We start from the raw sequence: 119917 nt of genomic DNA, 5'->3' as shown, positions 1-119917 counted from the left end.
ATCTATCTATCTATCTATCTATCTATCTATCTATCTATCTATCTATCTATCATCTATCTCTATATCTCCAATGGAGATAAAGGAATGTCACATGCTACAACATGAATGAACTTTGAGGACATTATGCTAATTAAAATAAGCCAGTCACAAAAAGACAAATACCGTATGATTCACTTAAAGGAGGTATCTAAAGTAGTTAAATTCATAGAAACAAAAAGTAAGGTGGTGGTTGCCAGGAGCTGGAGTGAGGGGTAAATGGGGAGTTGTGAGAGTTTTAGTTTTGCAAGATGAAAAATTTTGGAGATCTGTTGTACAACAATGTGAATATACTTAACATTACAAAATTGTACACTTAAAAATGGTTAAGATGGTAAATTTTATGTTTTTGTTTCTTTCTATTGCAATTTAAAAAATTTCTTTAAAAAAGCATCTCTACTTCATTCTCCTTCCCTTCCTTCCTCTTTCCCTCCCTCTGTCCCTTCCTGGTCAAATATCTTTAGGTCTAAGTCATGGCTCATGCTGGGTTATGCACTAACCAAGGTGTGGGCTCTGTCTGGAGATGCTCACAGGACCCCAGCACATGCCGATGAGCACTCCCTATTCTGTAGAGCACATCAACGAAAGGCAGGGCCCAGCTAGAGGCTAGCTTAGTCTCCAGCATGGACTGACTGCATGCCAGGCATTCCCCAGGAGGATGTTTCAGACCAGCTCTGGCATTGTCAGAGATTTTTCTGGCCAAAGCTAAATTGCCCCCTCTTCAATGTTTCCACTTTTGCTTATTTCTAGTTAATTCCTCTTTGTCCCCGCTGTGAATGCTGCAGGAGATAGGGTAATAGACCTAAGTAGGCTTTGGGGCATGATAACCAAGAATACTCTGTAGGAGAAGATATTTGGTACAGGAAGAACAAATTCATCCCTAAGACTCTTACTGTGTAGTCAGAAAACTCCTATGTAAGTATTAAGTAGATTTGATTTCACCGACAGCAACTATAAAGACGATGATATCTAACATTTATTGCAAACTTACTATTTTTCTAAGAACTTAAAATATCCTATTCATTTTATCTCAAAAAATGTAAGTACTCTATTTTACAGATGAGGAAGTGGAGGCCCAAAGAGCAACTTGCCCAAGGTCACATGGCCAAGAGGTGAAGCCAAGATTTGAACAAATGAACATTTATTAAGTGCCCATTGAGAACAAATCCCTGAACTAGGCTGTAATGGAGCCCCAAAATTGGACAGAAAGCATCCATAGGAAATGGCCAAAGAACAATTTAAAGGAAGTACACCTAAGTATCTCTTCAATATATATGCATGGGAGTTGAACAATACAGAGTTGACCACATATGGAAGAGAACAATAAACAGTCTAGCTGACTGAGTCTTTGAATCACAGAATCTCAGAATTGGAAGAGATCTGGGGGTCATCTCATCCCACCTCCTATGCAAAGCAGAGATCTCTTCTACAGAATCTGTGGTAGTTCCACTGTCAACTTAAAGGCAACTAAGCCACTTCCTTTGTTCTTCAGGTTTTGATTAGTACAAAGTTCTTATTTTTCATCAGCCAAATGTACTTTCCTTAAGGGAATTCTCCTATTGGTCCCAGTACCCGCCCCCACGATCTACATTAAATAAATCACCTTTCTGATTGTTATGATTGCCCTTCTTTGCATGGAGAAAGGGAAGAGTTGACCACCTACTCTGCTCCAGGACATCACAATAACCCCACCAAATAGGGATGATGATTTCTTATCTAAGGGCTTGGAAGGTAAGAGATGTTAAGAAACTTGTCCAAGGACACACGGCCTAGAAGTACTAGAGCAGAGATCTGAGCCCAAACTCACCTCTTTTCTACTCTACTACATTGCCTCCCAAGGTCAGTTATCAACATGTTCCTTATCATCTCTTCTACAGACCACCTAAATGTCCCTGGTTTCTTCAGACTTTCCTCCTTAGAGCACATGTTCTCCAGACCTTTCCTGATGGTGGTCACTCTCTAAACATGCTCCAATTTGTCAATGTCCCTCTCAAAATGCAACATAAGACTGGAATGCCATTCCCAGAGGGGCCAGACCATCTTGCCCGCCTTGCTTGCCTGGCAGGCCATCTTATCTGCCAGGATGGCTTCACTGACTTCAGAAGCATGGCAGCCCTATCATACATTTACCTGAAAGAACTACAACCCCATGACTTTCTCATCTGAGCTAGTTTTAAGTCAGAGTTCATCTATCCTTTACTTATACTATTGATTCTAACAAATTTTGATGGCATTCTGTTGGATTCCTCTCTTGGTTAGTTTTGAGACAGTATTTCAATGTTATGTAGCATATTAGCTGCCTCTCTCATCTTAGGTTATTGGAAAATTTTAAAAGTAGTTCTAGTCTTCAATGTTGTGATACAAGTCACTGTAAGAATGTTGACCATGCCAAGAGCAAGGGCAAAGCCTCAAGACATTCTATTAGAGACTTCCAAAGAGTGGCTATTAATTAATGTTCTTTGGGGCGCCTGGGTGGCTCAGTTGGTTAAGCGACTGCCTTCGGCTCAGGTCATGATCCTGGAGTCCCGGGATCGAGTCCCGCATCGGGCTCCCTGCTCGGCAGGGAGTCTGCTTCTCCCTCTCCCACTCCCCATTTGTGTTCCCTCTCTTGCTGTGTCTTTCTCTGTCAAATAAATGAATAAAATCTTTAAAAAAAAATTAATGTTCTTTGTACAGTTGTCTACCCAATTGTGATTCCAGTGAACTATTTTTAACCATATATTTCTTCACCTCCTTCACAGGTTATACAATAAAAGACTTTGTAAAACACCTTGCTGAAATTTGCCCAAACCATCCTTTCTCCCAGTGTGTTCTGTGGAACATTTGCTCAGTAGAGTGTTTTAAATAGGTTTCTTTGGTGCAGGATTTCTCAGAACCTTTAATGTGCTAATATGCACTGTGACTAGGAGGAGGTATATTAGCATACTGGGTTTCTCAAAGTTGAGGTGGGTTGTTTTTTAAATCAGTATTATTTTTTAGCTTAGATGGGATTTGTACTCTGAGATTTGAGATTTGATCTCCCAGTCTGGTAATCCTGTGAAAAAGGACACATTAGCCTTGCATGGTTTGTTCTTAGTGAACCTCTGCTAATGCTCAATGATTAATGCTTTCTTCTGTAAGGATGGTCACAGACCACCTTTAATAACTTGTTCTAGAACTTTACTGTGGATTAATGCCAAGCATGTTGATTTGTAGTTTTCAAAATCTGTTTTCTCCTCTCTCCTAATGACGCTTTCTTGTTTCTCAGGGCTGAACCAACAACAGCTCTAAAATTCAGCACCATGTTGACATGATGTTTACCTGGAGTTGACATTTCTAACACAGGTAGGTGCTACCTTGGGCTCTGATTCCTTTCTACCAATGCATGTTCTGCCTTTTCCCAGGTTGTATATCATGCTATTGATGGGAAACATATAAAGGAATAACTCTCTTGTGCTCAAGGTAGAGTCCTCACTGACTCTGCGTCAGACTTGCTTGTTTCTCCCACTGCTTCCCATGGACCTCCTGCCTCCTCTTTGCTAATTCATAGTCATTTCCTTCTAGAACCAGCTGGATGATCTCTTACTTCATTTAGGTTCTTCCTGACCAACATCATCTCTCCCTTCCTATATTCCTGTGTCATGCATGTATTGACTTGTCCTGTTTCCTCTATCATCTTTTCATTCAAGAATTCATTCATCCAACAAATATACCTACTGTGTTAGGTGTTGGGTATCTGAGAGTGGAAAATCCAAAACCAATCATGGAGTCAATAATCTGGCAGGGAAGACAAATGATGTACAGGAAGTAAGAGTTACAAGAGGAGGTGGACAGTGCTGTGGGGGTGGTAAGCTAGTCTGGGTGTTGATGGATGAAGGTCTTCCTACCAAAGCAGTGTTCTAATTGAGAACAAAAGGATGCGGGATGAGTTTACTAGGGGAATAGTGGGAAGCAGGATGTGATGGGAAAGACCCTGGTGGATATTCAAGTGATAAAAACAGGCCAGAATGACTGGAGTGCAGAGGTGAGGGGAAGACGGTACACAGGAGGGCCAGAAATGGACTCAGGAGCCATAGTAAAGAGCAAAGAGAAATCACAGAAGGCTCTGCAGCAGGGAAATAAGACACAATAAAATGTAATCAGACTGAACTCTTTTTTTCAAACAGTGGACACCAATCTTTTGTTTTCCTTTCTAGTCCTATATGTTACTTGCAAAAACTCTACCTCATTTTAAAAAAAATTGTCCTTAGCACTTTCCAAATCGCAGCCCAGGCTTTGGCCATTTCGGATACGCGACTTTTCCATGGGTTCTGTCCCTCTTTTTATAAGCATCCCTGGCTATCTATGTGCAGTTCTTGTACACGCCTTTTAAAATTCTGAACTTGTGATAGAAGGCTTCTGAGGGTGGAGCCGGTTCTGAGGGTGAGAGATACACAGTGCTGGGGAGGAAGAAAGACATTTGGTTGGAAGGACGAATACCTTAAATGCAGGAAGCCTCGGTGGCTGCACAAGCACCACAGGGCTCACTTACTTCAGTAACTTGCAGGAGGACGTGGCGGACGAGGGCAGGAGCACGGGAGCATGGACCTGGGGGCAGCCCGAACCCTAGCTCTGGTGCAGCCAGCTCTGTGACTCTGGCCCAGTTACTTCACTACTCTGGGCTTCCGTGTCTTTTCTCTCTTTCTTTTCTTTTTTTTCCCAATTTCTTTGTCATTGTGGTAAAACATACGTAACAGAAAACTTACCATTTTAAGTGTACAGTTCAGTGGTTTTAAATATATTCATAATGTTGTGCCACCATCATCACCATCCATCTCCAGGACTCTTTTCACCTTATAAAACCGAAACTCTATATATCTGTTAAATAACAACTCTCCATTTCCACCTTCCCCTCGGCCTCCGGCCACCACCCTTATGTTTCTGTCTTTGTGATTTGGACCACAGCGCTTCCTGTCAGTGGAATCTTACAGTATTTGTCCTTCTTTGAGTGGCTTAGTTCACTCAGCACAATGTCCTCAAGTTTCCTCCATGTGGCCGCATATTGCAGCATTCTCTTCCTTTTTAAGCCTGAACAATATTCCATTTTATGTCTGTACCCCATTTTGTTTATCCGTTCACCTACCCAGAGACACCTGGCTTCCTTCCATGTTTCAGCTATTATGACTAGGGCTGCTGTGAACACGGGTGTACAAATACCTCTTCAAGACTCTGCTCTCAATTCTTTTGGAAAATATACCCAGATTTACCCAGTGGAATTGCTGGATCATCTGGTAGCTCTATTTTTAATTTTTCGAAGAACCGTCATACTGTTTTCCACAGAAGTTACACCATTTCACGTTCCCACCATCACACAAGGGTTCCAATTTCTCCACGTCCTTGCTGACACTTGCTATTTTGTTTGTTGTTTTGGATGGCAGCCATCCTAATGGGTGGGAGGGGCCCCTTGGTGTCTTGACCTGTGAACCGCAGGGGTTTAACCACAAGCTGACCCTAAGCGCCTTCCTCCCGAGTGTCTCCTGGCTTCCTCCATCTGTACGTGTGTGTGTTAACAACACGAAGGTTAGGCCATGCGGGCTCTTCGCCATCCATCCACAACCTCCTTCTTGAACAGTTTGCGAGGCAGAGTTGGACTACAGAAACAGCATCTGGGAGCAACTCTCTTTGGATTGGAAAGGAGGTGAAAATGTGCTATTCCGTGTCATTTCCTCAACCATCTTTTTTTTTTTTTCTTTTTTAAAGATTTTATTTATTTATTTGAGAGAGAATGAGAGACAGAGAGCATGAGAGGGGGAAGGGTCAGAGGGAGAAGCAGACTCCCTGCCGAGCAGGGAGCCCGATGCGGGACTCGATCCCGGGACTCCAGGATCATGACCTGAGCCGAAGGCAGTTGCTTAACCAACTGAGCCACCCAGGCGCCCCTCAACCATCTTTTAATACAGCCCAGTCTTCTGGCTTCAATCAGCAGGAGGGATCAGTAGGCTGATTACGGGATTGTAATCTTGCAGAATGGCCGGTTGGCCTCTCCCCGCAGCCAGGGGAGTGATTTATTTTTGGCTGAGTTAACCCCGAGAGAAGTCAGATTCACACAGACACTTGCTCAGAAGAGGCGGATGTTGCACATGGCTTTCTTGAGGAAACACAGAAGTGCTTCATCCAGGGGATAAAACATTTTACTCAATGGTCTGTCATTGCCTGTGTGGAAAGCTTGTGGCAAACAGATGCGAGAGGGAAGAACATTTGCGTTCAAAAGCAAAAATAACTCCCCAAACTAAAGTGGTCACAGCAGGATAAAGTTAGCAGGATGAAAGAGAATCATTTCACTTTGGGGAGAACCACCAATGGAAGGGCCTTTCTTTTGGGGGCTCTTTTCTCACTAAAGCAGTAACCAGGCCTTGCAAGATATGGAAAGAACATCTTCCCTAGATGCCCAGCAGACACAGCCCCTGGCGGCCCAGCCCCTGTGGCTCCGGAAGGAAACCCCAAGAAGACTGCTGTCACCATCTGAGAACCAGAGGGGCTGCAGGTCTCGTCAGGAAGGAAGCGGCTTACACGGGAGCAGGAACTCCTCTGTAAACTGTCAGATGCGATGAAGCACATCCAGCCAGCCTTACTGGGAAAGAACCAGAACCCTGGGAAACAGGAAATCTGTGGCAGCAGAACTTTGTTGTTCTGCCTTCATAACCTGGCACCCACTTGCAGCATGTGCTGGGGGCAAGCTGTTCTGGGCTTATGACGAGCTGCTGAGAGGCCAAAGGGCACGAGGACGGAGGTAAAGCTTAACTCTCGCCGTGCTTAGGGGAATCTTCGGGATGGATTAGCTGGTCCCCGGCAGTGATGGATACTGAGGCCCCAAAGGAGGGCTCATCCTGAAGGAAGAAGGTGCCTGGCTGGTGAACCGGGCTCCACTTTGATTTTCTCATTTCCTTTTAGAAGTTCAATTGACAAACGTCAGTCCAAATACAAGGCTGACTGCATTAGTCAAGGTGCTCCAGAGAACAGAACCAATAGGGTACCTCTGTCTCTCTATGAGACTTGCCAGGAATTGGCTTACGTGGAGGCTGAGAAGTCCCACGACCCATGGTCTGCAAGCTAGAGAACCATGAAAGCTGGTGGATGGCATAATCCAGTCTAACGGCCTGAGAACTGTGCATGTGTGTTTGTGTGTGTCAGGGAGCGGGGGGGGGGGGGGGAAGAGTCATGGTCTGAGTTTGAAAAGCCCAAGAACCAGGAGCAATAATGTCCAAGAAGATCGATGTCTCGGCTCAAGCAGGGAGAGCAAATTCGCCCTTCCTTCACCTTTTTGTTCTATTCAGGCGGTCAGTGGATTGGAGGATGCCCACCCACGTTAGTGAGGGCCATCTGCTTTACTCAGCCTGCTGATTCAAATGCTAATCTCTCCCACAGATACCCTGTCTGTGGTGACACACCCAGAAATAACGTTTTACTAGCCGTCTGGGCTTCCCTCAACCCAGTCAGGGGTGACATGTAAAATTAACCACCCCACTGACCTAGACATTTTCTTTGGCCACCACTGCTGGGCTTATCTTCAGTTTCTGTTGAAATTACTTAGATGTCCATAAACAGAAACTTCCGGCAGAGACACAATATTGAGACCCGCAGTGGAGGTGATCCGGGGGGGCAAAATGTACACTTCCACATGGACGTTTTTGGGAACCTTAGCCCTCTCACCCATGCCCTATGTGTGATCTGGCTGGTCCCACCCTCGAGCTGAGCCTGGCATTCTGTGAATCCAACGTGGTCCAAAGGAAAGGACAGGAAGACGTCGTGAAGGGTCAGTGTGCGGGGTGAATAGGTGCTTGTGAGAGTATGTGTTTCCGTGGGTGGACACGATTGTGATTTGAAGTGCCATATTCTCACACGCACTGCTCTGCTGTCAGCATCCTTGCTGACCACACGGAAACACACAATCCTATCGACTTTAATAGATGCTCTGGCAGACTTGGGCTATGATAACAGTGGCTTGGGAACTCTGAGACTCTGGGTGTTTTTTCAGCTTTCACCCATCCTTGTGAGCCGGGTCGAGGTCAGGTTGAAGGGGAAAAGTGCTGAACGCCAGCACAGCAATCCCAGGCGTTGTAGTCTGTGGTCTGAGACAGGCAAGAGGAATTCACACGGTGACCAAGTGGTTCCTTCCCGCCTCAGCAGAGTGGGGGGCTGCTTCTGTCCAGCTTGTGAAATTGAAGCTGGAGCTGACCCACCACTGGAATGAAAATTCAAACCCACGCCACCCTTTCGTCTTCAGGATGGCTCTGCCCTCGTCCTTACTACTAGCGGCGGCAGTAAGTCTGCTCCCAGCGAGGGTGCAGCACCTTGACTGGTAAGAGGGACAGGTGGGGAATTTCAAAACTCTTTCAGGAAAACCTCCTCCTAGAGAGTTACAACTGGGGTGGCACACCCGGGCTTGCTAAGCGCGAACACCTGGGTTTGGGGTGGGGTGGCATAGCACTAGGTCGGCAGGAAAAGTGTGGGTATGGGACGGTCACCTACTGTCCTGTCCCTCTGTGAAGAGTGGCTTCCAAAGTATCGGGCCAGTGAGTCCTCAGAAAACTGCTCTCTCTCATTCGTGTCTCCGTGGGATATTTCATGGCTATCTGTTCTCCCTAGAAATATGGTGGTGATGGTGGTGGGGGAGGGAACCCAGGCCCTTAGAAATCAAAGCCATATGCATACCATATTAAAAACAAAACAAAACAAAACGCAGGCCATTCCATTATTGCTGACCATAGGAATTCAGTATTTATAATTTACATTCTTTCCCATACTTCGCTGTTTTTCAGAAGTGAAGAGCAGAGGTTTATGGCCTCACCAGATCATAAATCAGATTCCTGAGGGTGGAGGGAGCTGCTGCAGGCTGAGGAGCTGCCTTCCGACAGCTTGCAGAATGCGTCAAAACATCAGGAAAAGAACCCAAACAGAGATGGGACCTGCTTCAAGGAATGACAGCTTGACTCATTTGAGGCCACACAAAGGGCTGATGAGGCCAGAGTCCATCTCCTCATACGACACCGGTATTCCTTCCATCCAGCATGCAACCAGCCAAGATCACACGGGGAGCCAACGTGTGGAGAGAGGCCTGGAGGTTCAGCCATCCCTAACACAGTGAGCACCTGAGAGAGGAGTCACACTGTCGCCTTCCAGGGTGAGGGCAGGCAAGGGGCTGGGCTCCCCCATTTGAGCAGGCTTCTCACTGTCCATGCGTCTGCCGTGGATGCCGGCTGGAAGCAAGGGGGTGGCAGGTCCGTGGAGGCTCTGGTCTGGCAGTGAGGCACGAGACCTGTGCACGAGAATCGAGTTAAGGAGCCTGGAGTGAAGAAAGAGCATTAAGCTCTGCGCTGATCCGACAGCCTCTAATGGCTGTGTGCTCTTGGGTCAAATACTTACCCTCCCTAAGCTTCATGACCCCAGAAAATGGGGATAACACCACCAAACTCACTAGATTCAAAAAGAATACACATACATACATACACCCGGGCCCACGGGGCAGGCGAGGGGCGGTTTCAGGGACGCTCTTTTCCCCTGGAATTGAAAATACCGTCCTGGTGCCTGGCTCAGGAGCAAGGCCAGCTGAGTGCTTCTCCTGCCCTAGGAAGATTCAGGGGGGCGAGGGGGTCCTAAGAGCCCCACCCAGAGGTCTTTCCAAGGTTCCCAGTCCTCTGAAAGCCTGTCTGGGAGGTATGTTAGCAGGGGCCCATTAAACGCATCCCCTTGCTCCTGGTCTGGATTTTGTCCGCTCCAAAAGAAGGTAGAGGATTCTAAACATTTTGAAAGCTGGAGGTCTTTCTTAAGCCTTTCCTGGGTTGCAACCATAAAATACCTGATCAGTCCATGACGTATGCGGTCAGATTGACGAGAATGAGCCAAAGCAGCCCTTTGTCAGGCGAGAGGGAATAGTTAAGGTTTATGGTCCAGATTTTCCAGTATGGATTATTACATAAACCCTGCCTGTGATTTGACACTGTAATTAAGGCTATTCTGTGTATCCTTCAGACATGAAAATACAGTATTTTGGTTCTTGAGTCTCAGATTTTTCTACTTTTCTCTTAAAGGCAAACAAACCTTATTTCCGGTGGTTTGTAAAACCACAAGTCATCTTTCCTGAGCATCCAGAACGGGGACATGGCCTATGTAGAAACACCAGCGTCTGAGGCCTGGGGGAGACCACACTGGGGGTGGGGGTGGGGTAGGAGGCCAGGCAGATCTAAGAAAACCTTCCAGACACTGGGGGACATTATCGGTTCCCACAACTTACAGGCCCTCTGAACATGTTTTCAGAGCCTTCCAATAACAGAAAAAATAATTAATACCTGGGGCACAAGAGGTTCACGTGTGAGCCCAGAATGGCTAAGGAGGCTGGTGGTTGGCTGCATCAGCTGTGAAAGCAAAACTCTTGAACAAATTCTATTTTCTTGAATGGTGTTCCTGTCCTTGCTGGGTTTATGAGAAGGGGATGGATTTGCCATGCTCTTCTCCTTGCTCTAAGAGGACAAGAATGCTGGGGACTTAGGAGTCCCTTTTGCCAACACTGTAGGCAGGAAGCTTGCCTGTCACCCACCCCCTTAGCCAGCCAGGTATGCTCTACACAGAGACTGATTTCCAACCAGAGTATCATGATGTATAATAAAAACTAAGCTTAGTTATGGGAGGCCCTGGAGCTACTTGGACCTGTTACAGATCCTTAATAGGGTAAGACTTTAACAACAAGTATTTTCTTATAGAACAGGCAGCTTCAAAATCTACCCAACAAAGCTGCAAGAAAGGGAATGTCAGGATAGACAAAGTCACAGATGAATTTCTGAAATGGATTAAAGGCAGTCTTTAGTAAACAGAGGAGACAAGGAAGATTTTTACAACTCAGAATTCCAACAAACAAAAAAAAAACCAAAACAACACAAAACCAAACAACTCACGTGCAACTGTTTCTCTCCTTTTGACTGACATTCATAAATGATTCCTCTGAATTCACAGAAGAAAGTAAAAAAGCCATAAATATTTATTGCACCAAAAATAATACCCAAGTTCCAATTAAAATTTTTTGTGACCTTCACACCTGCGATGGTCTCAGCATCAGGTTTAGAACAAAATGTGATCAAGGAAATGTTGTAAAAACTGAATTATCATGGGCTAGTAATGAGACTCTGCAGCCCATCGGTCTTAGCCATGACCAATGCCGACCCTTGCAAAGCACCAAATCTCAAATATAACCCTTGCAAATGCACACACACTTACGAAGGAAAGACATGCATTTATGATGAAACACTCACTGATGGACAGAAGTCTCGGCTCTCCTTACATCTTGATTTCAATCACATAAGTGAGAAATATACTGAGGATGACAATAGCTGCCTGTGGGATTCCTGGTTCTCTGACAGTAAGAACGCTATAAATGAAGCCCAGCTGGCGAACTCCGTGGTGGGCCCAGGGATTCTGCAGGAGATGCTGAGCATAATTCAAAGAGCACACAAGTCAAATCCCCTGTGTTTAACATGCTCACTTCAGTCTGGTTCTCAATAGTGAACGGGGTGGTTCTATTCCACCCTGCATTTAGCCTCCCCACTGTAAGGGCCTGACCAAGTACACTCTTAGAAACAAACAGAACAATCCAGTGTCCACTTCCAAAGGGAGATCCCGGACAAAAGGAGCTATGACTCAGAGAGGCAGCTTCAGAGGGGAGACCACTAGGGCTACCCCTGAGGTGTTTGGTAAAGAATTTTATTTTATTTCTCCTGGGTGAGTACTTTACTCATGAGCTCACTACAGAAGACGTTCTAGTGGAAATAAGGCTCGCGTTTATGGGATGTCTTTTATCATCGAAATGCTTACCAGGTCAATGAAATGTCCTAGCATTGCTGTGGGAGCAGTTTGGCCAAGTCTTTTACAAACGGTGAAAGGAGACACAAGGAAAGCAGGGAAAGGCCACAATGACAAAAAGGGAAAGGTATCTAACATGCAGTACAGTGCTACTGATGGAGAAAAAGATGCGAAACGCTCTTTGCGCATTATGTCCAGAACAATGGTGCCTTTTAAAAGGGCTGTTTGCAAATGGCAAATGTGAGATGATTTGCAAATGCATCGTTTCTGATATTAAATGATGCCTCTGATCTACTGCCATCAGTGAGAGGTCCATTTCCATAGAAACGAGTAGGAAAGTAGGTCAAAGCTGACAGTATGGTTTCTAGGAGGAACGGCAGCTGAGGTTCTGGCCAGTCATGGAAAGCACTGGTTTTGTAACCACTGTGTCAAGAACTTTTACTGAAAAGGGGGGAAAAAAAGAAAGCGCTTAAACTCAAAGAGCAGGCACAGACGGTATCTGAGGACTTTGCTGGGATATCAGACAAAGCCACGGAGGAAAAACGGTCCCACGGGCGCTTTGCTTTTCAGATATCCCACGGGACAGTCAGCCGCCTCGTGCTAACAGGTGCCTCCCTCTACGCCGGCCTTGGAGAAAGGAACGTGCTGCACCAGTCTGACCGAGCTAAGAGTTAGGAGCGTTCAAGTGCCAGGCCCAGCTCTCCCAGATGATGAACTTGGAAATACTCCGCGATGTGGGCCAGGCGCACAGGAAGGAGAGTCGAGGTAGACCATGTATAGGATACTGTGATACACTCTGGCACTCAGAAAAGCAGAATGCATGGGAAATACTTGCAAAGAAAGTTCACGTTGTACCTATGTTTTAAAAACGCCTCTTTCATGGGCTATCGAAGTGTAGGTGGGTTTATGCCACAAGCACCTCTGCTGTCTCAGCCCTTTCTGGGAAGGACGGGGTTGCCGTGTGGACCACATACGAATGCAGAGCCGGGGGGGGGGGGGCGGCGAGGGAAGCATCACAGCTGACTCCCCCAGTCACCGTTCCAGCGGAATGAACGCAGGTGCCCCTCCACCAGCAGTGGGCCCGGCTGCTGCAGCGAGGCTGCCGGACGCTCTCACCCAAGTGAGCAAGGGCACAGGATGTGACCCCGGCTCTGCATGATTCATTTAACCCCTTCACCCCGGAATTCCTTTGCAGAAAAAGAAAAACATGATACTTCTAGGGCGAAAGATTTCCTTAAAGGGGGAAAAGAGATTGAAAACTCTGCTCTGTGAAATGAAGGAACAAGAGGATTCCTTTTGGCAAAATTAGATCTCTAAGCCAATCAGCTGAGTACTGGCCCCTTGTTAGGGGAAGAAAATCCAACTCGGTGGATGTAACCACATGAACACACAATGACGATCTCGTTCATTTCCTGTGGCTCACCCGGGGATTGGAGGAAACAGAACGTGTGTCTGTAAGCCCTCTAAAATACCTCACTTACCTCTTTTCTCGCTATATAGAGCGTGTACGCATTCACATCACCCTAAAGAATACAGTGATTGCTTACAAACGATGAAAAATACCAATACGATGCGAAGAAACGAGCATTTTACAGAGACTGATCTTTGATGGACTTTAACGTGAATTATTTTATTTAAAACAGGAATCCATCAGAGGTGGTGGACTATCAGGGTAAGTAAATGTTCTAGAGCATGGCACGGATGAAAGGGAATACTCACCAGCACCTCACATGGGACTAAAAGACAATGACAGCCACACAGCATGGAGGGAAAACCAACACCATGTAGAAGGCACCTGGCTGGGAGAGAAGCCCGGTGGGCGCTGTGTGTGCACTGTGGATACGTCGGACAGACAACACTGGGAACGGACGGACCAGGTTCTGATCTGAAGCCCGGGAGCCTCTGTGGGTAGCGAACCTTTCCTCAGGCCGGTTTTCCACTCACCGCGCGCGGTTTAAGGTCCTCGAGAGGGGACGCGTTTGCGAGAGAGCAACAAACTCTCCCGCGTTTTATCTCCGGGAGAGAGAGGCACCCTCCCCAACTCAGTTTCAGCAGTGGCTTCTAACTTAAAACCAAGTACTAACAACGATAAAATAAAAGACAGAATAGGGGCCTGAACTCAGACCCATAGGTCGAATGGGAGAGGCAGATGCATAAAAATAAAGCCCGGTCACCAGTCCGAACGTGCCGCGAACGCCCCGTCTCAGCGACCCGCGACCGCAGCGGACCACAGTAGGCGCAAGCATGGCGCTGCCCGGGGCAGTGGCGAGGGAGCCACCGCCCCCCGCCCGCCAACGCTCCGCATGCCTACCCGTGACCGCACGCCAGTGCTGAAGTTGGAAGAGACCTCGAATTGGCAAAGGATGCCTGGGGTGGCCGGGTCTGTGGGAAACAAGACTCACGCTCTCAAAGAATGACCCCTGAGCCCCCTCTCCTCGTCCCGATGGCACTGCATGTTTGCCCTCCTCACAGGGAGGTCCACACCATTCAGTTTCCCCTCTCAGTTCTAGGCACTCTCTGGGACATCTGCGATGAGCCAGGCTCTTCTCATTTCTTCCCCACTCCGTTGGTGACTTTTGACTTGGAATGTCGATTCCTTCTTCTGGAAGAGTGGCTTTCATTGTTGCCTGGATGCTTGGGTGGGCTGTCCTCAGAACCTGGCCAAAGGAAGGAGAATACGCCGTCACCCTGGCTGTGGGGGGTTGAGGGCTCCCTCCTCAGATTTGGAGTTCTCCCTGCTGGGGACCTGCCCGAAGTGCAGGCTCTTCTGCTGATACTTGCACTCCATCTAGTGGCCTCATGAATACACGAAGGCAAGGCCCAGAAATGCAGCGTTCGCCTGCGTATGCAAGGGGAGGGGGGGGGGGGGGGGGGGGGCTTCCTGAAGAATTTTTACATTCTCGCTGTGTAAGGTGGATTGTGCTCACGGTGATGGGCTCCAGAACGGAGAGGACAAATGACATCAAAGCACAAGGAAGAACAATGAAACCACAGGGGTGTCGAGTCTACTCTCACAACCAAAGGAGACCTCACCTAGATTTCCATGCCTTGACCCGTTTACACACTAGAGCTTCTACATCCCCAAACTGAAAGGATTCCTGACTTTACAAAATTAAAGATAGCCTGCCCTCTATCATCCGATCTAGAGAATACCTTTAAAAACCAGCCCCTGCTGCTCATGACAGCTCTGGAGCCTCCCACTGAAGATGCCAAAACACCTTCGTTCGAGATGCGCAGTCTGCAGGGACACACTTACTATTTGTTTGGGACCTCGGAGAAAAACTTCCACATCAGCCGGATGCTGAGCAGCCAGCAGGTGTCAGCCAGGCGGAGGGTGGAAGCGGAGGGGAGCAGGCTGGGGGTGGGCCTTCCACGTAGTGGGGTGTAAGGAAGGCTTGGGAGAGAAGCAAAACTGCCTGGCATCAGGCTGGCTCTGCCCTGAGGTTGAGCACATGGCCACCCTCCAGCCCAGCAGTCAAGCCAGACAGTTCTCTGCTCCAGGGCTCAGATCCAGGCCCTCCACCCAAGACAGCCACTCAAAACATAAGAAGTTCCCAGAGTTTTGGTCTCCACTGCAAGGGCCGTTTGGCTTAGTCCAAGGGATTCTTCTACCACTCTGAAGTTCTTTTTCTTTCTTTTTTTTTTTAATGATTCTGTCTACCTTTCATTTCAACATACCTCTACCACTGCTTACTTTCCTGCAGTCTTTTCACTGGAGAGGGGCTTAGAAGTGCCAAGAATTGATCTGTGAGGAGCTGGTTCTGAATGAGGGAGCCCCAGGGAACCCCTCGGCCCACCAGTATCAGCATTCCAAAACAGGGTGCCCATCGACCCCCTGATTCAGGAGTCTCAGGAAGGGTGCCCGGCCACTCGGCAGAGAGCATGCTTGCCTCTTCCCTGGAAAGGACTCTGGAAAGCTTGACCCCAAAAAACTCAGGAAAGCAGTGTGAACAGTAGTGCTTTCCTCTCCGTGGGCCCACAGCTTCTTGGAGCAATTCTGTGAGCTCAAATTCACCATCTTGAGCATTCATAATTCTCTCCCTTCGGCCAAGCCTTCCGATCGGCTCATCAGAACGGACAAGAGATTACTGTCCAGTGGAGCCTCCTTGGTGTCGTTCCACAAGCCTAATTCTTTAAAATAGCCAGGTGGCCCCAAATCTTTCCAAGAGGCTCCCTGCAGAGGCCAATGGGAAATTCCTGGCTCCACGACTGAAATCTCTCTTATACCGGGCTGCCTCTTGAATAAATGTAATTAAATCACTCCACCTCTTCTGAGAGACCTCTCCTCCCGGTATGTAATTCTTCCTAACCCTTTTCACTCATGACCGAAGCCAGGAGGAAGAACATTCCCATCAGGATGCCTGAGACGGGCGCAGGCCTCGTGACATTTTCCCATCTTAGGAGAGGCAGAACCTACACGGCGCCTCTTCTTATGAGGCAAGTTTCTTGGGCAGATCCTGCCAGTACTTGGCAGGTTTCACGAGCAGGTAATGGAGGACATGGGATGAGCAGGTCTGAGAACCTTCAGGGCATACATTTATCAACATTCAGAGGATAAATATTGATTCCAAATCTCCTTATGGGGCCTCAGGAGGAAGAGAACTCAATAAAGTTTTTAAACAGTGAGTGAGAGATACCTTTTGAGCCTTTCCCATGAGACCAGGAGATGTCTGGACTGTAGGTGCCATCTTCACACTCTGAGTACGTCTAGGGAGAGAGGGAGACTTAGTGATGGAGCTCCAAGTACTCCCCGGGCTGGGGCAAGGCCAGCAAGTGAGGCTGCTTCACCCCTGGGTCGCCAGCAAGTGGCAGAACCTCCTCACACTCCTGTTCCTCAGCTATAAAACCACGACTGTCTCCCAGGGGCTACAGCATCAATCTTCTAGAAAGTACCGTCAGTTCCTCAGACTTAAGGTATGAATTGGGGATGAAAGCTGTATTTTACTTAAGAAGATATTACACTTTGTGGTAGGCTACCAACGTAGCATGGTGTGTTCAGCCTGCTCACATCTATTTCCTAACTGTAACCCCTGTGTCTTCTATGAGGTGGGCAGGGCAGGCGTTTTATGAGGGGGAGCCCCAGGCTGGGTCACAAAGAGACCCGCACAACGTCCAAGAGCTGGGAAGAAAACCCAGCCTTTCAAAAACCAGTCCAGGGCTCTCTGTGCGATTTTATTTTTAAACAGACACATAATTGGGTTTTAAACCCCTTACAAAATGAGGACAGAAATAGTGACCTATTGAGCAGGGCACTCACAAGCATGGGCAGCCACTGATAGGGGACGAATCCTGAACTGGTTATGTTTCCGCAGTGGCCAAGACTGAAGGTGCGTGCTCACAGTGCTGGCCACGCCATAGTCGCAGATGAACCGCCCCCTCCCCCAAGCTCCAAGCAGGATGTGATCATTTTAAAGACGGACCCTTCCGTACCTTTTCTCGGTGACCATAGTGCTCCGCATACCAAACCATGCCATAGAGACACAGGAAGGTGGTGAAAGCCTGAAAGAGAAAAACAAGCACATTTCATACATAATGTTGCACCAAAAAAATCCCATTTCCCAGGATTTCAGGGTTTCAACAGTAATGCATACAAGACGGCTCGATGTGGTTTTGCCATCTCTCCTAGGACACCGGTTACACAATGGCAGAGATGAACCCCAGGAGTGTGTGTGTGTGTGTGTGTGTGTGTGTGTGTGTGTGTGAGAGAGAGAGAGAGTGGGGGAGGGCATCCCCTAAAGCTTCGGACACGAGTCATGCTGAGACCCTAGTGACACTTATGATGCTGATAATCAGAATGCAAGATCATTTTTCGATGGCGGGTAAAGTGGGATGCCTTCTCTGCATGGCTTTGCAGGTTTTTATATACTCTACGTCTGGTTCTCATGGCCCATCCTCTGCCACCAGCGCTGGGAAGTTACAAGGACTCAGCTGGTCAGCTTCTGTGGGGAAGACGAGTTCTAAATGAGAAGGGAGTTTCATTCGGTCTGGGATCACAGTGGCGTGGGAGGGCATTGAGGACCGACGCCCACGGTGTCTGAGTGGGTGGCGGGCGCAGCGGGACACAGCTGCCCATGGCTCTGCACCACTTTCTCAACTCCTTTTTTGTCTCCGCGGCCCCACCCCAACCCCGGTTCTGGTTGCTTTTGTTTTTCCTCTTTGAGTCCATAGGAAAATACAGAGAAAACAAAACCGCTTTGGAAGCAAGCCCCGGAGTGAAATGAGAAGGGAGTGGTCTGTGGGTACCCAGAGGCAGGGACGACCTCTACTTCCCCGACAACTCCCCACCCACCTTGCACTGCACCCTAAATTATACTCTAATTTAAGCAAAGAACAGCATCTACGGAAATCCAAAGTCTTCAAACGTGCCAAAGCACTAAAAATCAGGGAGAAGTTTCTGGTTGCCTTGCTGGAGCACTGAAGGAGAGAGGGGTAGTGAGGACAGAGGAGTCCCCACCAGGCCCTGCAGCCAGGCCTGACCTTCCCGACTGTAAGTGAATCACCAAAACAAAACAACGCTTGTCCATCCCGGTTCTGTGTCTTCAGAATGCCTCGCCTTAGGAACTGACTGACACCGGGGAAAGAAAAGCATCACAGGAACACTTGAGGGTGGAGCCGAGCCTGCAGGGAAGGCTGGGGCGGGGGGCTCTGAATTCTCATCACCCCAGCGTGCAGTCCAACTCAGGCCCAGTTCCTGTCAGTCAGCCATGTTTGCGGAGCGTCTGCTGGGTACACAGTGTCACCTTAAGTGCAAAAAAGACAGGAGTCCGAGTGCTCTGGAGGGCCTTCTTCTATGTCAATGAAGTGGGAATACTGGCGTGGTGGAGACAACATGAAATGTTAAGACCCACTGGTTCCTTTTATTTTAAAGCCATATGCAAGCTGGCGTAAATCTGCAGATGAGGTATTTAAAGAAAAGGAAGCTCATATCCTCCCCCATCAAAAAATCAGACAATGAATGAATAAATTAAGATGATAAAATGAAAATAACTTCTAACCTTTAACATATTCTAGGACTTGCTCAAGATTTCTAATCTACACCACCATTAAACGTACCATTTTCATGGGATGGAAAGAGTGGGGAAGCCTAGAGGATTTGCAGGGTATCAAGCTTATGTAGGTGTTCGCTCCTTTACAAAGAGCAAAATAGGCTATCTTAGGTTTGGGGGTAGGGGGTGGGGAGTGCGGGGCAGGTTCCACCTCCCCAGACCAGAAGGCTGGCCAGATAGCTGTCACTCCACTAGACTAAGGGGCGGTGAGCTCGGGGCTGGCTGTCATAGCGAATTCCACCCACTGGAGGGCAGGAGTGTGGAGCTCTGCCTTCCCCAGCCCTGTCCCCGAGAGGGCAGGTGGGGGCAGCTGGGGCTTGCTCCCGAAGAATGGGCTTTGCAATTTGCAGGCAGGCAAACACTGGCAGGTGGTGAGCAACAGGTGCTTATCATCACAATCGCCACACAAAGAGCCTGCTGTGGTGGCCAAATTTACCACTTCACCCGGGTACTTACAAGGCCCATTTCACACTTGTCCCAAGGAGACAAAAGCTTATAATTTACAGGTTTGCAATCATACCTGTGAAAATCTAGGCGCATATCCACTTAAAATGTCAAGGCCTGGATTTAAAAAAGCAATTGTACAGATTTTGTTTTAAGAAAGGGAAAGGAAAAAAAGAGAAAGAAAAACATGTGGGAGGAGGGCCAAGGCAGCACACAGCCAGGGGGGTGTGGTGGCAATGAGGGCGTAGGCCTGGCTTGACTTCCAGTTAGAGTAATGAGCAGGCAAATATACACGACTGATCAGACAACTGCTGAGGAGAAACTTACTAACCAGCATATGGCATCTCTGCTTCTGCATTCATCTCAAGGTCTGGATCTGTTCTCTTACCAAGCAAGGGGAATAATTAGGGGCTTTGTTTCTCTGGCCACACTTAACTCTCTTATTGAATAAGGTTCACCTCCCTCCTGAGTTTGAGATCAATCTTGATGTTTAATAAAGGCCCTGAATATGGGCAATGGGGACCCCCAATCATCCCAGCCACCAATGGCCTCTTTTCAGGCCAGGTCCCCCTCTATGGCACTCATCACTGATAACACTCATCAGGGGATTTGGCTTGGTCTTCAAAGCCCTGATCTCCTGGGGCTTTTTTCTCAGGCCCGGGGCTCTTAAATGTGGCTGCTCCGAAGAATCCCATCCTCAGCCAGTTTTTCCTGCCCCTGCTCGGTTCCCCTAACCTAATCCCGACGCTCCAACCATGTCCTGTGCACCAGTGGCCCTCAACTCGTTCACCTCCACTGCTGACCAAGTCTTCCCAGTGTTACTGGACAGACTGGAATTTCCAATGATACAGGACATCTTCGCCTCTAAGTTCTAAGGGCCTCTCAAACCCCAACACCCTAATCAAATTCATCTCCCCTCAACGCCCTAATCAAATTCATCTCCTTTCACTCAGTGGGCTTATCTGATATCCCCCCGTTTGTTATTACCACCAAAAGCCACCCAGGGGCACGAACTAGAAACCCTGGAATCACCCTCATGCTATCACAAGGGGGTGGCGTCCTGTGGAGCTGCTCTCTTGAACATCTCTCAGAAGATACAGCCCTCTGGGGCGCCTGGGGGAGCTCAGCCTTAAGCGATGCCTTTGGCTCAGGTCATGGTCCTGGAGTCCCCCCATGGAGCCCCGCATCAATGGAGAGTCTGCTTCTCCCTCTGCCCCTCACCCCGCTCGTGTGCACTCTCCCCCTCTCTCTCTCAAATAAGTAAGTAAGTAAATAAATAAATAAACCTTTAAAAAGAAATAAATCCAGCCCTCTCTCTGCGTCTTCCATGCCACTGCCTTGGGTCAGCCTCTGTCATTTCTTGCCTGGGACCCTCAACACCCTCAGACAGCACCTCTCGTCCCTCCAGACTCTCCCACCCCATGCAGCCTCTCTCTGTGAACCAGTATCTTCCCATTGAACGACAGTCCTTGGATCTCCAACTACAGACACACAAGAGTCCTTCCGAAGCAGATGTCCCTTGTCCCCTCCCCCACTTTACTCTCCTCCTCTCACTCCCCAAACAGGGTGCCGTCTTCCTGAGACGCTGGGCATGGGCACCACTGCGTGTCTTTGCATGTGCCAGTCTCTCAGCCTGCCTGGATGTCGCTCCTGGTCCCTATCTCTTGAACCCACTCCTTTATTCTCCATGCATTTGCTGAGTGAGTCCTATGCATCAGAGACTGTACTGGGGTCAGTGGGGACAAGAGGACAACAAAATTTAGTCTTTGTAAGCAAGAGGTACAACGCTGAGGAGAGAATGTAAACAACCCAAAATTACGTGACACTGAGGTTAGAACTCAAAGAAATATGTACCAGGTGCGACTGGTCCCCCAAGGGGACGTAATCAGCCCGCCTGGCTGGGGGCGCATTTCATGGAGGGTAGGAATTTAGTTTGGTCTTGGCATGAGTCACTAGGTAGAAAAAGCAGGGGAAAGCATTCAGATGGGGCAAAGAAAGCACCCTAGGTGAAGACAAGAGAAGTCTGGAAGGATGATTCGTTGAGGTGACTAAGAGCAGTCTGGGGTAGCCTGAGATTCAAGTCCAAGAGGGTGGGTATGATGAACGCTCCAGATGAAGACTGTCCTAAACACACACGTCAGAGTTCACATTTCAACCGGTAGGTTTTGTGGTGGGGATTCTTCCTTCTTGATACTTCTTTCTACACGGAGGAGCTTTGCTGGTATAATATTCCTGCTTCTCTCCACCCCTCACCCCTCCACCACTCTTTCGCAGAAGAGTTCTCTCTTCACCGACGGGGGAATCTGAGATAAGGAAGCTGGACATTTCCTGTCCTTCCTTGGGTGCTGGGCCACTGGCACGGTGTGAGGAGGCCTGCTTCCTGGGGCCAGAGAGTGTGTCTCATTCTGGACCTCACTCTTCAGAAGCCCCTTGTTGCCGTGCATCTAAAGCTGATATTGAAAAATGTGAAACCTCAGTAATAGAGATGCTATGCTGCTCTCCACAGCCTTCTTTCACCCTATCTTTTGAACTATTCTGAACTGAAAAATGTTGTATTATTGGGCCTTCTCCAGCCCCCGAAAACAGGCAACAGTTCTGAGCAGGGAAAGAGATTCGGATCTGAGTCCCGGAAGATGGCGTGGCGGCAGCATAGAGAACGGCGCCAAGGGGCAGAATGGGGAGGAAGTGCAGGTCCAGATAGCTGCAGGGACAGTGGGGATGGGGGCGTGGGGACGGAGCTGGATGGACAGAACCTGGTGACCCATTGGTTTCAAGAGGGACAGAGGAGAGGAAGCAGCCCCTGAGGTTTTTAGCTGGGGCACCTGACGGACGGGAGAGCATCCACTGTAACCCTTCAAAACCCTGCTCACATGGTACGTCCAGGGAGACTTTGGCAGCTCCCCAGCTCGTGTGGTGCTCTCTAGTGCTCCCTCAGCTCTAGGTACACATCCTTTGTACTGTCTGTCACATAGGAACATGATGAGTTTGCATGGGTCATTCCCATCTGGACCTGGAGATCCTTGGAAGGGGACGCCCTGTGGGGAGAACAGGAACTCTCTTGCCGGGCTGTCTGGGTGTGGGCCCTAGCTCTGCCACGTACTATCTGTGTGACCTTGAGCCAGTTAGTGAACCTCTCTGGGCCTGTATTTCATCTATAAAAGATGGCATATAAAGTACCTCCCCTCCAAGTAATCCTCAAACATGCCATTCATGAGAAGTGCTTAGACCAGCGTCTGGCTCACAGTGAGCATTAATATAATCTTATCACCACCGTCTGCTCTCTGTGCGGCTCACTATCAGAGGCTGCTTTTTTTTTTTTTTTTTCTAAAGATTTTATTTATTTGACAGAGACACAGTGAGAGAGGGAACACAAGCAGGGGGAGTGGGAGAGGGAGAAGCAGGCTTCCCGCGGAGCAGGGAGCCCGATGCGGGGCTCGATCCCAGGACCCTGGGACCACGACCTGAGCCAAAGGCAGACGCTTAACGACTGAGCCACCCAGGCGCCCCATCAGAGGCTGCTTTGATGAACACTCAGTAAACGTCCTGTGAGCAAATGACAGACTTGCAGGGACCACGCCAGGTGAAGGAGAGACCAAAGCGGTTCACGTCCTCGATAAAGTGACAATCACGCAGGCTCCAAGGCAAACCAAACGTCACCAACGCAAGGGAGCATACGCTAAGTGTCAAATAAGTAAAACAGAAAAGTCTCTCAAACTTAAAGAGAGGCTGGAGGAGCCCCTGCAGGGCAGATGACCGGAGAGGGCTTCTTGGCCATAGCCTTGGGGAGACCTTGCTAGCCACTGATTCTCCAGGGTGGGGCTGTATGCGGGTGTTATGAGAAGGGATGCTGCCCCCATCCCAGGAGTCCTGCCTCCTGCCTCAAGCTCTCGGTGGTCTCCAGGGCTCTGGCACTGGGTGAGGGCAGCACCCACCTCAGCCCACCCTCTGCAGTTGGTCCTGCTACAGTTCACGCACCTAATGCACGTGCCAGGGAGACATGTGAGAAGCACACGGTTAAAATCTCCAGGCTCCTCCGACGCGCTCCCCTAACCAATCCTTATATCTAGTCTCACTGGGATGGAAAAAATACATTTGAACATTAATTCTGGTGTACAGGTACAAAGCAGATCATTACTCCCTTTCACTGTTCAAGATAACACAGGACAGAACAGGCTCAAGGTGCTCTGGCACAGTTCAGATTTCTAACAAAATAGATGCTGTGAAATGAAAGGCAATAAAAAACACCTTAAAAATACAAAGTTTAGTCTTGCCAAAAAAAAAAAAAAAGACCCGAATCTGATTAAGCCTCTAGATTCAGCTACTAATTTGCAGAAAAAAAAACAGAGGACAAAGACATCTGTTAAATCAGAGTACACTAGAAAATCAGTAAAATCCAGACTGTGGGAAAATCTACAGGACAACAAAGCTAGGTCCTTCGACAAACTGTAAGGGAGACAGCTAGAGACAGGAAAAACTATATAATAAGAGACTTAAAAGGCCTGCTGACCAAGTCTAACAAGTGGATGTTCATTCAAATAAACTACTAAAAATACCAAATTTTAAAAAATAGTAGAAGTCTGAACATTGACTAGGTATTTGATAGCATTATGAAATTATTCTTTTTCAGATGTGATAATGGTATGGTGGTTGCATTAAACAAAAAAACATTCTGACCTTGTAGGGATGCATCCTGAACTATTAAAGGTGGGTCTGTTTCGAAATAATTCAGCGTGGGGATGGTGGGTGGGGAATACAAGGAAACAAGAGACCCATGAGGTGGCCACTGTTGAAACTGGATGATGGATGGGTACCTGAGGGGTTGTCTACTTCCACATACATTTGAAATTTTCTATGATTATAACGAAAGCCTGAGTTCATTTTCTGGACCAAGTAAGTGAAAAGTGAAGAATGTTAAGCTTAAATGTAAAATAAGACTTTTCCCCAAAATAATAAAACAAATTAAGAAGAGTAGACACAGAATGGTAGGTTAAGATCCTACTTTACTTTCTTTTTGTTTAATTTAAATTCTATTAACACAGAGGATATTATTAGTCTCAGAAGTAAAGTTTAGAGATTCATCAGTTGCATAGAACGCCCAGTGCTCATCATATCACATGCCCTCCTTAATACCCATCACCCAGTTATCCCATCCCCCCACCCCCGTCCCCTCTGTTTGTTTCCTACAGTTCATCATTTCTTACGGTTTGTCTCCCTCTCTGATTTTGTCTTTTCTTTTTCCCTCCCTTCCCCTATCAGAGAAACATAATTATCATTTCATTCATTCATATGTGCAATTTAAGAAACGAGACAGAGGATCATGGGGAAGATCTTACTTCATTTTAAAGAAGAGGGAAAAGTCCCAGGACAGTGGAGCTAGAGGTCCCCAAGGGCTCTTCCCTTCAGAGAGGAAAATCATCCCACAGGGCTTGGCCCATCAAAGTCAGCCTGTGGGGCAGAAACTGCATAGTCTGAATACCTACAAGAACATCTTACATGGCCTACAAACCACAGTCCATCATCTTGTACATAAACCCTTGAACAGCCATACATATGCTACGGGGCACTCTGTCCTTGTCCTCTCATGGAGCTGAATTCCCATAAGCGAAATAAATGCACGTATGGTGCACCTGCAGAAGGCATCTGACCAGCACCTGCCCAGGTGACCTGTTTTGGATGCTGGGTGGTCTCATGTGTTTAATCTTGACCTTTAGACTAGTGGCCGGTTTTAGGTTATTAGAAATAGAAGGTCCTGTGTGCAAATTTCTGAAAGAACTTGATGCACACAGGTTTTCATTGTTGTTTTAAAGAGACACCATGGGGAGTGTTGCTAACACTTCTGGGTAAAAAAGTAATGACTTACCACACAAAGAAGCCAAAGCACAACATAGAGTATTTGGGTCTTAGAGAAGAGATCTTGTCCAAATTTTATGCACACGATAGCTTCCAGGAAACCAATGACCCTAGTCAGACAGAACGAGAGATTAAATATTAATTCTTCTTATCATATGCATTATACATATGCATATATACAGTGCAGGGCTGAGCAAATGCATTATCAGAAATATGCACTATTCCATCATTATACGCCGGTAGCAGGCTCCTCACAAAATGATACATGTTCTATTCCACAGCAATTTCTTCAGAAATAACACATATATTAGATTTAATACAAAGTTTATTTTATTGTTATTTTTTCTTAAGACTTAATTTTTTTAGAGCAGCTTTAGGTCACAACAAAACTGAGGGCAAGTATAGAGATCTGCCATGTACCTCCCTGCGTGTCACAACCCCTCCCCCAGAAGGGTCTATTTGTTACAACTGATGAGGCTACAGGGACATATCGTCATCACCCGAAGAACACAGTTCACATTAGCGTTTACTCCTGGTGTTGTACATTCTGTGGGTCTGGACTAATGTATAGTGATGTGCATTTACCATTATAGGATCCTGCCCTAATAACCCTGTGTTCTGCCTATTTGTCTCTCCATACCTCCCCAGATATAATAAAATATTTTTCACATCTTCCTTTCTCCCAGACCAAATATTTTAATAGCTGGAAGCCTCCAACTCAGCCCATCACCACTGGGGTGAACTGTCACTGCCCCTGTTGGAACCCACTTATTCTGCCACTCGATCTCCTCAGCTGTTGGCAAGTTTTCCTTGTCTCAGGCTGGTATCTGCCTCCTTTTGCCAATGGATCCTAACTCTGTCCTCCAGTCGTACAGGGTGAGTTCGAGCCTTCCGAGTAGTCTTTCAGGGACTTGAAGGCAGCAATCACATTCCCTCCCAGACTTCGAAGCATTTCCAGATTTCATATTCCCTGTTCTTGTTGACCGTATAAATAATCCTTTATCCTCCAAACATAAAAATGTTAAAGAAAACAATTTTGTTTCACTCTTTAGTTAAAAGAGGAAAGGGGGGGGTGGAAGCCACTCTTACGTTCTGCATCTTCACTCATGAATATAAAGATCAGATCTTTACTAAGGTTCAGAGCTTGAAGGTAAGAACAGAGGAAGTGAGAATAATAGCGCTGGCCGTGTGATCCTAAAGACTACCCAAGAATGCTGATTTCACACAACTCCACTTTAGGTGTTCCTCACTCGAGATGGAATCTGGTCAATCAGGGATTGATGTAGTTGCACAGATACTCTCTCAAAAGGCAAGAAGGGGCTCAGGAGGTCCTCAGTCCCCCTACCCAAGGGCACAAAGGTCACTGCCATCATCAAATGTATGGATGGCTCTAAACAATGGAACACCTCAAATCTGAACCAAAGCAGAAAATCTCCTTAACGTATCGTTAGAGAGTTTGGGGTTCTTTTCCCTTAGCCGCGACCAAACAATGTTTAGGAGTGGTTGGCCTGAATCTCTAAAGACCACCTTCCCCCCATGCCACCCCCAACAAAGTACATGTGTGAGAAAGCATCATTCTATCTGGGATACAGTGCTGGGCTGAGTGTCACCAGAATGCTCAAGTCAGGACTGTGAAGTGCCGCTAGATGGCAGCACAGAGCAGGCAGGTGCCCGGGGGGGGGGGGGGGGGGGGGGGCTCCGAAAGAATACTTAACCTTTGGCTGGGGCTTCTTGAAGAATTACAAGAGCAAGTGCTCAGCCCAGGAAGTCAGTGTGCTCATCTGCCCTTCAGCCAGACGAAACACCCAGTTTACTGTGAGAGTTTTGGGTATTCAACTCGATCCAGTCACCTTTCAAAACCACAGGAACTAGGGCTGTGATTCTCAAACTTCTATGACCTGAGACCCAGAGCAAGAAACACATTTTTCTTTGTCTCACACACACACACACACACACACACAACTGAAACAAAAGTTCCACAAAATAATTTGTTCCTTTATTTTGATATTTTTGTATTCTATTTTGTTTTAAGAAAACGCTGGTCAGGGCCCACCTAATTGACTTCGTAATGGCCGGAAGTTAAAGACAATAGAGCGTTTCAGTTAGCGACTTCAGGGTTAGGATTTGCTCCCTCGTGCTGAGGGATCTTAGCTAAGCCGTGGTCCCTGCGTGTGGCCTTCTCAGTGAACACGTGATCACTGAGCAAAGTTCCGTGGCAGGAAGTGAGGGGAAGGCAGAAGAGATGAGGCACAGAGCAACATGGGTCTTGAGGGCCACGTGAGGGTGTGGCTTTTAGTCTGAGGAAGGGTTTCGAACAAAGGGCAAAGCAAACATGACTCAATTTCCATTTTAATATGGTCATTCTGGGGGTAGGAGCAGGGAGGCTTCTAATGTGGGGAGAGGACCAGGGGAGTTGCTATGGAGGTGTGAGAAGCAGTGGGAACTGGGATGCATTAAACCCAACAATCACATGGACCCTTTCCCACTAGTCATTGCCCCCCACCCATTATCCCTGGCCCCCTGAGGGAATCCTGATAAAGTCCTTACGGAAGGCTGACGTTACTTTGTACAAGACCAAGGCTGACAATACTTTGTACAAGACCCAAGTGGCTACTCGTTTAGGGCTGAGTCCCAAGGTTTGGGCACACAGGCAGCCTGTGTTACTGAGCCTGTCAGCGGCGACCGCACAACCTCCTCACCAAGGCGGTGGGGTGGGGCGCAAATTTACATCTCTCTGATCTTTACCAGACTGAACTCGGTGGCCAGGCCGCGGTTTGATGGAATTCAGTCGGGGCTGTTACTCCCTTTGATGCCTCTGCCCATCGTTATCTTTAATCAGCAAGGTTAGAAGGCAGCCAAACATCTGGGCTGCCTGAGGTGCTCCTGCCTGGGGACAAGGCTGGTCTGCTGACTCGGACCTTCTCGGCTCCCCTACCCTGGGGAACCTGCTCTTTCCAGACATGGTACAAATAAAGATGACATTAACGTAGAGTCCGGGATAAGGAGCTCCTCACTAGGTGGGATAAGAACGTAGGCAGGTACATTACAGAAACTTGAGACACAAAAGCACTGGGCATACGAGCCAACCCGGAGAAGCAGAGGATGTTTTCAGTTGGCCAACAAAACCCACTTTAGGAGGATGCCACAGCCTGGGTGCACCTGGCATGTACTGAACATACTGCCCCCTGGCTGCACGAGAACCCGCTGCTGGGATGGCTCGCGGTGGGACCCTCCGCAGTGGAAAGGAGACACGTACACACGGGACACATCTACCACACAACCACACAGGTCCCCAGGAACTGGGTTCCGGTTCTGGTTAGGGTGAGCAAAGACAGCTTTTTAGAAGTGATACTGAGCTAAGCTTTACCAGATAGAAATAAAAGGTCCAACTGTGTTCCATGGAACTTTCTGACTTCCCAAGATCCCCAGGGGCAGGGTGGGAAGGGTGGGAAGGGGGGCAAAGGGTCCTGGGTAGTTCTGCTCAACTGTTTTTGCTATTAGGATTTGGGGAAAGATACCATTTGGGGAACAGGATTCAGCTGCTAAAAAAATTTTTGTACCTACTGCCAGAGGTTTTGGGCTGTCAGTGGAGGTGTTTTTGAGGAAGGAAGCAGGGAGTGGCGGGATCGAGAATGGTATGAAGAGAGAGACAGTGGGAAAAGGCAACTGGCTATGAAGTTACCCTAGGAGTGTGAGCACAGAGGGCATGACACAGGGATGGGCAGATGGGGGTCGGGGGGGAGGTGAGGGATGCAGGAGGCTGTGAACAAAGGTCAGCAGCAAGAGACTGGGGACCAGGTCGTGCTGGGAGAGATCAGAATGGGATGAGCCCTCCCACAAAGGTCTGTTCCCCTCACACACACCCTCCTCCTGGAAGGACCCTGTGCCTCACAGCTGTTGTCCATCCTTCCGGGAGAGGTGGGGGGAAACCCAAAAGAGGCTGGAAGAACAAGCACAATTATAAGAAATTGTGGAGAGGAGTGAGACGTGGAATGGGCAGCCAGCAGAGGAAACTGAGAAGGACAGAAAAGTAGGAGGAAAACCAGGCCAGCCGCTGCAGAAGGAACAGTTTCAAGATGGCAGATGCTGGGGAGAAGACAGGAGAGCTGCGGATGGAGGAAGGACTTGCTGATTTGGGACTGGCCTTGGCCAGAACAGTTCAGCAGAGCACCGGAGATAGCAGCTGATTGTCAAAGGGGCACCAGTAGGGTTAGGATGACATGGAGCTAAGGGCAGTTCTGACAGTGAGGCAGACGCAGTCCTGGAGCCCCCCAGGCTCAGTAGACTCTTACCCAACACCCCCAAGGTCCCACCCAGGAACTTTCTCGGGAAGGAAAAGTGACGGCTCACTCCTGCGACAGCCAAAGCTTTTGGATACCCTCCTTCAGGGCCACGTGATCAAACATCTTTTCTTTATACATCAGGCTACTTCTCTCTTGTTTGGAAACTCAATTATGATGAGGGATGCGTGGGGAGAAAGACGAAGATAAAGATGGTATAAAGTGTACCCCTGGGGAATCTGTTCATATCGGTCTGGCCCTAATGCCCCCACACAGCTGGAAATAGCATAATGGGACTTTCTAAAGAGAGGAGGGGCCGGCTTTTTCACACTACTGCTTTCTCCTTGGTGGGGTTCCCATTCCTTAGCTGGATGGAGTCCTATCTCTCTGCTGGGCACAGTGTGTTTGAGTATAAAAGGCTTAAAAGCTCAGGTCTATGGCGCAACTGTGGGAGACCACATTGTAAGTCTGTATTTAGTTACATCAGCGAGTAACTAATACAAACTTTTTCTGGGTATAACATTTACAGAAGAAAAAAGTGCCCTCTTCAGGAGAAAAAGTTGTGGAATGGTGGGAAAGACACCTCAGGTGGTCCTGTTTGCCTTTTCCCCTCCCCTGCCCACCTCCCCCAAAGCAAAACTCCACTGTCGCTATAAGGGGCGCTCTACTCTGTTCCCCCACATCTCCACACCGTGCTAAAGCCTGAAATTACTCTCAAATTAGAGAAAAGGAAGCTACAAAGCAGTTCCTAGTTATTAAAAGAAATGAGACATTTACACATTTGCAGTTTTGTTTTTGTTCTTGTGAGAGAGAGTGTGTGTGTGTGTGTGTGAGCTAGGGGAGGGCAGAGGGAAGAGAGAATCCTCAAGCTGGGTCCATGCTCACCGCTGAGTCGGATGCAGGGCTCGATCTCACAACCCTGAGATCATGATCTGAGCTGGAATCAAGAGTCGGATGCTTAAAGGACGGAGCCACCCAGGCAGCCCAACATTTGCTGTTTTGATAGGAGATGGAAATAACACAAGACGAAGGCAGCAGGGAGACAGGAGGAGGGATGCGGCAGAAGAGGGGAGGTGGTTTTCCGAGGGGCAAAGCTGCAGAGAGAGGAGACAAGGCTCGGGCCCGGTTGTTTCTCCTTCGCCGGCTCACAGAAGGTGGCTCTTGCCAATGTCCACACGCCCAGGAGGATGGCTATGTGTGATTCATGGAGAGGCCTTTGTTATTTTCAGCATGACCCACTAGTTCTCAAGATTCCGGAGTCCTGATACCACCCTACTGGGAGCTCTCCATTCTCAAGAAGCATACTAAATAAGCCCAATGAGCACTCCTTTGCATTTTGCTTTATTTTATTTGGTCACTTTCAACAAGTTGCGACTTTTCTGTCAGCAGCGTTTTCTGCCGCTCGGGCCCTGTTGATTTTGCCATTTCTCCTACCACCGGGGATTGTATTTTTTGGCCGCCTGATGAGAAACCAACTTTGCTGTGGCACCACCCCTCTCTCTCATCACTCTCTCCTTTCCCTCAACAGGTAAACAGAGATGGTTGTGTGGAAAATACGTCTACTCGCAGCAGAGTGAAGGCTCTGGCAAGGACTTCAGAATATGAAGAGAAAACCGCATGTGGACAGAAGGTTCCCGTAAGCGGTGGAGGAGGACTCAAATGCTCTGTAGACAAGAAGATGCAAAACCAATCTTCTTGGGCGCCTGGGTGGCTCAGTTGGTTAAGTGACTGCCTTCGGCTCAGGTCATGATCCTGGAGTCCCTGGATCGAGTCCCACATCGGGCTCCCTGCTCAGCAGGGAGTCTGCTTCTCCCTCTGACCCTCCCCCTCTCATGTGCTCTCTCTCTCTCATTCTCTCTCAAATAAATAAATAAAAAAAAATCTTTAAAAAAAAAAAAAAAAAAAAAACCAATCTTCTTGTCCTCTGTGGGCGGGACAGGAAGAAGGAGAGCCCACCTCCCTCCTCTGCATGACTCAACAAATGTGCCCTGACAGGGCCTCTGCTCAGTCTATGTAAGTAAGTTCTCTCTCCTGTCAGATCACTAAACAGTGGAAAGCTAATCCATGTTATCACGCGGTAAGCTACTCTGGGTATGAAAATCAGTTGATAGTACAGAATGTATGAGAAATAAGGACAATGACCCTTTGTGTTCTGGGAGGGGGGAAAAGCCTGCCTACAGCTAACTTGAGTAACCCCTCAGACTCTGAAATGAAAGCTGGACACACACACACACACACACACACACACACACACGCACAGAAATGTTTACAAGGAATAACATAGAAATGTTAACCATGATTATCTCTCACCAGGTGACTTCTTTGGATCATCTTTAGTTTCTTCTTTTGCCACTTTTTTTTTTTTAAACATTTTATTTATTTGACAGAGAGAAATATAGCGAGAGAGGGAACACAAGCAGGGGGAGTGGGAGAGGGAGAAGCAGGCTTCCCGCGGAGCAGGGAGCCCTATGCGGGGCTCGATCCCAGGACCCTGGGATCATGACCTGAGCCGAAGGCAGACACTCAATGACTGAACCACCCAGGCACCCCTCTTTTGCCACTTTTTAATCTATACATATGTATTACCATTTTAACTGGGAAAAAGAAAGTTAACTCTGCTTAAAAATCTGTTGAAGTAGTAATTTCTTCCCTACTGTGGGTACTCATCAAATTTTCTTTATGCCATCACACTCAATTGAGAACCTAGATTAGGTCTTGAATCTAAGCTGCCTCAGGGATGGAACCTCACACACAGTTGTGCTGGCCATCTCTGGAACCTCAGTTGCTACGTGGAATGGTAAACTGTTGGTGATATCTAAGCAAAAGAACCACTTACCTGAGATACTGAAGACGGTCTCACATTTAACACTGCGGGATTAAACTACATAGCCTATGGTCTTTTCAAATAATTTTTTTTTCTTTCAAGATTTTATTTAAATTCTAGTTAATTAACATATAGTGTAGAATTAGTTCCAGGCACAGAATTTAGTGATTCATCAGTTGCATATAACACCCAGTGCTCATTAAAACAAGTGCTCTCCTTAATGCCCATCACTCACTTACCCCATCCCCCCGCCCACCTCCCGTCCAGAAACCCTGTTTGTTCCCTATAGTTAAGAGTCTCTTATGGTCTTTCAAAACATTTAAATAATAATATATTAAGATAACATTGGTATCTGTAACAAGACAATAAATTGTGGACATGTGACTATGTTTTAGCTCTCTTTGGAACAATAAAATTATGCCTTGGTAGGTAGCAAGCAGCTGTTTTAAGGGGCCTTTCTGATGTGAAAGTAACATAAAGCATCAGTAAGGCTATCACAAAATGATGTCCCAAACTTGTCCCTGAATTTAGAGGGAATTTGAACAATCCATCATCTATTTATCTCATAAAGCCTCCTGAGTTCTATGCAGAAAATATCCTTTGGTTTCCTATTTTTCTTAAAAAGCAGTTTGTATATCATCTTTTCTATAATTTGCCAATCAACTACAATATTCTAAACTTAAATCAGAAAAGAGAATGTTAAAAAAATGAAAAGACATATAAAAACAACAGCAAGCCTACATAGGAAAATTGTACTGAGAGGCACTTAATGTGTAGGGTCAAGAACCAACCAATGAAATTTAAAGGCTCAAGTGGTTTTGAAACGTCCACAGTAAGAGATTATTACTCACCCAAACACCCAGCACTGTGTTCCTACGCGTTTGCACTGTGTGTCAGTGAGGTAAGCATAGTACTGCCTGAAAGAACAAAGGTGGAATTCATTGAGAGCTTCTGGAAGACCAAGGGGTCGGTACAGAATTAAATCACTTTGACAGAGTAAATATAAAAGATGTTCTGACTGGTTCTACACACTGCAGCTGCCTGGTCTACTTCTAGTCCAGGGAATAGAAAGCCAGTGCCTGCTGAAACATTCCTGTAAAAGGTTAAGAGTTCGGGCTGGGTTTGGAAGGAGGAGAGAGCACGGTTTAAAGAGCCAATTATTCGCAAAGGCGGTTTTGATTCAGGGACAGAATGGGTGCTTCAAGTCTCTCTGCATGGAAGTGGTTCCAGAGGGTCACGTACACGTCAGTCACTGTCTCCTCTGGCACTCTCCAGGACAAAGGTTGCTGATTGTAACCCAGGCAGGGCAGACACCCATTTTTGGCTCTCAGGAACTGGAATGGGACCCCGGTGGCAGTTCACTGCACACTGAATACCAACGACTCTGAATGCTACTGATGAGATCAGAAAAAAAGAGGCAATGATACGGAGTTGAAAGGCTTAGAGCAACACCGTCCAATAGATATGTAATACAAGCCACAAGTGTGATTTAAAATCTTCCAGCGGCCATGTTAAAGAAGTAAAAGGAACTGGTAATATTCGTTCTAGTAACTTAGGTTTTTTAATCCAACATACTGAAAACAGCTATCACAAAGTATTTTACATTGTTTTTGCACTAAGTCTAAAATATGGTATTTGCCTCGTATAGCACATTTTAATGCAGGCTAGTCACATTTCCAGTGCTCGACCGCTACCCGTGTAAGCAACTGCCGTTTAGCCCGGCACAAGCTTAGACCCTCATAACTACCCCCAAACTCAATCCATCCCTTCAGAAGTAGCATCTGAAGTGGGAGCTCATCATCTTTAGGGGGGGGTCACAGACTCTGAGGATTTAATGAAACCCATGATCAAGGCACATGAACACACACACACACAAAATTTTGCATTAAGCCTCAGGGGATTCGTGGATACCTGAAGGTCATCCACAAACTATCATCTCCTTACGCCAAAGGCCTGAGTGGAGAATTCTAGTCATAAAGAATTCAGGTCTACCTCTAACTTCACATTTTCATGACCTAATACGCTTTTACCAGTTTAGCGACTCTACCCTCCGATCGCACCCATCCCCTTAGACTGCACTTTATATTATCAGATTCAAAGAATGTTCAATCAAACATCTCAAAGCAAGAGAGTCGAAGTGAAAGGGAAAAAAACAGAGATATGGTCTGTATGATTTATCCTGAAGCCTGTAGGTTTCCTCTCCTTTTAGGGGCCTGGCACACACTCCTTGGAGCGGCTGTGTTAAAACCCGCTAGGAGCACCTCCATCTTTCCAAGCAGCTTGTCACAGCATCTTCTTATGCAGGAAATGCCTCTGGTTGGTATAAAAGCATAGAAAAAGTGGCTGATTTTTAAACAAAAAAAGAATCGTGTAGAAATCCATAGGGTCTGGCAAAAATGTTAAGCTCTCAAAAAAACTCAAAATACTGGGCATTTAGTCTCCAGTTTTTGAGATGTTTAACGATATTGAAATTTTGTGATCAGATGTGGTTTGTGCTTCTGTTTTATAAGAGGTTTCCTTTCCCCGTGTACTGACTTTGTTGATTATTCCTAATTTTACGAAGAAGCTGCTGCTAATCTTTCTTGAAGATAATCGTGAGCCTCAAATTAAATTAAATTTTAAATGAGAGAAGGAGGTTCCAATCCACCAAGGGAAAATAGCATATTTACAAGAAAACGACTTCAACAGGCCACTGGTCTGTGACACGTCAGAACGCTGCCTGCCTACCAACTGCTGGTTTCCCGTTTGGTTCATAATGAACACCAGAGATGGAATTTTGGGCCTTGACTCCACAGGACTCAGTTGTATCTTACTTGGTTTGTTCAATCCAGGATCTGGGGGGAAATATATATAGATAGATGCAGATACATAAATATCTACAGAGATATATATTATATATAATACATCTGTATATCTATATATGTTTGTTTCTTTTTTGTAATAATTAATGAGGACCAGAAAACGTGCTGGCTGGAATAAGGTTTGTCTGACCAAGAACACCCACTCTTCTTGGCAAGTGAGGCCCTCTGCTTGTGTGGTTTGCATGCACACTAAAAATGATGAATTAAATTATCCTACAGATTCTGGAAAGCTAACCCTTGTAACTGCTTAGTTTATATTTGAATCAACTGCGCAGATATCTTTGGTGTTACTACTGTTCAATGCTGGTACTCCAACATTAACTGCAAAATCCAAATGTCATTAGCTCTAAGTAGGAAAAATGAAACAGATGAAACTATGTCTGTCTGATATTCACTGGAATCAGTCTACATGAGGGGCAGTCTCCAAAGAATCCCTCACCTCTGGGGCCCTACCCGAATCGGAGGAACAACAGCATGAATATCCAAGCTTACCTCAGTTGTCCTGGAGGATGACAGGAAGGACACTGTCAAAAGGAAATTAACTGGCTCTAAAAGAGCGAAAAAAGTATCATTCTAAAATAACGTCATTTATGACTTGTGATCCACCATTAAAACTTTTGTATTTTTTAATCACCTCATTTTTGAAAGAAAGCATCACTGCTACTCTTTTTTTTTATTTAAAGGATGTTAAACAGGGGTAAAAAAGGAACAGCAGTGGAGGATGATAAAAAGGTTTGAAGATAATGGTGTGTGTGGTGTTCTCACTTCATGTGACTCAGGTCTGAGAGCAAAACATTTTCTTCATATTCAGATGTATAATCCTTTAATATTTTCATGGAAAACCTGCTGGTTTATGTGACTTTCCTTATGCTGAACAGGAGAATACATAGCAGGTTAATGTGCTCAAATGACAAGTCAGGCTTGTATAGAATTACCTCACTGTGGGAGCTGTGATGCCACCAATGAAGAGAATTCTACACCAACTTAATGGATGACTGGCTTGGAACACAAAGATATGTTTCAAGAAGAAGGTATTCAATTCAGTTAGCTGAAAAAGAAGGAGGCATTAGTCAACTTGGTACCGCATGCTAAGTCATAATAATATATTCCTTGTTATGGACACTCTAAAAAAATAATAAGCATGTTCAAAGCATTTTCAGAAAATAGATGGGGTCTTCCAAGTCGCTACAGGAATAGTTGCTATTTTTAAACTAAGTAACAGCCAGTATAATATTGGCACCAACCAACTGGGGGTTACGGGGGAGGTGCTGGGGTGGGGGAAGGGGTATATGGTGGCATCAGCTGTCGTGTTTCCTGGGGCGTGGCTGTCACTTGGGTCATGCATGATCTGCTGGAACAGTTGGGAGGGAGATGCTTTGAGAACAGCAGAAATCATGAAGACAAGTATTTGCCATGGAACACTTACGAAGTCTTACAGAAATCAGGCCGGTCTAAGAGATGTAGGACTATAGGAAAGTGAATTCTTTAATCACCAAAAGAAGCTTGAGAATGAGAAATGACTGGGAATGCATGTAGCACGTGCCTTGGCCAAAGGCAGCTCTTAAAGGTAGGTGTGAAGGGTTGGTTCAAGGTTTCATCTACGGGCCGTGCTCCTTTTCCCTGAGGTGAGCATCCCGGTGCAGCTCATCACATGAGGCAGCACGGGGATGTGTTCCCTGCAGAGCCGGCCTGGATGCATTTCCCGTCCAGATCAAGCAAGGAGCGGAGATTAAGGAAGGTCACTGCTTGGAAAACAAGGACCAGCAGGCTCATTTCAGTGATGTAAGACGCGTGTCTTTTCCCATAGCACTGATTTTAAGGGTATAAAATTAAAACATGGTCCACTAATTACCACCACACGTGGAAAGCTGGTTACAGCTCGGTGCTCGCGCTCACGGGAGAGGTGTGCTCCGGGTAATGCTGCCCTTCTAGGAGCACAGCTTGCTATCTCTCCTGGACAAATCCAAACTCCTGCTCAGTTCGTGGATTAAAGGAAAACCTACACCTTCCTGGATATTGTTCTCATGTGGTAAAACTTAATCCCCATCCATTTAAGCTCCCATTTTTATACATACGGACTTCCCCGAACCACAGTGACTATTTTAACTATTCACATACAATTCTGTATCCCTAAAGTCCATTTACTGAGATTAGCATTAGTATTCTCCACGTGTGGACCAGGATGATTGTCTTAAAGGTGACACATGCTTATTTTTTGTTATGCGGGGAGTATTTTGTGCATGTGTTCAAAATATAATTTCTCTTCAGGCAAAAGCTAGTCTCCCAAAGATGTAAAATAATTAATCTGGGGGCAGGAGGATCAACACAAAAGGCTATCTCTAGAAAACAGAGATGTTTGGTAATCCTTTTCCAAGACCCTTGGCTGTCTCAATCATTTCAAGCACGTAGTGGGCTGCGTGGAAGAAGACCTTCCCCCCACTGACAGCACCTTCCTGGAGGACCCAGGCCCCAAAGGGCTCCAGGGCCCCACAGGGAGTCGAGGGCTTCTTTACTCAGCTCTCTACATATTACCCAGAGAGGTAACAGCTGAGGCACAATTTTAAAAATCAAACATTAAATTTGGAACGTAAGAAAAAGCCTTTGCATTTGTTCCTTTGGTCCTGCAAGTGATCATTCCGAAAAGCTATCCAATGCGTAACTCCTTGGGTGACAGATGCTGACCAAAAGCTTCTTTCGGGGAATTTTAAGCTGTTTCTAATTTGCAATTCAAAGAAAGATACTTGAAATGTCTTCCCCAGGAAGCAAGACCTTAGGCCTGGTAACACCATTCGGTTTAATTATTCTACATGTCAGCTGCAGGATCTTCTGTCTTCTGAACCAGCCAGCAGCAGCTAAGCAGTGTCAATTAGCATTAACTCTAAATTCCGGGATGGTTCTTATTTTGCTTTTGTACTCCGCCCTCCCACCCCCCACCCCCGCCACTGAGTTCTGGGCATCTGAAAAAATACCTGCCAGATGATCATGAAAAGGTATATTCCAGCCACTCTCTGAAATGAAGATTTGGGGTCAAACCATCGAACGTAGGTCCAACTAGCAGGAGTAAACTGGAGCACGGCTCTTTTGATTTTCCCGGTGGTGGTGTGGATGTCTCTGTAAGAAGAGAATGGCCCCAGTGAAAATCCGAAGAGATAAGGAAGGGGAAGAAGAAAAAAACAAAAAGACAAGAAAAAAATAAAAAAAAACCGGCACTGACAATTTTACAACGCATGCTCAGAACAAAAAGATTCCTGTCGAGTCGACCCATCTCTCCAACAATGATCTCTCTATCCAGACGAAGCATGGAGAGCTGTGTACTCGATGGGGCATTTCAGGGATGACAGGCACAGGGCAGAGGTCAGGTCACCACAGAGCCAGGAGAGGCCTTCACTTGTGAATGGGTGACAAAAGAGGCTGAAGCATTAAGCACCTGGAACCAGGCCAGGGAGAATGAGGGCACCGGCAAGGATGGGATCCCACCCGCTGTGCATCTCCCAAGTCAGGGCATTTTAGACAACTTGTTCCATACTCTGAGGTCACCCACACCATTTCTTCATCCTATGTGTTCCTAAGATAAGTGAACAGTTGGGGATGACAAACAGTGGCTTTTAACCTTCCTTAGTTTTAATCCTAGAAATCACTCAGTTAAAAACTTCAAACTCCCATGACAGAACAGGTCAGGGCTTTTATTCTTGTGGGAGAGAGGTGAGGGTTTGTTCCTTCATTCATTCACCTAACCCATCAACAAGCATGTACTGAGAAAATCTTGGGGTGCCTGGGTGGCTCAGTCAGTTAAGCATCTGCCTTCAGCTCAGGTCATGATCCTGGAGTCCTGCGATCGAGTCCCACACTGGGCTCCTTGCTCATTCAGGGGAGCCTGCTTCTCCCTCTGCCTGCCGCTCCGCCTGCTTGTGCTCGCTCTCTCCCTGACAAATAAATAAATAAAATCTTTAAAAAAAAAAAAAAGAAAATCTCACAGCAAGAAGATTTGAGGCACAAAAGCAACAATAAAAAAACCCAGAGATTATCCAAAAATAAACAAAAACTATGAAGGACTTGTATTAAAAAAAAAAAAAAAGCCAACTATATGGAAAGAGGAAGAGGAATCTGGGGAATAAAGAGAGTGACACAGTGGGATTAAGTATTGGAATGCTTAATACAGATCTTTCTCAATATACGACGGGGTTCCGTCCTGAAAGACCCATCATAAATTGGAAATATCATAAGATGAAAATGCATTTAACACACCTAACCTACCAAACATCATAGTTTAGTTCAGCCCACCTTAAACTTGCTCTGAACACTTACATTTGTCTATGGCAGTTGGGCAAAAATCTAACGCAAAGCCTCTTTGATAATAAAGCGTTGAGTATCTCACGTAACTTATGGAATACTGTACTGAAAGCGGAAAAACAGTGGTTGTCTGGGTGCAGAATGGTGGTGAGTATCTCGGTCGTTTGCCCTCATGATCGCCTGGCTGACCGGGAGCTACGCTGCCACCGCCCAGCATCGTGAGAGGGGGTCCTATGTGCAGCCCTAGCCTGAGAAAAAGATTCAAACTCAAAACTCAAAGTATGATTTCTACTGAATGCGTATCCCTTTCACACTATTGTAAAGTCAAAAATCATGAGGTCAAACCATTGTAAGTCAGGATTGTCTGTAAAGAGGCCAATTCAACTTTATATTCATTTATATATTTGACGTTAACATAAAAAAAAAACACCAGCGGGATTTCTGCTTATTAGTTGGGCTTGTGTTTTGGTAAACTGACAAAACGACTCTCAAGTTGAATCTAAAGCATAAATGTATGAAAACGGGGAAGCGTTATGGCAGTGTGTAAAGAGCCAGGCAGCCTGACGTAAAATCAGACTCAGCTGCTTGCTACCTGTGTGTCCCTTAGGCAAAGTACTAAACCTAGTTCTCACTGTCGCCGTCCCTAGAAGGAAGAGAGAAGTAGTGTCAATCCCTAGGACTGAGGTCAGGCTCAAATGAGAAAGCTTGCTTACGGCACCATCTGGCACCAGTTATGGTTTTTGTTCCGTTATATACAGTCTTAACTATATTAAAAAGTGTGTTTTCAAGCCAGTACCTGAAGAAAGGGTTACTTAAGAAGGAGTGGGGAAAACTGTTGAATCAATTGCAAAAACACTATGAAATCCCTCCCTCACACCATATACCAAATTAAGTTTGAGAAAGATTAAATAAGTTACTCATAATAAAAAACCAAACCATGAAGAACTGGAAGAAAATACAGGCCAACATTTACCTAAACAAAAAGACTGCAAGTTTTTGAAGTTTAAACAGAGTATCTACCACAAAGAAAATTAAAACTAGATGACAAAATGGAAAATGAAGTCACATTTATGAGAGTGTTAATACCCTTAACCTATAAAAAGCACTAATAAAAAGAGGGAAAACCTAATAGACATGGCCTAGAAATTCAGTATCTCACAATTCTATGTGGGATAACACTTTAGAAGGATTAAAGGTAAAATTCAAAGGAACAGTGAAATGGACACATACATATATTAGTGAACATGGGTGAGAATATAAATGGGTATAAATAATTTACAGAAAAAAAGAGTCAGAAATTTACACAAAGATATATGTTCAAGAATGTTTGCTCTAGCTTTCTTCATAAAACTGAAAACTTTGAAACAACTAAATGACCACAGAAAGTAACTGGTTAAATACCTCATGATTTATTCATAGGTTGGGATCTGAAGAAGCCCTTAAAATCATGGTTTAGGAGACTAATGATGTGGGAAAATGCTTATATTTTGTTTGATAAATAAATGAAGGTGAAAACACAATAAAAACAACTACTTTCATGATCACTTTCCCTCCTTGTCAGCGGCACAGTTCCTGTGACTGTCAAATTGAGGAGCGAATTCAGGGGAGCAGGCTGAGCCATGACGGAGGTGGGCTCTGTGTCCCATGGTGGCACAGAGGAGGGACGTGCAACTTAGAGAGTCAGAGACAACTACCTGGAGAGATATCAAGGGAGTCGAGGTAGAAAAGGAGAGGACCCGTCACCCTGGCACATGGGGACACAGGTCAAATCCAAGTCCAGAGGAGCACATGCTCGGGCTCAGCACCTCGGGTGCCCCAGAGGGCCTGGAGAAAAGGAGCGGACCTGCCCAGCCCCCTCTGTGCACTTTGTCCTAAACACCATGAGAAGCCATCACAGAGGAATGACACGATGAATCTGACATTCTGAAAAAGATCGCTCAGAGCGGGTAACTGGGGAACAGGGGGCTAATTAATCCAGTGATGGCAGGGTGAATTCAGGCTGAGGCATTAAGCATAAAAATAAAATGGATGGGAGAAAATCATAAATGATTTGGCATTTTTCTGGATGAATGCCTCGAATTAGGTCTATAATCATTCGTGAGTTTCAATTACTAACGTGCAATTAATTTCTTATCATCCAAGACCGTACTGAAGTTGCGTGCTCCTAACGCGGTGAAGGGCGCATAGTGAAACCCTGTGACTCGTGTCCAGAAAGAAGGCCACTCACTTGAAGCTGGCCCAGTGGTAGGTCCTCATCTCAAGAAAGCGGCAAACGACCATGCCCAGCCAGATGCCGCCGCCATTGCACAGCAGGATGTCCAGGATGACCTGATCCCACCAGCACTCGGCGAAATTGGGCAGCAGGTGCATGAAGAAAAGCTGAGAAACACAAGAGACCGTGGTTTTAAAAACAAAACTGCAGAACGATAGAGTTCCTTTGATGAACATATTCCGTTAGGAAGAGCTGTTGATGTGTCAGGTTTTCCTAATGTATGAACCGAATAAATAAAAACAATGTCTGTGATTAGGTTTGCGTTTTATGCCGTGGACGGTTTACAAATATTATCAATCCAAACAGTTCTTTTTTTTTTTTTTTTTTTTACATAGGGCTTTAAAGAAATAATAACTGCTCCTGAAAAAATACCACTGATGAATGACCTTGGCTAAGGACAACGAGACAAGGATCTAGGAGAGAGGGGAGGAGAAAAGTCTTCATACCCACCAACAGAGCGCTGGCATAGTCCTCAACATTAGCAGCTTGACAGTTCAAGCTGTACATTTTAGAAATATTCCATAGATATTTAGGTAAAACAGCGAGGAAATTGCAAAAGTCGAAAGGTTAGGTTTTGATGGCATGTTTTAGGAAACCCATAGCTTAACAGAAAGCCTTTCGATAACTGATTCACAATCGTAATCTTATTAAGTGCTAATGATGCACAAGTGGTGAAGCAAAATAAAGTCAAGTTTCTTGATCTCAAGGGCAGGAGTTTATCTAGAACCACAAAATAAGGTAGGCTGTGGCAAATGCTTCCATGGCGACATAAACAGAGCATGGTGGGGATAAAAGGGAGATTCATTCTGACAGATAGCAACTAGAGCACGACATACTGGACTGGGACCATTAAGGACAGGAATGACTGTTTTCAGGAGATGGGAGATGAAGACTGAGGACATTCCAGAAAGGGGGAACAGCAGGATGAAGGGAACGGGGAGGGGATAGAAATCTCCTATGGAAATAGCTTTGTCCAAAACAAAGAGCGGATCAGCCATGTCCAGAGCAGCATGCCCTGCTGCGTGAAGGCCCATTGTAAGAAGGTCTGACATGACAAAGACCGTGCCTGGGAATTCTCTGGAAAGAGGCAACCTCTGAAGTCATATGATCAATACTGCGAAATAAAACTGTTCATGAAAGCATTTCAGAGAGGGAAAGCAATGTAAACATCTGAGGAGTCTGCCTGCTTGGTGTGCCGGCCAGCGATAAGACGGAGCGCAGCGGCTTGGCACGAAGGCGGCGGGGCTGCGTTCCTCTCCGAGGCGAGCCAGGCCCAGCCCCTGAAGTGTATTCCCAGGTTCCCAGCCATGGCACAGAGCACTGACTGTTGCTTTACACAGGGAAGAGGGACTCATCAACAGAAGTCGATGACACACATTTGCTGACATGAGACTATGCAAGGGGAGCGGGATGTGGAGGACAGGCTTCGGCCCCAAGAGCTTTCCTGGAAAGCACCAGATACTGGGGGTAAGGCGCGCCGTCCAGATGAATGCCTGGAACTCAGGGAGAGGACACGGTAAAACAGCAGGAACGGGGGCTGCCCATCCAGAGTGGAGCACATCCTGGCTCACCTAACAAAGCAAGGTGCTGGGCTCTGGCCCTCTGGTCTGTCCAGACCTGAGTGGGAGACGCTGCAGAGGGCTGGATTCACTCACTCTCCAGGAACCTGGGGAGCACCTGCCACTTGTGAGGCGCAGTATCCGGGACGATGTGGATACGGGCCCTGCCCTCTCAAGGCCTGACACTTGGCAGCAAAGAGACACTCTGAGCATCTAAAATGTGACGAGCGTTTCAAAGGAGAAGGGCCAGGTGCTCCATTTCCAGGTGTACAAACGTGGAGCACAACCAGCGCAGGGAGCAGGGAAAGGAGGGAAGAGCCTGCAGGTGGGCTCTGGGATAGGAAAAGACACAGAATCTTTAACACGAAGAAATCAAAGATGGCTGGAGCACAGACCACAGGATGGGAAGGGTCCCGAGCAGACGGGGGAGGTGGGCCAAGACCGGTCAGTATTGGGCCTCGCAGGCTGGTCCAGAAGTTTGAATTTTGGATAAACACTAAAGGGTTTCAGTTGAAGAAGGTTGTAACCAGATCGAGAGGTGAAAAAGATCGCTTTGGGAAGAGACAGTGAAGGGAGGAGGTGAGTGGTTCACACAAGAGAGGACAGAGGTTAGATACACGTTGAGCAGTGGCGTGGAAGATTTGGATGGAGCAGCACTGCTTACGAGAGTTGAGAGGCCACTGAGGAGCAGGGAAGGAAGGCACGGGGCCATCTGTAGTATGAAGGGAGAGAAGCAGACAGGCCGAGAAAGGCCCAGAGCCTGGCCCAGGGTCCCACAGCAGCGAGGTTAGGAAGATGCCTGGAATTCCGAGAGGAACATGGTGGGAGAGCAGGAACGTGGGCTGCACACCTGGAACCAAGCACAGCTGGAGTCCCATCCTGGCTCACCTCATGAAGCAAGGCTCTGGTTCCTTCCTCTGTCGACTGGGGATATACTCAGCCTTTTCGGTTTATGGTGAGGATTTAGGATAATGCATGTACAGTGTTGGGGACTGTTATGGGTTGAATTGTGTCCCCTCAAAAGCCACATGTTGAACCCCTAACCTCCAGGTCCTCATGATGTGAACTCAATTTGGGAAGAGAGTTGCTGCAGATGTCATTAGTAAATGAGGTCATCCCGGAATAGGGTGGGCCTCTAATCCAGTGTGACTGGCGTCCTTACAAAAAGAACGCCATGTGAATGCACACAGGGAAAACCCCACTCGAAGGCGAAGGCAGAGACTGGGGTGATGCATCTACAAGCCAAGAAATGCCAAAGATGGCCAGCAAGTCATAAGAAGCTGAGAGGCCTGCACCAGATTCTCCTTCACAGGCCTCAAAGGACACCAATCCTGCCAACACCTTGAACTCAGACTTCTAGCCTCCAGGGCTGTAAGAGGCACATTAACAGAAGCTAGATGTGGCTGGCATGCTTCCCTAAGTTAGGGTCAAGACAACAGTTGGCATCAAGAAATATACTGTACACATGGCCAAATTTTGTTCCCTGGGAATGATTAACTAAGAATAGTATCATAACTGAATGATAAATGAGTAAGACCCCCAAATTTCATTTTCCTAATAGTTTTTCAAGACTATATCTCTTTCAGGAGCACCTGGGTGGCTCAGTCAGTTAAACATCTGCCTTTGACTCAGGTTATGATCCCAGGGTTCTGGGATCGAGTCCCACATCGGGCTCTCTGCTCAGCCTGGAGCCTGCTTCTCCCTCTCCCTCTACCTGCTGCTCTGCCTACTTGTGCTCTCTCTCTGTCAAATAAAAAAATAAAATCTTAAAAAAAAAAAAAAAAAGACTATCTCTTTCATTCATTAAATGAGACAAAACTGACTACTGTGATATTAGAGCTGTATCAGGAATCCATTTTTTAGCTACAAAATATCCTGGATGCTCTTGTAATCCCTAAACACCATAATTCTATTTATCTCAAACTGGAAACCAGCTGGTGGGAAACCTACTTACTTACTTCTAAGCAGATCTCATTATCATGTATTTGTCTCACTGGGGATTTTAACTTCATTCTTTTTGCTTCATTTCATTTGTTTCTCTTTAAGACTTATGAGACAAGAGACACGTTTTAAGTTAATAAGGAATTTGCACCCCACCCCCCACCAAAGGCATAAAATATTCCCAGGGGGTGGTTTAAACACAGTTTGTGCCACAGAGGCTGGAGAATGGATTAACTGCCTGTTAATGGACAGACTACCTTCCTCCTACATGTAAACTAACTGATCACAGCCCCTTCTTACCTCAGTTAGCTCCCAGGTAATACTGATTGTCCAGCAGAGACCATAACTACGGATCAACAAGGCCTTCATGGCCCAGCCCCAGAAATGTCCAAACGCAAATATATCAAAATGGCTGATAATCCTCTCCCAGGTGATAACGTGACAGTTGACAGCGTACTCCTATTCAAAACAAAAAGGGAAATAATTAATGGATACTCTCAAAATCAACTTCCTTCCAGGATCCTGACAATAAATGAAAAGAACTGATATGACCTTGACAACTAATACCTGTCCTACCCCCCCACCCCGCAAAAGCTTTAATAATTGAACGTCCTTTAGGAAAAATGGACAAATATTAAAGTTTATGAATCAGAATTGCTTTGCTCTGAATTGCAGAAGTTTGATTAAAATGGGAAGCAAAGTAATTTTACAAAGGCTTACTAACCTGTCTTAAAGGAGTAGAATCACACAGCCCACGTCACCTGACTGTATGGCAACTATGGTAAAGCCAGTGATAAGAACATAAATAGAATCCCAATTAATAAAGAATAAGTACAATTCCAATAGGTTTGGAAATATCATGGTGTAGAGAAAGAATCAGAATAGAAATGTAAAATATAGTCAGTATTAAATGGTAATGAAAATACTATATATCAGAACGATGGGATGAAGCTAAGTAGAACTCAGAGGAAAACGTAAAGCCTTAAATATTTGTCAGAAAAGAGGAAAAGCTAAAGCATCCAATTTCAGAAATTAGAAGGAAATAGAATAAACCTCCCATCCCTAAATGTTATCACATGCTACATAATTTAAATATTTAAAATGACAAAGCTGGGCGCCTGGGTGGCTCAGTCGGTTAAGCGTCTGCCTTCGGCTCAGGTCGTGATCCCAGGGTCCTGGGTTCGAGTCCTGCATCGGGCTCCCTGCTCAGCGGGGAGCGTGCTGCTCCCTCTGCCTGTCGCTCTCCCTGCTTGTATGCATGCTCTCTCGCTCTCAAATAAATAAAATCTTTTAAAAACAAATAAATAATAAAAATGACAAAGCTTTTAAGACTTTTGGTTTTGTTTCTAATATCTTTTTGTTTTTAATACGACATATTTTAAAGAAATTTTAAATCAACATCCTTATATTTCTGTATTTATTAAGAAAGTAATTATCGTATGACAATACAACATTTCTCGAACCTCTACATTTGACATTCTTCCTTCCCAAAATTAATCTGATAGGATGGAGTAAGATTTGGAAAATAGCCACCTATTATCAGCCAGTTGAAAGTATTCCTGTAAAGTATTAATATTTTTAAATTCTAGAAATGCCTCCTAAGGGAGCAAAAGAGCAATGTGGTCCTCCTCCCTCTTCCAAAACCCACCACCATCATATTTCTGAAGCCTTTCTCAGATCCATCTGGTACATTTCAATTTGCAAAGCTGAAAGGACATTTTAAAAAACTATTTTTTCAGAAGCATTAGGATATGATATTACGACGTGTAAACGGGAAACGTGGAAAAAAGAGGAAAAGATTCAATAGGGAGAAGTCAAGACAAAGAACAAACTGCACTGTAGTAAGAGGAAAATTCTCATCCAGAGTCTGGAACAACATGTGCCTGTCGCAGGCATCACAGACCGATGGAGAGAAATACCCCGAGGCTGAAGCAGCTCCATGTCAGCTTAAGGAAGAGCCGAAAGGCCCCGTCAACCCAAATTCCTCGACCACCCTATCCTCTTATTTACGCTGGACATGCTGCACAGGGTGAGAAGAGAGAGCTGAGTCCTGTTTTCAGAAGGCTGCTCTTCAAGTCATCATAGGCTGAAGATGACTTTGGGGGCCCTTCTACTCTCCGTGAGAATATTTCTGGGCTTCAACACATGCAAAGGCACTTTGAAAGTCACAAAAGCCAAACATAACTCTTAGCATTATAATTATTAATGCACAGATTTGCCAATGATCACATCAGGAAGATCTCTGAGGTCCTGGTCGTGGGAGGAAGACGGACCCTGCAGTTTAATGCCGCTAGGGAGCCAAGTGCAGGCACAACTCTGGGCAGCAGGGGGAAGGGGCATTAAATGAGGGAATCCCGAGCCGGGGGGGGGCAAGGAGGGGAAGATGTGAGCACATGAGGGAACAGTAGGTAAAGACAAATTGCACCCACCTCCCTAACTGGTCGCAGGGCTGATCTTGGTGGCTCCACCCTCTTCCTCGCTTGCCCAACACTTAACCAAATACCAAGTCCTATTCACCGGGCTCGGTCAGTTTACTTTGTGATATAATCCCCTTCGCTCAAAAACCCAAGAAAATGGTGGAGGAAAATATCATATACCTGGAATACTTTTCTCCTAATCTCTGTTTCATAAGGCTCCTGTGAGTGTTAAAGCACTGTCATTACTATAACTATGTACTTACGACACAGTCCAAAGGAAAAGGATAGGTCCTGAAATCAGAGGGATCTCACCAGCTTTGTGCTTTGAATGAGATATTTATCCATTTTAAATTTCCGTTTCCTCCTTGATAAAATGGGGGATATTAATGCCTAGCATGCATGTGTGAGGCTTACATAGAATATATGTAAGTGCTGGTAGAACAGACAACCCACAGTTGGTAACTGCCACCACCCTCACCATACCCATCACTATCATTATCATCATCAGTAGAAGCTCCAAGTCACCCCACGCCACTCTGTTCCTTAAAGTAAGAAACCCCTGGACAGACTTTTCTTCCTGAGACTTTTAAATAATTTTTGGCACTCTTATTTCTGCCTTTAGCATGTCCTTTATAAAGTTAAAGATAAAATGTTGAAACACCATTCAAGAAGGGTCTGACCAATCTCAACTCTAGCAGAACGATCACTTCTTGGACCTTTCATTAAGTCCCTTTATATTATTTCTTTTTTTTTTTTTTTTAAGATTTATTTATTTTGAGAGAGAGACAGAGAGAGAGAGAACATGAGCAGGGGGAGGGTCAGAGAGAGAGAGAGAGAGAGAGAGAAGACTTCCCACCAAGCAAGGAACCCAATGCCCGGCTTGATCCCAGGACCCTGGGATCATGACCTGAGCTGAAGGCAGACGCTCAACCGACTGAGCCACCCAGGTGCCCCTTTGTATTGTTTCTTAAACAAGGCCCTGCCAATGGCCCAGATGCCTGTTCTCCTTTTCTCAGCATTACTAGGTTTTTCCTTCAGTCTGTACCAAATGTTAGGTATTAAAAAAAAAAAAAAACAAAATTAAAAAGGAAAGAAACAGCATTAGAGTATAAAATAGTCTCTTCCCTAAAAACAAAGTTCAGAGAAACTTTACCCAAGAATAAAATTATTTTTGTGGGTTAAGAAAAATAATGAACAAAATGGCCTGGATCATTCACATCGGCCCCTTCATGGCGAAGGGTCATGGCTTTGGGGCCAGAGTGGGGAGCAGAGTGTTGAGGGCCACACTGCTAGAGCAGCAGCCACCGCCATCACTGAGGACCTGCCGTGTGCAAGGTGCCAGGCTAGGCCTTGGAGATAAGGTTACTTTGTTTAGTTCACAATAAAACTCCCCAAATAAGTACTATGATTTCGCTTTACAAAGAAAGGAAGAGGCTAGCCAACAAGTACATTGCCCAAGGTCTTACAGCTAACAAGTGACAGAGGCAGAATTCACACCTAAGGCTGTCTGACAATAACAGTCACCCTCTTCCCACCATCCCCCTTTGCTCCAAGAGGGGATATCATTTCCCTGGACCCTATCACTCAGGGAAACCACACACCTCACCTTCCCAGAGACCCGGCTTTTACATTATCTACACGGGAAATATGCAGAAGTAACAATTTAGAACTTCACTTTAGGGCGCCTGAGTGGCTCAGTTGGTTAGGCGACTGCCTTCGGCTCAGGTCATGATCCCAGGGTCCTGGGATTGAGCCCCGCATCGGGCTCCCTGCTCGGTGGGAAGCCTGCTTCTCTCTCTGCCTCTGCCTGCCACTCCCCCTGCTTGTGCTCTCTCTCTCTCATCAAATAAATAAATAAAATCTTTAAAAAAAAAAAAAAGAACTTCACTTTAGTGAAGCCGACTATCTCTTATACCCAAGAATCTACCGATTTCTCTGCGAGACCACGGACAAGTACATACCATGATGTCTGCTTCCCTTGTGGCGTATCGAAGATTTGGGTCCAGCCAGTACATCAGCGATTTAACCTGATCAAAGTTCAGGAAGAGGAGGAATACCAGGAAAAGGAAGTAGAGCACACTGAGTCCTGAGGGAAACAAAACATCCCCACGTTTAGGAGAGATCCGGGGGTCAGACACACAACACACGTGAGACTCAAGTCAGACATGGATATTGCAGTGTAGTGTGTCGAGATCCCCGTTACAGTCTGGCATTTCCTTTGATGAGTGAGTCTGATACACTGTCCCAATTCACACTGAGAGGGTTGGTAATACTCTCTGAGAAAATGATGCTCGAGTTGAGTCTTGAAGGACCGGCCAACATTCAGGTAGAGAAAAGGCATCCAGGTAAGCCCGTGACATCAGAAGCAGAAAGAGGAAGGGAGCACGGTAGCCCTGAGGTGAAAGGGCTTGGGGGCCACGGCAAAGATCTCAGATTTTACCATAAGTCAAACAAGGAGCACGTGACAGGCTTTAAGTGGGGAAATAAGATGATCTGGGTAATGCTTTACAAAGTGGGCTCCGGCTGCTGTGTGGAGAGTGGAGGGAGGTGGGCAAGCCGGGTAGGGACAGCCCAGTCAGGGGGCAACATCAGCAGAGACAGGTGTGAAGGGCCGAGAGGTGGCCCAGGGCTACACAGCCACACCTTGTCAGCCCTTGTGGGCATTACGTTCCTGTCACATCATAGCAGAATCAGTATCCTAATAATCACCCCATGTCGTTTAAAAATAAAGTTAATTGTCTGCTTTTAAAACAGCAAAAGCCTTTTGGAAAGATTTGGAAACCAGCCACCAGCGGCTCTATCACTTCTCTTTCTCTCGGACCTGCTAGAATTAAAACATCTGTGTAGGACACTTAGACACTGTCATACAAATGACCTTGGATCACAGCACTCCGTGTGAACTTGGCTCTGTGCTAATCTCCCACGAGCTGCTCCAGAGGAGACAGCGTCCATGGCTGGACTGAAATCCCCTGAACACCTACAGCTCCAAGCCTTCCAAAACGCCTCTCCCTGTCCTCAGGGAGCTCAGGGGACCTGAGCACAGCAGGCTGACCTGGTTGTGCACCCCAGGGCCCCAAGGGCACACACGTTAGTATAAGGACCTCCGCACGTTTATTACCAGCCGCTTTTATAAATTTTCATCTCAAATGCCCCACACTACACTTTTTTTATTATAATCTTTTCAAAATAATTATTTTAAGACAGAAAGAAACCATCTGTGTGGATCAGGGCTTCTTAAACTGGAATTCATGGTTGAGCTTCAAAGTCCATGAAGCCCCAGATGTAAAATGCACAAATGTGTGTGTGTGTGCGCATGCGTGCACACTGAGAAAGGATTAGTTCTCATCAGATTATCAAAGGGCTCCATGATCCCAAAAAGAGCTCAGGTAAGATTATAATTATCATTACCTATAATGGATCATTTGAAATAGGAAAAACTCAAATGTAGCCAACCAGCTGAAAATAAATCATAATTTCAAGCAGCAACATTAAGTCCACGAGATATAAGTATGATGCAACCAGGACAATCTACTTAAAAATGGAAATGAATCACGTCACTTCTGCGAAAAATCCTCCCGGGACTTCCCACTGTCCTTCCTGTCTGCCCTCCTTACTGGCCCACACGCCCAGTGGGGCTCTGTCCCTGCCCGACTCTGGCCTCTCTCTTACTACTCCCCTAGGGCCTGCTCTGCTCCACCACAATGGCCTGTAACACACCACGCTCTTTCTGGCTGGAGACCATTTTAGTAGCCTTTCCCTTTGCTTGGCTTCCAGTGACCCCAATCCTTGCCAGATCCTACTTTGCACAAGCACATTTCCGTGAAGCATTCTTCCTTGCGCATGCATGTGAAAGCAGTCACTCGGTCACCATCAGGCCGCATGGTTTTAATTAATTTCTGAACACTTGGCGGCATGGGATACTTTTTGATTATTGATTTGTTTAGTAGTTTGTTTGCGATAGCTGTCCTCCCTCCCGGGGGGGGAGCCTCCTGTCTGTCTGGCCCTCCCCTGCAGCTTCAGGGCACAGACCTCCACACAGGGGCGCTCAGTGAACACCTGCTAAAGGAAGGACATCACTCCATTCAAAGGGATTCACCTGTGATCTCTGAAGGTTGAAAGAAAAACAGGCAACCTTAAGCAAAATATCCATTTTTAGGGTTCTTTTCATAACATTACATTTTCTGAACCTAAAATAACTTACTTGATGTCTTTTTTAGGCAGGACAAAGCCAAGAGCCGACATTTGAAAGATGTGTTTTGAGTCCATTCAGGGGATTTGAGTATTTGTGGACTCGAAATCAAGTAATAACAAGACATCCAATATTTATAGAGATGCTTATCACTGACCCTTATTTCAAATCAGGGCTCTCTGTCTAAAGACTTCGCCCTTTCCAGGATCTTTCCCATTCACAACACTCAGGAGACTGCCAGGTTTTCGGGCCCTTCTGGACGCTGACAAGACAGTGCCCACAGCACCCGTGAAGGGCAACATCAAGATGCATCAAGAAAAACAAGCACATCCCCTTATGTCAGACCCCATGTACATTAAGAGACAACAGCAGGGGGTGAGTGGAGTTGGAACAGTTCACCTGTATGAGAATCTGAAGTTATCACCAATATGTTTGTTTTGTGTCAAAGAATTTTCATAAAAATTTATATTAGGAATAACATAATTATTTATCTTATCATATTTTATTTTAAATTATTATTTACTTTTATTTATTATTTATTTTATTAATTTTTATTATAAATTATTTTATTACTATGTTTATTGCTGAAGGAAGGATGTCACTCCATTCAAAGGGATTCACCTGTGATCTCTAAAGGTTGAAAGAAAAACAGGCGACCTTGCACAAAATATCCATTTTTAGGGTCCTTTTCATAACATTACATTTTATGCCACACTGACCTGCAACACACCGTGCTCCTTCTGGCTGGAGACCATTTTAGTAGACTTTCCCTTTGCCTGGCTTCCAGTGACCCCAATCCTTGCCAGATCCTACTTTGCACAAGCACGTTTCCGTGAAGCATTCTTTCACGGAAGTGAAGTATGGAATTGGGCATGGAATTGTAGCCAATTCCAAAAAGTAAAAGGCTATTAAGTTTTACTGTAAAACTGCTCTACTGATATACAGAAAATGGATTTTAAGTAAAATATATTTCTAAATCTACTAATGGGTAACTCACCAAAAACCATTCTCCATAAGGCTGGATGAGGTCGAGTAAATGGGCCTGCGGAGGGAAAATGTAAGGTTAGAACAAACGGGTTTCAAACAAAAACTAAAAGCAAAGTGCTGACTGCTATAGCGATTTTAAAAAAAAGCTCTCTACTGTCAAAATTTTTTTCTACATAAATATTTTGAGGTCAAGTCTAGGTTAAAATATTTTATTCCCATTGTAGCAACTGTCACCACAACCGTAACAGGTACCAGTTTCTACAACAGACGTTTGTTTTCAAAGCTTTGTCTTTAGAACTCAGACCGTAATTTCCCAGGGAAACAATGTTACAACAGTGAGCGGTTACCAGTCCAGCCAGCCTGAAAGAGTTCTTCAAACATACTGAGGTTTAACAAGTGAAATCTCCCAGCCCAGCTACAGAGAGTGTGAGTGTGTGTGTGTGTGTGTGCGTGCGAGTGAGAGAGAGAGAGAGAGAGAGAGAGCGCGCGAGAAGAGTTCTTCAAACATACTGAAGTTTAACAAGGGAAATCTCCCAGCCCAGCGACAGAGTGGGGGGGGGGGGGTGCGCGAGTTAGAGACTCAGAGAGAGAGAGAGAGAGAACACGAGCGCTCTGGGAATTAAACAGGAGAAACACTGCTTTGAGAACACGTGAAGTGGGGTATGAAACTGAAAATAAATCCTTTGAGCACTGGAATGTGCTAGTGCAGTAGCTTTTGATCATGAACTGTGGTAACAAAACACCTCTGACATGGCAACCCTGACCAGACACACAGACGCAGCTTCTGCACCATGAAAACAGGCTTCACAGGACGAAACTTACTCTGACTACAAGTGACCCACCAACACTTTCTCTTCTTGTTTATCTCTTTAAAAAAAAAAAAAAAAAAGTAGAAGCAAGCAAGCAAGCCAGCCAGGCCTTGATCTACTAAACCGACTCACCATCAACGGAAGGGTTACAGTTCACGAATACTGAACAGTGCTCTCGTGGGCACTGGACCTATTCGGGGCTGCCCGACCCTGTGGAACAGCCTACCTACATACTCCTGGAGGATTTCCAACATCAGAATCCCACATCTCCCAGGGAGATGTGGGAGCTGGCTGCCCAGCTCCCTTCCTAAATGGGGCTTAGTTCTTTAGTGGCACCTGTGCCAGACTTGATCTCAGGAGCCGGCGATACAGACCTAAGGGTGACGAGCTCTCCTCCACCTCTCCCTCTCCCTCTGCCTGGACCAGCATGGACAGTAGGGGGGAGATGGCACTGGTGATGGGGGCAGTTCCCTGCAGAGGTGACAGTGGGACAGACTATAGCCAGTGCTCACTGGAGTTTCCTCATTAGACCAGTTCTGGGTGACCTGCCAGTTCCTAGAAGCTTAGCCTGGGACCCAGCCTCCTAGTCCCCCAGGAGTCCTCCAGCCGACATCCTATAAGTTTTTTCAATCAGTAATCAGCTTCTGTTGCTGGCAACCTGGAATCCTGTCTGGAGGAAACATTACGTTGTAATTTTTATTCTGGAACTCATCCTCAATCACCCAACTCATCTTAAAAAGACAACTTTGAAACATATTTTAACGGCTTTCTTTTGATGGATCAGGTTCTTATTAGGAAAATCAGTTACAAGTATCCCCTGCCATCCAAATCTAGTCGGTTCCTGAGCTTAGACAGAGGCAGCTCAGAAGGTGAGTGAGGTTCGTGAGGGCCTCCGCTCTATCCAAATTAATATGGTGTCTGAGTTTTGGAATGGCAAGGAGTGAGAGCTCAGATTGAGGGATTTAAATAAAGCGTCTCCAAATCCGTTCAATTTCTGAGTTCTGGTAGCAAAGGCTCAAGACAGCAAGGAATAACTGTATTCTTCCTAACTGGCCGCTTTTTTCTCAGAAAGGCACAGTGAAGCATAGAAACCAGGGTCCCCTTCCAGCTAACAACACGGCTAACTTTTTTCAAGTCCCTGGAAAGCGGACGGCTAAAATGGTCATCTTCTAATTTCCTCTTCCCAACGCCCTCTCCACTGCTGCTGGTCACCACGAGTGGCTTCTGGTTACTGCGGCTGCCTGGCGTGCAAGTTATCACTTCATCCAAATCACCACATTCACCTTTTAGACAGAACACAGGACCCCGGCTTTCTCTAGGCTTCCTCTCACGAGGTGAAGCTCTAAAACGGTATGATTATTTGGCTTGCAACACAATTCCATGCCCAATCACATAAGTTGGGTTATTCTCAAGAGCAATCACAATTATAATAGTACTTTGCTGGGCACTTAGTGCGTAACAGATGGGGGGAGACACCCCCGTTGTCTCCTAATTGTCGTGACAGCTGGGTGGTGCGAGGGTATCATCACTCCCACTTTACAGCTCAGGACACGGAGGCACAGGTACTTGCCCAGGGTCACACAGCCCACAGGACCCCAACTCTGGTCTGAGAGCACTTTGTGCTTTCTGATCCCCTCGGTCAGGCCTGGGCTGGCTCAGGAGGACAAAGCAGGGGCGGTGGGTGGGGAGACGTTGAGGGTTTCAACCAGGGCTGTCTCAGGGCCAGGAGAACGAGGGGAGAGAAGTGAGGGGAGAGAAGTAAGCTAATGAGTGGTGTTTACAGATGCTGCCATGTGGAACAGGTAAGCAAGGTCAGGAAGGACAAGGGGCAGGATGGGGAACTGATGAAGGTCCCTCCTATCAACTAATAGAAGGGCCCCCAAAGTCATCTTCAGCGTACGATGACTTGAAGAGCAGCCTTCTGAAAACAGAACTCAGCTCTCTCTTCTCATCCTGTGAGCGTGTCCAGCATAAATAAGAGGATAGGGCGGTCGAGGAGTTTGGGGTTGACGGGGCCTTGCGGCTCTTCCTTAACCTGACACGGAGCTGCTTCAGCCTCGGGGTATTTCTCTCCATCGGTCTGTGATGCCTGCAACAGGCACATGTTGTTCCAGACTCTGGATGAGAATTTTCCTCTTACTACAGTGCAGTTTGCTGTTTGTTCTAAGTCTTGTCTTGACTTCTCCCTATTGAATCTTTTCCTCTTTTCTCCACATTTCGCACTTCCACTTCATAATATCGCACCACGTTTCTGAAAAAATACATTTTTTTTATTATGTTCAGTTAGCCTGCATATAGTACATCATTAGTTTTTGATGTAGTGTTCAACAGTTTTTTTTTTTTAAAGATTTTATTTATTTATTTGAGAGAGAGAGTGAGAGAGAGAGAGAGGGGGGAGCGGGAGAGGGAGAAGCAGACTCCCTGCTGAGCAGGTAGCCTGATGCGGGACTCGATCCTGGGACTCCAGGATCATGACCTGAGCCGAAGGCAGTCGCTTAACCAACTGAGCCACCCAGGCGCCCCACAAATACAGTTTTTTAAAATGTCCTTTAGGGGGCGCCTGGGTGGCTCAGTCATTAAGCGTCTGCCTTCGGCTCAGGTCATGATCCCAGGGTCCTGGGATCGAGTCCCACATCGGGCTCCCTGCTCGGCGGGAAGCCTGCTTGTCCCTCTCCCACTCCCCCTGCTTGTGTTCCTGCTCTCGGTATTTCTCTCACTGTCAAATAAATAAATAAAATATTAAAAAAAAAAAAATGTCCTTTAGGGGCGCCTGGGGGGCTCAGTTGTTAAGCATCTGCCTTCAGCTCAGGTCATGATCTCAGGGGCCTGGGATCGAGTCCCCCATCAGTCTCCCTGCTCAGCGGGGAGCCTGCTTCTCCCTCTCCCTCAGTCCCTCCCCCTGCTTGTACTCTCTCCCCCTCTCAAATAAATGAAATTAAAAAAAAAATTAAAATGTCCTTTAGCTTTGCAAATCGAAATGTACTGGATGGATCCGAGAAAGGCTTAAGAAATCTGGTGTGGTGAGTTTCAGAGAACAAGCTGCTCTACCCTGAACCACGTAGGTGGGAAGCGTTGGTGTCTTTTGCTACAACAGGTGTAGATAAGGCCCTGGAATGTAAGGTGAGACTTTCAGCAGCGACTTGCAAAACCCATTCCAGGCTTTATTTCAGTCATCACATCTGCCCACTCCTTTCTGAAAAGGCACTCTAAATGTTTTGGTGCGGTATTTCAAGGAGTACACTCTAGCAGCATTACTCACTAAGATTACCTACCTTACCATCAAAGCCGGGAATACTGCTGAAAATACTATTTGTATTATTTTGCGTTTTAAAAAAACATGGAGGATGAGGCTGGTGTGTTTTTCTCTTATTACGAACCCTGACACTGATGCTCACAACATCACCCACCCTTGCCTGCTCCAGTCAGGTCAGCTTTGGGGCCGTGCTTCCCGCAGCTCTCCTCTGCCCGGGCATGTTAGCGCTGCCCACAGTCTTCCCCGAACATTCACGCTATCTCCATGCTTTCCCCACAGATCCCACTTGTCAGCAGACTACTTCGTCAGTGGGCAAGTCTGGGCAGGGCACCTTCTTCCTCCTCTGCCCCGTGTTATGGTCTGGAAGGTAGGGGGCACTCCATCTCAGGGTCTGCGTCTTCTCTAGGCTTTATTTCTTTTCCTTTTTAATTTAATTCTATTTTATTATGTTATGTTAGTCACATACAATGCATCATTAGTTTTTGATGTAGTGATCCACGCTTCACTGTTTGCGTATAACACCCAGTGCTCCATGCAGTACGTGCCCTCCTTAATACCCAACACCAGGCTAACCCACCCCCCCACCCCCCTCCCCTCTAGAACCCTCAGTTTGTTTCTCAGAGTCCATAGCCTCTCATGGTTCATCTCTCCCTCCGATTTCCCCCCCTTCATTTTTCCCTTCCTTCTCCTAATGTCCTCCATGCTATTCCTTATGTTCCACAAATGAGTGAAATCATATGATAATTGGCTTTCTCTGCTTGACTTAGTTCACTGAGCATAATCTCCTCCAGTCCCATCCATGTTGATGTAAAAGTTGGGTATTCATCCCTTCTGATGGCTGAGTAATATTCCCTTGTATATATGGACCACATCTTCTTTATCCATTCATCTGTTCAAGGGCATCTTGGCTCTTTCCACATTTCTGACTTGATAAAACGTGCCTGCAAGAGCTACTCTTCTAGATCACGTGGGAGGTATGGGGAAGGGCTTCTCCAGGAGGTGACGAACCAGTGCTGTTTGGTTCCGGGTTGTGACTTCTTCCCGGGGCCACGCTCAAACGTGGCTTGGTTTACTTTATCAGTCCCTCCATCTAGGACACATAATTTTCAATCAGATATTAAGAATGAGTTTGATTTCAAAGGAAACAGAAATCAAATGGCTTTGCCATAAGAAGAGCTAGCACTTCAAAAACTACCTCAGAGGGGCACCTGGGTGGCTCAGTCATTAAGGAATTGCCTTCCGCTCAGGTCATGGTCCCAGGGTCCTGGGATCGAGGCCGGCATCGGGCTCCCTGCTCAGCGGGAAGCCTGCTTCTCTCTCTCCCACTCCCTCTACTTGTGCTCCCTCTCTCACTGTCTCTCTCTCTCTCTTTGTCAAATACATAAATAAAAAAAATCTTAAAAAAAGAAAACTACCTCAGAAATGAGAACATAAGATAGCACACAAAAAATAAGAATAAAAAAAAATTAAAAAAGAAAATAAGATCACAGCTCCACTCGCCAGCAGCCTGTTAGGATTCCCATGAATAACTAAGTTCAAGGGACCGAACCTTAGGGAAGTAGTTGCGTCTCCAAGAGCTATGGGCCTGTGCCCTCTTTGTCTGCTTCTTCTCTTGATTATCACTGTTTTTCAGCTTTAATGAGGTATATCGACAAAGATTATTATTATTTGCGATTTTAAATTCCTCTAGGAAAAACCTAGAAAAGGTGAGTAAAATGATCTTTAAGCAAATTTCAAACCTAAGAAAGAATTTTTTTTTTTTTAAAGAAAAAGTAGTGGAGCGGGAAACAGGATGAGAGGAGGACAAGAATTTTGTTTCAAATTTAGGGGGCAGTGAATCTTCTGGCTCACCTTCAAACCTCAAGGAGATGTGATTAACACTATCTTAGCTCAGAGAAGTCAAATGAGGCCAAAGGACAAACCGAAGGATGAATTCAGGAAAATCAAGAAATACTAGTATTTCACTCTCCTCAAAATACCTTAAAGAAGTGCTGAATGGCGTTCCTCTTGCAGACAAGGATTAGGAAAGAGAAGGCTGATTCTGTGAACCTTCTTCTGGGCAGACTCATGACTTGATCCCACAAATACTTATTGAGAGGCCCTGTGGGCCAGGCACTGGGGGTACAGAAAAGGCTTGGGCAGTTTGGGGAGAGCGGGGTCCAAGGGGAAGGAATGGTTCAAGGAAGCCCCCAGAAGCTGGAAAAGCACACCTGAAGGTCACCTGTTGAAAGAAATCTCACAGCCAAACAGGTTTTTAAATTTCACTGCAGTGATGGAGTGATACAGTTATAATTACACCTGAATGATACACCGGTATGGTTAAAATCACACTTCTGCTAGAGTGCCAGTTGCTATAATGAGATGGAGGAAGCATTTAAAAAAAAAAATTTAAGGGAGGGGCGCCTGGGGTGGCTCAGTAGGTTAAGCATCTGCCTTCGGCTCAGGTCATGATCCCACAGTCCTGGGATTGAGCCCCGTGTCGGGCTCCCAGCTCGGCAGGGAGCCTGTTCCCTCTGCCTGCCACTCCCCCTGTCAAATAAATAAAATCTTTAAAAAAAAAAAAATTTAAGGGAACTGGTAGAAAAAGAAAAGAGGGCAGGAAAGAAGCAGCATGGTGTAGATATCAGGTCCTGCTTCTCTGGCTTCACCCCAGGGTCTCTCCCTCCACATCTGCTCACAGGCCTGAAGGAAGGAATTCTAGAACCTACCCCAGTCACCCACCCTGGGGATGAAATTCTGTTTGGGTGTCCACTGCTCTCCCAGATAACTCAGTGGTAAAATCTAAGCCAATGCAAGCAATCCTTTCTCTCTCTCTCTTTTTTTTTTAAAGATTTATTTACTTATTTGACAAAGAGAGAGATAGCGAGAGAGGGAACACAAGCAGGGGGAGTGGGAGAGGGAGAAGCAGGCTTCCCGCCGAGCAGGGAGCCCGATGTGGGGCTCGATCCCAGGACCCTGGGATCATGACCTGAGCCGAAGGCAGACGCTTAACGACTGAGCCACCCAGGCGCCCCTCCTTTTTCTCTTTTATTCTTCTGGTCAGTGAAGATCTATCATGTGCCCACTTGTTTGGGCACTATAAATTCCTGTCCTCAGGTATGGATGGAGAAGAGGCACAGGGCCCAATTCTGGTCAAAGAGAAGTGAGGACAAGCGTGCTGGAGGGTTTCTAGCAAGGGTTTCTTCACCCTTAAAAAGATCGAAGAAGTGCCCTCCTCCTCCTTTGGACACTGCCCGAGACCGTCTGTCCAGCACTGCATCAGCTCTCACGGGACCATTAGGGTAGCAGCGCACAGCATCCACAGGCTGAGGATGGAGCAGCAGAAAAAAGCGAAGAGCCTGAGTCTTCACATGTCACCGAGCCGCTAAATTAGCCAACCCTGGAACCACTCTATCTCAGAACTTCCTGACATTCGGGAAAGTAAACATTCCCTTTATTCTTCAAGTCATTTTGAAATGGGTTTCCTCTTACTTGTGGCCAAAAGCATCCTGTTATAAAACCCGATGGAGAAAGTTAAGGGCTTCCTTGGTTATTTAGACTCTACAAAAAGCATCATGGGGCCCCCACTTCCTGAAGGAGTTGACTGATTCTACCACCTAGCACAGATGAGCTCACACAATCGAATTTAGGCGTACACTCAAACACACTGGGCAGCCTTTGCGAGGTCAAGGATAAACGCGTTCGAAGTTGCCAAAACAGAGCCATTCTGGGAATGCCATCCACTGCAGGCACTCCCCCAAAACTGCCTTTCAAGGAGAAGGCTAATGTTGGGCTCTGTTTCTCCCATCCATTTTCATTACTTAATTCGAGACTATGTGCCAAGGGTGGGGGTGAACAGAAGATAAAGTGACAAGACTGGAACAAGAAGAGGCATGTATACTCTGCTCAGAGAAGCAGCCACCCAGCATCGGGGCCCCCGCGAAGGCCTGAAGTCTGAGTGCTGGCTCTGGGAGTGGACAGCCACATAGCTCGGGAGTACCCTTCCCCAGGGGCCTGGCCAGCTCCCCCATCATCCACACTGGCACCTTCTGAAGCCACCCCTAATTTTAAAATATTCAATAATAACATTCTTTACTGTGGAAAACTTAGTCTTACTAATCATATGTAAAGTGTGGACAAAGGGATCTTTAGACAACAAGGAGGACACAATGTGTTTGCTATGCACACATGGCTTTAAGAGAATCCCTCTAACTAGGTGCTGCCCTAAGTCCTACATGCTCTGCCTGTAGGGGAGTGGTGTGGGTGCAGGCACACACAGAGGTGGCAGGGGAAGGATGTGGTGGGAAGAGACAGGATAGAAGAGAGAGAAGGAGGGATGCCTGGGTGGCTCGGTCGGTTAAGCGTCTGCCTTCAGCTCAGGTCTTGATCACGGGGTGCTGGGATTGAGCCCCCGCATAGGGCTCTCTGCTCAGCAGGGAGTTTGTTCCTCCCTCTGCCTGCCGCTCCCCCTGCTTGTGCTCTCTCTATCTCACGCTCTCTGACAAATAAATAAATAAAATCTTTAAAAAAAAAAAAAAGAGAGAGAGCGAGCGAGAGAGATTGAGAGAGAGAAGGTAGGCTCCGGGTGATATGCTACTCTCTCTGGTCACAGATGACATCTGGGCAATGAAGGGTGGACGCAACCACCCACGAGGTACAGACCAACTAAGACCCTAAGATTATATTCCTGGGGAAAAAGAAAAGCCAGATAGAGAGGAACAGAAGAAAAGGGAGACAAAAACATACACAAAGACAGAGATAAAAACACATCACGATGGACCTAATAAGAAAAATATCCGGAACAAGTCAGACTAAAGGAAGATGCCGGAGCTGAGGTCCCCCCACCAGGCTGACATGGAGCGGCTGGGTGACCTTTCAGGGATGAACGAGGGCGGAGCATCTCAGCTTTCACAGCTGTAAACTGAGCAGGCTGAATGAACCCCATGGGTCTATGGGTCCTCCCCACTTTGTATGCATCACGAAGTCCACAAGCCAGGATAAAAAACGCATAAAACAAACTTAGCTCTTATCGTTCCAGAAGGAAAGCAATAGCGCAGTCCCACAATGAGAGACTGAGTGGGTTAAGTGGACTTTGAAGATTAGAAGACTTCATTAGGGAACAGAAGAAAAAGCAGCAGAAAGCACGTAAAGTGTTGTATCCGACAGACCTCATCCCCCAGCCTTCAGGGCCCTGGGTGCCTACAGGAAACCATCTGCTAATGAAGCCCCAAGCCCAGCTCCTGCTAAAGCCTCACGGAAGGGATGGCTATAAAATCATAAAATCATGGCTATTGAGTGGCTAATTTTTGAGACATCTCAGGCTTCCAAAATGGCACTGGAAAAAGAAAAAGCAAGTTTAAAAAGAAAAAAACAAAGGCAGAAAAGAAATCTTCAGAGCCAAGAAGTTACCTCGGAGGACTCAGCGACAGTTAACACGCAGCCAAGAAAAGCTGAAGGCTTGGAGAGCATACCTGACACCCCTGGACTGACCAGTTCCCTAAGCACCTAGCATGCCTTGGCTGATGTTTAAAAAAAAAAAAAGGTAGTAGGACAGGGACAGACTAGATAAGAAGTAAGAATAAAGGGCACAGAGCAATAATGGTTATGCCACTGCCTGATGACACAGGAGTAAGCAGCAGGCTCTCACAGGTAGGAACGGTAAAGGGAGGAGTGCCCGTGACCACCCCTTTACCTGTCACCTGCTCACCCTCCTTTACTTTTATGCCACCTTTGGAGGAAAAGGCCAGGTTCTAAAGCTCAAGTGGACGACCTACAGACTCGGGTGGTTCCTGTGTATTGCATGCTTTATGCTGCAAGTGGCCACTTAGCTGTCCTACAACGTGGGGCCCTTGAAAGAAAGGATGGGCTGTGTAACGTCCAAGCTCTCCTCTTAACCAAAAATTCTGAACTCTGAGGTTCTGGGTGTTGGAAGAGGGAGGGAAAAGAAAGTTGGCAAATAGCCAAAGAAGTGGTTTGACATCAGGGACTTTTCCTAGAAAATTCTATAGTAGGGTCAATACCCTCTCATTCCATGACCGAGCCATACCATGGACATCTAATCATCATCCTCCAATAATTGTGCATGACTAGAGCTCTCAATCATCACGGAAAGGCCAAACTATGTTTGTCATATCTGCAAAAGTTTGCAGGTGTTATAGACCGAATGTTTGTGTCGCCTGCCAAGATTCATTATGTGATAATTCTAACTCCTACAGTGAAGACTTCTCTTGGACCTTACAGGACTGGACCATAGAGCTACTTGGCTATGAACATTTGCTATTCTTTAAGACACAGGAAGAAGGATCTCAAAGGCAATTGGGAGATTATCTGAGCTGTCATTTCCACCACAAGCCTTAGAGTGCATGGGCCACTGGGTGGGTGGAAGGTGGGGAGAGTATCTCCACCTGAGTTTCAAAAGGCAAGATCAACACCCAGCAGAGCCATGGGGGCAGGCCAAACTCCAGGTGGGCAGAGCTATGGAAACAGACTATTATTACCCCAGTAGGTCTGGAAGGCAGAGCACTGAGCCAAAGAGGACTGATTATTCTTTTTTTTTTTTTTTTAAGTAAACTCTACCCCCCACATAGAGCTGGAACTCACGACACCGAGATCAAGTCACATGCTCTACCGCCTGAGCCAGTCAGGCGCTCCCAGGATTGGTTATTCTTGACCCTTAAAGTCTCATCCAGTTTGCCTTCCTGGTTTTGAACTTGCTTGGGACTTGTCACCCTCCCTTCTTTCCTATTTCTCCCTTTTGGAATGAGAGTGTCTGTCCTGTGCCTGTCCCACTACCAGACTTTGTAAGCACATGTTTGGTTTCATAGGTGCACAGCTGGAGAGGAATTCTGCCACAAGAAGATCTTGTGTTATTTAAGCCATCCGGTCTATGGTATTCTGTTACAGCAGCCTGCACTGACTGAGACAGGTCTTCACATCTTGAAAGGTTTCCACTAAAAATTTAATCTAGAAGCTTGAGTGGTTGGAGAGTTAAACTCAGCTGTCAAATAACTTGGTTATCTAAAACAATTCATTCTCTGAAGGATTCAGTCATGGTTTTACTGGCTGGATTCCTCCACTCCCAGCAAAAATCACGTAGCGCTACATAAGATTAAGCAAAAATACAGAACAAAATGCCCTTGCCATCATCTTGGAAAGACTGAAGGCCTGTAAATCACTGATACTGTGATTTACAATAAGAACTATAGATTTGGTCTTTGTGCCCTTTTCTGGCGCAGAGCTCCTAAAGCCCTTGCAATTTCAAGTGATGAGAATAATGAATATTTTTTGCTATGTTAATGAGACCTGAGGAAACTACCTAAGGATGGGGCTGGTTGCCAGTGGAGACAAACATGTGATTAGAGAGTTGAAACTTTCAGTCCCATCCCCAAGACCTCCAGGGAAGGGTGAGAGGCTGGAGGTTGAGTTCATTTCCCAACAGCCAATGATGCAATCAATTATGCCTATGTAAATGAGGCCTCCAAAAAAACCAAAAGGATGGGGTTTGGGGAGCTTCTGGGTTGGTGAACACTTTTCTGACGCCAGAAGAGTGACACGCTGGAGAGTGCATGGAAGCTCCTAGTCCCTTCCCACATACCTTATCCTATGCATCTCTTCATCTGACTGTTGATGAGTACCCTTTGTAATAAACTGGCACTGTCATCTAGTGAGTAAACGCATTTCCTGCATCCTGTGAGCCACTATAGTAAATTAATCGAACCCAAGGAGGGGTCATGGGAAGCCCTGATTTATAACCATTTGGTCAGAAGCACAGGTGAAAGCCTGAACATGCAATTGGCATCTGCAGTGGGGGGCCATCCTGTGAGCCCTTAACCTGTGGGATCTGATGCTAACTCTGGGTAGACAGTCTCAGAATTGAGTTGGAACTGTAGGGCCGCCAGCTTGTGTCCAAAAATTGCTTACTGGTGGGGGAATACCCCCATCCCTGCTGCTACTTGCCTCCCCCAACACACATAATTTGGAATTCGTATTAGAACTTTGTTACCATGGTAGATTTCCAAGTAGCAAAGAGTAGCACAACGGGCTTCTTATATTACACATTACATTCTACTGAATAGACGGGAGGATAGAGAAGAAACACACCCTCAAGTATGGTGTTTAAACCCAAGTACGGCCCTTGGAGCATAATGCATAGGTAAGACTAAAAAATTTCAAAATATCTTAAGAGTAAAAAACACAGGATATAAAAAGGAAGTGTTTAGAAATGGTTACAGGGAATAAGCAGAGAATATTCTAGGGAGAAGTTACTGAAGAGGAATAAGAAAAAACAAAGCAAGGGACAATTCAGAGGAAAGGGATGAATCTTAAGTATGGCAGCTTTTATTTTATTTTTAAAGATTTTATTTTATTTGACAGAGAGAGCGAGAGAGAGTGAGCACAAGCAGGGGGAGCGGGAGAGGGAGAGGGAGAAGCAGACTCCCCACTGAGCAGGGAGCCCGATGCGGGGCTTGATCCCAGGACCCTGGGATCATGACCTGAGCTGAAGGCAGACGCTTAACTGACTGAGCCACCCAGGTATCCCCTTTAAAAAAAAACAAAAAACAAAGACTTTTCCTCACTCTATAATCATGATGGGGGATAAAATTCACAGTAATGATTGTCTTTTTTTCACCTGATGATGAAAATTCATATCCCAAATGCATGATCAGCAACATTTACTGTGATTAAAGATCACCTGGGACAACACATTATTTAAGTAATACTCATACAGCATTGACCCTGTCCTTAGCAAAAAGGACTAAATAATAATTGAGTATTTTATGACTCAGCTGATATAGCAAAAATAGCAACCAGAACAACAGCTGACACTTACCGAGAGCTTACAATTTGTCAGTCACTATTCAGAGAATTTAACATGTATTAATTTAGTGAATGCTTTCAACAGTACCTACCTGACAATCTCCATTTACAGAACAGAGAGACTCAAGCACTTGGGAAGAAGCTGGGGGACTTCCCCAGGGCCACAAAGCTAGCCAGTGGCGGAATGGGCAGTTTGCCTCCATAGCCCGTGCCCTAACCACCACAGATTAGGTTTTTATTCCCATTTTCTGGTTTCATCTTCTAGATGGCATACCTCCCGAAAAACACCAAAAGGGTACAATGCACAGGAGAAATGTGGTAAAGCATGACATCACTTACCATTGGGAAAAGCTAACACACTGATGATAAGGAAGAAGAAAATGACAGAGAGGATGCCCCTCCAGATGTTGTCCTCTGGGACAGAGTCATCCCTGAAAACAGAAAAGAAAACACGGAGTATTCATTTTCAGGCCTAAACAGTCAATCCAGAAGGCATAGGAGTTCCATGTTCTAAATACCGGGGACTGTTAACTTCACTTTGCAAGCAAAGTCTTTACACACACTACTTACTCCTCACTATCCTTTCCTAAAATAACACAACCTTATACTAAAGTCCAGTCTTACAAGAAATGCAGTTGGCAACCCTACATACCGACACACATTCCACTGAGACAAAACGTCTGAGGATCACTCTTCTTTATAAATTAAAAACAAAAAACAAAAAACCCCCCAAAATCCAGGATGTCAAAAGGTAAGGTTTATTTTGGAGAAATGCCTTTTGATTTCAATAATCACTAAAGATGACCTTTATGATGTACACTGTGGCAAAGAAATCTTTTGAAGTCAGAAAGAAAGCATAAGATTATAAGGAAGAAGGGCACAATGCAATGAGATTATCAATTCTTAAAAACGGGCAGTTGGCCATCTAAGGGATGAAAGAAAAGGGCAAAATGCTGGGTAATAAGAAAGCACCAGAAAACAATATTAAAAGAAAAATCATGAGAAAACAGAATACAAGATTTACGGTCAGACCAGTAGCAAAAGCCCTATAAAGAAAGGGGATGAGTTTCCTCCCTCTGTGCCTGGTCATTTCTATTGCTGTATTTATCTCTTCCATAACCCTAGTAACTGAAATGATTCCATTTATTAGTTGGTATGTTGTCTGTCTTCAATATAGAAAGAAAACTCCTGGGGCACCTGGGTGGCTCAGTCAGTTAAGTGTCTGACTCTTTATTTCAGCTCAGGTCATGATCCCAGGGTCATGAGATCAAGCCCCATATCGGGCTCCATGCTGAGCATGGGGCTTGCTTAGGATTCTCTCTCTACTCCTTCTTCTGCCCCCACTCCCCTGCCCTGCCCTGCCCTGCCCTGCCCTGCCAAAACAAAACAAAAGGATATATAGAAAGTAAACTCCTGAAGGCAGGGCATTATTCACTCATCGTATCCTCAAAGGCTGGCACACAATAAGCCCTCAGTGGATATTTGTGGACTGATTACTGATTACAAAGAAAATCTATTGTATAAAACCATGTAAAATTTCCCAAATGGAAATTTTCTTAACATTGATGGCAGAGAAAAATTAGGTTCTGACAGTTTATATTTAAAAAAAAAAGGAAAGTCTAGTAGCATACTTGGGGCTCAAGAGAATCAAACAAAGGAGGGAAAACAGAACTCTCACACAGTAAGATTTTCTGAATTATTGATAATTATTAAGAAGCTCGAGAGAGGGAAGTCCAGAATTTTCAGTTTAAAAACGTGCAGGATGAGTAGAGAGAAAACAGGAGAAAAGAACGGAAGGAGATATTTAGACATAATGAGACTAGTAGCAATAAATTCAAAAGTGATTTCTGAAAGTTGGGTTTATCTGTGCAAGGACTGCAGTGAAAGAGCTTTCAAAAGACAGATATTAAATTAAGATTAAACATTACTGAAGGAAAAGAAAAGAGGTCAAAAAAAACCTTAAAGGAAAATCAAGTTAACATATAAAAAAAATCTAGAACATCAGAATACATGAAGAGGTATGGAATGAAACGGTAATCAATTACCCAATTAAAGACTAGGTCCTGGGGTATTGGGCTTCCAAAAGAGAAGTTAATTTAGATACCAACTTCTGTGCATGCTAACTTTCTGTACCCAACTAAATGATTTCCAGATTTATAACAGGACTGAACATAAGGTTCCGAGGTAAGAGATCATACAGATCCCATTCCTTAAATCATCATCTGGCCCAACAGCACTAACACTAATGCTGGACAAACAATGCTTCACTGTTAACTTCATAGATCTGCTTATAAAACCAAACTACCCAATCAGACGGACTTCCTCTTGCAGCAAAGTGTAATCATATTTTAATGTACACCCCAACAATTTAACATCTGCCCAGAAGTTATGAACATGGTCGGCCCTAAAAATGCTAGCCCAATCATTTACTAGGGTACTTGCCATGGCCTTTGGCTTAGGGAAGCCCTATGTCCAATTTCCAAGACGAGCTTTTATTGAAGAATGGCTACACACAGGGACTGGGGGAACACAACGTCCTCATTCAGGCCAACATCCCACTACCGATACCAGTAACAATAATGACAATAACAACAGCTCCCCTTTATCAAGTATTTACTGTGTACCAGGCACTGGACAGGCAGTTTCGAAACATCATCTCTAATTGTCACAACCCATCTGTGAAATGGGGTACTATCAACCATATTTTACAAATGAGGTAACAAAGGCTCAGGAAGGTTACGTAATTCTAATTTGCCCAAGCCTATAATTTTAAGAAGTTGCAGAGTTTCCATTTGAAACCAGGTCTGCTAGACTCTGAAGATGATGAGCCAAGCTGCCTCCTAAAAAAATTATGTCATCCTAAATCTATCTGACTCATGTTAGATGCACAGGGATGGTATAAAAGAGTTTGACAGGGCACACATAAAAGCAAGGCTGAAATAAATTAACTGTTGCCTGGGAAAAGAAGGTTGATACTGTAATTCATACTTTTTACTAAAAATATATTCTAGATGATTGGAAGAAGTAAAAAAAAAAAAAACAAACAAACAAAACAACAACAACAAAAAACCAAAACTGCAAAACCAAAAATCAAAAACCCAAAAAAGCTCTGGAAGAAACAATGGATGAATTAAAAAACCAAAAACAAAACACACCAATGCCAGGGCACGCTGCCCTGCCAACTCTCCTGGTTCTGACAACCTTGACCACAGCCCTGACTTCTCCCCAAGGCCTACTGCCGCCATCGGCCACAAATGTCTCAACCTCTGGTGCTCTGGACTTGCCACGCAACTTCCGCAACTGGCATTTTCTTTGCACGGCCCCCCAGTTCTGTGGAGGAGTATTATCTTGACTTGGAGGAGGAAGGAGATAAAGCTCTTGCTTTCTCTGGCCCACAGTTACACACAAATAAGAGGCTGAGTGGAAGTAGGAGCCAGGGCTTCTGGAACATTGGCTCTAGGTCAAGACTGCTACATTTACCAAAATGATACAGACAGACAAGCTGGGGGGGGTGGGTGGGTGTGTGTGGGGGGGGGAGTAGGCCAAGTCCTTTTCCCTCTCTGCCAAATTTAGGAGGTGCTCCGGAAGCATGTGGGGGTAGCCCTGACTACATACAGTGAAAATACTGAATGGGCAGATTACAATAAAACCGTAATTTAACCTCCAGAGGGCACACATTCCATCTCATTCCTCTGAGGTACCTCGGGCGCCCAGCACAATCCTTGGCCCACAGCAGGCCTTCTCAAAACAGTGGGTGCCAGAATGAGCGAGACGCTATGGCTGAGTGGGCCCAGCGACTCAGGTCACGTGAGGGTGAACCACAGCCTGAGCCCACGGAGTCCACTAACGGTGGCTTTCCTGTCCTGGTGGGGATGGCCAGTCAAACATTCAAACACTTCAACTCCTTCTGTCAAATGCTGTTTCAACCAATATAAGGAACTAACTGCCCAGAAAACAGAGAATGTCCTAAAAGCAGGAAAGGTATAAAGGAAAGCCCTGAACTAAAAAAAGTCTGCACTCAGAAAAAATTTTAGACTCCGTTTCTGTGTCAGTTTAGTGTCTGACTATAGGCAGGCAGTGGGCGAGGCCGACTTCAGGAAACCGAAGCACACTCCACGCAGTCACTCACATGTCACCTCGACAAGGCTTCCTCCCTGGGGCCAGGCAGAAAGGAACCTTTTACCAGGACTCCTAAGGCTGCTAAGTAGGTTGTCCTCCCTCCCCCCATCTTCTCCTACCCTTCCCTTTAATAGGAGTCCTTGAAATTGAGACACACAGGTAGGGTCATGTTGATAAGGCCGGTCCCTGTTAAGGATCCTCTCTCCCAATGGAAAACCTAGTCCCAGGTTACAAGGTGGAGCGGTGTTAACTAGCTTTGGTATTGTCTTTAAAGACTACATTCATTTCATTTTACAGTAAGTTATAATCCTTGTTGAGAATTATAACTTAGATCTATCAATGAAAGGAGAAGAGTGATATCTTTTTAAAGTTCTTATTGGATAAATGATTTCCTGTATTTGATTCATTTAGCATTTACTGGGTGTGTATCCTGGGATGATGAAGGTATTTGGCCTCAAAAAATTGATATAGTAACAAATACTATAATGCCAATAAGAGACACACAATAATAAAAGATATTTGGAAGTATATAAACATGTCTTCCTCAAACAATTGAGAAAGGTGTCCGGGAAGGCGCCCATCCAGGTGGACTGTGCAGGATACCATGGGCTCGTGGGTAGACAGGAGGCACCGGGAGGTGCTCTCTAGCAGCAGAGGGCCGCCAGCCTGGCACTGGGTGTGGGGTCGGTGAGCCAGCTGGGCCTGCTGTGTGCCCTGCGTGCAGGTGTCGGGGGTGGGGGACAAGGCTAGAGAAGGAAAACTCCTCCACAATGAAAGACCACAGAGTCCAGCCAGCATTCCCTACAGGTGATGGGGATGCAGTGACAGACTGTATGCAGGGACAGATGGGGTCACAACTTTGTCTTAGAAGGTCATGAGGGCAGCGGTGTGGAGGACAGGTGCGAGGGAGGTGGAATAAAGGTTTGGGAGCATACTATCCCAAAGGATAAGGGGATTGCTGAGCCAAGGCCTGGGCCTGGGCAGAAGAGAAGAGCTCTGAGAGCTGTAAAGGCCCAGTGAGACCTGGGAAGATAAACTAGGTCTACTCCAGGTGAGCAGACACCTGGACCGTTGAATAGCTGAACTGAATTAAACGGGATACCAGGGCCAGGGGCTCAGAAAGCAGTTATGGCTGACTGGATAAGACCTGGTTTCTGGATTCAATGAGACTGAAAACCTGCTAACTTCCCTACAAAAATCTGAGGCTACAGAAATTATTAGCACAAGACTAACTGTATTACCCTCGGTAACAGAATTATAGCTAAAATGCTAAACACCAGGTAACAACTGGTAGGCATGCAATCTCTCTGAGGTAAGGCAGCATTTAAACCAAATAAACATCGGAAGTCACCCAGGAACCTATTTCCTACAGAAGACCCCAAAGAAATATAGGATTCATTTTCCCCTCCAATAAGCTTATAATCGTATTAGGGACCTAAAACACCAGACGTAAATATAAGAAAGGATATAGAAGATGCTTACTGAAATCCAAGGAGAAATATGATTCAAATAGTAAGTGGGGAAGAGAAACGTGAAGATCACTCGTAACTGGACCTCATCAGAGGGCACCACCTGACAGTGTACTTTGTTCCCCGCCCCCACCCCACCAGGGCTGGTTTAACCCCAGCACACAGCCGCTGTGGACCATCACTTAATAGAGCTGGTGTCAGGGAACAAGGACATCCAGGCCTTCTGTTAATGGGAGAGAAAGAACATGATGTACGCAAAGGAAACAGAACCAAGACAACTGAATCAGCAGTATCAGGAGATGTTTTCTAATGGGATTTATATGGGCTAAAGGGGAAAGAATGGGGAAAGTTGGCAGGTCTCCATGAGGGAGGTGACAAAGAAGGCAGAACTAAGTAAGGCTCAGGGACCTGATGAAGAATGGGAGCTCCAAGTCTACTCAGGGAAATGAAATAAAAACCATTCTTAACAAGTAAATAAGAACAAATCAACCAAAAGTCTGTCCATGTCCCTGCCCTCCTCTGTCTCCTGAGTCTCCTGTCAAGGAGAAAGCCAGCACAGACAGACTAGGAAGCACTCAGGGACAGCAAGCTGCAGGAAGGCAATCTCTTCTGGGGTAAGTGAGGATTGGATGAGGTTCTCGGACAGGCACTCCTGGAGAGGTGGATTCCATGGTTTTATTGCCGAGTGCCTCTTAAGGAAAGCGTGGGCTGCTGTGAACGGGATTTAGTAGATTTGGGTGTTTTCAAATCTGATGTTTGAGTTTTTGCCATGAGGGCCATTCACTATGTCCAAGTTTGCCAATCTCTGAAAGCAGAATAAATATGAAACACCTCAGTAATTATACTCTGAACTCGAGACAAAGGTTCTCCCTGCTCCATTTTGGCTGAACAAACTTCCAAGACTTACGCCAAAGCATTTATCTTATAAGAAGACTTATTCTAAAATGTGGCAAAATGAGCTTGGGGAGAATGATTCGATGGCATCTGGTTTATTTTTAATGATAGTGAAAGAGACAGGAGATTTAAACACTATGATTTCACAGTGAGTTGGCCTAGTTGCTATTTAATAAAAGAACTACTTGACAAATCCAAACCTGTCTCAGACTTCTGTGCGTGGTATCTAATCCTACACAATCCTAAATTCTTGCTGTGTCTCTGCAGTATGTGACAGGACCCAGCTACTGTTGCTCACCTACTGGTCATACGGCACCCCAAAAGTATTCGATCTCCTGTTCTCTTACATCACTAGTCTTTGAAAAACACACTTTTTCACTGTTACTGAAGGAACTGCACTGAACAGTCATCCAACTAATCCTGTTATAAAGTAAGGATAAGGTACTGGAGACAATCATTACAAAAGAGCAGAGAATGAATAATTTTCATTTAAGAAGTCGCTACTTTCAATCTTTATGGAGAAAGAGCGATCACTGTAATGTCCCACTTTAAAGGGTCACAAATCATTACAAAAAATGAGTAAGAGGTAGTAAGTACCAACTGCACTAATGGTGCTTATGATTTTATAGAAGGTGAAACTTGTTATTAATGAGTTCTTCAACAGATGGTTTCTCTTTATGAAATTATTGGAAGAAATAAAAAGATTATTATTTTTGGAAAAGACCATAGGCTGAGGTTCAGATTATGCCTTTTCTATTACTTTTGACAAGCTATTAAAATTCATATTCTCTGCTGCAGTTTATCGACTGCTTTGGCAGAATATGCTGTAAAAGGGAAATTACAGAAGAATGTGACTTTCTGTAATAGAAAAGAGGAAGAGAGATCTATTCTTAGAGGGCCTAGAATAATATTAAAGATAAAAGGCTGGAACAAAACCGCTCATTCTTTTTCTCATTGTTTAGAATAAAATACCATAATTACTTTTCTTATTTCCAAAGAGACTCTTGCACTAATTCCGTCATTGTCAACCCACACAGGAGATGAAGTTAAACCGAAATTAATACTAAACAGACAGGGCGCCTGGGTGGCTCAGTCGTTGGGCATCTGCCTTCGGCTCAGGTCATGATCCCAGGGTCCTGGGATCGAGTCCCCACATCGGGCTCCTTGCTCGGCAGGAAGCCTGCTTCTCCCTCTCCCACTCCCCCTGCTTGTGTTCCTGCTCTCACTATCTCTCTCTCTGTCAAATAAATAAATAAAATCTTTAAAAAAAAAAAAAATACTAAACAGACATGTATGTTATCCAAGCAAAGCAATGTCCATTATTTCAATGCCTTCATCCTTTTTCTCAATAATAGAGCATACTTCCTCCTCGCTCCTTGACAAATATAATTTAGAAGACATTAGCATACAATGAAACGATGTAACAGTTATGGCTAATGTTTACTGAGCACTTACTATGTGGCATGCACTGATCTAAACACAGATTATCTAAAAAAATGAACTAAATCCTCATGACAGATAATCCTATGGGGAATTAATAGATATTTCCATTTTACATATAAATAAGGAAACTGAGGCTTAGCAAAATTAAGTGGCCACACTGCTATTAAGCGGTAAAATCGGATGACATAATGAATGAAGTATTTGAGAGTAACCATGATTAGGGACAAGAATGAGTTTTATCCCAGGCTAGAAATATGTTCTTGGTTGGATACTATGGAAAGGTCTGGTCTTATCCCACTGCATAGAATTAGCAGAAGACTTTATAATCATAGTAGCTGTATCCCTCAATCATTAAGAGTAATCGTTACATATACTTTATAGTTTTAGGTAGATGTATGCAAACAGATAAACACAAAATAAGACCCAAGAGTCAAATGGATTGTGGAGGTCAGAAACAAGTGTGATGTGGGAAGATATTTAGTTTTATGAAAATCTGAAAGATTGCAGTGATTCCCAATGCAGGCACCCCTGGCACCTGAGTGTGTGCAAGTGTGCATGTGTATGTATGTGTATATCTTGCAGGTACATGTGCACACACAAGCATTTATATAGGGGACAGTTCATTCTTCATTGTACAGTGCTGTCCCGTGTGTCATAACACATCTAGCGTCCTTAATCTCCACCCACTAAATACCATAAGTGCCAATCCTTGTGACCACTCAATATACTTCTGCACATTTTCTGCTGACCTGGAACAAGAACCATTGATTGCTGGATAAAAATTCTGAGAGAAGTAAGTGACGTTAATTGTGCGTTGTGAATGAGGTACTCTGCTAAGTGCATTCACACATATTCATTTATTACTCATAAACCCGTATAAGGTAAGTACATATTTTATCTCCATTTTACAAGTGTGGATCCTGAGGCTCAGAGAAAGGTTGAGGAACTCAACCATGGACACACAGACACTTGAAGCCAACAGTCTGGCTCCAAAACTACACTTCTCTGGGTTGATCTTGTAAGCCATAAGAGTGTGGTAGGCATGCCTTTCCTTTAAAGAGGTTCAGTCAGAAAATACAAATCCTTGTTAAGTAGGACCCACAGTGTGTATGTCATTATGAACCTGGGATGGAATATTTCCCTGGGTTGGAGGTGAGGGGCCACATGTTCAGTGACTAGTTATATGATGTAGGTATCAAGAGTTGGGCTGGAGAGCTCCTATGCACAAGTATATATTAGAACAGCTTTGAGCGACTGTGTGTGTGTGTGTGTGTGTTTTCGGGGAGAAAAGAGTTGTTTATGTGTTGAGGTTTATGTGTTTTATTTATCACTTCCACAGCATTTACTATGCACCAGGCACTGCTACAATTGCTTGACAATATCTCATTGTGTAGTAATGTACAAGAGGTGATAGGTAGCAGCTGTGCTGGAAGGGGAAAGGTCAGCTTTGATACACATCTACATCATTTGTGTTGTGGTCCTGTTTGAGGCTGGGGGAAGGGTTATGCTAGATGGTTTGTGTGCCACGCATACCAGAGGTGCTGCATGGGAAAGACTGTGTAGTGCAACTTCCATGTGCATTTTGTGCATGGCCGGTAGTGAATACTGGAAGAGATCCAAAGGAAGGGGTCCTGGTTGTGTCCTGGGCCTGTGTATGGTGCGTGAAAACGCTGTGGACCGGGGTGCTTTCAGCGTGTAGCGGTATGTGCTGAAAGTGGTGCATAGGAGATGATTCATACGGTGTGCTCAGTAGGGACGGGGGCTGGAGAGGAGGGGGGCGCATCGTGATGTGTGTGGGGAGCGATGCTCAGTACGATAGGAGAGGTGGGCATCGCGCTAGGTGACCCGCGAGTGCTCCTGGTGTGGCCCGAAGCGCTGTATAGGAGGTAGTATAGGGTGGGGGTTGGGGGTGGGGGTTGGAGGGTAGGGGCGAACGCCAGTCCAGAAGCGCTGTAGGGCAGGAAGCTAGGTGTGCTGTGAGACACCGCGCTGGTGGAGGAGCTGATGGGCGGTGGGTCTGCGAGTGTGTGCGTGCAACAGCCAGCACGATTCCTCATCCAGAGCTCCACCGGCCCACGCTCCTCACCACCGCCTCCCGCCAGCCCCTTCCCTTCGCCCAAGGGCGCTCCCTCCACGCGGCCCGGCCCGTCTCACCGGGTGAAGGCGAAGTACATGAGGCTGACGATGGTGAAGCTGAGCAGGGTGATGGTGTGCGGCCGGTAGAAGAAGTCGATGGTGATGTCCTCCACTTGCTGCTCGTTGATCATCCGGAAATGCATCTTGTAGTTCACATCATCTTTGCTCAGGGTCCGACTCCCCACGCAGGACGCCATGGCCCGCCTCCCCGTCCTGCGGCGGCGGCGGCGGCGGTCCCGGCCCGTGGAGGCTGGGACCCCGGGGGTGACGAGCCGCTGCAGGAGGGCAGCCGGGCGGCGGCGCCGAGTCTGGCGCGGAGCAAAGGCTGGAAGCCGAGGGAAGGACAGGCGCGGGAGGGCGGGGTCCTGGCGCCGCCAACGCGGCCTCGGGCGGGGGGGCGCTGCCGGCCGTGTAACCGCCGGCGTTCCGGGAGCCGCATCTCTGAGGATTCGTGATATCTTCACATTCCCAGTGGACGAGGCCTAAGGTAAGTAGAGTGCGGGAGAAGGGAAGCTGTGACCCCTGGCCGGCTCTTTCCCCGCCGCACGCCGCCCGCTCTCCCCCTGCGTAGCCTCGCAGATGGTCTCGCCCACTCTGGCCGCAGTCCACGTGGGCGAGGGAGCGCGGCGGCGTGGGCCGGCCGGGCTGGCTGACGGGCGGCGGTGAGACGCTGCGGGACTGTCCGCCGGGCCGGGCCAGCCTGGCGGCCACCCGCAAACAAACCAAGAGCGTGCGCCTCGCCACAGGTAAAGCGGGAGCCGCCGGAGCACTCGGGGCGCGCTCCCGGTGGGGTTCGGGTCCGGACCCACCCGCGTCCAGGCCGGCCCGGGGCCTCATGGCCCCTGGGTCTCCGCGGCCCAGTCGGGGGCGATTAGTTTAGTTTTGTTTTTTTCTCTGGCCGACGAGACGAAAACGCAACCATGCTTGTTTATTAGCGCCTTTTGCGGAGGACGCGGAAGGAAGCCTAGCGTGGCAGCTGGTTTCCTGCGGAAGTTCGCTGTGGGGACTTGTTAAAATGGCCTAGGAGGGGCGTGTAGCATTCACGAGGGGCCCCTGATTACGAAGCCATCTTCCCAACACCCGCTTTCATCCCCTGACATCACTTATTAGCTTTACAGAGTTAGAAATCTTGAATCCTGGGAAAACAGTACTTCAGTGGCAATTCCTGTTGCTAGCGAAGAATTAGAGCAAGTCCTGGTGTATGATATTTTAATGCAGAATCCTTTAGGGCTTTTTCCTTTAATCTTCCTGATGGAGTCGTGTTAGATTTACTGTTAGCACCACGCAGGGCCTTTGTGCACGTCTGCAAATGCCTTATCCGCATTTGAATACTGAGTAGACGAATTAATCATAGTTGCAACTGATTCATTTCCATCCCACAGACATTGGAGCAATGCAAGTCTCGGGGCTAATGGGGAATAGTCACTGGGAGGGTGGGTCCACAGATAGGACCCAGCCCTGGTCCAGTGAACGAACAATTGATCAATTGTTAAGAGGTATACACAGCAATGAAATGATGATGTAGAGAGGATACTGCACTTGTAAATACAAACAGGATGAACATTAGGTGAATGCATAAAGGTCTTTAAATGAATATGGATGGAATTCAAAAGTTAATTTGCGCTATATGGGAGGAGTATTAATTTGAGCCTGGAAAGGCTTCACAGTGAATGTGGGATTTCAGAAGTTTGCTTTGAAATAGGATGAAATGTTTAGATAAACTTAGAAGTCAAATATTTTAAAGCTGATTGGGACCTTAAGAATCACATTACCTTTTCAAAAAATTGTTATTTTTTTTAACAATTTTTATTATTTATTTATTTTAAAGATTTTATTTACTTGACAGAGACGCAGCGAGAGAGGGAACACAAGCAGGGGGGAGTGGGAGAGGGAGAAGCAGGCTTCCCACCTAGCAGGGAGCCCAATGCGGGCTTGATCCCAGGATCCTGGGATCATGACCTGAGCCGAAGGCAGACGCTTAACGACTGAGCCACCCAGGTGCCCCCAAAAATTGTTATTTCAAGAATAGTTATTGAACCCCCATCATGGGCCTGTCAGTGTGCCCATCACAACAAGAAATAGTCTTGTCAACTAGCATACCTGAGGTCTTCTGGCTTCCAATTTGCTCCCTTTGTGCAGAGAATGAATGTTGTAGGTTTGAGGGAAACCCTGACAGATTTGGCGAGTCATTTCCTGCCAGAATTTAACAAAAAGCACCTATCCCATAGGCTGTTGTGCCTACCTATTTCCTTTCTAAAATCATTTCAGAATGATAGTGAGACTTTCACTTTCGTAAAGCTCTTTCAGGAGACTTCCCTAAACTACAGATATCCAGGAGGAGGTTAGACCTTCAATATCTGGTCTAACTGTGAGCATAAAACAAGCTGAATTCCAATATGTAGAAAAACAAATAAAAAAGTTGTATACTACAGTTAATTCAGCAGAATTCATTTATATATGGATGTGTAATCAATAATAATACTAATGGCTAACTTTGTTGAGGATTTTCCGTATGCTGGACTCCATGCTGTGTGTTATATGGATTATCTTATTTAACATAAAATTATATGCATCAAATCTACTCTTCTAATTAAGCTGTCTAAATATAAAATTTCTTCATAATCCTGGAGCTTAAAGTATTAACAGCCTTTCCTTATAAAAATCTTAAAACAACTGCATTTTTTGGTCAAAATATTCATGTATTCTGGTTGCTTATGTATTTCTGTCACTTCATTTTGCTTGCTAGTTTTGACCTTTTGTTTTGAAGCCTTTTCTTTTTCTTTTTTCCTACAGCCAAAAAACAGAATTTGACAAAATTGGTTTTGTTCAATTCCCTTTTGAGGAACAGCTTTATCTGAAATAATCAAGTGTTCAGCCCTGAGGATTAGCAAGAAACAATCTTCTAGATAACAGTGATGATATTTAGGACAGTGATAATTCATTTAGGGCAAAGTAGATTTCTTCTTGTTTTTTAGTTTGTGAGTAATGCATAAACATAAAATGCATTTGCATAATTCAGTGTCTTGGATCAACAATCTGCTTCTTCAAACCAATGTCCTTCAAACCAAATATCAAGAACACTTAATTGCATCACCTTATTTCCTTTAAATATTAAATTAACAGATTATTGGGTTCAGCTGTAATTTAAACACAGATTTTTGTTTTAAATGGTTTTCTTATACCAATGGTTTTGCTTTTTTTTATATTGTAAAGCAGTCATTATTTTTCAAGTTCAGAAGTTCCTGTCTTTTGGTTTATAACTGGGGCTGTCTTGTTTTTGGCTTTTCCTGTGCTTAAGTAACATGTGACTGCTCTAATTATCTAAGTCTATTGAACATCTTTTAATTAGAAAAAAGATTTTCCAGTTTATCATTTTGTTGTTTGAGTACTGTTCTAAACATTTAAGTCAAGTGAGTTTCTCTTTTTTGATGGTTATATATTTCCTTTGTAGGCTACTTTAAGAAAAATGGCTTTGTCAGCCCAACAGATATCCAGATGGTTCAATTCAGTTAAATTGAGTTGCTTCATTACAGCTACACAATGCGGAAAACATTTCCAGAGACCAGGAAGAACATTGTTGCTTGGCTTTTCTGCTCAGCCACAGATGTCCTCTGATAATTGCTTTCTCCAGTGGGGATTCAAGACTTACAGGACTTCCTCCTTATGGAATAGTTCCCAGTCTACCAACTCAAGTAGGCAAGAGATTGGTTCTGGCCAAAGTACTCTGCTTCCTTGCATGAATGAACAGACACAGAAGACACAAAAAATACCCAACTTTGATTCTGAGCTGTCTCTAGAAGGTAATTCTGAACTTCCAGAAGAGTCCCCTCTGCCCCACTTTGCTAGTTTGAACAGGTTAACTGTTTATAGTCTGTTAGCCTATTTCAGGTCATACTTTGTACCAAGTAAGAAAAAGAACAATGCCAGTTCTATTCATTTACTTATTTGACTGAGAAAAAAGGTTTGTAGATTAATATATAGATAATATTATGTTCTAGATTTATGTGTAACAGTGGCTTTCTAAATACTTTATTATTTAAATTTATAAAAAATTTTCAGGTGGTAATTAGTTTTACTAGTGTATAATTTATCCTAATATATTCCTAATTAGGATATAATTTTATCCAAGTAAAATTCATCAGTTTTGAGCGTACAGTTTTATGAATTTTGACAAACACATTTAGTAGTGTAACAGTCTCCACAATTAACAAACCAAAAAGAACACAAATAGAACACCCCAAAAAACTCCCTTGTCACTTTTTAGTCAGTCCTCTCTCTCCTATGCTTCCTCTTCTAGGAATATTCCTATGCAAGGAATATTTCACCACAATGAGGGAATATTAGGTTAAGTAGAATATGAAAGAAAGACAGCAGGGTCAAGGAGGGCAGAGAGGAAAGACTGGCTATAAGAAATAAGAAAGGGTAGTTATGAGAAGCAAAAAATAGAATGAAAAAATCATAGTCTTGATTCTTTAGCTTAATGTAGGTTATAGTTCCCAGTGTCTCCCATTACGCATTTGGTTTAAACAAAACAAAATCTCAGAATCAGGGCTGTGCTAGAGAGGGTCATGTCCATAGTGAAGGACTACAGGTGGTAGAAACAGAATCATAGAAGTCCTTTTAAAGACGTACTTGAGAATAACTTGGAGGAAAGGAGATTGCATCAAAAGACATTTCAGGATCGAATTGACTCTAACTCACACAAATCAGGATGGTAGAATATGTTGTACTTTGGGCCAGTTTAACAAGCTATGGTAGAATCTATCTCAAAATGTACTCGAAGGTCAGTTGATTTTTAGCATTCTTACCTGTTGATTAAAAGTGAACTAAAAGTGGGGTGCCTGGGTGGCTCAGTTGGTTAAGCGACTGCCTTCAGCTCAGGTCATGATCCCAGGGTCCTGGGATCGAGCCCCACATCGGGCTCTCTGCTCAGCCGGAAGCCTGCTTCTCCCTCTCCCACTCCCCCTGCTTGTGTTCCCTCTCATGCTGTCTCTCTCTCTCCCTGTCAATTAAATGAATAAATAAAATCTTTAAAAAAAAAAAAAAAAGTGAACTAAAAGAAAGGAATTTTGTGTAGGACCTCCTCCTTATGAATAGAAACTTACCAACAGATTGCTTATCTTGGAGGAACAGTGGTTGATTTCTCTAAATAGTCTTAGCCTTACCTCTTAGGAGGTAGAAAATATTTGAACTTCTCAGATATTTAGTTCTGAGATGATCCCAAGATTTAAAAAGAAGCAAACTAGGGAAGAGGTTTCACTTTAGGTGTACAGACTGGAGAGCTGACCGCCCCTGTCTTTCTATATGGCTGGCTTCAAAGCACTGGACGACCTGCCTCCGGTGTCTCCGTTGCAGCCAGTTTCCGAGGAGGAGGCCGTTCAGATTATCGCAGACCCTCCACTGCCCCCAGATACGTTCACGCTTCGAGACTACGTGGATCATTCTGAGACTCTGCAGAAGTTAGTGCTTCTAGGTAAGTCTCAACAATCTACAGGTACTTTTTCAGTGTATTCCTCATTTGCTTTTTTGCCTTACTTTGTTCAAATCAGCATTTTTAATCTTTATCAAGATGAACAGAAGTCAAATAGTGTGAAAAAAGCTTCTAGTGAAAAACCGTACTCTCTGCTTCAGCCTTCCTGACCTTCATGCTATTCCCCAGAGGTGTCTCCTTAACTTTTACAGCTCTTTCTGTTTGTAGTTAATCTCTGTTTATGTCATTGTTTATAGTGCTGTGGCTTGGTTCATCAGTTTTAGACATTGGTTGATCTCTTGTATGTACACACATACTTTTCCCCTATTCAGTTTGCCCAGTATAGTTATGGTAACAATTTTTAGATAAATCATCAGTCAGCGATTATATTATGACTGTAAATATTGCTTGCTGCTCTCTGGGATCGTTTTCATTTTTCCATAGTTGTTAATAATTCTTGTTTTTCCTTTGATTAGTTTTCTTTATTTCTAGGGCCAAATTATCCCACACCTTCCAGTAGCCTGTCAGGACAGTGTTTCCTGTAGTAAACCCTACCAGATGAGGAATTCCTTCCTTTTCCCCACCACCTCCTGCCCTTCCTCCTGGAGCCCACTGTCCCCCTAATGTGGATGGTTTCTGTCTAGGCCTGCTCCATAACTATTTTAGCTTGTTGGCTGGGAGGATGCACTGGGGTCTGGATAGTTGAAGACAGCCAAGGGATCTCACTGCAGACTTTCTACTTAGTCCTCTCCTGTTCAGTCCAACACCTTATTGCAGCCATCTACTTCTCTCATTATCCCTAGCTCTGGCACATCTCTGATTTCATTTTCCCAGATGATAAACCTCCTTTCTCCCCGGGGGATTGAGAGGAACAGGGTAGGTAAGGGATTCTCTCTCAAATTCATCTGCTCTCATTCTCCAGTCACTGCCATACTTTAGGCTCTCATTTTTCACTGGAAAGTTAGGAGCTTCCTAACTTGATAGCCGTCTTATCAGATAGCAACATTGCTCTGATGATCTCTCAAATATCAGTTCTCTTTCTAAAATGCCGATCTGACTATGTCAGTGACCTATTGGAAATCCTTCAAAGCCTCCCCGGGATGTCAGCGCTCTGCCTAATCTGGCCCCTACTTACCTTTTCAGCTTTACTCCTTTCCCCTTCTCTCCTTCTGTTCGGCCAGCTCTGACCACTGGAAGACTTAGTTCAAGTTCTTCGGTGACCCTCCTCTGGACCCTTGCATCACCCCAACTTAGTTCCATTCTAGCTCTAATAACAGCATTACAGTTGTTTACTTCCCTGTTCCTGTGCAAGTTACGCAAATGTGCAGGTAATGGCCTTTGTTCTCAAGAAGCTTCAAGTCTTCAAAGTATCTAAATATACATATATAAAAATAACTGGACTACAAGGATGAAAGGTAAAGTGAGAAGTGCTACATAAGACATACAAATAAAGTGTTCTGTGGCTTCAAAGGGGAGAGAAAGATGACATCTGCTACAAAGAGGAGAGCCAGTCACCTTCCTTCTGGAACAGCTTCCCCAGCCTTATGGTAGGTGCCAGGGCTAATACAAGATAAACAGAAGACGTGGCCCCTGCCTTTAAATAATTTACAGCATACTAAGAGTTTTGGAATATATGTTCCAGCCATTCCTTCTCTGTATGTTGATATGTCAACAGCACATCTTGGAAGTAACTTAAGTGACAGTACCGTGGAAGAGCTGTGATTGCCTTGTCAGATAGTATTTTTGAGGACCCATGTGTCCCGGTGCCTGTCTGCTTCTCCGATCTGTTTTCTGCCCTACTCTGCCTGTTTTCTATCCCAGGAGGCCAGTCTCCATGCACTAGAGCTTCTTTGCCAGCAGGCTCCTGGGCAGCTTCAGCCAGTGGGAGGCACTTGCAGGAGGAGAGGGAAGGCGGGTGGGAGTATATTTTTTTCCCCGTTCCTTCCCTGCTTTGGGTCCTGTAACTGCCTCGCTCCATGACAACAGCTCCTCCTGAACAGCCCTTTCTTAATAGCTTGCAGTTCCCTCTGGGTTCGGGGAATACTTTTTGCTCCCTGTCTGTTTAGCACTAGGGGTGCCCTTGTTCGCTCCCTCATCTGTCACACCACTGTGTAAAGTCCCTTCATTAAAGTTCTTTTTGCTCGCACTTTCTAGGGCAATATCTGCTGCCTGCCAGACCTTGATGGATACACTAGATATGTGTAACCATAACTGAATACAGTGGTAATAATTGTAGTTACTGAATGGATAAAAGCAACTCAGACTGCGGTCACCCAGAAGTTAGAGGCGTGTATTACTCATTTGTTATATCCCCAGAGCCTAACAGAAGTGCCTGGTCCATAGTGGGAATTCAGTGACTATTTTTTCAAGTTAATCTTGAGTAAGTCCAAGTGATTTGTGCTGACAGCAGTGTGCTCTCCTGATGAGATTCTGCTCTCCTATTGCTGTTAAAAGGCAGCTTTTCAGGATTTCTGTTTGAGCGCAGTCAGGGTGTGACGGCTCATGCTGAGCAAGGCGCTTCAGCACAGATCAGCTGTATGAGTAAGTTCAATTCCAAGTCTGAACCCTGTATGTTATTTTCAAAGCACCCCTTCCCACATTTATCACAGAGATTTGGGACTAGCTTCTGTCTTACTTATGTATCCATCCAATAATTTATTTTTATTAATACTATTTTTAAATTAGAATTTCATCTAGTTGTTAATAATGCAAGTACTGTAAGAGAAAGAGCTCTCACCTTCTCTACATACCCATTTCCACTTTCCAGAGGTAACCCTATCACCAATTTGTTGAATAGCTTTCCCCACCTTTTTCTATGCAAATACATTTATTACAGAAAGCCATACATGAATTTTATATTTTTATGTAGTCATACTTAATATTTTTTAAACTGTTTTCTTATAGTAGTTTTAGAGTTAGTACACATTTAGATGCTTAATCTTTTGTGTAAGATATAGAAGGAATTTTTTTAAGTAAAATTGACATGTAGTTTCAGATACATAACATAGTGATTCAGTAGTTCTGTACATTACATCATGTTCACCGTAAGTGTAGTAATAGAAACAATTATTTTTCACACGTATAGCTAGTGGTCCCATTATATTTTAATGAATAGTGTATCTTTTCACCATTAATTTGAAATGCCATTATTATTATATGCTAATTTTTTATTTTATTCATTTAGTTGATCTTGGCTCTGTTTCTGGTCTTCATTCTGCGGGTGTGTTTGTGTAATCTGTTTTTCTAGTCATGATCATCTTACATCAATGCCTGTTTAATATCAAGAAATTTGGGTTTAGAATTATGTTTGGATATAATAGTATATGAAATTATAATTTATTTTTCTGGTTATGTACACCATTAAAGAATGTTTTTATTTCATTACTTTTATATTTAAGACTTGAAAGTTGCATCTGGAAATCAGTTTGAGAGTTATTTTTCATCTGAAGAAATATTTTTAAGAATATAAAACTTTAAATCTAACCTTAAGGTTTTAGATTATCTTCAAATGTTTACTCTCAACGTAAAGAAGAGGCCTTTCCTGTTCATGCTTATTTTTTTAATCAGATAAAGGGAAAAAAATGAGAGAATAAAATGCTCAGTTATTTTTTTGGTTTTTGTTTTTAAGATTTTATTTATTTGACAGAGAGACAGAGAGAGAGCACAAGTAGAAAGAGCGGCAGGCAGAGGGAGAGGGAGAAGCAGGCTTTCGCTGAGCAGGGAGCCCGACGTGGGGCTCGATCCCAGGACTCTGGGATCATGACCTGAGCCGAAGGCAGCTGCCCAACCAACTGAGCCACCCAGGTGCCCCAAAACGCTCAGTTTTAATGAGAATTTTGAATTACAGGTTACTTTGATTCCTTGCCTAATTAACATTGCCATCTAATTATATCCATAACCAGAGAATACTTGAAAGTAACAGCTTGCTTTCTCCCTCTTCTTTCTTTCTCCTATGCCTTGTCTCACTTACTTAGACTACCTAAGATTATAAGGATACGTGAAGGTCAAAGGTTGTATACTTTCTGCTTTGTTGTATATTTGAGGGCTATATATGCTCACCTGTTCTCACACAGACATTTCTTGTGCTCCTTCAAGGTACTTGTCTCCATGCTGAAGACCTGGAGATTACAATGAGTAAGACATAGGGTTATTTTTATTCCCCCACCCGGAGGAGATCATAAACATATTTCGAAAATAATGCTTATAACTAAGGAAATGACAAATGTCAAAGAAAGTAACAATTCATTTAAAGGGTTTGTTACACTGTAGAATTGCCAGTTAAGCAATTACTGTGGAGATCAGTAGGAGCTCGTAAGCATTATTCAAACAATATTCAAGAACCATAGATAAAGAGGATGATCCTAGCTAGGTCAGTATGACTTGGTGAATTTGTTTCAGGTAGAAATTTAACCCCAAATGAATTGTTTTCCTCTATATGTGACTTTGACATAAGTACTACGTTTTCATTTTAATTTAATTTTATTTCTGCAACTAGTTTAGTTTAAATATATTTAGAAGTTTCTATTGGCCTGTCTCAGTTCTCTTTTGGACGGGTTGTTGATCTTCATCAGTAATTCCTTGTGTTTTTATGTATGAAGTTTAATGACCTAGCTAAACAGTTACCTTCAAACAGTATTTGTAATTTATTATAGGAGTGGATCTCTCAAAGATAGAAAAACATCCAGATGCAGCCAACCTCCTTCTGCGACTGGATTTTGAAAAAGACATTAAGCAAATACTCATGTTTCTTAAAGATTTGGGTATAGAGGATAACCAGCTGGGAACATACCTGACTAAAAACTATGCTATTTTCTCCGAAGACCTTGAAAATCTTAAGACCAGGTAGGGCTTTTACAATGATTTTTCACATAACCCAAGAAGTGGTTATGAAGGAAATATATGTGTAAGTTATTTTTAAGTCTTAGCTGCATAAGGATCGGCTGATAATGAACATGAATATTATTATTATTTTTTTGGTTACGGACTTCCTTTGATCAAGATTAAGTATCTAAAACAGTTCTTTTATTTGACTTCTCATTTTTATGTGTTCAACTTACTGCTGAGTCAACACTCAATGGGTTCTCTTCAGAAACTGGAATAAAAAAATTTTTTTAATCCGTCAACACATGGCTAAATTACCTGCGAGTGCACTTAGAGTTACGAAAGCCTGAACTTTTGTGGGTTGTTTTAATTTTCTGGGCAGTTTTTGATGGTAGACATCTGACATCCTCTTGGCACATTATTATATTATTTGCTTATCATTTACGTAAGTGGCCTATTTTGGTTGTTCCTTTTTTTCTTCTTTAAAAAGCACTTCCATAAACATCTTTGTACTTCATTCAACATTCAAAGAATTTATTAAATCTGTGAGAATCAATACAGTGAGATGAGATAGTATTGATCTGTGAGATAAGAACCCTGCTAGGCACTGGGAACACCACAGAGAACAAGACAGAGCCCCTGTCCCTAAGTTCACCTTTTGAATTTATCATTCTCCCTACTTCGTACCTAAGTCAGTTCTTCCCTGTATTCCCAGATTCACTGAATAGGAGCACTGTTCACCTTGTTGCCCAAATCAGAAACATTAGTGTTAACTTTGGCTTCTCTTCTTACAGTATCCACATCTAATAAATCAACTATCAATTCTTTTTTCTCTCTCAAATCAGTCAGTGCATTTCTCTGAATCTTCACTGTGAAGATCACCTTGGGTCCCCATTTCACATGAAGACTGCTCTAACAGTCTCCTGACTGGTCTGCCTCTGGTCTTCATCCCCAGATTATTCTTACTCTGATGGTGAGCCTCACTGCATTTCAGAGAACTTTACAGTTCCTTGAACAACATCAGAGTACAATGCCTTGTCTGAATTAGGAAAAAGAACTAAACAAAAAACTGGATTCCGTACATTGAATGATTTGAGCTCCTGTATATGCAAGGCACTGAGCTAGACTTGAACCCCAAAAGACAGAACGTGCACACGCTCTCTCTTCATGGGACTTACCTTCTGGTATAATACAGACAGACTATTACAGGGGAGAGAACGGATGATTCTAGGAAACTCAGTCTGACATATCCAGCTCTGCTTCTCCTGACTGTCTGGAACACTGATCCCTCCCCATTCAAAAACCAGTTTGCCCTATTGTTCAAGATTTATTCAAAGGAAGTGTGCATACCAGGAGGTGGGGATTATTGGGGGCCATGTCAGAAACTGCCTACTATGCTAATACTATTTTTTTAAATTGAAGTATAGTTGACATACAATGTTGAATCAGTGATTCAACAAGTCTGTACAAGGCTATCTGTTATGCTATGCTCACCACATGTGTAGCTACCATCTGTCACCATACAGCGCTATTTCAATACCACTGACTATTGCACCACTATTATTAATATCCCCATTTTCCACGGGAAGCACAGAAAGGTTTAATAATTTGCCCAAGGTTACGCAGATAGTGTAAGTGACAGAGCTGGGATTCAGGCCCACTTAGTCTAACTGCAGAGTCCTCGCTACTGCCCCATGCTGTCTCTCTACTCTTAATTCTGTAAAGGAAACCTGAGTTTAAAAGAAGCTGAAGTTACTTGCTCAAGATCACACATGCTCCTAACAACGAGAGGATATTCTCTCATGGACAGCATAGTCTAGTGGTTCCTAAACTCTGGAGCATTATTTTAATTACTTGGAATTTTTTAATAGGTTTATCCACATACAGCAAAAAATAAGCTGCTACTGTAAGAGGCAAGAGTATGATAATTTTTAATTGAACTTAGCTTTTGTCTCTGGTATGTACAGTAGTCTTATTTCTAGGATTTCTGTAATAGCATTGATTTCATATACTTGTCTTCCTTTGAATGAAGAAAATTTCAAATGTATAAAAAAGTTATTTTCAAATGAATAATTTGCATTTAATTATTTAAATTTTTTTTTGGCTGGGCATATCTTAGTTTTTTATTAGAAAAATTATCACAAGGTAGACAACAGTTTTGATAATGTTTTAGTCAGATATTGATTTTTGCTGTGACCAAAAAAAGGGGGGGGGGGACAAAAAGTAATCCTCCTTCCCACCTACTTATATTTGTCCCTCATTAACTTTCTGAGACCATCTGTGGAGGCAGCTACTATGATCAGGTTTTTTGTTTGACCTGCTAAGAATGTTCTGTCATATGTAAGCATATGTGTATATCTGTGTACATACACATGAACCCACATACATACAACTGGTAGCATTTATACATACTATTCTGCACCCCACTTTCTTACCTTAACTGTATGTTAGAGATAGTTTTGCACTGGGACGTCCTCTTTTTTAATGCTAGTTTAGTTCATACTGTGGATCATTCAGTCCCTCACGATAAACATGGTGCTTGATTCCAGTCACTGCTACCACAACAAGGCTGCAGTGACTCTCCATATGTGTGTGTGTGTGTGTGCATGTGTGTATATATATATATATATATCATTTTGCACATACTGCTATATATCTGTAGGACAGATTTCTAGAAGTGGAATTGCTAGGTTAAAGGGTATGTGCATTTATAATCTTAAAGATATCGACAAGTTGTCCTTTGTAAGGTTGTTTTCCAGTTTACGCATCCACCAGCGTCATACAGAAGTGCCAGTTTCTCTGTTACCCTCACTATTACAGAGTCATCAAACTTTATGGTTTCAGTTCATTTTATAGATAAAAACAGTGCCTCAGTGTTGTTTCAGAAATGATGTCTGGAGGCTCTTTTCCTCTGTTGAATTTCTATTTACATCACCTTTTCTATAAATCACATATGTCCTTTGTCATTTTAAAATTAAGTCTTTTTCTTTCTTTTGTAAGCATTCTTCTGTATTTTAACAAAATTAGTTATTTCCCCGTGACATGTTGTAAATACTTGTCACTTGTTTTGACTTTGTCAATGCTTGGGCAGGGGGGGTGCCTTGCATTTAAGTTTTTATATAGTTAAATTTGTCGGTCTTTTCTCTCATGTCCTCTAAGGGAGTCCCTTAAAGGAGTAGTCATCACTTATAAAATATAAGCTCTGGTGGTACATGGTATAGAAATCTCATAGGCATGTCTGAGTTCAAATCTCAGCTTGGTCATTAATTAGCTGGTGGTCTAAGAGGAGTTATTTAACTTCTCTGAATCTATGTTTCTTCAGATACAATGTGGAAAATTTACCTGGTTCACGGGTTTTTGTTTCTTGTGTTTTATTTGGTGAGAATTAAACAAGATAATGTCTTAGTATATTTTAGGCATTTAATAAAACTGCCTTTTACTATGTTTATAAGTTTTTAAAAATCAATAATGTTATTTCATAGTCAAGCTTTCTATATTTTACTACCATATTTTGGGTCCCAGAAACTTAGCAGGAAATTTCTCAGTTGTTAACAAAATGCATAATGGAAATCGTAGTAAAAATTATTTACGAATATACATAGTCAGTAAATTTGCTAACCTAAAAAATTCCTCTCTCGACTTCTGCTATGCTTGAGGGTCTTTATAAAAAGAGTTTGGAATCTCTTATTTTCTTAATTTATGGATTTATGTTCTTGGCAAAGAATTCTTAAATGAAGCTATTTGATTTTTTTCTACCAAGTAATAAAATAACTGAAAAGAGAATCTGTTAGTAGATTTCAGAATTATTTGGTTTCTGAGTAGAAATGGGAACCGTTCTATCGTTGGATGGGTGCTTATTTTGCTTTAACCATATTTGGGCCATTATTGAATGTTTTTACTTATCCTTTTTTTTTTTGTTTGTTACTTTGGAAAGTACATGACATTAGTAAATGTTAATCATATGTACATGTATTTTTTGTTTGTTTCTCTAGAGTGGCTTATCTGCAGTCAAAAAATTTCAGTAAGGCACATATAGCACAGATGGTCAGAAATGCGCCATTTTTGCTGAGTTTTTCAGTGGAAAGATTGGATAACAGATTGGGATTTTTTCAGAAAGAACTTGAACTTAGCGTGAAGAAGGTAAAGAAAAGAGAATTTATATATTTCCATGTGAGCTACATTTAGAAGCTTAAATCTCACGTTTCTCACAGATGCCTGGTCCACATGAATTCTATAAATGCCTGGTATTTTTGTATAAGAATGAATTACCCTACTAGGTTAAATGTATAACTGTATCATTTTATAGTATTCCATCAAGTTGGTGCCTTAAGTTTTGTTTTCAGTATTTTTTTTTCCCTCAAACAGTATTAAGTTTATGTATTTTCAGGGTTCCTAGCTCATATTTTGAATTTTAGTTTTGTGTTCCTAGTAATGCCTTGTTTTCCCAAACTAGTTGAATGTGCATGTATAGTAATAATAGATTGTTTTATAACTATAGACTAGAGATCTGGTAGTTCGTCTCCCAAGGCTACTAACTGGAAGTCTGGAGCCCGTGAAAGAAAACATGAAGGTAGGTCAACTTTAAGAGTTTCAGAAATCAGCTTCTTTCTTTAAGTGCTTAAGAAGAGGATAGATTTTGCAACTGTCTTCTTAACACTAGATTGTGAAAGAAGTAATTTCTAAAAAGATGGACATAGGAAATGATACAATAAATATCTAGCAAGCAGTTTATTTTAGTTAATAATATGTTCACACGTTGAGCAGGTGTTACATGCGTAAATCACCTTGTAGACACTGATACCAGTAATCCTAGAGTAATGCATTAGGTATCTGGGCGATGCCTGGAAACCACGTCTGTTGCCAGTGTGAGACTCCAGGTTTATGTCACCTTGGTGGGAGATGAGATTTGGAGGCTGGATCCGGAAGACATCTGTGAAGAGCCTAGTGGCCAGCACATTGCTCTCCTTAGAACTGTGCCCACTGCCCGCTCTAGTTCTATCACAGGACATACCAGACACTCGTTACTGTCCTACCTCCAAGCGAGTAGTATAAAGCCAAAGGCAGCTGACTAGTTAGTATACAAAGCTGTAGTCGTACTTGAAATTATGATAGAAGGCCTGTTTTTCTGAGGTGCTTAAAGTGTTTCATGTCCAGTTGTTGAAGAAATTTTTGTTGAGCACCTGCCCATGCACAGTGCTTGAAGACAGTCCCTGCTCTCATGGGGCTCATAATCTAGTAGGGGCATAGCCTGCAGAGTAATAAGAACAACGGATTGGTAGGGGAACAGAAGACCTAACACACATTTGGGTATTTAGTTTTACCATCTCTGTCTGGAATTTTGACATGTGGTTTTTCCAGATAACATGTATGTGAGTGTGCTTGGGAGCAGAGGCTCAAAAAACACGTTGAAAATCTTAACTGCTGGTCTGTGGTGTAGGGCCCATACAGATAGCCTGACCAGGCCTTCCACATCCACCATTATTCTGTTTCATCGTTATGATAGCTCCTTTTGGTGATCTTCACGATGATCACCATGCTATGAGAGTTCGTCTCAGGAGAAGGGCTTGAAATTCAGGATACCCCAGAAGCAGGAAGCTATGGACCCTTGAGGGCATTGGCATAGCTATCTCCAGTTTTTAATGTCCTCATTTCAGATTTTAAAATAATCAGTGTGTCCTCTGGCGTATTAGGAAAATAACTGTTTACATTTGTGATTCAAGCAACTCTACTTTCTCTTAGGTTTATCGTCTTGAACTAGGTTTTAAACATAATGAAATTCAACATATGATCACCAAAGTCCCAAAGATGTTGACTGCAAGTAAAAGGAAACTTACTGAGACTTTTGACTATGTGCACAATGTGATGAGCATTCCCCACCACCTCATCGTCAGGTTCCCACAGGTAACAAGTGCACAACTCTCTCTGGAAGCTCTCATTGCCCTTTGTCCAGAACTGCTCTGTGTGCATAGTGCTGTTCCACTGCAAAAATGACTTGCTGTTTGGGAAGGAATTGGACCAATATACTCTGGTTCTGAGACTGACAGTTGTAGTAAGGTCATAATTTCTTTTGCCCATCTTTTAAATCAAGAACACATCTAGCAAACGAAGTCAAGGGATCACTTGTGAAAAGTTTACAACTTCTAGGGCACACATGTACATGTCCATAGGAGACACAAGGGACGAGTCTGTTCCCTTTAGTTGTTACCTATTGCTCATCCTGCCTGTTGGAATCTAACGTATTCCCAGTTGTGTTTTTCTCCCATCTAAATTAGAAAAGATCACTTCCCTTAAAGGTCCTTTCAATTCTACATGTACTTTTCATTCACAGTCTATCTAAATCCATTAGTTAGGGGCACCTGGGTGGCTCAGTCAGTTAAAGTGTCTTGACTCTAGGTTTCAGCTCAGGTCATCATCTCACGGGTCCTGAGATTGAGCCACACGGCGGGCACTGCAGCCAGCAGGGAATCTGCTTGGGATTCTCTCCTGCCCCTCCCCCCCAGTCGTGTGGTCTCTCTAAATAATTGGAATAAATAAATGAATGAATAAATGAATGAATAAATAAATCCATTAGTTAATGAGCCGTATTGTAATGATCTCCTACAAAAACATAAAACAGTTCTAGTTTGCCATTGTGCCAAAGCCATATTTATGTTTTCCAAGCTATTCAGACTTTCCTCTTTAGCAAGTGACATTATCTGCTTGTTCACAAGAATGTTAACTCTCTGAAAGCAGAGATCCTTTCGGATTTATACACTGCTGGATTCCCGGTGCCTGGAACTATACAGGACATTTAGTAGGCACTAGATAAGTATTTTCTGAACAAATGAATGATTGAATTTCATCAAAGTCATCCTTTCTTTCCTGTTTGCCATGTGAATAGACACTCCATAGTCACTGGATAAATGAAAGATTGAATTTCATTAGAGTGATCCCCCTACTCTGTTGCTACATGTGTTCTTGATACAAAGATAGGCAAAAGAAATACGGCTTTAATATAACTCAGAACTAGATTGCATTTGGTACAATTCTTTCACAAATAGCAATGTTTATTTACCTATCACACTTCACTATGAATGGGCCCTTAATAGAGAGGTTTTTTTTTTTTTTAAGATTTTATTTATTTATTTGACAGAGAGAGACACAGCGAGAGAGGGAACACAAGCAGGGCGAGTGGGAGAGGGAGAAGCAGGCTTCCTGCAGTGCAGGTAGCCCGATGCGGGGCTCGATCCCAGGACCCTGGGATCATGACCTGAGCCGAAGGCAAACGCTTAACAACTGAGCCACCCAGGCGCCCCAATAGAGAGTTTTTCTGTTTCATCAAATGTGTGTGTATTGATTATTAAAAGTGCAGGGGTACAAATTTGGCTTATTGGAACAACTGTAAAGTAAGTGGTCTTCAACTAAAAAGCAGTAACAATTAGTTTTCCCCTGGGCTGTTAGATAATTCAGTGACAGAGTATGATAAAATAATCTGATTTGGGGATATAAAAATCAATCAGACATGGTGTGTATTCTTGTGGAATTTGTAATCTAGTGTTGAAGACAAGTCTCTAAAATGTAATTGATTTAGGGGCGCCCGGGTGGCTCAGTTGGTTAAGCGACTGCCTTCGGCTCAGGTCATGATCCTGGAGTCCCGGGATCGAGTCCCGCATCGGGCTCCCTGCTCGGCAGGGAGTCTGCCTCTCCCTCTGACCCTCCCCCCTCTCATGTGCTTGCTCTCTCTCATTCTCTCTCTCTCAAATAAATAAATAAAATCTTTAAAAAAAATAATAATAAAAAAAATAATAAAATGTAATTGATTTATATAATGTTAGAGTTTTAACCAGATAGACTTAGTTAAGTCTAAGTCTACCTTAACCTAGACTTAGATAAGTCTTAACCTTATAGAACTTATTAATTTAATTTAGAAGAGGTAGGAAAATCATAGAAATAATGAAAGCTACTAAGTGCTCACTGTGTGTCAGCTCTGTCTTTACTGCTTTACTTGTATTAATTCATTTAATCCTCACAACCATCATATGAGATAGGTACTATTATTATCTCGATTTTACAAGTGAAGAAAGTAAGCATAAAAGGATTGTCCAAAGGTGGTTACCCAGGTAACAAGGAACAGAGACAAGATTAGAACTCTGGCAGTCGGGTTTAAAAATCCATGCTCTTAACTAAGATATTCTACCACTCTAAGAACTGACATTTGAGTGGTCAGTAGAATGAGTGGGGTCTCAAAGATGGACAGAAACTTTCTAAGTAGGGGAAACTATAAACTTGACCAAATGCGTCAAAATCACTTGTTTAAATAATACAGACTTTTAGGCACCCCAAACCCTAGCTTCTGGGAAGCCCAGTTATAGAACTGTGACTTCCTTTTTGGGATTCTTAGACTCATAGGGGTCTGGCTAATATTGTTTTTTTAAAAAAAAAAAAAGGAAAACTAACTGACAGGACTGTGGGGGAACTGATAGACTTTAAATTTTTGGCTGGTGTTTTAAAAACTTAAGTGGTATGAAAGGAATTTTCTCTTGCAAATAACAGTTCTGGTTGACCTGTTTCTGATTCCTTTTTAAAGTTGCTGCCACTCATGCTACTCCTTAGGAGTTTTAACCCCAAGACAAAGACGTGCTTCCCCTAGTTGCTCCCCTAGAGGCCAGGTTCATTTCATTCTAATACTAGTCAGAGGGAGGGAGGAGGCAGGAATTTTACAAAAATAAGGAAGCTTCACAAGATTGTGAAATCTTACAAACTTTTTGGTGCCAGTGGACCTTGATTTCTAACTTTGGTTCTCAAACTTGGCAGTCATCAGAGTCACCTCTGACATCAGTCACCAGTGACTCTCCAGAGTCACCTGGAGAACCTGTGAGCCCCACAAAAATTGAGTATTTTGGGGGCAGGGCCTGAGGATTTGCTATTTTAACATCTCCTCCATCTGGATTAGCCAATGTTCTTTGCCTGCAATATAGCCCTTAATTACTTTATAATTTTTCTGTTCTTTTTAATCATAATTTCTTAGCCAAAGCTATATGGTTTAAACCCTGTGGCATTTACCATAGTTACTAAGCATGTGGTTACTACTTTATAATTATTAGCCTAATTAAAATTTTTAGCCAAATAAACATTTTTAGTTGTTCATCTTTCAGTGCACATGTTGTTTTTAAAAACTTTTTTTTTTTTCTCTTTTAGGTATTTAATACAAGGTTGTTTAAAGTCAAAGAAAGGCATTTGTTTCTTACCTATTTAGGAAGAGCACAATATGATCCAACAAAACCTAACTACATCTCTTTGGACAAGTTAGTGTCTTTGCCTGATGAAATATTTTGTGAAGAGATTGCCAAAGCCTCAGTACAAGACTTTGAAAAATTCTTAAAAACTCTTTAGTTTTTGATGAATGTTAAAATGTAATAATATAAAATGAATGTATATATGAATGAATGATACATATTTTTAAATAAATGCCTCAGGCCTCCACTGATGCTGGAAACAATTTCTTGATATTGTGAATTTGGGTACACTTGTGGCAGATCTTTCTTACAAGTTCCTGGTGACTTAATTTTCTTCAACTCAACCATTTCCTTCCTTCTCAGGGAGGACAGAACTTAAACCACAGCAAGCTGAGAGAAGGAGTGAGAGTCACTTTCCTATGGGCTGGCACACTGTCTGTCCTTCTGGTGAGGATGAGGACAGAGGTTTCCCTCTGATATTCGCAGGCCTTCTAAAGTGGTTTCCTCACAAGACCTCTTTATTTTCTTCGAAATGTTAGAAGTTTCTGGAGCATGCTGTATTATTATTCACCTAATAGCTACTGTTCACGTAGATAATGCTACAAAACACATTCCATTTTGGATGATCTGTGCTGTATCCTCCTGAGCATAGATATTCAGAGTTGCCCACAAATTGGCTACCGAGAATCGGGAAAGGAAGAAGGATTGGGGGGGTGGGGAGGAGGGGACTAGTGTGAAGATAAGTAAAGGGCAATGAGACATATGGTAGAAGACCATAACAAACCTCTGACTTATTGCCAGTATGCAAAGATTTACAGCATGAACTGATACTCTTTTCCCCATTTATCATTTAGACATGTAATCCTGGGCCAATAATTTAACCTCTGGGTCAGATCCTTATTTTTAAAACAAGGCATTGTGACTTCAGCTATCTGCCTTGGGATCACAAGCTTGGGTGGGTAGTTAACACTGGTGGCTTCCAGTGAACCACCCTGGTATTTGTTCTCCTTGTCCCCTTCCACACTGACTCTGGGCCAATGAGACCTGGTCCCTGAAACATTATCAAGCAGAGGCTAGATAAGTACTTGCACACTGGGGCTTGTCCTCTTGAAACATTTGCTCTTGGAACCGTGAGCCACTATGTAAAGAGGTTGGGTGACTCGGAGAAATGAGGTGGAGAGAAAGAGGTGTCTGGCCAAACCTCAGCTATTCCAGTCATGCCAAGGGAGCACCAGACATGGGGGGAAGGGGGGGAAGCTTAGACATTTCAGCCTCAGCAGATGCAACATGGAGCAGAACTATCCAGCTGAATTCAGAATTGGGATAAAAAACTTTTAAAACACTAACTTAGGGGGCAGTTTGTTGTGCACCAGGGTTCTGTGATGTGCTGTAGATCCAGAAGCCTCATAAGAAACTAAATTTATAATTGATGAGGGCCTTCCTGTTAGGCATTTTATTCATTTGCCCAACAGACATTTGAGTTCCTAAAATGTAGTGGTGAATGTGGCATAGATAGGGGCCTTCATGGAGTTCTCTAATGGATGAGATCAATACACAGGAAACAAGGCTCAGCTAAAAAAGCATGGAACCATCCCACTGGTCTTTCTATGGCTCAGAACCTCATTTTGCCTTTATTAACAAACCACTTGTATCAGTCAGAACAGGCTATAATGAACAGTCCTAAAACCTTAAATGGTTTCTTTTTAAAGATTTTATTTATTTATTTGAGAGAGAGAGAGCACGATCGCGGGGAGGAGCAGAGGGAGAAGGAGAAGCAGAACCTGCTGAGCAGGGACCCCGACGCAGGACTCCATCCCAGGACTCCGAGATCATGACCTGAGCCGATGGCAGATGCTTAACCGACTGAGCCACCCAGGTACCCCAAACCTTAAATGGTTTAAAACCACGGAAGTTTTTATCTCATACATATCCTACTTGGGACTAAAAAAGCTCTGCTCCTTATCATCTTTAGTGACAGAGGTTGATGGCGCCTCCACTGTGTCTTAAGTGTAGCCAATCTATGAAAGGGGAAAAGAATGTGAATTGCTCTTAAAAACTAATCACATTTTTCTTGGCCAAAGCGGCACATGGCCATGCCTAGCTTTAAGGGAGCAGAGAAATGCAATCCTACCCACGTGCCCGGAGGGAAATCAAACAATTTTTGAATCAATACTAATGACTGCCAGCAAACATCCAGGACCTCTAGGCTCAATACCTCTAGGAGCTGGATTTTTTTGACAGTCTTGGGCATCTGATCTCTTGACAAGGTCTTCCTTCTCTTACCACCTTCACCGTGTAACCAGCAAGCTGAAACTTAAGGGTAACAAGGAAACAAGAGTTTACTGAGTACTTCTTGTAAAGCAATGTGCCAGTGTTTAAATGTATTGCACTTCTTCACGTCTTTCAGACTTCACTTTGGCTAGCGTAGTCTGGGAGCAGACATTCATGTTTTTAGTGCTGCATACGGGACTGAGTAATGTGAGAATGTGGTGGCACAAAGAAGAAAAAAGGGGAAGGCAACAAAAGTTTAGAACTGGAATGTGACTAGGACCACTGAATCTAACCTTCTGAATTTACAATGAGATGGATTTCTCCATATGGTCCCAGTTCTCCGCTTAAGCCTGAAGTAAACAAAAGCAGATATTCGTGGGTTCTTGTTATGGATTGAATTGTGTCTCCCCAGAAGTCGTGTTGAAACACTAACCCCCAATGTGATGGCATTTAGAGACAGGGCCTTCATAATGCGAATAGTGTCCTTGTGAGGTACAAAAGAGTCTGCCCTGTGAGGACACAATGAGAAGGCAGTCCTCTAAAACCCACAGGAAAAGCTCTCACCTGAAAGTGACCATTCTTGCGCCTTGATCTTGGGCTTCCAGCCTCCAGAACTGTGAGAAATACATTTGTTTTTTAAACTATCCAGTCTGTGGTGTTTTGTTATGGCAATTTGAGCTGACCATGACAGTAATGGTGGTAGGAGGTCACTAGGAACTGAATGAGTCAGTCACACTATAATCGTTTGTCCCTAGATTTTAATGCCTTAGACTTAACATGTTGGGGCTGAGGCCTTGAGGGTATACTTTTATCTTAAAATCACACACAAATTCTGCTCTGTATCTTAGATTAGTATTAAATTTTTCGTGTGTGCTGACCTAACCTACCACGAAAATGGTTTGGTGTAGACCTTAAGCTGGAGAAACGGAAGGCCAGAGAGGGTTAGTGTCTCCTGGATTAGTAGTGTGGTATATGGCCCTAGAATTAAGAAGGAGTCCCAAAGTTTTACCCGGATCCTCTGATACTAGAAGATAAATCTGGATTCTTCCTAGCTGTGTAGTCTTGGACAATTTATCCCAACTTTCTGAGCCCCTGTTTCCTCTCTACAATGGGGATAATCATAGTACTTACCTCACGGATTTAGAACTAAATGAGAATGAAAATAATACGCAGGTAAAACGCTTAGCGCCTTGCTTGGCACAAAGGGCGTAATAAATACTCCCTAAATTCCCACAGCTCGTCCATCACAGAACCCAGGCTAAAGCCCCTTATTCCTTGCCTAATGTTCTTCCCATCAGGTCACCCGAAATGGTTCATGGAACGGAGCGCGCAAAATGCCCGCCCTACTACATTGGCAGGACTCATGCGGAAAAAACGGCAGGCGCAGGTGCCCCAAGTCGGCTGCCAGAAACTGCGCCTGCGCGGGCGTCCTTCCTCGCCAGGCGACGCGACGTAAGGCGCCTGCGCAAGGGCCCAGGGCGTCCTCCAGGACTTACCCAGCAGGCAACGCTGCAGCCTCGGGTCAAAATGGCGAGCAGGCCTGCAGGTAAGTTCCTGGTGGCCTCCCTGACAGGCATTGCCACACTCAGCCTTTTTTTCTTCCAGTAAATTGCTCCGCTTCCTCTAAGTGGCTAGGTGTCCGACGTCAGGGAAGGTGGAGGCTCCGCTCCAGCCTAAAGGGCGCCTTTCCCCCCACCCTCTTACTGTCCCCAGGCTAGCCGGGCTCACCCGAAGGGTTGAAGGTGGATCTGCTGTCGGTGAAGGTGCCCGCGGTGCCTCCGATAGCCCTGCCATTCCAGCTGCCTGTGCTCGGCAGGCCTTCCCCTCGGCCTTAGAAGTGTTCAAGGACACTAGGAGATAATAGTGCGTGACTTTCGACCAAAATGAACCGAGTGCTTGCCGTGAGTCTAGCCTTGTCGTGTGCGATAAATTCTCCTGCCAGTGTGACGAGGGCGGTATTAGTTTCCCTTTTACGCTGATCAGGTAACCGAGGCAAAGTGACCGGAGGAAATAGGTCTGCAAACTTCCTTCCACCCCTCGCCCTTCTCAGACGGAATTCAGGGCAGCTGAGCCAGTGTTACAGCGAAGCTTCAGATTAATTTTTGCTTATCTGGAACGTCAGCTCGGTCTGTAGATTTGGAGAAGTTTGTATTTACTGTAGGCACTAAAACAAACATACTTATTATGCAATAGAATACAGAAATTACCGGAATATTTAAAACAGATCGTGAACACCAAGGATTTTCCCTCCCCCGCACCTTTTTTGCCGGTCTCTGCCTTCTGGAGGTATAAATTGGAGTAGCCTTTAAATGATATTGGCCCCTTTCTCCTCGCCCTCAGCGATGGTGAAACATCAGATTGCCTGAAAAATCCGTTAATCTAAATGACATTGAACTTTTTGGGGAGTGGGGGAGACATTTAGGAATTCGTTGTTTCATTAATTTGACAAATATAGAAGGCACTCTGCTCTGTCCTGTGTTTGAGAACTAGATAGACCTGGTCTCGACCCTATCACTAGCTGGCTCTGATCTTGGATAGGATAAGTTCTGTAAACCTTATTCTTCTGCGAGGACAGGCGTGTTGTAAATAAACCGAGCCAGTGTGGGTAAAGCAGATAGGATAGTGCCTAGCACACAAGTGTTCAATGAATATTAATCATCACCGTCAATGGCAAATATGTATACAGATCATTTGTTTTCTACAAGTATGTTTGTAGATTGTTGACTCTTTGGTACTTGTTTTTCTAGGAGCCATCTTCTACATGGTGCTTAATTTTCAAGGAGATTTACCAAAGCTGTGTAATCAATGATATGCTAAGGAGTAGGGATGAGGAGGGGTTGGAATAAAAGAGTTTGCTTTCATGCCTTGGTGAGAGGCTAGCCCCAGACAGAATTTTAAAAGAAAATTTAAATTTGCTCTATCTCCCCTTCTTAACACATCTCTCCTACGAACATCAGGCACTATCATGTTGCCCTTAGCCCCTACTGGGTTATCCCATCAGGCTCAGTCCTCCCCAAAGAACTTTAATGTTATCTATTTCTTCTCATCCATTTTCAAATATCCATTTCCTTGTTGGAAAGTTAGCTACTTGGGAGGAGGAAAATGGGCTGCTTCTACTAATCCATATTACTATTAAATGACTGGCTAATGGTATCAAAAATCCTCCCAGAAATACGTATATTTTTAAAGAGGCTAGGCAAGTGAAGTAAAGGTAATGTAGAATAAAGATTTTGGAAGATGAAGGTCATTGAGACTTGCCAACCTATCCTGAAGTCTTACCGTCTTTACATATAACTCCAACTCCCTTGATAAGAAAAGTTTACATTTATTTCCTGTAATTTCTTTCTGAAATTGCAGAAAATGGAGTTCCGAGTTCCAGTCCCACACCCTACCCGTTCAGTTCTGATGGTAGCAGGGGTACATAAAAGATGGGATACTTGACGTGAAGAGGCTGGAGTGCTAATAACTACTGTAGCTCTTTTGTACATCATGTGTTTGAGTTTACCCTTTTTTCCCATGACTTGCTGCCCATTTTTTTTTAACCTCTAATCACTTTTGCTCATAGATAAAATAAGCAGTTTTTATCTACAGTATACAGAATATATACTTTCAAAAGGAAATTCCTTCCTATGTTTGCATTCTCTAACAAGGTAACTATAAGAGTACTGGTTGCTTGCCTTTCCAGGTGTTCATATAGTATAATAAGTGAATCATAGCAACTAACAGTGTGACAATATCAGTTGCAGCATCAAGCCGGTGGCTGGAGGGTATTCGAAAATGGTACTACAATGCTGCAGGGTTCAATAAACTGGGTGAGTATCTGTTTTTTCCCTTGGTTTTCTTTTTTTTTTTTGCTTTATATATAGTTCATATCATAGGTCTTAAACATGTATATGCCATGTGACCCACAATCTCACTTCTAGGAATTCATCCTAATGAAATAATTTATATAATAATTTAAATATTGCCCAAAGATTTAGCTACAAAGATGTTCTTGAACAACTGGTTATAAGTAAATTACAGTAAAATCCAAATATTGAAATCATTTAAAGTTATATTACAGATTATATATATATATATATATATATGATTCTATGCTATATATATTATATATATGATTCTATACTAATCATAATATATATATATATAGTATATATATGATTTAGACTGTGTGTGTGTGTGTGTGTGTGTGTGTGTGTGTGTGTAAACATCTATGGATGTTCCATTGTGGACAACCAACCTAATGCCTGGGTTTTACTAGCTTTTGCAAGAGTTGTTATGATTCCCAAAAACAGCTTAACTAATTGTACCTGTGTACATTATAAAATTGTAAAATTTGGTCACATGTTATTGTTCGACCATTTCCTTTTTATTATTTTGAGAAGAGGGTAATAGAATCAGTCATCTCAGATGTTTGAGGTGGAAATAAGTTACATTCTTGAAATATGGTAGCAGTACATTTTCCTTAATGCACGCTCCCTCTCCCAACTCCTCCATTTGGCATTTGAAAATTTAAGTTATATGAACTTTGAAAGTAAGAGATTTCTCAGATGTTAAAATTGTCGAATGTTCAAATCATTGGATACCTGAACTTTTTTAGATCTTTATAATTTGCCATGAACTTCATCTTTTTTTTAATTGAAGCTTGACAGAAGCATCATTAAATATTACTGGTTCCTTGGGGGCGCCTGGGTGGCTCAGTTGGTGAAGCGGCTGCCTTCAGCTCAGGTCATGATCTCAGGGTCCTGGGATCGAGCCTCACGTCAGACTCCCTGCTCAGCGGGGAGTCTGCTTCTCCCTCTCCCTCTACCTGCCACTCTGCCTACTTGTGCTCTCTCTCTGTCAAATAAATAAATAAAAATTATATTTTAAAAAAATGTTACTGGTTCCTTAGTACACTGTCATCTTAAGGTTCTTTAATACCTTGATCTCAGATTCAAAGTATAAGAAAATAGAGATGTGATTTATTGATGTGTGTTTAAAAACAAAGTAGATACTTTAGATATTTTTAAAATTATTTTAGATAAAATGTGAATTTTGTGACAGGTTTTTAAAAGACTGTTTCTACAGTACCATTTAAGAAATAACCCATTATGAAGGAAAGGAAAAAATAAAATAAGACAAAATCAGAGAGGGAGACAAATCACAGGAGACAACTATAGGAAACAAACTGAGGGTTGGTGGAGGGGAGGTGGTTGGGGGGATGGGTAAGTGCGTGATGGACATTAAGGAGGGGACTTGATGTAATGAGCACTGGATGTTATATACAACTCATAAGTCGCTAAACTCTACCTCTGAAGCTAGTAATACACTGTATGTTAATTAATTGATTTTAAATTAAAAAAAGAAATAACCCATTATTATGTATGAAATGCATACATATTTCACCTGAATCTTAAGTTATGTCATAAACATATTTCACTCATTTTTTTTTTAAAAATTTGATTTTTGAGATGTGTATTCAATCTGACTCTCTTGTTTTCTGTCACAGGGTTAATGAGAGATGATACAATATATGAGAATGATGATGTGAAAGAGGCCATAAGAAGGCTTCCTGAGAACCTTTATAACGACAGGATGTTTCGCATTAAGAGAGCACTGGACCTGACCATGAGGCATCAGATCTTGCCTAAAGAGCAGTGGACAAAATATGAAGAGGTAGCTCAGCTTTTATGTATCTGACAATATTGGCCACTAAGCATTAAGCATTAGAAACAAACACTCATTTGTATAGTGCTTTAGAGTTCTTAAGGTTGTGTCAAATAAATATCCTCATGACAGTCCAGTGAGGTTAATAGAGCAAATGTTAACTCCATTTTAGAGATAATTACTTTGTGACTTAAAGGGGACGGACTGTTCCAGAATCACTAAGCAGGTCTCTAATATAGAGATCCTGGGCTAGAGTCCAGATCCTCTGTCTTATGGGTCGTTGTTCTCCCTCTACAGTGTTTCCTGCTCAGATGGAAAAATGTTGGTATCATGTGATCAGCCCATAGAGTGGTCCTCTGGCTTCCAGGAAGGACTCTGAAGTAAACCCTGACCCCTTAAACTGCATTGAAATTAGGCAAAAGGGGCACCTGGGTGGCTCAGTCGTTAAGCTTCTGCCTTCGGCTCGGGTCATGATCCGGGGGGTTCTGGGATAGAGACCCAGATCGGGCTCCCTGCTTGGCCGGAAGCCTGCTTCTCCCTCTCCCACTCCCCCTGCTTGTGTTCTCTCTCTCGCTGTCTCTCTCTCTGTCAAATAAATAAATGAAATCTTTAAAAAAAAAAAAAAAAAAGGCAAAAGCTTCTACTCTCATTTCTTCTCTGGCAGACTTTCTCCTCTCAACCTATCAAAGCAACTTATTACAATATCTTTGTAGGTTTTTACATTTTAGAAAAGCAGACAGTTCTTAGTCTGCTTGAAAATATATTTTCTTAAGTTGGAAATAAGAATTAATTTTGATGAATTTCTTTTGTCGAAGACCTCTTGAGTGTTTGGAATATATCAGTATGTGATGGCTGCATATAATTTTTTTTTTATTCATTCTTTAGGATAAATTCTATCTTGAACCATATCTGAAAGAAGTTATTCGGGAAAGAAAAGAGAGAGAAGAATGGGCAAAGAAATAATGATGGAGTTGAAATCTGTGGTTGCAGCTGCCCTCAAATATTTTTAAGAAGTTGAATAAACCTGAAATGTACAATTTAGGACTATCTGAGCTGCAAATGTATTACTTTAAATAAATGTCTATGGTGATTATTGGAGTGTTTGAATTCTAAATCTTATTCTGAATAACTACTGAATTTACTTACCTGTTAGGATTCTTTCTAGACTTTTAAGGTATTTTTTAGTTAGTGTTTTACTGCTTCCTGAAGCTCAGGGAGTCCACTTTAATCAACTTTCCTCACTGGTTGGACAACATCTCAATTTACTGAAGGATACAACGTTCTTGCAAGTAGAATAGTCCCCTTTATATTGCCTTTGTAGATTAGCAAGATACTTGGAAGTCCCCTCAGGGCCTCACTTGGCAGGGATGCAATAGAGCAAGAAATGAGTGCCTGTGACTTTACCGTGTGTAAAGCGAACAGCACTCTAACAGATTGGCTATCAGACTTTGCAAGGTACCCGATGTAAAGAGGATTCACGCCCTCGTTTGCCAGGATTGGTAAACAGCCCTTTCCAACCACTGCTCTCTGAATATTACTGATTTTACATCCTATCCTTTTTAAAGAAGTTATGTATGTGGTCCCAATATGGGTCTGTGTAGGATATATACATGTGCTCTTGTGTTAATATGTGTATTAGAAAACAAAAACTAGACGTTAAAAAAATTGACAAAAATACAAAGTAAAAGTGTTAAGGTTATAATTTTAAATATAAATTAGAACCATTCAATAATGTCATTCCCACCCCTGAATTCTAAAATGCTTCAGCAGAAGGAGCTGTGTAGGACCTGCAGCCTGTGCAAGGTTCCACGAGCCTCTGCTGTGTGCAGAGAGAGCATCTGACTGGGATCTTCCCTCGGAGAACAGAACTACAACGTGAAGAGCAAGTTTGGGGTTATATTTAAAATTCCTGAAGCAGAATCAAAAGTATATATTTTTTTCACAAAATGGGTTACGATGTTTGACAGTCATTTGTCTTTTACAACATGAACATGAATGTCTTAAATTTTTTGCTAAAATATCTAAAATATTAGCCTCATTAAATTCTCTAAGAGCCTGCTCTTTCACATTCAGAGTATTTTCTGAAACGCCTAATCATTCTTGCCAATTTTCTTTAGTCTGGTCCAAGTTGGATGAGTCCTCATTTGATAACGGTCTTGGTCATGGTAAAAGCAGTTCTCCTTTAACATACTTAATATTTTGTAAGATTTATGATTTGACTTGGCAATCCATTTGGTTGCATACATTGTTGGTACAGTATGACAAATCACAGAAACAGATGAAGATGGCGGTAGATGCTAGTGTTGGAGAATGGTTTAGTGGACTACATATGCTTAGTTGATTATTGAGTTTTTTGTGTCAAGATGCTTCCTTATCAGGCCTAATGAAGCAACTAAGATAAATTCTGACAACCAAGGACCACCCGGTGTCTCAGTGATTCAATTTCTTTCCTCTCACACTTTTTCAAAAAAATTTGAATCTCATACATTGCTGATGGGTATTAATAAGCATATGACCCATTTGGATAGCATTTTGGCAATATGTATCAAGAACGGCAAAATCTAAATAATTCCAATAGCAGCCACCATTATATTGAGTGATTATGATTATTTTACATGAGGCACTGTGCACTTCATGATCATTGGTCTCACAACAATGCAGTCAGATAGGCACATTACTCCTTTGCAAATGAGCAAACTAAGGCTTACTTACAGAGGACAAGCAACTTGCCCCAAGTCATGCGTCCACAGAAATAATGTATGACTCCAAAACTGTGATGCAGTGCTGCTTTATGAAAAAGATGTTTATTGCAGCATTGCTTATCAGAGTGAAAAACCAAACAATGTAAGTTTTCAATAATAGGACATGCTTAAGTAAGCTGTGCTGAGTGGGAGAAGTATATTTATGAAGATAGTTTTAAAACTTTGAAACTTCTTGTGATATTATGTGAAGAAAGATACAACTAGGTGGAACAAAATCCCCAACTCTTTGTTAAGGAAAGATGGGAAACATCAAGATAACAGTGGTGGTTATCTTTTAGTGAGTAAGGGTGGTTTTCTATTTTTCCTTTTCTCTGATAGTCGATTTTTTATAATTGAGTAGCAATCACTTTTACAGTAGAAAAAGCAATAGCAGATGTTTGTGTTCTTGGCACAAAAGCTGTAGGTCATAGGATCTCTTGCCTTGCTTGAGCCCCCTGCCCCAGGGGCTCTTATGGGTGAGAACATAGCTAGCAATAAGATTGAACAATTTTTCTAAAACATGTTCAGGTGAATAAGGAAGACCAGACTGAAGAACAGCAGGTAGGCTGTGCCCTTGTATTTCCTTTGTTGCCAGTGAATTTGCTAGTACTGCGAGGACAGAAAACCACCCAAGCAAGATCAAGACTCTCTGGAGGTTCTTTTTTTTTTTTTTTTTAAGAGTTTCTTTTTATTTATTTATTTATTTTTAAATATTTTATTTATTTATTTGAGAGAGACAATGAGATAGAGAGAGCATGAGAGGGGGGAGGGTCAGAGGGAGAAGCACACTCCCTGCTTAGCAGGGAGCCCGATGGCGGGACTCCAGGATCATGACCCGAGCTGAAGGCAGTCGCTTAACCAACTGAGCCACCCAGGTGCCCCTCTCTGGAGGTTCTTAAGAAAAATATCAGGTCACACTGGGAGGAGGTTTCAACGTAGTCCTGCTTGGCAAAAGAAGGTTGAGAAAATGGACTGTCCAGAACCCCTGTTTTTAAAAGCATTTGTATCCTCAGAGAATTTCCTTGACTTGGACTCTCCAGAGGCTCCTTTAACTTCAAGATCACTTTTGCAGGAGTCTGATAATCATTCAACCAAGCGTCCAGTGTGCACTTTTACAAGGAGACCAGAGCTGAAGCACCTCCCACAGGACCCCTACAAAGGTGTGTGGGGAGAAGGATGGGGTGGAGGGAGGCCACGACATTATACTTAGGGACTATGCTTGTGAATGCTGTTGATATTTACAGCAAGCCTAAGGGCTCCACTGAAAGACAGGGGCAAACAGCTGACCAAGGTTAAGCTGTAACAGGAGGAACTGGGTCATCCACCTGCTCAAGGCAGAAAATGAGGCGTGACAGTAGGGCAATCTGTGACTTTGTGAGAGCTCTTTCTAGCCAAACTGTAAGGCTTTTCTACGTCACTTAATGACCTTATTCTTCTAAATGGAAAAAGTATGCAAAAGTTCTTTGAAAACCATAGAACACTACATCGATGTTTTTACTGTTAATTATAATTATCAGTATTGTTCTGCTTGTTATGAAGAATAAGAGAGAAAATAAAACAGTATCTAACCCATTGAAAGAATAGTTGAAGGGGTGAGAATTTTGTTAATTGGTCAGTGAAATCTTTTCATTTGAATAGAGGGTCATTTTGTTCCCAAAAGCTGTACTCTTTGAAAAATCAGCATGGGAAAATCTGAAATACAGAAAATCTGTAGACAGAATAGAGGGATTCAGGGGTGCCTGGGTGGCTCAGTGGGTTAAGCGGCTGCCTTCGGCTCAGGTCATGATCCCAGGGTCCTGGGATCGAGCCCCACATCGGGCTCCCTGCTCAGCAGAGAGCCTGCTTCTCCCTTTCCCTTTGCTGGCCGCTCTGCCTACTTGTGCTCTCTATCTCTCTGTCAAATAAATAAATTAAAAATATATATATTTTTTAAAAAAAGAATAGAGGGATTCAGAAATGCCCAGATATGAATCCACTTACCTACTATGTAACTATAGGACTCTGGTTTAACTGCTCTGTGCCTCAGTTTCCTCAGCTCTAAAGTGGGGCTCATGATAGACCCTACTTTATAGGGTTATTGTGAAAATTACCTGACTTCATTACATGCCAAGCACCTAGAATAGTTCCTGGCACATGGCAAGCACTAGAAGGGTTAGCTTCTGTGCTCCTCTATGTGAATAGAAGGGAGAATAAATATTCTGGGGAAATGCTGAGGACCATCAAGTCTAGTAGTGGAGTAGTCGAGGCCCAGGTCCTGAGCTCCTTTCCTCTACCTGCCATGTGGCATTCTCATTTCTGGTCCATCTACCCCCTTTGGATGTCTGGCCTTGAATGAAATACCATTTACCCGAGGTGAGGACAGGTGGAATTGGACCCATATGACAGCTTGATTGGGATGGAGCCCAGCCAAGGCTTTCCTGTTTGGCCTTTTGGATTGGCAGTGTTTTTTAAACTTCCAATATTTCACATCCTGCTAGTTTACTTTGTACAGCGTAAAATGTTTGGTATCTTTTATTGTTCGAAGTTTGAGGTTGATTTAGGTTTTGAATATATGGCTTCCTAGTCCTCGAAGAAAGATAGATTTGCTTACTCTCAGGTGACTTATTTTGTTTTTCTGTTCCTTGCAATTCCATACAACACTTAGCTTATGCTCACTGATGTAGTGCTTCACTCAACCTTCATGGTGTCCAGGTATAGGAAGCAGAGTAAGGAATGATGGGGTCTCAGGTCCCCAAATACTGACTCTGGTAATCCCAAACTGCATAGCAATGTTTGGTAACATTCCCAAACAGAGTTCTCGCAGCCTAAACGTTCATGTGATGCTCTATGAATGGTGCTGACATGTTAGTGAAGGAACCTTCACTAACAGTACCATGGCCTGTTTTAAAACTCTAGAATCTTAATAAAATCCCAAGTGTAGATTTTGGTAAGGATTTCATGTTTACTTTAAGGATTCCCCTCGAAGGCATTAATTCTGCACTAATTCTGACTTTCTAAGAGACTCATTAATAAGAATAAAAACTGGGCCAAAGCCCAACTTTCCTACAGTCATAATAATCCTTCTACATTCACAAACATGATGGGGTTTTGTTAATACAGACATCCTGTGTGTGGCTTTGAAAATAACCAAAGTACTTGGAATTTAAAAGTTAGGCAAACATAAAAACTGTACTAAGCAAACCCGGGACAACTTGGAGGATGAAGGGAATTGAGTTTACTCTGTATGGGTGACGTGAATTTTAGGAACTATGGTATCAGAGATGAGCAGAGTTGAAGGGTGACTGAATCACAGAACTTCAGAAAATACAAGGAAAGGTCCCTTGTTAGAATAAGGTACTAAATTCTGCCACTAGGTGGCGATGCACTACAACTTTACAACTTCAAGATACAACACACTAGAGCGATTGAAGATTTATCCATTCTGTGCCCCACCAACTCCCTCCCCTTCATTTTTCAGGATGACAACACCTTAGAGGTTTATGGCCATCAGGAGAATTTACAACTAAGCTATATACTGATGTAATGAAATCTAATATATGCTGTGCAATGAATTATGAGATGTTATTTAGTTTCAGGATTTTATTACTTCAATCAGTTATGACCATATTTCCTTTTATATGATTGCTCACTCTTTAAACATACCAGATGACTGTATAAGGAACACCTAATAAAGTCTATAGATGTTAAAATATAAATGTTTTAATTTATTTGCCATAATTTGTTTAAATTCTGGTTATACTGGTGTTCACATTAAAAGTCATAACATGTTAGAATCTGAGATCTCAGACTGGATGGTGCCTCTGAATTATATTTTGCTAAGAAATGTCATTGTATGTATTAGCAATTGAGCAGGGAAGAAGAGTGGAATCATTACAAGGCAGTTAGTTTTGAGCATAGATTCCAGAAAGTCTGTTAATATTTGAGAGGTTTATGTATTATGACAAACTATTTAGATTGTTATTCTGGATTCTGACTCTATCTCTCCTACAGTCAAAAGTATGTATTATTTGTTTTACTTTGTATTTTAATACATTTGCCTATTTTTGCATAAATGCCAAAAATGTAATTTCAAAATAAATCCCTGTGAAACTTACAGTAACATTATTCAGTTGAGTCATTGCTCTGTTCGTGTTCTAACTATTTTAAAGAAAATTTTATACATAAAAATGAAAACTATATTTACAAGCCAAATCCCTCCCCCCCAAAGAATGATAATTATTTGGTTTACAAAAGAGTCAGTTTATAATTCCTTTCTTATGCATGCATTTAAAATGTGATTTGCCACTAAACTGGAAACTCAGATCTGATGCCAACAATTTAGGCAAGTCATTAGCTTTTATAGATTTGGGTTTCTCAGCTATAAAATGAAGGGGTTTAACTGCAAAGTCTTTAAGACTCATTTCAGCACCAAAACAATCTGGGTCTGTGACTTAATTTATGCACTTGACTGTTAGGATAAACTACCACTGATGGAGCATCAGTTTTGTACCAGGCATTGTTCATATGTTGTCTCTTTTAATCCTCCCTACAACCCTCTGACATAGGTATTATTACATCTGCTGTATGAAAGAAGAAATTGGGCTTGAAAAGATCAATTATCTATTGTTCATTATATAGTTTAAAAAAAATTTTTTTTTTAAAGATTTTATTTATTTATTTGAGACAGAGAGAATGAGATACAGAGGGTCAGAGGGAGAAGCAGACTCCCTGCCGAGCAGGGAGCCCGATGCGGGACTCGATTCCGGGACTCCAGGATCATGACCTGAGCCGAATGCAGTCGCTTAACCAACTGAGCCACCCAGGCGCCCCTAAAAAATTTTTTTGGTGTGTGCTTTTTATGTGCTTTATACTAGGTGGGAGCTAAGGATAGGACAGGGTTTCTCAACATCAGCTCTATTGACATTTTGGGCTGGATAATTCTTTGTCATGAGGGCTTTCCTGTACATTGTAGGATGTTTAGTAGCATCCTTGGTTCCCCCCCAGTTGTGGCTACGAAAAACGTCTCCACACCTTGCCAAATGTTCCATGGGAGACGGAATTGCCCCTATACTGATGGTATATTCCAGATCCACTCTCTGTACTTCTCCATCCTGCTTTGCACCCGGGAGGCTGACCTGTATGGACTACATCAATAGACCTCTTGGCCTCTGGCTTCTGGCTTGAGGTTGGCCAATGGTAAGTCAGTAAACCGTCAGTATAGGGATACAAAGAGAGAAACCAAGCTGGTGGAGACAGATATGTAAATAGATACATAAATATGTAAATAGATGTGTAAATTATCTGTAAAAAATATATGTACTGGGTATTATGGAAACACGGAAGAAGGCAAACTTACTGAACCTGGAGGGGAATCAGGGAAGACCCTCTGACAACTTAGCTGATTCCAGAAGAGTAAGCAAAGTCAGCCAAGCCAAGAAGGTGGTGAAGGACTTTCTAAGCAGAGGAAAATAAAAAGGACATGCTCAGAGGCACGAAAGTGCAAGGCGTACGTCTTGGGAAGAACAAGCAGTTTTGCATTAATGGAGTGGCGGTTGTCAGGTGGGGGATGGGCGAGATGAAACGTGGAAGGGAACTCCATGTTGACGTGCTTGGACTTTGTGAGCAGGAAAAGTATTTGAAAAGATCCTGAGAATCTTTTCTAGAATTTTCCCAGAATTCCCAGAATTTTCAAGTTGGATCAAGGGGGATGAATTTTAAAGTTTCTCAATACTGAACTACCAATTTGCTTTTCAAAACTTTGTAATGATTCATACGCCTCTAAGTGATCCCTCAGCACCCCGCGTGCGCTCAGTGCTCCCCTTAAGAACAATCTTTATGAACTTGGTTGGATAGTTTCTTGTTTAAATTTGCATTTCTTGGATTGAGTAGTTAAACCTTTTTCCATATGCTCTTGTCAAGTTGTTTTTCCTCCTTAATCAATCTTGTTCGTGTCCTTTGCCTATGCCTCTATTTTTTATTTTTACAGTTTTTTCCTTATTTGTTTGGTTTTCTTCTTAGCTCCCCTCCCCCAAATTTGGGTCATTTCTTATCTATTTGTATGAGACCTTTACGTATTTAGACAGTACTCCTTTTACTTAAATTTGCAGAGATGATATTTTCTTATTTCGTTGTTTGAGTTTTGTTTTGGTTATTTTTGATGCCTTTTCAACTTTGTTCATGGTGGTTTTTGTCGAATGGAAGTTTCCAATTTTTCTGTAGCACAATCTATCAGTCTTCTCCTCTGTGGTTTTGCCTTTGAGAAGTCCTCCCTTTACTCCAAGGTTATATAAATATCCAGTGAGGTTTTAATCCAGTACTTTTAGCTGTAAGAAGTAAAACCATAAATCTTTAATCTCCAAGGAATTTAGGTGTATGGTATGAGCAGAGTATATTTTTGAGAGATACTAGGAGGTCCAATTGGCAAGACTGGATGATCAATTACATGTGCAGGGGTGGAGGTAGGATGTAGAGAGGGAAGCATGGAGGGGATCCACTAAAGGGAACGCTTTAGGGGGGATGCAGGCTGGTAATCAGCCCGTTCTGTGAGCGTGTCATTCTGTAAGATTTTTCACTGTGCTGGATATTCCAGATCCACTCTCTATACTTCTCCATCCTGCTTTGCACCCGGAAGGCTGACCTGTATGGACTACATCAATAGACCTCTTGGCCTCTGGCTTCTGGCTTGAGGTTGGCCAATGGAAAGTCACCTGCAGGAGAGGGCAGACAAGAAGAGAGACTAGGGTATACTTCCCCAGCCCACTGTCTGCTGGGCCATGGGTTGGCAGTCCCTCTCAGGATTCCTGCAGCTCTCTCCTTCTCCGCACCCATCCTTTGTTGGTTTCCTTTAACCCTGCCTGCCCTTCATTAGTGGTTCTTCACTGGATGTTCTTTGGTTGTGGGAATCTGACTGGCAACCACGGACACGGACTCAGACAGAATTGGGCTCCCCTCAAGAGTAGTTGGGTTTCCCCATGGGAGAACCAAGTGCTGCCCCTTGGAACTGGTTTGTGGTCCGCCCCTGGAAAACTTTACAAGCTTGCTTCTCTGAGGTTGGCCAAGTCCTGGCCCAGAGTCAGCCTCCAAGAGACACACAAGTTCCTGTGGAAGGGAGTGATCTTCCAAAGCCCTGTCTCCTTCCACTCCCACCTCTCTGCCTCTCTGCCTGATGGGTCTGCTTCCAATCAGAGACTTATTCTTCCACACAATTTAATTCAGGGAAATGCCAGTGCTAAAAAGATGCTGTATGACAGAAAACAGAAGGTTCACCCATCCTGACATACTGCTGCGCTGTCTTTCTGGGCAAGCTCCTTCTTCTTATTTAACTCCCTCTTCCCCAAACACACTTTAAAATTCCACCTCTAGCCTCTGTCTCTCCTGTTCCCTATCTCCTGGAATGCCATTCACAACCCTCACCATTCTCTCCGCTTGCCCATGTTCTAGCTTTACTTTCAGACAAAAATGAAATTCTACCTACTCAAAGAAGCCTTTTCTGATCCCAAGGCAGCTGACGTGTCTATTTTCTTTGAATTTCTGAAGCACTTACTGCTTCAGCCAATCATTTGTTATCTAAAATTAGCTAATACTCTTTACCTAGTGTTCGCTATGGGCTCATAGCAGTCTTGTTATTCCTTAAAAAAAAAAAAAAAACACAACTCTTTAAGGTAGGTACAATTTTCATAAGGGCTCAGAGATCTTAGGTAACCGATATAAGATCACAGCAGGAGAGCAAACTGAAATTTAAATTCTGTTGGCCCCGAAATGGCATGCTGTCTTTTCAGTACCTGCCATTTCGTATTTACCATCTTAACATTTACAAATTCAATTCTGTTTTGTATTCATTATTTCCTTATACTTATCTTTTAAAAAAGCCTCTCTTTTTGAAATGAAATCTTTCGTTTTAAAAGTAGTGTAATCATACTCTCTCTGAGGAGGTGACATTTGAACTACGTCCTGAATGTTGGAGAGGAACCCCCATGGGAAGCCACCCTGGTTCTCAAGTTGAGCTGTGCAGAGAATCGCCAGGGAAATTTAAAAACAAGCAAGCAACCCAAACCAAAACAACCTGATGCCTGGGAGCCACCCCGGAAATCCTGAATTGACCGGATGAGAGTGCAGCTTGTAATGCAGATGGTTTTAATATGTAACTAAGGCCGAGAAATACTGGATTAGGGAAGGATGCTCTCGGCAGAGAAAACAGCAAGTGCAAAGGACCTGTGGTGGTAGCTAGCTGGGAGCAGCTGAGGAGAAGCTGATGGAGAGGGCCATCGGGCTGACTCTGAACAGAGGAGGGGAGAGGGCAAACCTGAAGTCAGAGAAGCAGGCACAGCCACCTGGTAGGGGACATTTTAGACCAGGGGAAGGAGTTCGAATTTTATGTAAATGCAACTGTAAGCCCAGGAGGGTTTTAAGCAGAGCAGTGAACCATGATTTGAAAGCAAGCGGTATGTATAAAACTACCTCATTCTTTTTCAGGAAAGCAGAGCTCTCCAGATTATGGGTGTCCAATAATTTATTCAACCACTTGCCCATTGATTGACATTTGGGTTGCTTCCAATGGAAGGCTATTACAAAATAGAGCGGCAGCGAATATCCTTCTGCACAAAAAGTGCTTTTGCATTTTTGTAGGAGAGAGTCCAAAGGCTTAAAAAAATTTAGACAGGGGACATGGTTGGCAGGGAGGGGAGAAAAATCCTTTAAAACTCCTTGTCATGCAAGGGAGAGAGATCTCTTAAGCCCAAGTGTCTCAAATGCGTGTTCCCCACTAGCCAGGATAAAGCCAGGTTTAGCAGACAATCAAGATTTTGCAACCAGCCGCTGGAGTGTCCTACAATAACACTGAAGTGTGAGAAACATGGACACACCCAGCGTTACTGAAACGGACATTTCATTTCCCCTTAGGTTTTCATAATATCATAAATTGATTACATTTGCTCTGCTTTCAGTTCTATCCAAGCGATTTCGCGAACATATTGTATGTTTAGTATTTTATGTTCATGTAAAAGTCAGCTTTTTAAAATCCTGTCGTAAATCAGGACAGAATTTTCCTTTTAGGTAGGTAAGTATACCATTTTTTTAATAGATAATTCCCATTGTCTAAAGAAAAGGTACCTAATGTGAACATTTCTCCAGCTATTCAAAAGTTATTTCTTTCTTAGGGCATTTCCACCTTTCGTGTGCATGTGCGCGTACAAATTAAGTTTTAATGTGTAATTAACTAACATTTACTCCTGCATTGTGCTAACGGAAGCCTTGTCCTCACTGGGTCTGTGGCCTGGAGGGGAGATCGCCCCTGTGACCTGCAGTCATAACTCGGGATCAGCAGGGTTTCTTTGCAGAAAGCAGGGGATGGGGAGGGAGCATGGAGGACAGGAACCAGCCAACACCGGGTGAGGGCTAGAGGTGGGTGACAGTCATTGGTGATAAGCAACTGGAATAGATTGTGGCTACAGGAAGCAGATATCTGTATTGGGAGACGGTCATGGAATGAGTGGAAGTTGTTTTAATTTCCCATTGCTGCTGTAACAAATCACCATGGACTTAGCATAAAACCATGCAGATTTATTGTCTGACCGTTCTGGAGGGCAGAAGCCCCTAATAAGTCTTATGGAGCTAAAATCAAGGTGTCATCAGGGCCAGTTCCTTCTGGAGGCTCCGGGGGCGAATCTGTTCCTCTGCTCCTCCAGCTTCCAGAGGCTGCCAGCATTGCCTGGCTTGTGGCCACAACTCCTCGGTTTCTGATGCTGGTAGCACAGGGCTTACCGCTATCTTTGACCGCGCTGCTTCCCTCTTATAAGAACCCTTGTGAGTACGTTGGGCCCACCCGGGTGATCCAGGGTAATCTCCCCATCTCAAGATTCCTCACTAAGTCCCATCTGCAAAGTCCCTTTTGCCATAGAAGGTAACGTACTCACGGGTGCCAAGGATTAAAGCAAGGACCTCTTTGGGGATGGAGGCCGTTACTCCGCCTACCACGGAAGGCAAAAGAGAGGCCTCCAGAAAGGGACGGACAGGCTCAAGCCCTGCCAAGTTCCTGTCCCAGGACTGACTGACTAAAGGCCTGGGCTGGCCACAGCAGCTGCGGGCCCCTGCGTCATTTCCCAGCTCTCCCTCCACCTCTGTTGTTCCCACTAGACAGAATCGTCAGTTGGAACATCCAGGTGGTGGGGCCTGGCTCAGGCCCCCCATGCTGACTGCTGGGAGAAGGTGTCTTGCTTCCGAAGCTCCGGTAACAAGAGGCGGGTGATTGCCTCCCCGGAGGACTCATACTAGAGGGTTCCCTCCCGCCCCCTGCCAGGAGCACGTCCAGATGCTGGCGGCTATGATGTGGACACACGAACACATCTACACCCCGGGAAGGAACCAGTCAGCAGGGGCGTCACCCTGGACGGAGCTGCTGGGGCCGGCGGCCTGGAGAAGGCTACTAGAGTAACTCACGTGAGCTCGTCTCTCCTTCTTCGTGTGGCTCATTTCAGGACACTTGGGCCCTGTATCAGGCTGTCATTTTCCCCAAGAAAGGGGACTAATACTAATACGAATAAAAGGTATCTGAAAAGAAATCAGAGACACAGAGTATGTTCTAAAAGTGTACAGACAAAACACGAGGGTCCCCCTCTCTTTAATACGCTCCTGGTGGGTGTGCAGATTGGCAAGATCTTTCTTGCCAAAAGAAAGCATAGATGCCAAGAGCCTTTAAAAGGACATAGCATTTGGTCCAGTAATTCTGCATCTCAGAATGGGAAAGCAGAAAATAAAAATGCAGAGATTTCTGTACATGGATGTTTATTCCAGTGGTGTTTATTATAGTTTTACTGTCAACGAGGGGGGAATGGGGGTTGCAATATACTCACCCTTTAAAAGTGGTATTCGCAAAGGGTACTTAAGGACATGAGGATATTAAAGACATGTCTTGTTAACTAGGAAAAAAAGCATTTTCAAATTAAAACAGATGATGTTAACATTATAAAAGGGGGAAAAGGCAACAGTAATTTTCTGTAAGTTTTTCAGAGATTTAGGCCACGGACCCCTTGAAATCCCTACAGGGCTTCTAAATTTAGACTCCCTAGACTAAAAAAAGTATGTCTGGCTAATTGGTTTAGAGATGGTTTTAGCCTTTTTAGGTGTACTTTTTCAGATTTTCAGTGAATTGTTTTTATCATCTGAGCACTTAAAAAAAATAATGGCATTGAAAAATTAAGCTGTGATATTAGGAGAAAATAAAGACAGAAAAATATTATGCAGCACACATTTTCTTAGTCTGGGATGTATGTTAGAACCACCTGAGGGCCAATACACTCCACCCAGAGATCCTGATTCAATATGCAGAAAACAAACTAACAAACAAAAAACCCATCGGAATCATCTGGGTGCCCCTGGTTAAGGATCACCAATTCCAAACATGTACGCATTTCTCATATGGAAAAAAAACTCCAACCTTCCTGGGCATGAATGCCTTCTCTCTCTTCTTCATGTCTTCCTAAGGTATTTGCTGATTCTTCAGGCTCCTTCTCTTTCCTTCTTCACCTCTCTTTCTCTTCTTAATAGCTTGCATCTTACCAGAAAGCACTACTATAACTTATTGGAAATAAGCTGATCAGAAATCCCCTCCCCTTTAATACGTCTCGTGTCTCTGTTATCATCTAAAAAGGGTTGTGGATTGAACTTGCTGGCAGAACCCTCCAGTATAGGAAGCCACTGCTGCTTTCGGCCATTTAAATTGTGTGAAATACCCAACCACCAGCCCATCCTTTGAAGTCGGACAGCAGTTTGTGGACAGCAGAAAGAGTAAGTTCTAAATTGCCCTCCAGAGCAAGGGTCAAATCCTAATGTCCTTAATGGGAAAATTGCAAGACTCACTTACTTAACTTAGTGAGCAAAACTTTGTATAAAACAACACAGTCAGATGCCTCCCCCACCCCCCCAGGAATGAGCTTCCGACTGGAAACTGAGTGAGAAGGCAAAGAACATGTTGATCCACGTGCTGGAATTTGTCCCTGGGGTTAGAGAGAGTGCCTCGTGTCTTTACCTTACTCAAATATTTACAGCACAATTGAGTGAGCCAAAAGAAGGAACAGACATTTTTGGGCAATGGTTCATTTTTCTTTTTTCTCCCCAAATTGCTTTTCTTTCCAATCCATATTGAAATTTTGGTATAAGATGTTGTAAGTTAACTACCTTGAGTATTGAGAACTAAAAACATAGCTTTTAGACATTGGGGAGGGTATGTGCTATGGTGAGTGCTGGGAATTGTGTAAGACTGTTGAATCACAGACCTGTACCTCTGAAACAAATAATACATTATATGTTAAAAAAGAAGAAGAAGATAGTAGGAAGGGAAAAATGAAGGGGGGGAAATCGGAGGGGGAGATGAACCGTGAGAGACGATGGACTCTGAAAAACAAACTGAGGGTTCTAGGGGGGGGGTGTGGGGGGATTGGTTAGCCTGGTGATGGGTATTAAAGAGGGCACGTTCTGCATGGAGCACTGGGTGCTATACACAAACAATGAATCATGGAACATTACATCAAAAACTAATGATGTGGGGCACCTGGGTGGCTCAGTCGTTAAGCGTCTGCCTTCGGCTCAGGTCATGATCCCAGGGTCCTGGGATCGAGCCCCGCATCGGGCTCCCTGCTCAGCAGGAAGCCTGCTTCTCTCTCTCTCACTCCCCCTGCTTGTGTTCCCTCTCTCGCTGTGTCTCTCTCTGTCAAATAAATAAATAAAATCTTTAAAAAAAAAAAACTAATGATGTAACGTATGGTGATTAACATAACATAATAAAATAAAATAAAAAAACATAGCTTAGCTCACTGACCCATATTATAATCTTTTAACTGTTGAGACTGTTATCTAAAGATCAGGAAAAAGTAAGAAAACTGATTTGCTGATGAACAACTGTTTCAAATTATGACTTTGACTTAAAAAAGCAAAATATCAACATTAGACCCTAACACTCCAACTTGGAAGGTCTTGGGGCTTGACTGAATTTATAACCTCAATTCCGTAATTCTGTCACTCCTGGGAGAAAAGTGTCTGTGGACTTCGGTTCAGAGATTTAAGATAGGGGTCTTAGAGTATAGGGATTGATGAAAGCAGCTGTTCAAATGTCTGAAGAGACTCTGTCACTGGGCAAACAAATCTGTTTTTTAAGCATAGGGGTTGTGCCCGAGTTAAATAACAATAGCGAGCCAGTGTGTTTAGGTTTCATTCTGATAGTTTGGAAAATCTTTGAATTAATCTCGACCCACTATTTCCTTTACTCTAGAACCTTTACTTTCTTTTAATTATGAAAACATGGGTCACAACTACAAAGCGTAGCCATCTCTGCTGTGAGTCATCAGAATCTAGAGAAACCGAGGCTTTGGGAAGAAGGTATAAAAATACAGACTATGATTACATGGAGGAATGGGAAAATCTCAGTGACTGAATTCAACAGTTCTGCTAAGTTCCAGGCGATGAACGTTGGGTATACGTGGTGAACAAAACAGATAAGCTGTCTGCCTTAGTGACACAGTTTCTGTGTGCGTGTGTGTGTGTGTGTGTATAATTTTTTATGGTGCCTGTGAAGCCTTCTAGAATGGCATTCACTATGGACTGAATGTTTATGTCCCCCCAAATTCATATGTTGAAACCCTAGTGTGATGGCATTTGGAGACAGAGTTTTTGGAAGGTAATTTGGCAATGAGGGTGGAGACATCATGATGGATTTGGGGATAAGAACAGACACGAGAGAGCTTGCTTCCTCGTTCTCTGGTCTCCACCATGTGAGCATATGAGAAATCAACTGTCTGTAAACCAGAAAGTGGCCCCTTATCAGACACATCCCATCCTCTAGAACTGTGAGGAGTCTATGTTATGGTATTCTTCATAGCAGCACAAACTGACTAAGGCATCAACTAAGAGATCTTTCGGTTGTATTATGGTCACCAAGGTGTTTATTTTCTAGTCCATAAACTGAATCCAAGCTCCATATCTTTGGTGGATCACTGAATGACTAATATATAATATAATATAATATAATATAATATAATATAATATAATATAATATAATA

General features: G+C 43.8%; 3 protein-coding genes across 6 annotated transcripts; 2 read left to right on the top strand and 1 right to left on the bottom strand.

The window, feature by feature from the left end:
* Nucleotides 1-13450: 13450 nt before the first annotated feature.
* Nucleotides 13451-76052, bottom strand: PTDSS1 (phosphatidylserine synthase 1). The gene is made up of 13 exons (XM_021688255.1): nt 75742-76052; nt 66002-66093; nt 52815-52859; nt 49590-49714; nt 45512-45670; nt 41667-41818; nt 38119-38260; nt 36085-36197; nt 33140-33205; nt 25195-25294; nt 17275-17343; nt 16482-16551; nt 13451-14501 (listed from the first exon to the last, which is right to left on the bottom strand). The coding sequence occupies exons 1-13, from the start codon at nt 75918-75920 to the stop codon at nt 14392-14394; spliced, it is 1422 nt and encodes a 473-aa protein (XP_021543930.1). The 5' UTR covers nt 75921-76052; the 3' UTR covers nt 13451-14391.
* Nucleotides 76053-76364: 312 nt separating this feature from the next.
* On the top strand, nt 76365-95537 carry MTERF3 (mitochondrial transcription termination factor 3). 3 transcript variants are annotated; one of them, XM_044914263.1, is made up of 8 exons: nt 76365-76469; nt 79257-79523; nt 81044-81196; nt 85846-86035; nt 90007-90154; nt 90513-90584; nt 91754-91915; nt 95192-95537. In XM_044914263.1, exons 2-8 carry the CDS (start codon nt 79328-79330, stop codon nt 95384-95386), a joined length of 1116 nt encoding a protein of 371 aa, XP_044770198.1. In that variant the 5' UTR covers nt 76365-76469; nt 79257-79327; the 3' UTR covers nt 95387-95537. The 3 variants fall into 3 exon arrangements, with proteins under 3 accessions (XP_044770198.1, XP_021543928.1, XP_021543929.1); XM_021688253.1 differs by having other exon boundaries at nt 79175-79523; XM_021688254.1 differs by lacking the exon at nt 76365-76469 and adding an exon at nt 77227-77290 and having other exon boundaries at nt 79175-79523.
* Nucleotides 95538-98952: 3415 nt separating this feature from the next.
* Nucleotides 98953-109974, top strand: LOC110578709 (cytochrome b-c1 complex subunit 7). Of its 2 annotated transcripts, XR_006539896.1 has the most exons (5): nt 101211-101312; nt 102992-103158; nt 104035-104162; nt 106966-107050; nt 109348-109974. XR_006539896.1 is itself a non-coding variant. In XM_021688252.1 (4 exons), exons 1-4 carry the CDS (start codon nt 99028-99030, stop codon nt 104110-104112), a joined length of 336 nt encoding a protein of 111 aa, XP_021543927.1. In that variant the 5' UTR covers nt 98953-99027; the 3' UTR covers nt 104113-104242. The 2 variants fall into 2 exon arrangements, 1 of the variants encoding a protein (XP_021543927.1); XM_021688252.1 differs by lacking the exons at nt 106966-107050; nt 109348-109974 and adding an exon at nt 98953-99046 and having other exon boundaries at nt 101241-101312; nt 104035-104242.
* The last annotated feature ends 9943 nt before the right edge of the window (nt 109975-119917 follow it).

This window comes from Neomonachus schauinslandi, chromosome 4 (assembly GCF_002201575.2).
Source record: "Neomonachus schauinslandi chromosome 4, ASM220157v2, whole genome shotgun sequence".
Lineage (NCBI taxonomy): Eukaryota > Metazoa > Chordata > Mammalia > Carnivora > Phocidae > Neomonachus > Neomonachus schauinslandi.
This window is presented reverse-complemented; position numbering and strand designations above follow the sequence as displayed.

What these genes read in the sequence shown, in the direction of transcription:
- PTDSS1 (XM_021688255.1), bottom strand. Translation starts at nt 75,920, where the DNA reads ATGGCGTCCTGCGTGGGGAGTCGGACCCTGAGCAAAGATGATGTGAAC. An exon ending in CAAGGGAAGCAGACATCATG is followed by an intron (nt 45,671 to 49,589) that starts GTATGTACTTGT and finishes TGTTTTGAATAG; the next exon opens with GAGTACGCTGTCAACTGTCA. An exon ending in ACACAGTGCTGGGTGTTTGG is followed by an intron (nt 25,295 to 33,139) that starts GTGAGTAATAAT and finishes CTGTCTGACTAG; the next exon opens with GGTCATTGGTTTCCTGGAAG.
- MTERF3 (XM_021688253.1), top strand. Translation starts at nt 79,190, where the DNA reads ATGGCTTTGTCAGCCCAACAGATATCCAGATGGTTCAATTCAGTTAAA. An exon ending in CCGTGAAAGAAAACATGAAG is followed by an intron (nt 90,585 to 91,753) that starts GTAGGTCAACTT and finishes ACTTTCTCTTAG; the next exon opens with GTTTATCGTCTTGAACTAGG. An exon ending in TCATCGTCAGGTTCCCACAG is followed by an intron (nt 91,916 to 95,191) that starts GTAACAAGTGCA and finishes TTTCTCTTTTAG; the next exon opens with GTATTTAATACAAGGTTGTT.
- LOC110578709 (XM_021688252.1), top strand. An exon ending in TGCAGGGTTCAATAAACTGG is followed by an intron (nt 101,313 to 102,991) that starts GTGAGTATCTGT and finishes TTTCTGTCACAG; the next exon opens with GGTTAATGAGAGATGATACA. An exon ending in AGTGGACAAAATATGAAGAG is followed by an intron (nt 103,159 to 104,034) that starts GTAGCTCAGCTT and finishes TTCATTCTTTAG; the next exon opens with GATAAATTCTATCTTGAACC.